This window comes from Podarcis tiliguerta (genome assembly GCF_965153285.1).
Source record: "Podarcis tiliguerta genome assembly, chromosome: 2".
Lineage (NCBI taxonomy): Eukaryota > Metazoa > Chordata > Lepidosauria > Squamata > Lacertidae > Podarcis > Podarcis tiliguerta.
In genome coordinates this window covers 29,732,267-29,859,082 of record NC_139535.1, presented here as the reverse complement: position 1 = coordinate 29,859,082, position 126,816 = coordinate 29,732,267, and the positions used below count along the sequence as shown (strand labels likewise).

The window sequence follows — 126,816 nt, the reverse complement described above, 5'->3', positions numbered from 1 at the left end:
TAATTAAAAAAAACAAAAACCCAGGTTTCGTAACTGTCATATTAACCAGCACCTTTTTAGCAGCATTCCCACTATAGCTAACTTGAATAAAGATCTGGAAGTAAAATGGGCACACCCACAAATAATAGTTTCTGCATATTTGAAAGCATCCCTGCACAAATTAAAACAAAAAGATTTAAATAATAATAAAAAAATAGCCCAGGAAGGGAATGTTGACAGCAATTGAGCCTATAAAGACAAAATTATATTAAGATAACTCACCTTCTCTGGGAACTCCCATTAACCATCAAAGACAAGGACTTTGCTTCTATCTTTTGCCTGGGGACTACATGCTCACCCTAGTTACACCTATGCAAAAATCCTGGATTTCTCATCTCTGCCTTGGGGAAGGTTTGGAACCAGAATGTGGACAAACTATGTGGACAACCACAACCCAGACTTTTAATTCTCAGAAATGGGGAGCAGCCTTTGCTTTTTAATCTCAGAATCCCAGGTGTAACCTGGTATCTCTAACACCTGGGAGGGATTTGTTCAGCTTCCAATCTCCAACCTGAAATGGAGCCTACAAGCTGAACCACACAACTATTACCTCAGCCTAATTTTTGTACCTTCTGTAACATCTTGCCTTATGAACAGTTATGGAAAACGTGAAAGCTTGTCCCTCTTTTGTGAAATTTTGGTTGGTCCCAAAAAATGTATTGCCCAACTGTGGATTTTATGAACTACCATGGCTGCTTTTACTGTTTATCTGTCATTTAACAGCAGACGTCTAACCATGTCTTCTTTGAAAGGAAGCACTATTGAATTCAGTGGTGCTTAGTTTGAGGTCAGTGAAGTTAGGATTTTAACCTAATATCTATGACTGAGGGCAGACACACAGTATTATAAGATGTTTGTTGGGGATGGGAGTGGGAAGAAGGGATAAAATAAAATATAATGGAGGGTGTGGAAAAACAGAGAACAGAACTGCTCAAGCTCTGTAAAGGCAAAGGAGTATCCAAACACTTTATTTAAAGCACGTGGGTTTCCACAAAGAATCCGATGAACTGTAGTTTGTTCAGGGCTATGGGAATTGTAACTCTATGAGGGTGAGCTACAGTTTCCGGGATTATCAGGGGGAAGAATGAAAGGAATGCTGGCTGTGAAGGGTTTTGTTGTTTCTTGAAACCTCTTCTCTGTACAGAGATATTTCAGGAGCAAGGAAAGCAAAAAAGGGCACCTTCCCACTCACCAGAGTCCTCTGCTCCATAAATATGGGTGAAGAAAGCTCCATTGGAGGGGCCAGCAATTACCTGCATCGCCCTTCATAATCTCCCTCAGCATTCCTTTGTCTTCAAATCTCTCCAGGGCCAACAGGGACTGCCTGGTTTTTTTTTCTGATTATTTAGTATGTATTTATTTATAATTGTATATTAGACAGCTTCTCGTCCAACAATGCCAAAGTGGTTCACAGAATAAAATGTTAGAAACGTCTATGTTAGGCATGTATGCCGTAGATCTGTCTGGGTTTCGTTAACTGCTTCAATGGACTGAAAGAGGTCTGCCTATGGCAGAAATAGATTTTATTCTTTTTCCAAAAAGAGGTGGCCGTGTGGAGATATTAACAGCTGCATGCTGAGAATTGTGTCTGGGGCAGAAGTCATGATGGAGCTACAGCCTCAGAAGATGTTGGACAACTAGGCTGCCATTATGATGCTGTGTAGAAAAGTTTATGGGAGTGATAGCAAACACACCTTTAATCATTCTTTGAACTCAGCCAGCAATGCATTTTTGGTTCACCTTAGCATCTCAACAGCTAGCTGGCTCCCCTCTGATGTTTATCCCCCCACCTCTCATCATGGCCTCTTCCCTACCCTACTCCAAGACTTTGAACACCAGCTGGATATTGTCAATACATGCTTACGAGGGCCTAAAACTAGGGCTCCTGGCACAAAAGTACACAGTACTTTAGCATTTGTTTTGAGGAGGTTCCAGTTTGGAGGATTTGCAATTGACACTCTGTAATAAGTTAGCACTCTTCTTTATTGGCATCCATTCTTTATAATGCATCCATGTTTCACTGCTTGGATCCTAGTGATTCACATTCATGACCAAAACCCAACGAGTACCTAGCAACCAGCCGTATTCTGTGATAATTTTTTTCATCTTCTTTTTTGAGGCTCAGTTTCAGTCATGATCCATGAGCTACATTTGGAAAGTAAGGATTAAGGCCCCATCAATCTCCTTGCGGGTTACCAAACTCACATCCATCAGCCCAGCAAGGATGCTAGCTACTGCAGCAGCTATTATTAAGAATCTGAAAAGTTCTCAGGCTAACAATGGAACTTTCCAAAGGTCAGAACCAATGAGATCATTCTGTGGCTTGATTTCTGGGGATGATTTGACACTCACTTTTGCAGTGTCCATCCTGCGTCTGTAAAGGCAAGGAGGCTCTGCACACTGTGATTTAAGTTTACACAATTCTGCTGTTTTTGACATTTCACACAGACAGGTGGTGCTGCAAACTACAGGGTGAGAAGCTGCTAGTAGCTAGACTATTGGGTGGGCAGCCCAGGTAAGGTGGGGCGAGGAGGAGGGATCTGGAGGGAGAGGCAGCTCTAGGTGAGGTGAGGAAGGAACTGAAGGATGGAGAAGACATACAGGTGAGGTGAGGAGACACTCAGAGGGTGGAGATGCAGGTGGGAAGCCCAGGGCAAAATGAGGTAGGAACCAGAGAGAAGAAAGGCAAGCAGATGGACCACCGAAATGAGTAATCCAGGTGAGTCACAGAGCTATGGCAAGGTCTGAGCTGCTAGTATATGTTTATGTTTGCGACTTTTTAATGAGGTCTATAAAAAACAGCAACACAAAATGCAATATATTTATATGCTTGCTTAATCCTTTGGAAAGTTTCACCAGGTCTATGAAATGGTTTATTTTCTTGTTCTTTCCATGTATATGAGCTTGCTTTGTTGTAATGTATCCTAGTAAATGTTATGTATAAACCAAATTTATGGATTTTCTATTTCTTTTGATGTTTCACCTACAGCAACCCTAACTAGCAGAAACCTTCTTTTCTAATCAGATGCCACAGCTGGTCTGTCAACGCTAATAGTTATGGACCAAAGCTCAGACAAAAATAGAACAGAAATGGAGTCATCTATACTAGCGTTATTTGGCTATTTGTACAGGTCCTTAGTAGTCAATGGCAAATGGACAAAGGGCATGGATCTAGTCCAGTATTTGCATGAAGACCAGAAATGTTCAGTTTGTCACAAAAGTTGAATAATGTGTCCTTTCCTCCCCAGCTCTGGTAGCTTTGAGTGCAGGCATTAGCATCAGCTATTGCTCACTCTTGGATGTTCACGTTGACTCTTACCTGGAGGGGGACTTCTCCAAGGTGAGAAGTCACTGAACACAACCTGTTAACAGTTTTCTTCTCTTGTCACTGTTTTTAATGCTGTCTCCCACATCTATGAACTGTATACAGAAACATGGAATATAACGATAGAAGATGCAATGGTGTAATGAGAAAAAAGGCTCATTGAAGCAATTTATTTACATCTCCAGCGACCATAACTTGTCCAATACAGGCAGCTTGTTGTAGCAATTCCGTCTAGGGTAAATGGAGTGCTGTGTGCACCCCGTACAATTTAGAAGCTTTAAATCTCATCCTGATGAATGCAGTTGTAGCAATTCATTTTGTATTGACCATAGGTTGCAACAGAAACAAAGTGATACATGTGTATCATGTATTAGCACTGACTAGGAGAAAAATAAGATATACTATTAGCAGAATTAAGACGCTGGCTGCCTTGGAAATGAAATATAGTTAATAGATACATGGGGGAAATGGATGGTTCGATCTGGGTCAGCGGTTTTCAAACTATGAGATGAGCTTTCCCAAGGAGGTGTAAATAATGTGAGAGGAGTTAAATTAGAGCCTTTCTAATTCTCCAGTCCATCCTCATGTACTCTTTTGGGCAAGGAGACACTGGGGTGGAAAAACTGTCTGGGTATCTGACTTCAGATAAATACTCCTCTATAAAAAATATACAATAAAAATCCCTGCAGGTAGAAAACTAGCTGTTGGCAAAAATGCATTCCAAGCTAGCCTTTTCTTTGATATGCTGGTCTTCTATGTGCAGGGTTACTATTTTTTTGTATAGAGGATCGTCCAATAAGACATCACTTCTGGGCTCATACATTAAAGGTGGAACACTCCAGACACAGGTTGATCACCTTACTGAGAACAAGGGCATAGCAACAACCCATCACTACCAACCTGTGCCATCTACTTGGTTGGTGCTCTGGAGCGCAGGGTTACTGGGCCAATATTACACACACACACACACACACACACGGCTTTGCTTGCCTAGAATCTCTCTCTAGGAGTCTAGGGGCATCTTTCTGTTATGTGTGTGTAGCTAGTTGCTTGCTTGCTTTTTTTTTTTTTTTTACACATTGGGGATGGGGAATCTGTGGCTCTCTAGATACTATTCTTGGATTACAACTCACAACCCCTGACCGTCGGTCATGTTTTCTGGAATTTAGAAGTCCCAACAATAGCTGGATATCTCAGCTGGTTAGAGCATGGTGCTGGCAACGCCAGTTTGATCCCAGTTGCCTATGCCTGCATTGCAGGGAGTTGGGACTAAATGATCCTCAGGATCCCTTCCATGATCTATGAACTTCTGGAGGGCCACCAGTTAAGTTCCCCATCTCCGACTACTCTGAAGTCACAATAGCAAATGTGAGCATAGGTTCTCTTCTCCATCTAGCTATCCTACAAAACCGGGTATTCTGCTCTTCCCCATGTTGTTCCTCCCCCCCTTCCAAGATACACATTCCTCTGCTCAGGATCTTTCCTTTCTCAGCACAACTGTGGAAGCTGCTTGCCCAACTCATCCAAATTTAGAGCGTGCATCTTGGAGTTCCGACAACAAAAGCATTGAATAAGGTTTGAGTGCTCATTTGCCCAAGGGACATGCTGTCCTTGACACGTTATGGATATTGATAGCACAGGATCTGGTACTTGGTGTTTTAAATAGGTAAATAAGTATTGATTAACATTTGTAGGCAATCTCAATGAAAGAATGTCCCCCAGTTGAATGGGAGATAGCCAAGTACACTCTGCACTAGTCTCACAAGTCTGGACCTGTCTAGAGGCAACCCTATGGCGTGCTGTGTTCAGCCCCGTATCTTTGAAAAACAGTGGATAGCGAAAGGGACAGCCAGAAGGTAATGAGTGAATGCCGATCCAAATAGCAGCAGGAATAAAAATGAAGGGAGGAATATTGCTTTTGGCCAAAGGTCAAGCATTCGCTCTGGCCACAGAAGTTCCACCTGCAGTTTTAAATAGGAGAATGGCTCTGTCCAGCATACTGGCTGGTGGCATCACAGAATCAGGCATTCATTTCCCCCCATGTAAAATCTAATCTGTCTGTAGCATTGATGGGTCCCCAAGTAGGGATTAAGTGTAGAGATTATGCTTCACACTTTTCCTCCATATAACGAGGGGAATCTGTGCTACAGCCTGAAATACATGCAAGGTTTTATATTGCAAACGCATCATGCATTCTGCTTGTACGTTCTGTTCTTCTGCCCTTTCTTATGACTCGTTTGTTTACACTTTCTAGTAGCCTACATGTAAAGAACCTTTCACTGTATGTTCTACTGCACAGATTGCTTACCCTATTAACACTTTCATGTCTTATTAGCAGGACTGAAATACATCTTATGTCATGGTTTAGTCTTTTACCAATGAAACTGTGAATTAAAGATTGGAATAAGAAAACCGGCAGAAGGGAAGGAGGGAAGTTAATGGCTCTATGGAGCATAAAGTAAGATAGATGTAAAAAGATTTGATATATTTGTTTGTTGGTGTATCTAAAATGAAAACTTAATAAAAAGCATATTCAAAAACAAAACAACAAAGACTTCCGGAGGCGGCGCGAAACCGTGATGGCGGACCTCTTCGAGCTCTGAAGAGGGGCACCGCAGAAAAGGGTTGTTTCGCTACGGCGCAGCGGCAACCCATCAAGAAAAACCACGGACAGAGAGAGTCCGTGGCCGTGGGACTCGGCGGGCACCTGGAGCGACCCCAAATTCGCGGAAGGGACCCCGTAAGGGGCTCCGGAGTGAAGGAGGGGGAGCGGTGCTGTGAGTTCATCGCTCTTTCTGCGGAGGCGAAGCCGCGCGGCTGTCACGGATGAGCGCTGACCTTTCTTCCAAAAAATACTACTCTGAAACAGCAAACCCGTGAGTAAGGACTTAAGATTTGTTACAATAACTTGAAGAAATTTGGCTGAAACCGGGAGACGAGAAAGAGGAAGTCCGTCTTCCGGCACTGCTTATAAGATCAAAGCAGACTGTTTAAAGAGCGGAAAGCGCTGTGAACAGGGAAGCTTTAAGGCTTTAAAGTGGGACTTTCGTGCACACTTGAAATTCTATTCTTAAAGGAAGAAAAAATACAGTTTAAACTGGATTTGGAGCGGTCCCCCATGGGGCGAGGGAAGACTCTAACCCCAAATCTTCGGGTGGCCGGGTGAAGTTGCTTGACTGCGGAACTGTTACAAACTTCCAGATACTTTTGTAACTGAAGTGCAACTTTTGGGCTTACTTAGTTTGAGTGGATACAATTGCAGGCACCTTGTTGGAACATTGTTAAACGTTTTAAAGTGCTCTGCAGGACTTTTTTCTTAGTGTTTTGGAACTAACTTGCTTTTAAAATTGTTTTTGAAAACGGAAACTTTAATGGCGGAAAAGTTACCTTCTTCTTACTAACTTTTGGTGGCACTCCCCCTAGAGGACATTGGATAACAAAGGCCTGGGAAAAGTTTTTTTGCTTACTTTCTTTCTCCAGACTGTTTATAAATTTGGACTTGTCTTTCCCACGGGATTACAACATTTGACCTTGAACATTGACTGATGAGTGGTACAGGAAAGACAAGAGCAGCCAAAGCTAAGGAAGCTAAGGAAAAAGAAAAAGCAAAAAAGCAGGCACAGCTTTTGCAAACAACTTTAACTCAGGGACGTAGACTATCAGTGCCTGCTGTGCTTGCAACACAAAAAGTAGAAAGTGAAAAGCCTGAAAAATCTGAAGAGGAAGATATGGCATCAGGAGGAGCAGAGGCAGCACTGAAACAAGTTTTGGAACAATTGTCAACATTAAATCAAAAAATTGATAACCAATCAACAAAAATTGACCAAGCTACATCCTCGATCCAGAAATTGACAGATCAGGTTTCCCAACACACCCAAGCAATTGAAAAATTGCAAGGAGCAACGGAAGAGAACCGTAAATTGGCAGGGGAAGCCGTTGAAATTGCAACATCAGCTAAAAAAGAGGTTGAGGAAGTTAAAGCAGAAGTCAAGCCTCTGCATAAACAGATAGGGGACCAACAAACCTATCTCTCTTTGGTGGAACTGAAAAACCGGGAGACTAATCTTAGGCTTAGGGCGGTCCCAGAAATCGAACAAGAAGATTTGATTGGATTTTTGACAACAGAATTTTCAAAGTTCTGGGGCTTAAAAGAAGAAAGTGATTTTAAAATAGTATCGGCTTTTCGACTGGGAAGATTGGTAAGAAAAGATAGATCTAGAGACTGTCTAATAGCTTTGAGATCAAGAGAGGAGAGAGACAAAATATTAGGCCTACACTTCAAAAACTCAATTGAGATACAAGAGAAAAGGGTGGAAATCTACCGAGATATTCCTAAACAGCTATTGGATCTGAGAGCCACCTATTCAGAATTGGCTAAGTTGTTGAGACTTAACTCAATCCCTTATAGGTGGGAGTTCCCACAAGGACTATCATTTACTTACAAACAGAAGAAGGTTAAAATAAGATTACCAGAGGATCTACAAAAGTTCCAGCACGACCACGGAGAAGATCTCCAAAAAGAAGCAGCAGCCCTTTGGCCTATACTTAAACCAGGACCCACTCTGCCAGCAGGCGGAGGGACGCCTAAACCCTCGGAATTAGAGGAAAAAGAAGATACACCGCTCTAGGTGTAACAGAATAGTTCAGGATGTCTCTGCAGCTACTCAGTTGGAATATAAATGGCGGAAATTCCCCGGAGAAAAGAAGGAAACTGTTTCATATATTGAAGAAAGAACAATTGGATATTATTTGTTTACAAGAAACCCATGTGACCAGGCTCCATAGGAAAGTTTTGGTCAACAAAAGACTAGGCCAAGAGTTTATTTCCTCAGACAAGGTAAAGAAAAGAGGAGTGGTGATTTATGCTAAGGAGAGCCTGATACCTAAATTTTTATTCAAAGATGAATATGGAAGAATTCTGGCAATTGAAATCCAGACCCAAGGAGAAAAAATATTGATACTAGGAATTTATGCTCCAAACGACGGGAAATCAGAATTTTTCAAGAAGCTGCATGAGACGCTGCTGGACTATCTGGACTATGCTAACATCATAATGATGGGAGACATGAATGGAGTGGTGTCTACACATATGGATAAGTCTTATAACCAAAATCTAACATCAGACGGCAGACTGCCTAAAACTTTTTTTGAAATGACTGACAATCTGGATTTGATTGATATATGGAGGACAAAGAACCCCCTAGGTAAAGAAGGAACTTTCTTCTCTGAGGCCCACCTGTCCTGGTCAAGGATCGATCAAATCTGGACCTCCAGGGGGCTGGCACCCAAGACTAAAAAGGTGGAAATCTGCCCAAAAACATGCTCCGACCACAACGCTCTGAAATTAGATCTCAGACTTACTCAAACCGGTTCCTTCAGATGGAGAATGAATGACACTCTTTTAAGAGATCAAGAGATTGTGAAAAAGGCCCAAAAAACATTAAAGGACTATTTTGAGATAAATTTGAATACTACAGTAGAAAAAAGAACGATCTGGGACGCAAGCAAAGCTGTCATGAGGGGGTTTCTGATACAACAGAATACAATTAAGAAGAAGCTCTGGAATGGAAAGAAAGATAAAATACTGGAGAAAATACATCAAGGAGAGAAAAAATTGAGAACTAAACCAAAGTCAAAGGATCTGTTGAGAGAAATTAAATTCCATCAAGCAGAATATTCAAAATTGATTAATCAGGAGATTGAATGGAAAATAAAACAGATGAAGCAAAGATCCTTTGAATCAGCAAATAAATGTGGAAAGCTGCTAGCTTGGCAGCTGAAAAAAAGACAAAAGTTGAATACAGTTACAAATCTAGAGATCGAAGGAAGAACGGTGCAGAAACCAGAGGAAATTAGGAAGTGCTTCCACAGATATTTTAAAGAACTTTATGTACAGGGGCCTCAGAAAGAATCAGAGATAGATCATTTTTTAAAGACAAATGGACTACCAAAAATAACTCAAGATAAAAGATCAATCTTGAACTCTACAATAACCACCCAGGAAATTGAAAGTGCCATTCAGAACATGCAACTAGGCAAATCTCCAGGCCCGGATGGGCTTACCTCCAAATACTACAAGACTTTGAAAGACTATTTAACACAACCCTTGTTGGAGGTATGCAATCAGATCATGGATGGGAAGAGGGCACCAGAAACGTGGAAAGAAGCGTTCATCACATTGATACCTAAGATAGAATCTGAAAAGACTCAACTCAAGAACTACCGCCCCATCTCACTCCTGAATGTGGATTACAAAATATTTGCAGACATTTTGGCAAGTAGACTTAAAAAAGTTTTAATTGAAGTAATTCACAAAGACCAAGCAGGCTTTCTCCCTGGTAGACATTTATATGAGAATACCAGAAACATCATCGATATTTTGGAACTTTTACAAACTAACAGGAACACAAGGGCGGTGTTAATTTTTGTTGATGCGGAGAAAGCATTTGACAATATATCTTGGATGTTCATGAAGAAAAACTTGGAAGGGATGGGAGTGGGGCGGGGGTTTGAAAATGGGTTACGAGCAATTTATTCAGAGCAAAAGGCCAAATTAATAGTGAACAATGTGGTGACGGAGGAGTTCAAAATTGAAAAAGGGACACGACAAGGGTGCCCTCTATCCCCTCTTTTATTCATTTCAGTCCTGGAGGTGCTATTGAACATGATAAGGGAGGACCGGCTGGTACAAGGGATAGAGGTCGGAGTGAAACAATATAAACTTAAAGCTTTTGCAGATGACCTAGTTTTGACATTGCAGGAGCCAGAATCCAGTACAAAAAGAGTTCTTGAACTTATATCTGAGTTTGGTCAGGTGGCGGGGTTTAAGTTGAACAAACAAAAAACCAAGGTTTTGACCAAGAATTTGACACTTACAGAAACAGAGGGGTTTCAGAGAGAAACAGAATTAAATGTGGTAAAGAAAGTGAAATACCTAGGGATCTATTTGTCTTCCAAAAATTTGAATTTATTTAAGGACAATTATGAAAAATGCTGGTTGGAAGTAAAGAAGGATTTAGAAATTTGGTCAAGATTGAAACTTTCCTTGTTGGGAAGGATTGCAGCAATTAAAATGAATGTATTGCCGAAAATGTTATTCTTGTTTCAAACCCTACAGATCGTGGACAGAGAGGAATGTTTTGGAAAATGGCAGAAGGATATATCTAAGTTTGTCTGGCAGGGCAAAAAGCCCCGAATAAAGTATAAAATATTAACTGATTCAAAAGAAAGAGGGGGGTTTGCCCTGCCGGATTTGAGGTTGTACTATGAAGCTGCAGCCTTCTGCTGGCTGAAAGATTGGTTTTTGCTAGAAAACACCGACGTCCTAGATCTGGAAGGTTTTGATAATGCATTTGGTTGGCATGCATATCTATGGTATGACAAGGTTAAAGTTCACAAATTGTTTAAAAGCCATATTGTCAGAAAAGCGATTTTTGCAGTCTGGATGAAATATAAAGACTTATTAGAGAGTAAAACACCGAGGTGGCTATCACCGGTGGAGGCCAAAGCTCGAAAAAGACCCAATATGGAGGCCTATTGGCCGAAATATTGGGAATTAATTGAAAAAATTGGAGACGGTTGGAAGTTGCAGAGCCAGGACAAATTAAAAAACAAGGTGCGAGATTGGTTACATTATGCTCAAATTCAAGAGGTTTTTAAAATGGATAAAAAGGTTGGTTTCCAGGAGGGGAAATCGAAACTAGAGACAGAATTGTTAGAACCAAAGACCAAGATTTTATCTAGAATGTATAACTTGCTGCTTATGTGGAACACACAGGATGAGACAGTTAAATCTGCTATGATAAAATGGGCACAGGATGTTGGACATAATATTATGTTTGAAGACTGGGAAAGGTTATGGAACACCGGAATGAAATTCACGGCATCTAGTGCCTTGAAGGAAAACATTATGAAAATGATATACCGGTGGTACATGACCCCAGTCAGGCTAGCCAAGATGCATCACCTGTCTGACAACAAATGTTGGAAGTGTAAGGAAGCAGAGGGGACTTTCTTCCATCTCTGGTGGACCTGCCCAAAAGTGAAGGCCTTCTGGGAAATGATTTATAATGAATTGAAAAAGGTATTTAGGTATACCTTTCCTAAGAAACCAGAGGCCTTCCTGTTGGGCATGGTGGACCAGAAAATGTCAAAGAAAGATAGAACTTTGTTTATGTACGCTAGCACAGCAGCAAGAATACTCATTGCAAAGAGTTGGAAGACACAAGATTTGCCCACGCTGGAGGACTGGCAGACGCAGTTGATGGACTACATGGAGATAGCTGAACTGACCGGCAGAATCCGAGATTTGGATAAAGAAACAATTGAGGAGGACTGGGGAAAATTTAAAGATTATCTGAAAAAATATTATAAGCTGTATGAATCCTAAGAAAGTGCATGATTAGGAAACGTTAAGCTTCTGCGAATATGATTAAGTAAATGGTAAAATTAGTGACAAAAGAGAAAAGGAGACAATTTAAATTGAATATGTTATGTTTATTTTAAAGGTATTGAAATTGAGATATAATATATTGTATTTGGATACATAACATTCGAAAGTTACAACAAGGTATGAAATAAGGTAACAAAATGCTGACATTGTTAATGCAAAGAACGCAGAATCGGAAGGGGTGGGGAAGTCCAAGTTTTATTTTGTTTTTGTTGTTAAAAAAGAGAAAATTTGTTTCTTGTAACTACTTTATTTGTTTATAAACCTATAAAATTATGGAAAGAAACGCAATAAAAAAATTTATAAAAAAACAAAAACAAAACAACAAAACACTTTCATGTCTTATATTTCAGGTAACGACTAAAATCAAGAATTAGGTCCCATTTTAAAAGGGAGTATCTGGATAGGACAATTTTATGTTTGCATACACATAGGCAGCCTGATTATTGGAAGACTTAATTTTCTTTCCTAGGGGAAAAAAGAGGCTATTCAAATATGAGGTTTGCTCAAAAGTTCATTTAATTACACGGTAAGCCTAAAATTGCATATGACTTAGAAATGCACTGTAATCATCTCCTTAGGAGATATAAAAATTTGGTGCACTTGTCAAATACAAATATACAAGACACTCAAGTAGCATGACACTGATTGCAATTCCTTATAGACATACCTTATGCAACTATACATACACAAAGCAATTAGCATTTTTTGCTTTCCACTGAAATCTGTATCGTTTTTCCACATGCAATCATATCGCTACATAAGACCAGGGTTCTATTGGATTGATCAACCTTGGCAGAATTTTTTAAAAAACACCTTGAATATTTCAGTTCTGCTCAACTACTATTCTTGAGTAAATTATTTCAAATAATTTGTGCTTACAAAGTTTATGCTAGACTTCATGACTGGACTTCCCAATTCCTAAGCATATTACCTATGGACTGTAGGGGTTATTTTTATGTAAAGTGTTGAGGCGGCACAGTTATTAAGGTGCTGTGTTTTACACCAGGGAAAATGGGAAGGCAGCAGTTTTTGCTTGGCAAACCTCCATCAACTCGTACTTGGGGGTTTGGAATCCAGCGAGGTCATAGAGTCTAGCAACTGGAGGAATGCCACCCAGATCAAGGTAGCTAGTTATGAACTAGCTTAATGCTAAATAGCTTCTTTTGCCCTCGACAGGATCTCTTGAGCTTGAATGGCCAAACCCTTTGAAATAAGGTTTGGGCAGTTGCTGAAATCATAAGCATATTTGCAGCTTGACAGCACAATTAGGCACATCTAAGCTTGAAAGCAAGAACCACGCCTAACTCTGCCCAAGACTGGACAGTGGCTCCAACTTAATTAAATCTGCATACATAAGGATGCTTAGGGTTGTATGTTCAATTATTTCCATAGGTAATATTTAAAGAGTGCAAGGCTATATTATATTGTTTGCGCCACATGCTAACATACTGGTTTGTCGTTTTTTTCACCTGGAGGTGTGCAGTGTGAATGTGTAAAGTAAGGCTATTGATCTGTCTAGCCTCGTGCCACCTATTCTGACTGACAGTTCTTCAAGGCGTCACCTGTGATCCTTTTAGCTTAAGATGCGGGGAGTTGATCGTGAGATATTCTGCACATAAAATATGTGCTCACTGCTGAGCACTTAGCATTTTGCTGCTCACTCACTGACTGCATTTAATGCACAGTGAACTCATCATATCATGAATGGCTCATGGCTAGGTAGGTGAATCAATCAGACTGGCTTCATCACAAGCCCATCCGCAACAAGGTTGGAATAGATGCATGCATTTGCTGCAAATATTTTAAAACTGTGACCTTTTCTGGATTGGTTTAGTAAGCATTCTGATAACACCTCCTCCTTCTAAATCACAATAGGTGGAAAACACGCTTCTGGCAATATTATTCTAGTTCAGAATATAGCAATACTACATGGGGATGAGGAAGAGGTTTATACAGTTGTACCTTGGTTCTCTAACGCCTTGTGACCTGAACATTTTGGCTCCCAAACACCGCAAACCCAGAAGTGTTCCGGTTTGCAAACGTTTTCCGGTAGCTGAACGCCCGACGCAGCTTCCAATTGAGTGCAGGAAGCTCCTACAGCCAATCAGATGCCGTACCTAGTTTTTGAACGTTTTCGGAAGTCGCTGGAATGGATTCCATTCGAGAACTAAGGTACAACTGTATATGTCCAGTATTTTATAATAAGTGAAGCACTTTTCAAAGAAATCAGCAATGAGTATGGCATAATGTTAATAAAAGTTTTTCAAAAACAAACTATTGTTAAAAACGGAAATGTGATATAGTGCCATAAATTGCAGCAAAGTATAAATTACTATGCGGAAAAGTAAACATTTATATAATAGTTTTTTTAATATATATATAAAAAACTCCTTAAGAACTTTAGCGGCTACACCCTCCCAACCCAAATAAAATGCATATGGAAAACAATTTCTTTTGCATAATTTCATTAATATTGTGCAGCATGGTTTTTAATGTTAAACCAAATCCTTCATATACCAAAGGCAGACATTGGAGAAAATATGCTTCCTTGTAAAAAACAAAAACGAAAAAAATACAAAACAACTTTGCAGCTTCTGAAAATCTATCAAGCACCAGGAGTGAGAATGCTTTCTTCTGCAACAGGGGCAGGGGACTTGTTGCCAGCCAGATATTGGTGGCTCCAACTCCTATCAGCCCCAGCCAGCATTATCAATGGTCAGGGTTAATGGGAGTTGTAGTCCAACGGTTTCTGGAGGGTCACACCCATCCCTGTTCCACACCCAACTCAAGCCCTTTGCTTCCTTCATTACGTAACCTACCCCTTTTACTTTACCATAATCATGAAATGGGAACTCGATATTTGAATACACGAAAAGGATTTAAACGTTTGACTCTGAAAGCAGAAGGCCTATGACCAGCATTCGTTACCAAATTTCAGCAGAAGTTTCATACCTGTCCTCCTCTCCAGAGTCCGAGATCAGATTACCACACACATTTGTCAGACTGGCCTGAATCAAATGCTAGGTTTGTGTATGTAGCAGTTACTTGCACTACACTTCTCCCTCTGTGTTGTAGACCATTTTACCTGAAACATGGCAGGCTTCAGAATTTTCAGAACACACTGAAGGTCTTTTCAGAGCTTGAAACATGGACATGCTCTCAGGTGTCACACAGAAATCTTAAAAGATACGTAGGGTGACAGGAACCCCTTTCACAAAGAAACTGCACATAATCAGAATTTGTTCTGAAACCATACGCTACATCGGACATCTCTAAAAGACACCTGCGTAGTAACCTGAGGTTGTATTCAATGTAGCGCTATGGTGAACGTTCCATCACTGGAAGGATTTTTCATTGCATGACGGAACATCGTCTACCTAAATCTGTTCTGAAGGGCTCTTCAACCTTCAGGAGAAGGTTTGGGGGTGGCACAGAGTATGCATGGGGGTGGCTGAGGGGAGAATTACGGCAGACATTCTGTCAGTTCTTCAAATTCTACAGGTGGAACAGTACAATCCCATTTCTGTCAAAGACAGCATTCTGCGTTTTCACTCAGAAATGGGGCTGTTATTGCACTGCAAGCCTTCACTTCTGCTTCATAGGTACAGCTGTATTCACCTGTTGCCAAGAAGGTGAGGCACAATCTGTCACAGACATAAGCGTGCTGAAGCCCATCGAGATTAATGAATGTAGGAACACTTAACTCCGTGTTGCATCATGACCAGAGTCCCATGTCACCTTAACAACTAGCTAATCAGACTTCCCATTTGGTCCTTTATATACAATCTTACCTACATGTGGCAAGGAAATAGCACCAACAGTGCCTGCTATTCTCATTAGTGGTGTAAACACTGGCAGAGAGAGAAAGTAAGTTATTATTTCTCCCATGGGAGGCAATAAATACTATGAAATGATAAGAGATGGTGCTGGAACAACACTGCTACTTATTATAACAGTGTCGTATACTGCAATATCAACACTGTCCATTCATTTACCACTGTTGGTGCTGTAGTCATAGAAATGCTCCTCTTTGCACCATTGAAGTTTGCATCGGCTAGTGCAGGTGGTTGAGCCAGAGACTTACCAATGCCGGTGATGCTTTAAACAAAATGGCTGCATATATGTGACCCTGAAAATGGCTTGCTCACCTTCTCCAGGTCTGAATGAGCCTTGAGATGTGCATAGGCAGGGCGGCAATGCCGACTGACTAGCTGTACTGCACTGTGCCACTGCAGCAACTTCCACATGGACAACACTTTGTATAGATGAATCTATTCTACTGCCTTTTTATTCTACCATTTGTTCTCATTTGTTACCCACACACAGGAACTTCCTACACAGGATCCCCTGTGTGCAAGAAAGAACGGTGGAGCAGCTCCTTATTTATTTTGTGTAGCAGAAGTCATTAACAGTTTTCTGTGCATGGAAGACTGCTTGTATTCAAAATCAATGAGACACTATATATTTATACAGTACCCATAATATACTTTTGAGGACAAATGTGTCTCTGGGGGAGTGGGGTCTTGGGCATGCAAAAGCAACCACAAGCAGGTGGTCTTGGCTCTCTAAACTTGGTGCCATAGCAATTAGTAGGCATTTGCTATTAGCAGCAGAAAAACAGATCCAAGTCCTCAGGCCTAGACAAGTATGAAATCTACTTACAGCTTACTTTAAAAAACCCCAAAGGCAAAACCATCAGCCTGTTTCAAGATCTGTTACTAACCTAACATCTCTCCCACTCCACCCCTAATTTTTGTACAGTTCATAAACTGCCCCTTATACAGCCACACTGAATTTCAAATGCACAGGAGTTGAGCAAGGGTTTTATGCATCTTCAATTCACCCATTGGGGCTTGCAGAGAAGATGTTCCAAGTGGCTTGTGACCTCTAACTACAATCTACCAAGTGCACTTCTGCAGCAGCAAGTTCCCCTGTTGCTGTAGAGAAGATAGATAGCTCTGTCTCAAATGTAACAGTGCAATGTAAACGTACAGCCAGGATGAATTTCCCTCAGTTTCATGTTTGGTTCAAAGGAAGCAGCCTACACACTGATCCTAATTAATGCTCAGTTGATAGACTGTTGTTATGGTATGGTTATTGCCGCAAAACTGTTTCCCTGTAGCTGGCTCTGGTGCTAGTCTGTTAACTTAACAAACTTTAGCATTTCATGGGTACTTCCTACACTAGCTTTGGTAACCACAATGGAGGAAAGATGTTTGTGAGGGAAGTATCAAGGTCCAAAATACTGATAAGATCTAGGACAAGCATGGGGAACCTTTGGCTCTCCAGATCTTCCTGAACCAAAACTCCCTTCAGCCCCAGCAAGCATGGCCAATGGTCAGGGATGATGGGAGTTGTGGTTCAGCAACATCCGCAAGGCCAAAGGTTCCCCACACATCTTAGGAAGTAAAGAGATAAGAGCAACGAGTTCATTACATGAGGAAAAGTTAATGCATTTCCTTCCTCTGCCACTGTAAAACTTAAGTGATACCTGTAAACGTAGTCAACAGAATTTCTTTCAAGTAAAAGTAATGACTTTGAAGAAGAAAGTGACCTTCTCACAGAAATTCAGGGTTCACCCAATATCTGTCTCTATCTACTTCAAGGCATTCATTTTCCTGGGCAGCTGAAATTTAAATTTTTTTTTACCTCATAAACATTAACATTTAGTTTTATATTATGAAATGGGACACGTCCAGACTCGGTGCTTTAGCAATCGATTGCAGAAAAATCCCGACATCTTCCAGTGAAATTCCTAGACTTTCACCCATGTCCACTCTCATTATCATCAACCTCGTGAACTGTATGTGTACACCATTAAAACCAAGCCAATAAACGAACACCCCAACTAGCACTTTTGCTCAAGCTGCAAACTGTGTGACAGCACAGGCCTATACATGCCAACTCTGAAGTAAGCCCCACTGAGTTAGGTTGGACTTGCTCCCAGGGAAGTGTGTATAGGATTGCAGCCTAAAATAGCCTAATGTCCCTTAGGAGGACTGGATAAGAATATGAAAACTGTATTAAAATATATTGCTGCGCTTATAATCTGAAGTTGGCTCCAACATTAACGATCACCCGGCTTTCGTAGACTTTCTTCATGGTTCTTTCGATTTGTTTCAGAAAAACCTGAGGAATTCGCCCACATAAAGTGTGTACAGTATCAAGAAATTTTGACTGGAGAGGGTAGTACATTGATTGGAAGAAATTGTCTTCAAAGGGAAACTAAAGAACAAAAGAAAAAGAATTAAAGAAAAAGGATTAAAAGACAGACAAGTGATAATCATTGCTTTGCTGAGTTTTTCCTATAAATTTTAACGTGGAGGCAGGGAGTTTGACTGTCAAGACACGCTGTGGTACAATGCAGTGGTAAGCTGGTAATATTATATGCTAGAAGGAAATGAATGAAATGGCTAGAAGGAAATTTAGAAAAAATGAATGAGCAATCTATACAGGCCATAACCTAGGTGGAACAGAAACATGATCTACATTTGGGGAAGTTACACAACTATTCCACTTAGATAAATAAGGGGTCTTTCGAACTACTGGTGGGGGTGAGGTGGAGAACAGAACCTGAGCAGGGGATCACATGTGAGAACATGGCATGAGACTGTCTCCCTGGGCGGGGCAACACTTACATCACGTATCACTTCATAGAGTGCTTTGAAAGTAGGCTGTTTGTCATCGTGGTAGACACCTCTGTTCCCATGCAGAATAGAAACGCCTTCTTCCTCTGCTCCTTTACAGTTACTGCCATACATGCAATGATCTGGTCGATAGTTCCATTGGCAAGGAAACAGATAGAGACACTCTAGAAAGCCCAATTTGAGCAAAGAAGGAGGGGGGGGGGAGAATGACAACAATTACTAATCAACATCTAGAAATTGGCAAAACACACAAAACCTTCAAAATGTTACCAGAAATTCTGAAATAAGGAAAGCTACACAATCTGGAAACGAATCATGTGTCTGCTATTCCTGGCATGTCCAACAGGTAGGTCGTGATCACTGGATGTCTCTGGTAGATCACTGGCTCCCCCCAAAGCAGCTCAAGAAGTTTGGCTCCCCTAAAAAAGCTCAACATTTTTGCCCTGCACCCCCAAAAGACGGGGCTTTCCTCCCCCCTAAAAAAAGCCCTACAACTTTGACCTGAACCCCTAAAAAATGGGCCTTCCTGAAAAAAGCTCAATAATTTTGACCTGACCCCCCAAAAAGGGGGTAGATCACTTCCTGGCCCTACTCACACAGCAAGATGGTCATTCCAGGGCCCTTCCTTTCTCTATAGTACCATGGCAATATTTTGCCTTTGGGCTTGAGCCATGCAACAGCTCACAGCTCACAGCATGAAGTGGGTGAGGGGGATTTATTTATTTAATAAATTAATTTAATTATTTAATGCAAGTGATTGTCTATCACTTTCCATCAATAAAACAATCACAATCTGTTCTCATCCACAGGATTGGCAGCACAGGCCAATGAGGCAGAGTCTATACACACCACCCTGTCACATATTCCAACGAGACATAATAATAATAATAATAATAATAATAATAATCTACACATGTCTATAATATAGAGTCTGTGCACCGTGTACCTGGATTAAAGTAAAAAATGATGTTGAGCAAGTCCTGGTCTCCCCATGTTATGTAGTTTTTGTACTTTTGGTATAAAGGGTACAACATCTCCTCCCATGTCAAGCCTGTCGGTATCATGCTGTTCTGAAAGGCAGGAATAAACAATAAAGAAAGAAAAGTGGAAACCAGCAGAAATCACAGCAGGAGGAAGGCGTAGCAGCGCTGAGCAGCAACCTTTCTCACTGTTCCTGGAACCAAACAGCACAGAAAGGAAGAATTGCCCTTCAAGCTGGAACAGGGAGCCAGCGAAGGGGAACCGTGTAGACTGCCAGCATGCAAGCTCTCCCTTCAGATAATGTGATTCCATATCCTCGACTGACCATTCATTTGGCTGACCCTGAAAGGCCATCAAATCCAAAAGCGCTCAGAAGCGTGGATTCGAACCTCCTTTTTCTGTGCCCCAAGTGGTATCATGATTTGCATGCATGCAATTAAAGAAAACATGAAGCAACAGAGCTTGAACACAATACACTTGCTTACTCTTATTATGTCAACATTTGCATTTACCATTTCATAGAGAAGAAAGTTGGCTCAAAGCCAGAGAGGCTCAGCAGGTGGTCCCTACTGGGTCCTGGAAAAAGCCTCCAGAGCAGCTCTGCTATTTTAATGTAGCTTTAATCATTTTACAGGAAGATGCCATAGCTCAGTGGCAAAACATGTACTTTTCATGAAGGGCTAGATTTAATCTCGCATCTCCAGTTGAAAGAACTGAATAAGGGGTGTTATGAAAGGTCACTGCCAGTCTGAGCAAATACTGGATTTAGAAGTGTAAAGTTGGGAGGGTCATCTAGTCAATAATAAGAATAAGAATAAGAATAATTAATTTATTTATACCCCGCCCATCTGGCTGGGCTTACCCAGCCACTCTGGGCGGCTTCCATCAAAATATTAAAATACCACAATAAATAAAACATTAAAAGCCTCCCTAAATGCAGGAATCTCAGCTAAAGCTGCTATGACAGATGGCCACCCAACCTCTGCTTTAAAACCTCCAAGGAAGGAGAGTCCACCACTTTTCCAAAGGAGTATGTGTTAGGATATTTCCGTTCCACCTTAAAAGGGAGCAGGCTTTGAGTCTGCGTATTTCCTGTTTTCACAGGATGTTTATGTTGTGTCTTTGCTTTCGTTTCTGCGTATTTCCTGTTTTCACAGGATGTTTATGTTGTGTCTTTGCTTTCGTTTCTCTCTCTCTGCCGGAACTCTCTCAAGCAGGCAGTCATGGTTTTCTTTGTTTTGACCAACGCTGAATAAACTTCTATATAATGCTCTCCTGACTGCATCTTTCGCTGTGTGCATATCTGCTGATAAGAGCGTGCATCGGCTCTAGAATGTGGAAAGCTATTTCTAGAGCTCCTGTCGCTAACTGCTGATACTGCTTGTCTGTGGGAGATCGATGGGCGTCCGGAGACGACGTGGAGTCAAGATGGACTATGTCTCCCTGGCAGTATCCCAACAGTATGTTCCCTGGTTGATCCTGATGGATAAACAGCTTGACCTGGTATAAGGCAGGTTCCTATGATCCCCAGTACTAAGGTCACATCTGAGGGTTCTGCAATCTTTTGGGGGACGGTTTGCATCCATGGATGAACCCTGAAGTCCTCTGAGATGATGGTAGGAACATTGCCTGAAGAATATGCAGAGTTGTATGCAACTAAGTCATTGCACACATGGAACGACTTCAAAGACCGTGACTTCCTCCCTCTCCCACTGCACCATGCCCCAAGCTGCCCCAGAGGTTTGGGGAACCCTAGATTAGATTTGGAGGGTGAGGTGCAGAAGGGAGCAGAGGGAGGGGAAGTTCTGTGGCACACTCAGAAATCACCACACATGCAACAATTTAATTGGATAGTGCCCATTCTTAATCCAGCGGGCAGGAAGATGTGAAATGCACCAGCAGTAGTGACAAAGGCGCACCAGTGATGTCTTCAGTGTGACAGCATTTGAAGACCTACAGTGACAAGCCTCTCAAGTTAACTATCATTTGGGTATGCTACTCTGGGCCAATTTGAGAAGCCAGTGGACTGATTCTGTCAGTCAAAGCGCATTCCTTGGAAAACAACAATCCAAGCCGGTTTTTCAGTCAGTGGGAAATCATTTGTCTAAAACCGTGAGGAAGTTTTATACACGCAGGAGTGGAAACCAATCTGTTAAGTAGTGGGTGAACATATCAGACGACACAGCGATTCTTCAAACAGCTCTTGTTTATTCACAGGCCAGAACAGAACTGAACTGAACTGAAGGGTTCAGTCAGCCTGCTTATATAGAGCTCCAGTACAACGTAACAGTAACCATTTTCTAAAACTATCCAATCACTGAACGTCACTTTCGATCCCTTATTTGCATAACTATCTACAGTATCCCCCTGCTGGCCCAGGGTGAGAACTTCAGTACATAACACAATCCCCAGTTGATGTGGGAGAGAAAAGTGTTTCTGAAACAAAACAAACAAATCAAAAGCCATTCTTACCTTGAACTGGGCATTCCTAATACGGGTTAAATTCATCAGCATGACTCCAGAATTTACCCCAGTCACTCCGTAATATGGGTGGCGAGCAAACCGACTGTACCACCCAATCTTTGGTATTTCGTGTTCTGGAGCCATGGCGGCCAGCTGCGTGGAATTGAATGCTCCCAGGAAGCCCCAGATGTCATCAATGGGTCGCAAAAATAGGACATCTGTGTCCACATACAGAAGGGAATCTACGTCTTTTAAAATCGTCTTTGGGGTTGGAAGGTAATGGGTGTAGGGAAAAACAAACAGGCATCAAAGTCAGGAAGGCCAGAAGACAGATTACAGGCCAAGAACTCATTCACTCTGTGTATACATGCAAGACACAAAAGAACATACCATTTTGATCCAAATTCCTGCTCGGTATAGAGACATTCAATATTAATAAGCTCCTCAGGGTCAGCTGGATGTAGTGAGCCAACTACTATGTTCTGGTGCTCAAGAGAATTAGGGAGCATGAGAAGATGGTGGAATGAGGGGTTTGCCACAGGGAACGTTTCTTGATTTTCATTTGAAGCATTTCTTATAGTTTGGTTTTAAAAATAACTAACAAGAAATAATAAAAGTAAATCTCACATCATGAAGCTTCATAGCAACAAAATCAATATAAACAACAAAACACGTTTTTAAAAATTTGCTAAAAGGACAAGACTAGTTTAAGTTTGTACTGACAGACGATGGGGCCAACTCATATAACCAGGTAACAGCTTGGCTGCACAGTGGGTTTTTAAATGGTGGTCCTCATTTCAGGCAAGGGAAAGACCACCCTGTGGAGAGGCACATTTGTGATAAAGATTTTCATGCTTTCAGGCTGCCTTCTGATAATTGCCACTGCCTGCCTGATCACATGAATTACTCCAAAAAAAAAAGAACCTTGCTAAACGGCCAGAATCCACAGTGTGGTCTGAATGTAGAATTAGCAAAAAAATAAAAATAAAAATAAAATAATTATTTGAACATATTCAGAACTCTGGTCCATCTACGCAGCTCTGTCTACTCTGACTGGCAGTGGCCAGTGGCTTTTCAAAGTAACGTTTGAAGTGCTGGAAATGAGATAAGATTGATGCACGAGTTACCTGGATATCTCGAAAGGGATAGTAACAATCAGGCTGTTGATTCTTGTTCACAGTGCGCCCTCTTGTGGACACTTGGTTCTGTACGTATCCATTCATAATTTCAGTAATTGCATTATTAAAAAAAAAAACTTGTGTGGGGAGGTTTCAATATTTCTTCAAAAGCAGTGGAGTGTCTCTTTCCCATTTTACTTTCCTTCTCTCCTAATGATGCAGAAAACCCCTCCCTTTGTTTGCCTTCTTTCCCACAAAACTCTTTTATTCGATGGCCAGCAGAATGGCTCAGGTGTGGGAAGAAACCGTGGTTGAAATTCCCACTCTGTGCAGTGCACATGGCGGTGTTGGGGAAGTCTCCCACTCTTCCCCAGACCTGCAACAGGGAGAGTGGATGTACCATGTACATCACCTTGGAAGAAGAGAATGCGACACATAACAAACCCGTGCGCTTTTAAATTGGCATAAAAATGGCATGCCTCAAAGTGCGTGGCCACATTTACTTTGCTAAAAAGACACTCGTGGGACATATTCAGCAGAGGAAAAGCCTTGACTGTCATTAGATTACCCTTGAGGTCTCAGTATTTGAATTTTGAATTTAATAAGTGCATTTTCCACTTCTGCAATTAGGTGCTCAAGATATTATTGCCCAAAGCTTCCAAGCATGAAAGTGGGGGCAGGGCAGGGAGAAAAGGGTGGGAATAAACAAAAATAAGTAATCGGTACTTTGGCTCTTAAATAAAATTAATATCTGTTTTATTGGAAGATACAGACCAGGCATGTCCAACGCCCAAGAGACTGCAATCTACTCCCAGTATAAAAAAACTGGCAGTGGCCTACCCATTGTCATTGGAGGGAGGAGGAGTGTGCGTAGGGCAGGTGGATTGCCCAGGGTTATTGAGTTTTTTGGGGGGGAAGACTGCACAGTGTTTTTAAGCTTTTCTCCATAACTTTTTGTACACGATAAGGATCCAGAGATCTACCAGGTTTTGCCAGGGATCAAACGGTAGATCGCGATCTACTGGTTGGACATCCCTGATACAGACTATCGGAATGCATCAATAAATAATTTAGACAACCCATTCTGGAGAAAATATTCCAGCCTATTTAATGGATATGGAGAGGCATTTTTGGTTTTTTTAAAAAAAACTTTGCTTTATCTTTGGCTTTGTTTTTGATCTGCGGCACATGCTCCACAACTGGTAGAGTAAGTTAGTGTTCTGTACAGCAGACACTTCTACAGAAAAGCTGCAATTAAGACAATGTGCTTTACTCCACTTATGACAATGGTGTCACTTCTGCGGCACAATTCTGAACACAAATTGCGCTTCTTTCACAGCTTTCCCCACACCCTCATTATTTTGCACAGATTCTTTCCCAGTCTCTCCAACACATACGTATTGTTGCAGCAGAATCTAGAAAACTTCTAGCAAAGTCACGACTGCCATTTATTGTGGCCTCTCCAGTATCACCATTCCCCGCCCCGTTTTAAACGCACCAACATCTGAGACTAGTCAAATATCGTTGGATGAACTTTAAGGCTAGGCAATTTAGGGACAGGTGTTTGAGCATGGGTTTATTAAGGCAAACCCCTCCTAGAATGGCCAAACTCTTCCTTGGATGAGATCCAGTTAATCAAAGATTTGGCCAAGCAAGAGCTAAGAACTCTGAGATCATTAGGTTTTGCTAAAATTAAAACAACCCCATGGCACTGGTTTCTGGCTCCTGGTCGGAGGGTAAGCTCTTATATGCCTTTAGCAGATTTATGATGGGAGAGGGTTAGTAGCTGTGACTTTCCCCGTTGCAGTGCTGCAGAAGACAGCGTACTTCCCCTGTCACAAAGCTGCTATAAGCAGAGAACACCCCCCCCCCCTTTTAAGTCCATGCACTGGCAACCAATCTGTGACAGAGAACTATTTGTTGCTTAAAAGGCAGGCATGACCAAAATTCACTCCCATCTTTACATATGATAGCTATGGGCTGGTGATAGGGTTGCCACTCAAAGAGCTCCAAAATAAGGGCTATGTTGTGAGAAAATAACATATTATGTCTGTCAGAAAACACATAGTACTTATTACAGTATACTGGAGGGATGGTGGAGGGGAGAGAAACAAACTGTGCTTTTTATTGACTGGCAACTAACACTATTATTTCAAAACGAAGGAACCGTTCCTTGAAACAAGCAGCAAGAAGCAAGGAGATGGGCTGAAACTGTAATTTGATGCCGCGGTTCTTCGAAGAAAACATCTCTGGTTGCGGAATGCCAACGTTCTGGGACCTTTTCGCTCTCTATAGTACATATGAGCCAGCTTGTTCTCTTGAGATATATCCTGGGAATGACCGGCGCTGTCTACAATTCATCCCAGGTGGGTGTTTGTTGATAAGGCTCCAGTTCCAGGTTTTGCAGTGAGGAAGTTAGTTAATAACTTCATGATGTTCTCTGTATGCTTGGGCAGGCATCATATGTAAAACTGCTACTGCTGCTGCGTGCTTGCTATGCCTAATGAGAAGTTGGAGCATCTGCCTGCTAGGAAGGTACAGAATTTGCAGGTTTGTCACAATAGTTTTTAAAAGGGACATGGGTGGGGCTGTGGGTTAAAGCACACAGCCTAGGACTTGCCAATCAGAAGGTTGGCGGTTCAAATCCCCGTGACGGAGTGAGCTCCTGTTGCTCGGTCCCTGCTGCTGCCAACCTAGCAGTTCGAAAGCACGTCAAAGTGCAAGCAGATAAATAGGTACCACTCTGGCAGGAAGGTAAACGCCATTTCCGTGCACTGCTCTGGTTTGCCAGATGCGGCTTAGTCATGCTGGCCACATGACCCGGAAGCTGTACCCTGGCTCCCTTGGCCAATAAAGCGAGATGAGTGTCGCAACTCCAGAGTCGGCACCTTTATCCAATAGTTTTAGGTTAAACTTAAGGTTGTGGGGAAGAGTTGTAGCTCAGTGGTGGAGCATCTGTTTTCCATACCCCCCCCCCCTTTTTAAAGAAGGCCCGCAGAAGACCAAAGCTGGGCAAGGCAAGTCCACATAAGTGTAGCAAGCAGCAACAACAGAACTGGCCAGATTAAAAGAATGCTGTTTCGCCTTTACTCATCTTTTTGTTTTGCCTTGATGTGTGCACATGGGGCTAAGAAGCCGTCTCAGCTGGATTAAAGAGAGGAAGAAGACAGAAACCTCTGCTCCAACTGGAAGCTTCTAAATACATACTCCGAGCACACTGTACAACATTTTTCTAGGTGTCAAATATTCGCCGCGCATCAATCCCAGAGACAGCAGGGGTCATGCCAATCTTGTTGGAGTGCATGGCCTCAGAAGCACAGCAGCGCTCTGTTCAACAACAGAGTGTTTCAGATCACAGTAGGTTTTAGATCAGTGCTGGAGGAAAGAACAGCCTGGGTTACGTGCTCTCTGGCCTAGGCCCTGCCACTTAGCCTTAAGTCTTGGCTCCGGCTCCTGTGATGTGTGGTCCCAGATCTTTACATCAGACGAGCACTGTTACAGACTAGCTATTGTTACAACTATTTTGCCCTAAGGGACCAGGGCAGGTTTCCATAATTTATAATGCAGTTTCGAAACTTGCAATTAAAAATTCAATCACAAAAAAAACAGGGTGGCTCCCAAAAAGACAGTGCGATCATGCCTTATGCACATTTAGCTCGCACAATTTCAACAGCGGTTGAGGGGCGCTGACTGAAAAAAACTGCAAATTAAATGCAAGCAAGGCGGAGAGATTAAAAGCTCTTTTTGCTCCAGAAAAACTCAGCGTAGGAAAAAAGGAGCTTTTAGGCTCTCCACCTTGCTTGGCAAGAAAGGCCCTCTCAGCATGCCAAGTTTGGGATGCTCCCACAAGATCTCAGATGGTTCTGTGAGATCTTGCAAGAGCATCCCCAGGGACCTGAAACCAGCTCCAGAATCCCCTGGGTTTTCTTGAGTTTGCACATATATGGAACCCTTGCAAGTGTAAGATGCGATTGTACCGTATACTTCTTGTGTGTCAAATGCTAGAGTAATGAGGTGCTTCTGAGGGTGAATGGAACCAAGAGTGCTCCATTCTGTCAACCTTAGCACCTGAGGGGGTCTTATGGGAAGGAGGTGGTCTTTTGGCTACTGCCAGCTTGCTTGTCAGCCTCTACGACCCAACTCTGCTACAACTGAAAGCACCTCAATCTTGCCTGCTGTCTGCTTCTCTGCATGCACCAGTAAATAGCAGGTGAGTGTTAGGGCCATGATGTTAAAAACCTGAACACTGAACACAAATGAGCATTAACTGGGAAGGAAGCACCGGTCACTCCTGTCGAGCAAAACCCTCACCTGCCAGGGCCTTAAGAAGGGGGGCTTTTTAAGTGCTCCTCAACATAAAACGAAACAAAACATCACTGAGACTGGCACCTTGCTGGAGGAGCTGTTTGACAGGTCCGCAAGCAAACAGACCGTTTCAATTTGTGCACGAGGGAGGTCTCAACATTTCTAAGGCCAATGCAGTTTCTTGGGTTCAGCTACCTCAGGTTGCAGTCCTCAGCACATCTACTCAGAAGAATGCCCCACTGAATTTGACGTGGCTTACTCCTAGGTAAGTGGGGCTAGGGTTGTGGCCTTCGCCCAAGTGCCTTACCGGGAGAAAGAGCCGCTGGGCAGCGCATGGCTTGAATAATTTTTTCCATTCCTGAGCATTTCCCACTGAAAAGGCGATTGGGTAGACATTATATTCAAACTTCTTTGTGTACGAAGGGGGCCATTCCTGTAGCTGAAAAGCACAAGGAGGAAAGTGAGGGGGGATTAGAATTCCTGAGAGGCTGTTTTGTGGGAAATGGTATTGCTCTACAAAGTCAAACAAATTAAAACAAAGCTCTTACTCAGGCAGAGCTTTATTGAGGGCTTACTACTAGAAAAGAGTTTATCCGCTCATTAACTTGTGGCTGTCAGAGCATTTCCAAGTGAATCTGCAAGCTTATAATCAAAGATCTAGATTTGGTTGGTGTTTCTTTAAAAAGAAAGAAAGAAAGAAAGAAAGAAAGAAAGAAAGAAAGAAAGAAAGAAAGAAAGAAAATAGTGCAGGGGACTCACTTTCCTCTCAAATTCAGGTTTCAGGGAATCCTCAGCAAAGATGTGAAATTTGAGTTTCCTGTAGCTAAAGAGAACTGCTGATTTCAGCATGACCAGAGTTTCTTCCAGCCGGTCGCCACATGCTACAACCGCAAGATGCATCCACTGTGGAGATGAGAGCGGGGCTGCAGAATGCTTCTGGTCCTTTGGTCTCCTAAAGATATATACATTTAAAAAAATGCACTTGAGTGAGACAAAAATAATCATCTTTGGAGGTTTTATATTAAATAAGCACAATACTGCAAATATAAAAAGAATCAGAGAACTGTAGAGTTGGAAGGGACCCAGAAGGTCATCCATTTCAACTCCTGCAATGCAGGAATCTCAACTGAAGTATCCATGACAGGGGGCCATACAACCTCTGCTAAAAAACTTCCAAGGAAGGGGTGTCCACCACTTTCCAAAGGAGCTGTGATCTTAGACTGGATTCGAAGAGCTTGCCAGGGTAATTTTAATCATGTTACCTAATCAGTTTTAAGGTGCTAAAATCTTTCCTTTATTATCTTCCATCATCACAATTGTTTCCTTATGTACAGCTTGGTTTTAGTTTCAGGTTCAAATAGCAAATTCAGAAATGTAACTCTGGCTGTCAAGTAAGAGTCTGGGTGGTTTCAAATGCTACAGGAAGCGTCGCCGGTGCCAAATGTTGAATGGACTCTCACATCTGGTCAGCAGCCCTTTCTGATTGCAGAGATACGCTTGCAAACATGCAGGCACAAGTTTCCAGGAGATTTTGGAGTGAATGTCCGGAGCTCTTTGCTGAGTGACTCCTGCAACCATGAGAGGAAGACGTAACACAAAAACACTGGAACCTTTCTTTTTTTTAAAAAAAACACATTTTTTTAAATTAAAGATTTCTTGGTTTACAAAAGTGGGTGCAAAAGTGGGTGGAGTCGGGTGGCAATGTTTCTATTTTACTTATTGTATGTGTGGGGTTTTGTGTCAGCGTCAATTGTGCAGATTCCCTTTACTAATTGCTTGTGTTCCTTTGGTGGTAAGAGAGGCTGGGGTTGGCCTAGGGCATGGGTTGGCAAACTAAGGCCCGCGCGCGGGCCAGATCAGGCCCAATTGCCTTCTGGATCTGGCCCGCGGATGGTCTGGGAATCGCCATGTGGATCCGGCCCACGGATGGTCTGGGAATCGCCATGTGGATCGCCAGCGCACATGTTCTTTCCCTCTCCCTCAAACGGCGGCGCCGGCGCCTCCTCCCTCCCTCCCTCCTCCTGGCTTCTCCCCGCCCTGCCTAGAGGAGGAAGGGGGCTGGGCTTTGTTGAGCTGCGGTTGGCTGAGTGCAATTTTAAGCAGCCCCTCTCCGGAGCCAGCCCTTTCGCACCGCTCATCGTCCGTTCACCGCCGCCAGCCCCTGCCGCTCGCAAGACACAGGTAATCAGCCACCAGGGCTCGTGGTGCTCTTGCATTATTTCCCCCCCCCATACAGTCTGGCCCCCCACAAGGTCTGAGGGACAGTGGACTGGGACCCCTGCTGAAAAAGTTTGCTGACCCCTGGCCTAGGGTGTGGTTGTTTGTTTGTGATTGGCTGTGGTGTACTTTGTTTTCATGTGTGAGTGGGTGGGTGGGTGTTTTTGAATCAGGTTAGCCATATTGATTCGTATGCTGTTGGCGGATTCTTGTCATTGTCTTGTTGGGCTGTGTATGTGATAAAGGGGAGCCATACTGGGGTGAAGGCATCTTCTTCTATTTGTCCCCTTGTCAGTTTCAGTTTATTGGTTAGTTTTTCTAACATGACTGTTTCCCATACTATTTGGTATCATTGGTCCATGCTTACCCCCACTGAAACCTTTCTGACTTGTGTCTTACTTATTTGATTCCCTATGCCTCAAGAGTAGTCATTTGTTTACTCCAAACCTCACTCTGCCAACAACTCAGCTCTCAAAATTACTACTTGTTCGCTCCACAGATTAGCTACCCATCGTTTACTCATGAATAACAAGATGTGACAAATGACTGAGCAGCTGAGATAAAACCATTCCTGTAATGGGGGCAACCTGTAAGTGGGCAAGAGGGGAAGAAAGAACAGATGCATTGTACAAAAAGAGAATGTGGGAACTCTTAAGAAACTATCCCTAAAACAAAGTGAATGTAAACCGAAGGCCTCAGTGTTCAGAAGAAAGGTTTCTAATATGCCCAGCATAGCTACTTCTTCCATGGCTTTCTATCACACTCCCCCCCCCCCCATATCCTCTCCGTTACCTCTGTGCTACTTACAAAGGCTTCCTCCTGCTACACACCACCATTTTCTCCAAAATTCAAAATTACGTGGAAATGCAAAGAGCGATCATGCTCTTTGGAACTATGTTATGCAAAACAACGTCATCCATCTGCACAATTTATTCTCAACACAGAATCATGGCTCCCTTGGTGCAAGGATATAAACAGTCCAGCAACTAGGGTACTTCATTTGTAAGCGGAATGGATCCCCCCCTTCTCCCACCCCCCCCCCAACGAAACTAAAATGAAGTCTGCATGCAATAGCTGCTGCTCTGTATTGCAACATAAATCTTCTCGCGCCTTAAGGGACACAAGCGTTTGGTACCTGACTGGTTCAAGAACGCAATATATTTCATTAATTGCTGAAAAGTCCACGGGCTTTTGTCTTAATTAAAGCTCAATTTCTTGCAGTGGATAAATAATGGCACACTACACTTATGCAAATAGTATTTACTTTCCAGCCAATTAGTGCAAAACCCGCTGAATTATTAAAGTGCATAATTGGCTGCTCGCATGGATTGTGCTCCTTCCCCTTTCTTATGGCACTGCTTTTTGCCTACTTCTCCTATGCTTACTCGTAATTGCATCATTAAATCAAGCTGTACAGAGAAAATGAAAGCTTTGATATAGCTCGCCCCTGCGTGCCACAATCGAAGCAGGTAGAAAACTCCAGCTGTTCATTACCTTGATGTTACGATGTTAAGAGTGTTTTCGTGCCACCAATGTAGCCCTTAAGCACGGACACTAACGCTATGCATAGCCTTGAATAATCAAAAGTGGCATCCCAGCACAATGAACTCCTGGAAAATACTACTTTTTGTTTTGAGTCCTGGGAAAGAAAAACCCGCACTGATCTCAATAGGCTGCATCAGGGAAGAAAGGGTTAAATCATTTACATTAATTTTTAGGACCCACCTTTTTTCTGTAATTTTAAGTTACTTTAAAACGTTTTTGTGTACTGCTGTGTTTTAATTGTTGCAACTCATCCTAGGACCTTAGAGTATAAGGTTGGTAATAAAATGTAATAAATAAAAACTTCCCCCTTTCCACCTGCTGTGATTCTGAAAATTACCTGCGCTCCCATGCCCACTGATGCTATTTGCTTTTTTTATTTTTAAGGGACTTAACATAGTGTTTAGTTTGGTCCGGTCTGGAATAAAATAACTATGTGCATCACAGAGAAACTACCCCTGGCATCTTCCCAGAGTGGCAATGTGCTTCCTTCTGCTCCTGAAGTACTAGAAGGTAGAAAGGGTTTTTTTTTTGTCTTCCTGGCCGCAGGTTATTTGGGTCTGGTGGCACAGAGTCAACTTCAGCCCTGAAGGCTTGCCAGGGCTGGGAGTTGTAGAGCTTTGCTTCCTTTTAAACAACTAATGGAGAAAGCACCGGGACTCTTTACTAGCAGTACATGTGAAAAGGATTTAGCTTCAGGAGTCAACAGGTGATCAGCCTGGTGGACCACAAGCTTAACATGAAGAAGAAGAAGAATTTGGATTGGATATCCTGCTTTATCACTACCCTAAGGAGTCTCAAAGCAGCTAACAATCTCCTTTCCCTTCCTCCCCCACAACAAACACTCTGTGAGGTGAGTGAGGCTGAGAGACTTCAGAGAAGTGTGACTAGCCCAAGGTCACCCAGCAGCTGCATGTGAAGGAGTGGGGAATCAAACTCAGTTCACCAGATTACCAGTCCACTGCTCTTAACCACTACACCACACTGGTCCACAGTGTGATGCAGCAGGGGGAAAACCAATGCTATTCTAGGCTGTACCAACTGAAGTTTAGTGTGTAGATCAAAGGAAGTCACAGTACCACTCTATTCTGCCTTGGTCGGACCACACATGGAATACTGTGTCCAATTCTGGCACCACAACTTAAGAAGGATATTGACAAGCTGGAATGTACGCAGAGCAGGGCATCCAAGATGATCAGGGGTCTGGAAACCAAGCCTTATGAGGAACGGTTGAGGGAACTGGGTATGTTTAGCCTGGAAAAAAGGAGACTGAGAGGAAATATGACAGCCATCTTCAAATATCTCAAGGGTTGTCACATAGAAGGGGGAACAAACTTGTTTTCTCCTGCTCTGGAGGGTAGAGCTCGAACCAATGGCTTCAAGTTAAAAGAAAGGAGATTCCAAGTAAACATCAGGAAGAACTTTATAATGGTAAGAGCTGTTCGACAGTTGAACGAACTCCCTTGGGAGGTTGTGGACTCTCCTTCCTTGGAAGTTTTTCAGCAGAAATTGGATGGCCATATGTCATGAATACTTTAGCTGAGATTCCTGCAATGCTGGGGGCTGGACTATTTGACCCTTGGGGGTCCCTTCCATCTCTACAATTCCATGACTCTATGATTCTTTGTTTCTAGCAAGGAAAAGTAAATTCACGGTGCAACAATGCACCAAAAGGCAGAAATTACAGAATACAAGGAATACCGCATAAAGTGAAACCCGACAAACGCCCACACAGCTGCAAACAGTGCAGCTTTCCGTGAAGCACAAAGCAACCAACACTCCACCAGGCTTGCCATTTCTCCCCAAACAGAAGAAGATGGGTTGTAAAAGATAAAGGGAAGTGGGATGGATGGGAGAGAAGCTGTAAGGAACTGACTTGGAACAGAGGGAGGGTACAGATACTGGGAGTGCTGGAGAGGAAAACCAGAGGGTGGCAGACAGGGGCAGAGAGAGGATGATCTGGAGAGATAATGGGAGAGAGAAGATAAAGACAAAGCTGTTCCACCCACAAAGCTGCCTTTGTCAGCCTCAACAAAGCCGCCTTTCTTGGCACTCCATGTTTCTTGTGTCAGGGCTGAGTGGGCTGGAGGGGGATTCCCTGGAATTCACCCTCAGAGGGCTTTGCAGGGCAGCGTGCAAGCTCTCCACCGCCTCATTTATTTTTGCAAGGCAAGCTTTGGTGCTAAGCCAGGGAAGATCAGAAAAGGTTGCTAAAATTAGGTTTCAAGAACAGTTATGGGTTTAATTTATGCCCCCCCCCCATGATTTCTGGTATAGCTAGCTTGACTGAGGTGTGGCAAAACTGAGAACAACTGAAAAGGAACTTAACCAGGGGGTGAGTAATCACCCTCTTTCGTACCGGCAGGTAAAACGCATTTGCTGACTTTTAAGACACTGCGAAATCAGTTCCCACCACAAGTGACAATACATCGATCAGAAGCCTATCTGTTTGGCTATCTATATGAAGCCGAAATGCAGCAGTTACAAAATACCACAACAAATAGCCACAGCTCCCAACTCTGCCGTCCACAAGAGATGTAGCACAAACAGCCAATGCCGCTCTGCATATCTCATAAGAAACAAAACTAACCCACTTCACCAAAACTAACCCACTTCACGCACACACACACAAATACTAAGGGCTCCCCTCAACAACTACAAAACACAGTAACAACTTTGAAATTTAACATGCACTTGCCACAGACTAGCAGTATTTCTAACACAGTGGTGGCCAAACCTGGCCCTCCAGCTGTTTTGGGACTACAATTCCCATCATCCCTGGCCACTGGTCCTGTTAGCTAGGGATGATGGGAGTTGGTAGTCCAAAAACAGCTGGAAGGCCAAGTTTGGCCACCACTGCTAACACAACAAACAGTATTTACTGGCCACAGCGCACACGCACATCATGAATAGCACCTTCAAGGGCAAATACAATAGCACTTAGGGGAGTGATTTACAGAGGGAAACCAAGTATAGGCTTCTGACTGAGGGCATGGCATTGGATTAGGCCAGGCATAGGCAAACTCGGCCTTCCAGATGTTTTTGGACTACAATTCCCACCATCCCTGACTACTGGTCCTGTTAGTTAGGGATGATGGGAGTTGTAGTCCCAAAACATCTGGAGGGCGAGTTTGCCTATGCCTGGATTAGGCCCCCTGGTCTGATTTGGTTTCAAAATAAAAGTGAAAAGGCTAAGCACACTTTTTTTGAGAGCACAATTAACAAAGCATGTACAGTGGTACCTCTGGATACGAACGGGATCTGTTCTGGAGCCCCATTCGCATCCTGAAGCAAACGCAACCCGCGATTCGCTGCTTCTGCGCATGACGTCATTCTGACCGTCTGCGCATGTGCGAGCGGCGAAACCCGGAAGTAACACGTTCCGTTACTTCCAGGTCACCGTGGAACGCAACCTGAGAAAGCTCAACCTGAAGCAATTTCAACCCGAGATATGACTGTAGTTTGTCACCAAAACAACAAAGAGTTAAGCAGGAAGGATTGAGACTTGTCCACACCTGAGTTTATTGTGTGTTTACAGCACTTTGCATTCCAATTTAAATTGCACTGCCCACATGATGTTACCCTCTGAGCAATACCACTCTCAATGCTTTCCCCCTCGGGTTTGATACAGAGGATAACCCTTTCGATTGGGGGAAATTGGGTGCCAAACTACTGCATTTCAGGTTGCAGACTATTTGTTTCACTTTTCTGGGGCAGGTGGAGAAAAGGCTAAGCCCTGCACAAATCTGGAGGAGTCCCTAAGAAGGTTGGATAACGCTTTGCACGCCTCCTTCTGGCAACTCCTGCAGCCAAGCTGGTGCCAAATGTATCGTTCTGCTTCCCTTTGGACCTCATCAGAGAGGCTGAGGTGCATGGATCTTGCGCCCTGGGGAGGTCACTTCGGTGAATTCAGTGCATAGAGGCGCAATCCATTGTCTCTTGAGGCAGGCGCATGCCAACAAGCTTCATTGTATTTTTTTCATTCACCACTGTGATAATTGCATTATTGCAGAGCAGTATAAAAATCATATTGTTTACAGATCAGCTTTACTTTTATTAAAAAATGTATAAATGAGCTGTGCTTGCACTATTTCTGGCCTTCTACTTTTTTGCTTGTTTGTTTGATAAATTGATGTTGCCCTCTTCTTCCATCTGGTGTTTGGGAAGCAAAGAACCAGGCAGAAACCTGCAGGTCCTAACATCTGTTACACTTTTGACTATTTTAATTAGGCTGAAGCTAAATTAAGAAGGGATATATCTTCAGTTTTCTTTTCTCTGTTACCTACCACAAGCCTTTGGGGTTAACACGGGGAATAAACTAAAATGAACATATGAGTTCATTCAGCTGCTTGCTAAATTGGCTTTGACTCAACACCTGAGAAGTAGGACAGAGGTAAGTCCTGTGGCAGAGCTTTCCAAACTGTGTGCTGCGACACATTAGTGTGTTGGCTGCAGTGTGTAGGTGTGTCACTTGAACGTTCCCTGTGCTCTTCCCGAGGCTGGAAAGGGGTTAGTTCACTAAGTAAAACTGAATTACTATGTCGCAAAGGGATGCATGTCACCAACAAGTGTGTCACCAACATGAAAAGTTTAGAAAGCTCTGTTCTATGGAATAACCTCCATTCTCTGTCTTGTTTCCAAGCCAGTACCCGAAGCATGAGGGAGTTGGTAATTCTCAGAAGACTCTGTGGGGCTACTGTGACAGCCAATGCCAGCAACCGGATTCCTCCGCTGAGACACCCAAAGGAGCCTGCACACCTCACCCAGCCACCCAGAGCTGCAGAGGAGTGGGCTAGGAAGAGTGGAGAGGCACGTTTTCTGGGCCCCACTGGGCCTGTGCCCCTGGAGGTGGTCAAGCCCTAGGTACTCCAATGGACATTGGAGACCTGAACTGGGTTAGGTGCTCTCCTTCTGAATAGCATCCCCGTGGGATGAAGACTATGGAAGGGGCGCTCTGGGGGAGGGTGTGAGCATCTTATTTTGTAAATACAACCCTGCTTTTTCACAAGGCAGCTTGAAACATGAAAAAAAAAAAGACAATACAATACACAATAAAAATGCAATTAATAAGAGGGAGACAAAAGAAACAGGAGCAACCATCAGCCACAGCGGAAGGAGAATTTAATATTTTGGTTCTGTGTTCGTTTTCAGATTTCCACTCCCCTCACCCGCTTCATGTTCCGTTAGTGCTGCATGGGGAGGGGAGAGAGAAAGACAAGGACAGGTGGTTTGGCCCTTGGTGAGATTTCTGAATAAGCGTGATTAAAACCAGGCTGCTAGTCTCCTTTGGAATGCGAGCTGACATAGCTAGCAGAGAACAGCCTTGGAGGAGAAACTCAGCAAGATTACATAAACAGGAATATTTGGTTATTGTTTTGTGCTCCTTTTATAGCATCCCATAAACAAGAGCCTACACTGGTGTATATTGGGAGAGGAAGTAGAGCAGACAAACCATAAAGTAGTGGGGGGAATAGTGGTTGGGTAAGAATTAAGTTACACAAACGAGGCTTTGAAGAGCATCTTTATTAGGCAGTATCTCCTAAGATACAAACTGGCTGCTAGCCTAATCAGCAGACAGCAGTTGTGTGTTAAGCACTTCAAACAACGCTGCTTAAAGACCTGGAGGAGCACTTCCTAAGAATATCGCTTTGATACTTGGCCACCAAATATGCAACAGGAAGGGCCATAAAAGCTGTTTCAGCCCCCAGGTGGACCAACCGCTGCCAGCAACTCTATGTGATTATTTTCACCTAGTGTGCGCTCTGTGGCAAGAGACCAAGCATGAGGCAATGTTTTTGTTTGCCAGGAGGGTTAGATAAACCACACTCAGTCCTTAAGCACAGCTTGGTTCCTGTCAATCTTGAACTACTCCAGATCCAGACAAAACAGTGCTTATTTGCCAAAAGGCAGCCCTAGAAACCTTTCAGCCGAGCCGTAACCATGTGTACTTGCGATTAAGGGTGACTTGATTCAAGGTGGCTTTATATAACGTTCATCTTCTTAAATCTCACTGAAGACACATACAGCACAATCCTATGTATGCTTACTTAGAAGCATGCCTCACTGTATCCCCAAGTTAGGTGTACTTAGGATTGTGGTCTTTAATACCTGGGCAGAACTACATGCATTTGTTCATTCTGTTCTTATTCATTTAATGGGCTCTTGAAGCACCTTTGGCCAAGGCACAGTCCGACCCTCTCCTTTGGTAATCCTCACAGAACTCTAGCCCAATGGTTGCCATTAATTTGATTCCGAATTGATTTCAGAATAAATTGATTTCAGAATGTATTTCAATTACAGTGGTGCCTCGCAAGACGAAAAGAATCCGTTCCGCGAGTCTCTTCGTCTTGCGGTTTTTTTCGTCTTGCGAAGCAAGCCCATTAGCGGATTAGCGCTATTAGCGGCTATTAAAGGCTTAAGGGATTAGCGGATTAGCTGCTAAAAGGCTATTAGCGGCTATTAAAGGTTTAAGGGATTAGCGGATTAGCTGCTAAAAGGCTATTAGCGGCTTAGATCAGCTGATAAGCGGCTTAGCGAACAGCTGATAAGCGGCTTAGCGAACAGCTGTTAAGCGGCTTAGGGGCTTGGGAAAAAGGCTGGGAGGGGGAAAAAACCCCCAGGAATCGCAAGGCATTTTCGTCTTGTGAAGCAAGCCCATAGCAAATTCGTCCTGCGAAGCACCTCCAAAACGGAAAACCCTTTCATCTAGCGGGTTTTCCGTCTTGCGAGGCATTCGTCTTGCGGGGCACCACTGTAATTGATTGTGATTTTATGTAAACTGTGTTACTTTTGCTGTTGTTAGCCCCTCTGAGCCCGGCTGTGGCTGGGGAGGGCGGGATATAAATAAAATTTTGTTATTATTAATAAATAGCTCAATCAATGCAAGGAAATCCTAATTAAAATAGGCAATTGACTGTCATTTTTAGTTGCAACAGAATCAACAAGTTTTCAGCCAAACGTACACAAACTTACAGAACTATAAGCACCTCGTCCAGGCCACAAAAGCTCTGCTGAAGACAAAGCTCTTTTACTCCTTTTTGTATTTAAAAAACTCCCTACAAACAAGTTTGCCAGGCACATTCCTCTTGGGAAGGAGTTCCCTATGGAAGACATCAATAAAGGGATAGCCCTGATCTAGCAACCACCAAATGTGCGTATCTTTTAATACCCCCAACTGCTTCCTAAAGAGTTTACCACAAAACTCAGCTCAGCAAACTAAAATTAGCCTGGATGGCCAACGTTCTAAAGAACAGGTCACTGGATAAACAGCTGTGCAAACTCTGGCCATTTATCTCCAGCCTGCAGCAACTGAAACTCATCTAAACAACTGCAAAAGGGAGAAGTCATGGACGCTTCCCGGGACTGTTATACAATACAGTATGCTGTGGCGTCCAAATCGGAGCCAGATGTGAACAATTTTATAGGCAAAGTGCCACGCAAATATATTGCAGAGGGCCACCAAGTACTCGTTCCTTCCAGCACAAAGCCGATTTACTTTGTGTTCTTCAGCTACCCAGAAAAAGATGACAATAAGCCAGTGCAATGGTAGCCAAGAGAGTGAGTCACTACTTTTGCTGCTCCTGAGCCAGCTCTAAAATGAGTTCCAGTCCACATTCAATCAAATCAGCCCTAAATTCTTCCCCACCTGCATTCCTGCTGCTGTCCCTGCTGCTTCACTGACTGCAATCAATGGAAGGGGTTTTCTAGGGGTTATCACAGCAATCATTTGATCAGGCTGGATGGCTCAGTTGGTGGAGCATGAGACTCTTCATCCCAGATGGGTGAAAGATTCGTGCACTGCAGGGGGTTAGACTAGATGACCCTTGTGGGACCTCCCTACTCTATAATTCGATATTTTAGGTGTATGGTAGGTGGGTGTGGTTTGGGGGAAATGGCCCAACCTGGAACATGTGCTGGGTCTAATTTGGCCAGCATGCCGCAGGTTCCATGTCAGAGAAGCTTAGGTTTCAGATCTGTTAAAACTCTTGACTTCCATTAATATATCAGCCTCCCTAGTCTTATATATGCATATTTAACTGATATGAAAACTGTAAATAACTGAAAGGATATATTTCTCCGTGTCCCTCATTAGCATTATTCTCACTTTAATCAATGGATCTGTGGGCAGAATGAGCTACTGCTCCATAAAGATCTGGGCAAAAACTCTCACAGCGCAAGAAGATGGGAGAGTTGGAAAAAATCTGCATCCCTGCTTCTTTATTCTGAAGCTTTCTCCACTGATGAACGGCGCCTGCCAACAGAGACTTCGTAAGAAGCACTTGAAGTTTCTGTAAATAAATAACACCCAGATAAAATCAAACTTTGGAACAGTTTATTTGTATTCATTTATGCGGGGGGACTTGGGAGAGCTGTCCTGTACTCCAACGTGCCGGGGGAGGGAGATGCAGCCACAACTCCTGCGCCACGTCTATCCTGCACTCATCCTGAACAGGATGAAAGGAACACCCTGATCTCAACAGAAGCATCCCCAATGTCCGCAGCAAGACTGCCAGTGCGCCCAGCAATCACAGCCACTCCAAAAGGCAAACACCTACTACTCAGTCACAATCAAGTCATGTGGGCACTGTTTAGCAATCCAGAGGCATGAGACAGGGCACAAACAGCCCTTTCTGTCCACTCCTCTCCACTGGCAGCCCATGTGGTCAACCTCTCCTGCTACAGTGGTACCTCTGGTTGCGAATGGAATCCGTTCCAGAGGCCCATTTGCAACATGAAAACAGCGCAACCCACAGTGGCACATCTGCGCACGCACGGGTTGTGATTCGCCGCTTCTGTGCATGTGTGTGATGTCATTTTGCGCTTCTGCGCATGCGTGAGTGGCGAAACCTGGAAGTAACCCTTTCCAGTACTTCCGTGTCACCGCGGGACATAACCTGAAAGAACGTAACATGAAGCGGACGTAACATGAGGTTGACTGTATTTTGCCTTTCCCTTCATGCTCTCTCTGTCACCAATTCTTCCTAAATGACCACCTCATACAGCATGGCCACCCCACTTGTGCTTGCTGCCCCCTCACAGTAAAACCAGCCTGTGTCAACACAGCATGGAGGGGCCACCAGCCCAGAAATCATCCACCTTGCTATCCACTACCCCTCTCAGAGGCTAACAGAGCAAAGGTCATACACGCGAGGAAAAGGGGTCCCTGGCAAGAAAGAAGCAAGGTTGTGTGGCAAAGTCATAGCTTTTATTGGTGGAGGAAATGCCGAGAGAGAAAGGTACACAGGTGTAGGGCTGCCAGACAATCGCTGGGGTAGGGCTCCTGTGCCTTGGTGCAGTGGCTCTCCAAAGGGCGGACAGTAGCCACGTCCCTCGGGGCTCCAGCGCTATGTTGTGAGCACCTTCGCAGGTGTCACACAGCTGTCAAAGCTGCCTGGGTGCATCTTGGCCACTAGTGCTGGTCACAAGGTGGGACTCCCATCCTAGTCTGCACAAAGCAGCGTGTGGGAGGTGGTCCTGTGGAAGGGAAGGCAGAGAGAGGGTAATGATCAAAACAGGCAGGAATAGTAGCAGCCTTGGATGCACAATAGATAAATGCATGGAGGTGAGAGAGAAAAGGAAGCAAGCGCCCCCTGAGTGCTTATGCGTCAGTCTACAGTGACTGGGGTCCCCTTTGCCCTCAGGGGCTGCAGTGAACCCCTGGGAGCATGGCATGACAACAGCTTGCTCTACTCCGCCATGCATCTGGGCAGTGATCTTGCAAGGCCAAAATAACGGTGAGTGTTTTGGCTGGCAGTGGCTGGAATGGATTGCCTCGCATTCACAGACAGAGAGCTTGCCAGCAGGGAGTAGGGTGGGTGAGCACTTGCCCCAATACAGCAGATCAGGGGAACGGCACTGCAGCTGCACAGCTTGGGCAAGAGTCAATATTCACACGGAGCAAGGGGCATACGATTGCAGAGGATACGCTTTTTGCAGAACGTTCCCCCCCCCACCGCCCCGCTTCCCTTGCTTACCTGTGTGGGGTGCTCTGTCCCGTCATTCCCAGCTCTGGCAGTGGGACTGTTGGCGTTCTAGGCAGAGAAGTGTTAGCAATGTGCTCCAGCATCATCTCTGGAGAGAGATGGAGAGATGTTGCTTGGTGCAGTGCTTCCTTTTTTTATTACTGGGAGGAGAGGCACACAACCTGAGACAGGAGCCAGCAACAGACCCATCACCACGGTTATCATCTAAGTGATCCTAACCTGGGACCAGGCATATATACAAAGGAACACTGGAAGCTCCCTTGCACTGAGTCAAGCCAATTGTTCCATCTAGCTCAGTGCCGTCCACAATGACTGGCAGAGGCTCTCCAGGGTTTCAGGCAAGAGTTTCCCCCAGGCCTACTTGGAGATGCCGGGGACTGAACCCGGGGCCTTCTGCACACAAAGCAGATGTTCTACCACTGAGCTGTGGCCCTTCCCCTATGCACCGTTTATTTGCTCTGTTATGTATACCCCATCTTTCATTCAAGGGAAGGCACAAGCCTGTCTCTTCCCCAGTTCCACCCACTGCATCTTCACCCTCTTTCTGATGCTACATTGGCACAGTTGCTTTGGCACAGAAGGATAAGGTGCCATAGTGTTGCCCCAGGGTATTCTCACAGTTCTGCTAGTGCCCTCCAGGTGTTCTATACCCATCAGCCCCAGCCAGCACAGTTGGGTCACGTTCTGCTGGCATAGGGGGCTGTTGTGCCATATCCTTGTAGCCTTTTATAGCCAGCATTAACTATCTCACCCTCGCTTATCCATTCACAGGGGAGTTTTTAACCACATTTGCTTCTCATTTGTTTGGTAATGTCCACGATAAACTCAAGAGATATGCTCTGAAGAAAAATGACTTCAGGAGGTATAGTTGCTAATGGAAGATAATCCTGCCTTAATACACCCATTTGAATTCAGTCCATGATCCACTCCCGGTCACAATAAACATCCCTTGCTCACAATCAGATACAATGCTGGTAAGAAACCAGCCGCTTTAATAGGGTGAAGAATAAGACCTTGGAGAATGGGGCAGTCTTTCATTCAGAACATCTCTGTGAAATCATGAATCAAAGACACACAGGGTTTGTTTGATAGATGAGGTCACACTGAGCTAAAAAAGGGATGGGAGAGCAGCTTCCCAGCTCAGGGACACCACATAGCAATTATCTATACTTTCATGAATTAAAAAGTTGTTATGTTCCAGCATTTTAGTTTCACCTTTAAAAAAAGAAGAAGTAAATTACAGTATGTTTTCCTAACTGCAGTTCACACACATTTAATTAAATGTCTGGATTAAAGGTGTTTTATTCAGCTTCGTATTATTCTACCAGCAACATTAAAGCCACACACCTGTCATGACTCCCTCTCCTTCACTTTGATGCACTAGACTAGAGCGTGTCTGTGCGATGGGGAGGGGGACAACATAAATTTAGTTTTTAACCTGCATTTCCTCCTAAAATAGCAACTTGGGGGCTATGTGCATGATTTTCAAGGGGAAATACTCCCGCTTCTGCTAGAACCACTATCCATATCCAAATGGCCCCCATCTTTGCTTTATTATTACTATTATTATTATTATTAGAGAGGTGACCTCAGTTCTCTAATGACTCATCTACTTGGATTTCATAGATACAGAAAGGTGCATTTAACTTCCAAACATTTTCATCGTATGGCAGACAATAATGTTTTTGTTTCCCGTTTGAAACAGGCCTGTGTGAAATACTTTAAAAAATCTTTATAGCTCGTGTTCTTGTGTCTAATATTAACATTATCTTCATAAGTCTAGTCATGACTGTTTCAAAAATCAGGCAAGGAGAATATAATTCCACCCCGCCTAAAGAATCTGTTTAAAATTCTGCCGGAAGCTTATCTTAAAAGAGCCATCAATCGACTCGCCAGGCTCAAGAATGAGAAAATGGAAATGGAAATGGAAACGCATATAAAACCCATAAAACCAAGGGAAAGAAACTGAACTGGGAAACCTCAATATTTTTTTCTTCCTGCAACCCTACCCCAGAAGTTTTTCTGCTCTGGGGAATGGAAATTTGCTGAACTAGTGAGCAGACACAAAAGAAGTTCCACTTGGAACTGCAACTTGATTCACACGTGACATTCAGAAACTTGTGTTAGTAGCATTTGTGAAATGAATCGCCAGTGTTTATTTTGGGACAAGTATATACCGGTACTTGAAGATGATGCGTATCACCCTTCCCAAGCAACAAGTGTACATTCTGCCCACCTGCCCTTATATGAAGATCATGGCTGTGTAGCAAAACCATCAAAAATAAGGCAAACCTAAACAGGGAAAGGCACAAATATTCTACAAAATGAATTAAAAGTGAGGTTGACTTCAGCTGCTGATCCAGGAAGTCTTTCTGGAAAGGGCTATTTTTCACATCACTGAGGCGGCAGATTATTTATCTCTCATTTCAGTAAATGGGTTTATAACTGGATTGCATCTTTAAAAGCCATCATTCCTCCCTTGGCATGTACTATGGTAAGATCCCATAGAACAAAGCATCTTGCGCGGTCCTGTGTGGTACCTATAGAGTCATTTCAGCAAAATATACCTAAGCAGTGAGCAGGAAAAGGACTGTGTCCCATCTCTGCACAACACTGCGCATGATCATACACATTCAACGCATGGGCAGTCATAGCGCATTCAATCAGTACTCTGCATTTTGGAGTTCACTCCCTGCATTGACTTTTCAAATTCACCAACCATATACAGTGGTCCCTCGGGTTAAGTACTTAATTTGTTCCGGAGGTCCGTTCTTAACCTGAAACTGTTCTTAACCTGAAGAACCACTTTAGCTAATGGGGTTTCCTGCTGCTGCCGTGCCGCTGGACCATGATTCTGTTCTCATCCTGAAGCAAAGTTCTTAACCCGAGGTACTATTTCTGAGTTAGCGGAGTCTGTAACCTGAAGCATATGTAACCTGAAGCGTATGTAACCCGAGGTACCACTGTACTCCATTCACATTAGAATCTGTGCTACTCCTTGCACAAGTGTGCAGCACTATGTGTCAACAGCCTTATCATCTTCTCCCAAAAAGTAGGAGCACCATTCAGACAGCGCTACTCCGCTACACCAACCCCAAGGGTCATGGGAAGCAGCCCAGAGGAAACTACAAAACTGGCAGGCACACAACTGAGCAAGGTGAGGTAGGTGTAAAAAAGGATACAATGTGCATTGCCAGGACCAATCGTTGCTCCTTGTAAGTGTGGGTGCATGCTATATATAAAGCGTGTGTGCTTGAGAGACAGACAGAACATCCTTTTCACACATCCTTAGGTACCCAGAAGACGCATCAGGTCCGCCTGCTAATCTGCGCCCTGCAGAGCAGCCCCTTAGAGCTGTAATCCGAACACCCTTCCGATTTATACTCCCTTTGCAATCCAAGGAAACTTTCGCGGGGTTCTCAGGATCCGAGGCTGCGAGACCACATGACACTGAAGAAGCCCCCCCCCCCGCATCTTTGCAAACTCCCCATCCCAGCCAAAAACAGATCGCTAGAGTGTTTCATGACCGAAGAGCATGCAGAAGACAATGCAATTACAGTAGTGGAGAAATACATAAAATGCATTGAAAATAATAATGCATATTTTAAAAATGCCTCTTTTTTGAAGGCTTTACCTCACGTTCGCAAACTTCCCTCGGGCAGCGCCGCGCCTGCCCGTTTTTCTGTGGAGACGTGGCTCCCTCTTGGAAACCTGAGCCTGAGCCGCCGCTGCCGCCTCTTCTTCCTCCTCTCGCTCCTCTGCAGCCTGGACGGGTCGGAAGCGCCCCGCGGCGAAGTCCCCGCCGGGCCCGGAGGAGGAGGAGGCGCGCGCCGGGCGGCTTCCCCCCGCGGCAGCTTTCAAAGGCGGCTCGTCGGCGTCGCTGCCCACGAAGAGGTAGAGCAGCAGCAGGAGCGCCAGGCAGAGCGCCAGGGCCACCACTTTGCAGTAGAGTTTCATTGTGCGCCGGGCGGAGGCGGCGGCAGCCTCAGAGCCTCAGCCGCGCAAAAGGGGAGACGCCGCCTCGCCGCTCGTCGCCATGCCGCCCGCCCGCCCGACGGCAAGCTGACTCCAGCCTGGGCATCTTCTAAAGCGCCTTCCTCGCCGCCCGAGGCATTCCTGGAAGCGCGCGCGCGAAAGCGAGTGAGAGAGAGAGAGTTGGCGGCGCGCAGCGCCACACTAAGCCCGGCTGCGATTGCAGCGGCCGAGAGAGGGAAGGGGTGGGTGGGAGGAGCGAGAGGGTCGCCCCTACCGTAAAGTGCGGAATAGCACCTCTTCCAATAATCCGAAAGGAAAAGCCTCTCAGAATTTGCCGCTTGCTTCCCCCTCCAACATCCCGCAATCGGTGTTTAGTTAGTTACGTAGTTAGTTAGGCACTGATGAAAATCACAGAAGACACTGCATAGCTGTTACTGTTTACTATTGGATTCTAATGTCTTATTGAATTTATTATTGCTTTATTTGATATAAATTGTTTGTTTTGAAGTTTTTGTGACCTTTTATATTGGGTCTGATTGTTACTATAAATGTTTGTTGTTGTTGTTGTTGTTGTTGTTGTTACTATTAGTAGTAGTAGTACAGTAGTAGTGTTGGAAACCACCCAGAGTGGCTGGGGCAACCCAGCCAGATGGGCGGGGTATAAATAAAATATTATTATTATTATTAGTTAGTTAGTGGCAGAATCGGGATTCAAGAGGACTTTAACAGGTTGGAGAACTGGGCCAAAACCAACAAAAAAGAATTTCAGTAGGTTCAAATGTCAGGTTCTACACTTAAACAGGAAGAATCATGGGCGTAGCCAGGATTTTCATTGGGGGACGCATGCCTTTTGTTGGGGAGGGCAGAATCTCAGCTATGTATTTTTATTGATTTTTATTGGTTTAACTGCCCCCCCCCACCCGTGGCTATGCCCATGGGAAGCATCAGCTGCACAGATATACGATGGGGGACATCTGGCTTACCAGTAGTAGATGTGAAAAGGATTAATTTATTTTTTTATAATATTTTTATATTATAAAAAAATAAATTAATGGATAGGTTTGATCTTCTTGCAGTCCATGGGACTCTCAAGAGACTCCTCCAGCACCATAATTCAAAAGCATCAATTCTTTGGCGATCAGCCTTCTTTATGGTCCAGCTCTCACTTCCATACATCACTACTGGGAAAACCATAGCTTTTACTATACGGACCTTTGTTGGCTTAAATATCACCCACTTGAGTGGATTGCGATGAATAACCTAGGCTGGCACATGCATAATCCGAAGGGTGTAGGTTGTACTCAATGTAAGTCCTACTCAGAGTAGACCCACTGAAATCAAACTAACATGACTAACTCACATCCATTCATTTCACTGGATCTGCTCTGTGTAGAACTTATCTGAATACAGCCATTATGTTGCAGAAACCTGCCTTAGGACAAAAGAAATTTTATTGCTCTCTCTGAACTAGATTCAATTTGTCTCAGCGGTGACATTTTTAAAGGAAGGAGCTTGGCCTGATAGTTATGAATCTGCCCTGTCCAAAAAGAGCACTGAAATGTCTCCCTCTTTCTCTAAGGAGCGACTGATTTATGGGGGAGGGGTGTTGACTGTTGCGTCTTTTTGTTTTTATGTGGCTTGAAGAATGCTTGGCCAGCATTGTCTGGAAAGCTAACTAAAACCAGATGTTTCTCTCTGTAAACAAAGCAAACCAAGTTCACGCCCAGTATAAACATAACATGATTCAAGTGGGATCTTTGCATGTAGTATGGTGAATTGCATAGGATACTTTTCATCTCTTTTTCCATCTGTACATTGCATACCGTCCTCATTTAGTGATCTCCCGTATCTGGGAAAACCAGCGATGACATCACTTGCATTTTCATTTACACACTGCATACGCATTCAATAGACTGTGCAAATACTTTTAATCTGACAGCAGAGCATATGAGTCCCCTGTATCCAGGCATTAATTGATTATTGTGTGGATCAGAGGAAGGAAACCTGTGACCTTCCAAATATTACTGGACTATATATCCCACCATCTCTGACGATTGGCCCTGCTGACTAGGACAGATGTGAGTTGGGAGTCGAGCGTCGAGCAACAATGAAGGGTTCTCCACCCTTGCTGTCGAAGTAAGGCGACCATAAATCCACCACTGTGAGTTCTAAAAAGTTTGGGATCCAATGTCTTGTTGTCACAGCTGGAACAGGTTAATGGAGCTTACTCCCAGGTTAGTGGATAAACCGACTTCATCCAGCACACAAGATACAGTGGGTGATATCCAACATCAATCATATTCAGACCCACGGAAATTAATGGACTTAAATTTCTTGTCCAGTGCTTTAAAGGGGTCTGCTCTGAGTATGGCTAACATTGGATAATAACAAAGTTGAAACACACTGGAGATTAAAAGAAAATAAAGTTCACCGCAGAACTTTGCCAGAACAGAAAATTATTTACCAAATGGCAGGGATATGTGCGTTCAAATTAACTGAATGGGACAAATTATTCCACAATATGGATGCAGCCACTGCAAAGGTTCTTTGTCTTTTTCTCCCAGCTACTCATTCTTCCACCATAGTCTGGACACAGAGAAGGGCAACTCCATTTGCAATGTATATCAGTGGTTAAATGTTGTTTCTTAGTACACAGGTTTGATTCATTATCACCTTAAAAAAAATCTGAAGGGATTCGCAATTCACGTGTTTGACATAGAGCTGCCAACTGAGCAGAAAAAGTACTTTGACCTGCTCCTGTGCCTTCAACTGCTACTTGTACGAGTAAGTGGAGCTTTTAATAACATGGAAATAAGCAACATCAGCTGCTAGTGCCTGCAGATTAAGCTATCAGGGTCACGACAAGAGTTTGCAGGAATAATTCTCGTATCTGAAAAAGGAAATAAAACATGCATTAATTGTTTCAAAGCAAAGTACGCCAACTTCTCTGGTTTGTGGATTACAGCCAATAACATAAAACAGGTGAAGTGATGTAACATCAGCCTAGTTACAAATTGACAGTAATGATCTTATCATCGTTAGAAACAGGATGGAAAAAAGTATTTAACATGGGAATCAGTCCAGTGTAAAAGGCATTAGCGATACATCATTTTTTAAAAGCAGCTGATAAAGATGATTGATCCCATAATTAGGTTGTTAGTCTATTACTGCAGAAGCATAAGATGAGAAATATATGACTTCTTCATGTCACCACAAAAATATAGGACATTACACTGAATTGGCAGCTCCCACTGGAAATGGCGGCGGCGTTTAGCTCCCTCTCCCCCCTCCATAACAGAGATGGGAATCTGTGGGCCTTCAAAGGTGGTCGGACTGCGACTCGCATCATCCCTGATCATTATTGGTCGTGCTGGCTGTGGTAGATAGGACTTAGGACAGGTTACCCATTTTCTGATATCACAACATGGCTTATTTCCTTTCCTCAGCTCCATGTTATGATGGCAGGACATGAATACAGTGGTACCTCAGGTTACAGACGCTTCAGGTTACAGACTCTGCTAACCCAGAAATAGTACCTCGGGTTGAAAACTTTGCTTCAGGATGAGAACAGAAATCGTGTGGTGGCAGCGCAGCGGCAGTGGGAGGCCCCATTAGCTAAAGTGGTACCTCAGGTTGAGAACAGTTTCAGGTTAAGAACAGACCTCCAGAACAAACTAAGCTCTTAACCTGAGGTACCACCATATGCTCTCCCAGAGACTATGGGAGCGGGAAGTTATGTGATGGTTGGATTTGGTGGCAGTCACAAATATGGAGTAATGTCTGCTTTGGTTCCAGTGAGAATCTTTCTTCCTCAGACACGACCTCATGGGAGTATGAACTTAAAGAGTGTAGGATGCAGGGTTGAGTTACACTCTTTCTCTATGAAGCCCATGATCCTGCTCCATTTCAGCCATCCTGCTGTCTGTGTTTATTATTTAATTGCATTTTACCCCACTTTTCCAACAAGGAGCTCAAGGCTTCGGCCACAGTTGTTCTCCTCCTCCTCCCCACAACAACCCTGTGCGGTAGAGTGGATGACTGGCTCAAAGTCACCCAGTGACCTTCATGGCTGAGTGAGACTTTGAACCATGGCCTCCAAGGTCCCTAGTCCAGCACTGTAATCATTGCACATGTTCTGTTGTGTTTTATGTTCCTGAGTAGCATAAGAGGAATCAATTCCCTGCCTGTAGGGATGCCTGAGCTGTCAGTACTGAGCTTGCTGCTGGCTGGCCCAGTGGCATAGCATGGGTTGCCTGCACCTGGGGCTGCTCAGAGGGGAGATGGGGCGAGGGAGGGAAACGGATGGAGTCTGCATATGGATTCAACACCTAATGGCGTCCACGTCACCCAAATCGCAGCCACAGAGATACGAAAAAAAGAGCCACTCTGTTGTCTGGACCCACTTCCTGGATCACATGGAGAAGCTGTTTCCAATTGAGCCCACCAAGGGAAGCGCACAGCTGTATTTAGGCAGCACTGGGTGCTTCCCCTAACAATTTTGTGGCTGGGGCACACACACACACCGTGGCACCCCCCATACTACACCACTGGGCTGGCCCACTGGCGCTGCTGGAGAGGGGGGCACAGGAGCACAGTCTTGTGTGTGTGTGGTGTTTTGGGGTTACTTCACTGTTGCTGCAGGCCCATTGGCTTTTTCTTTATGTGGGCGGCATGTGGTGGCTGCAGAGTTTCCAGGGAAATTGAGTGCATGTATTCTGTTTTTGTAATTCCTGGCAATGAGTGTTTCTTCCTCCTTCCTGACTTCAGAACACATTGAATATGGTGGTCCTTTGGCTGGGGAACCTGTGGCGTGCCCCCCCACCCACACAGTGTGAATATTGGATAGCTCTGTTAGTTAAAAGTTAAGCATAGAATTGGGCTATAAATATTATGGCAAGTGAATGAAAATAACTTCTTTCTTCTCTTACTTCCCCCACTTATTGTAAGACAACCCTGACATTTGATAGAAGGGAATACTGAAAGTGAATAAAGGGCAACGTTTCAAGAATATATTATGTCTCATGCAAGGAACTTACTGAACTCAAGAGTAGCCAGACTTCCTTCTAAAATTTAACATGGAATCAAACAATTCAGCTTCCCACATTCTCTCTGTAGGGATTAAGCAAGGGATTTGGATAAAGAGTGAGCTACTCTGGAAATAAAAAAGATATCATTGGATGGTCATAACACTATTATGAGTGAAACTATTATAGCCTATAAAGTCCTGAGAAATTAAATCAATGACCTGGAAAACAAGATCACGTTAAGGAACATTAGATTAGCAGGGTGTCCCTCAGGGCACAGAAGAGAAGAAGCTTAAGAAAAAGAAAAGAAAGAAACTCACACAATCTGGTTTCTAGTAAATGCAAGGATGAAAAATTATGCTCCCTTGCACCCAGCAGTATTCAGAGATATTTTATATTCTAATCTCTGAAGAAACACCATTTCCATCACATTTGGAGACTGGTGAGGGTACTTTCATGTAGTCTACCAGCATGTGGCTGGGAAACCATGTGAAAACGTATCTTCAGCAATTATTTTGTTATCCTGTAAGTTGCATCTGTTTTAGTGCACATGAAATCAAACTGTATCAAGGCATCTTCAAATTGACAAACCAGGAGCCTGACAGTGACCACTATGTGTGTGTGTCTAACCCCCCCCCCACAACCCTTTCAATCTTGTCGGTGTAGCTATTCTTGAAAAGTATATCTGTTTAGTTCCTTAAAAGCCTTATTTGCAGGGTACTTAAAAGTACCGGTACCAGGGGCTCAACAAAATACCCCTGTGCTTCAAAACAACTTGTACCTGTCACATTGCTGAAATGTGAAAGCTTTTCAACCTCCCCAACAGATACCCCCAAAAGGCAGAATGGGTAGCATTGAATAAAAAAAAAACCACATATAAACAGATGACATTCCCCAAATCCTGCCCCACTTTAGAGACCTATTTCTTTCTATCTATCTATCTATCTATCTATCTATCATCTATCTATCTATCATCTATCTATCTATCTATCTATCTATCTATCTATCTATCTATATCTATCTATCTATATCAGCTGAATTAGAAAGGCTTAAAGCTATGGTTTTCCCAGTAGTGATGTATGGAGCTGGACCATAAAGAAGGCTGACTGCTGAAGAATTGGTGCTTTTGAATTATCGTGCTGGAGGAGACTCTTGAGAGTCCCATGGACTGCAAGAAGATCAAACCTATCAATTCTTAAGGAAATCAGCCCCAAGTGCTCACTGGAAGCTGAGGCTCCAATACTTTGGCCACCTCATGAGAAGAGAAGACTCCCTGGAAAAGACCCTGATGCTGGGAAAGATGGAGGGCACAAGGAGAAGGGGACGACAGTGGACAAGATGGTTGGACAGTGTTATTGGTCAACATGAGTTTGACCAAACTGCGGGAGGCAGTAGAAGACAGGAGTGCCTGGAGTGCTCTGGTCCATGAAGTTATGAAGAGTCGGACACGACTAAATGACTAAACAACAACAACTTGGAATATGCCCAGTTTTAAACACATTGGCAAGTTCAGAAAAAGGTGTACCCTAAATCCTATTGCATTGTTTCTCAGAACAAACAAGTTCAGCAGGAATTGCTTCCATTGTGTTAGAACTTCAGCCATACAGCTCAGTCTTGTGGCTGAGTATCTAGAATAACCATGTTTGTCTAACTCTCAAATGTGTGTGCATAGGACTGCAGTTATAGTTGCGCTTATGCCCTGTTGTCACCAAGTTAGTTGCAAATAATGTATGCCCACTGATTTCAATTGGAGAGTGGACTTTATTGTGACCAAACTTCTTGGGAACTGGGCCAAGAGCTAATGTCACCTAGCTGGGTAGGGAATTCCTCTTTCTTGCCTTCCTTCTTATACAACCTTTATTCTGGGAGCTCTGTTCCAGACCCCATCCGTCCCCATTTTAGATCCTTAACTGGTCATGAGTTTTTCTTCCTATATTTCATGGTAGTCTTTTCCAATATAGAAAACATTTCTATTACATTTATTTTTATCAAATACATTTGCTACTTTCCCAAGACTGCTGTGTGCTGGCCCAAAGCATATTTTGTACCGGAGACACACCCAGTTACTTATTTTTTCCTACATATTTTGGCTGTCATTGTGTGCATGGATGCCCATGACTGTATAGAGGACACTCTGCCATTTGTTGGGATGTATGATTTGAGCTGAACCAAAGCATGTTTGGGGCTGGATGCCACCAGATATTTATTTTCCTCCCTACAGATTTCCATAAACTGGTTATGCACCAGTAGGATACTTCGGGTTAGCATTTTGTAGAGGACCCTCTCCCATTTGCTTGGGTGTACGATTTATGCTAGGGGACGCGGGTGGCACTGTGGGTTAAACCAGAGCCTAGGACCTGCCGATCAGGTTGGTGGTTCGAATCCCCACGACGGGGTGAGCTCCCGTTGCTTGGTCCCAGCTCCTGCCAACCTAGCAGTTCGAAAGCATGTCAAAGTGCAAGTAGATAAATAGGTACCACTCCGGTGGGAAGGTAAACGGCATTTCTGTGCGCTACTCTGGCTCGCCAGAAGTGGCTTAGTCATGCTGGCCACATAACCTGGAAGCTGTACGCCGGCCCCCTCGGCCAATAAAGCGAAATGAGCGCCACAGCCCCAGAGTCGGTCACGACTGGACCTAATGATCAGGGGTCCCTTTACCTTTATGATTTATGCCGGCCCAAAGCCTGTTTTGGGATGGGCACCCGTTACTTAAGTTTTTTAATGGTGTTACGTTGTCATTGTGCATTTAAGAGTGTTTCCCAAGCATAATTTTGATTGTTGGGATTTAAAAAAAAAGAGCCCACCACCCAATCAGGCACATTAATGATATTTATTTGGTGGCTCAGGGGCATATGGACTTTAATGTGGGGATACAGGAGCTTCTTAGTTCTTCGAAGTTTTGAGCAAAGTAAGGAACTAGGAACTGAGGATGCAGCTTCGCTGCCATTCAGTAGTATTACTATTAGCTGGTTGGAAGATTACTGAAAAGCCAACCCAAGCATTTGCATGCAAAAGAAAAAAAAAGCAATGCCTCTTTGCAGCGTGGCCAGCGGCAAACACAGAACTACGGAAAGTCACGTGCAGCTGCCCGCTTCGCTCGCATCGCCCGTTATAGCGAACCGAAAGGAAGGCGCAGGCGCGGGATGGCGACATTCCTTTCCCTAGCCGGGCTCCTGTCACGTGACGCTCACTCCGCCGCGCCGCCCTCTTTTTTCACATTCTCGGCGATTTGTGAATGGGCGCGAGCCGACATCTCCTGCCAATGAGCTTGTAGCCCGGCCTCCCAAGCGGCCCGCCTCCGAGAGACCCTTGTTCTCCATTGGAGGTAATGGTTGTTGACCGCAGGCTCCAGCCAATTGGAAGCCTATGCGCCATTGGGATGGGCGGGCCATGGGCGGTAGGGGAAGACGGGTTCTGCCAGCGCGTGTGTGGAAGTGCGTGGTCTTCGGTCGGGTCGGTGGGTGAGTGTTGGTCGGGGCTGGTTGCCGAGCCTGGCGTTTTTCGTAGTCTTTTAGAGCGGGGATGGAGCTGTGTGGAAATGGAGGCTGTAGCCGACAGTAATACGCGTACAGACACACATGCCCGGATATACACTCATGCACACACCAGCATACACACAGACATGCGCGCACCTATCCACACACTTATAAACACATCCACACACTTATCCATGGCTAAAGGGAGCTGGAGGGGAATTTGTAGTAGCAGCCTTTTATGGCACCCTGTGTTGGGGCTGCATCTGGGCTTTTCGACAGGCGTGCCCACTGATGCGTGTATGTGAGAGAGTAAGTGTGTAAATGCAGCAGGTTGTACCTTACTGCGGACTCTTGAGTCACTCACCATTTAGAAACACGTTTGCTGTGTTCTCTGTGAAAGGGAAGCAGGGTTTATTTGAGGCTCCCAACTCACGATGGGTGTCAGCAGTGCCTCTGAATATATCAGTTGCTGGTGTGGGGAAGGGGAGTCGTCAATGGGAAAAGGGATATTGGGTTCATATCCTATTTGTGGAATTCACATAATAAAAATGTGGCTGGCGATGCTGACGTTAGTTAGTGGTTCCAAGTTTTTTATTTGCTGGAAGATCTGAAGCACTTTTTAAAAAAGGAAAGCTCACATATCCCTGAACTCCCAATTAAAGTTTGTATGCTCTCATTTTTTATTTTTATGTTGTGAACATCCGTGTGATCTTTGGATGAAGGCTGGTGTACAAATTTAGTCATTTAATAATAATAATAATAATAATAATAATAATAATAAATATTCAGATATCCCTTGACTTATATATGTACATGAACAGGGGTCTCCTTCCTTTGTCCCAACAATAATGTTATTCAGTTAAAATAATCATGGTTGTGAAATGCTCATAAACGTGTGATGGCATCATAATACCATAAATAAGTAACTGGGGGTTTGTACCCTAAAATGTGCTTTCAACTAGGGCAAATCATATGCCCAGGCAAATGGGAGAGTGTCATCTGAGATTCCAGTGCATCAAATATGGTCAAAGGCCTGGAAACGATGCCTTATGAGGAACGGCTAAGGGAGCTGGGCATGTTTAGCCTGGAGAAGAGGAGGTTAAGGGGTGATATGATAGCCATGTTCAAATATATAAAAGGATGTCACATAGAGGAGGGAGAAAGGTTGTTTTCTGCTGCTCCAGAGAAGCGGACACGGAGCAATGGATCCAAACTACAAGAAAGAAGATTCCACCTAAACATTAGGAAGAACTTCCTGACAGTAAGAGCTGTTCGACAGTGGAATTTGCTGCCAAGGAGTGTGGTGGAGTCTCCTTCTTTGGAGGTCTTTAAGCAGAGGCTTGACAGCCATATGTCAGGAGTGCTCTGATGGTGTTTCCTGCTTGGCAGGGGGTTGGACTCGATGACCCTTGTGGTCTCTTCCAATTCTATGATTCTATGAAATATGTCTCAGAGCTCCTTGTGAATGCGTGGCACAGATGAGGGCATCTGTATCCAACAAAAATAAACAAGCTGGAGGGGGGGGGGGGAGAAGTAACTGTAGGCGTCCACACTGAAATGTGCTTTGGGCCGCCTCAGAGCATCCTCCAGGAATTCCTGTAGAATTGTTGATCTGTTAGATAAACAGAGGTCTCCTATCAACTCTCTCTCACCACCTTTAACCAAGTACAGTTCCCAGGATTCTTTGGGGGAAGCCATGACTCTTTGAAGTGGTGTGATATTGCTTTAAATGTATAGTGCAGATGGGACCTACTATACTAAATGTCCATGAACACGGGTGTATTGTACTGCTTCCTTTCTTCTTCTAGCTCCACTGTCTCACCAGTTGCTTCAAAGCCTGATTGAACATCTCCAACTCATGAACACTCTTGATAACATCATCTGTTTCTGCAGTGTGCCCTACTTTCCTTCATCTTTGGCAAATAGGCCTGTCTTCATAAAATCTATCCTGCACCCAGCGGCTCTTTCCACTCTGTCATGTGCTGTGACTCCATTCCCTAGCTCTCATAAACTCTTGTTTCAGATCTACTTGAACTTTTGCATCTCCCTCTGTATATTTTTTTCCAACATACTCTCACTGATTACTCATATCAGTCATGTCAGCATTTTCCATCTAGGGTCTTCTTCAAGGTATTAGCTTCCAATCTTCCCATCCGCAAGGCTCTGATGCAGTCATGCTCCTGACAACATTGCTGTGTAAAAGCTGTATTTTGTTTATTATTTCTCAGAAGCTTGATGGCATTCTCCTTAAAACCCAAGGGAAGTGTTTTCCCATTTTGCCAAAGAGGCAATTTTAATTTTTTTATGAATAGCAGCATTCTACACTCCTTCCACAGACCTTTTCTTGAGCAACTGCTCTTTGTCCTCAATCCCACTTACTTCCAGTCATTTAACCGCTCCTAAGCTTCAAAGCATATTCCCTCAAACTTTCAGTAAAGTCCCAAAATCTTGACTAAAACCTTTGCTTTAATTCACACAGGGTACACACTTCAAACATTAACCCCAGCCCCTTGAAAGATCTGTTCTACCATCTCCTTTTGATCTGATAGTCATTAATGCCTCTGCTTTCTGCCACTTGCACAACTCATGTAACCCCAAAATGGATTGCCAAATAGCTTTACATCTCCCCAAAGTTACTGTTTCCTTGTGTATTTCTCCCTGAAAAGCTAGAGCAGCCTGGGAGGGTGCTCCAGAGACATTGGGTAGTGTTCATGGGCTTTGGACCCTGATGGCCGGGCCTGTACCATGCTGCTTCATCACTAGCATTATTACAAGTGGTGTTCTTGATGTCTCTGAGATGGTTGCCCTGTGCTTTAGACTCCTCAGCCCTTTGCAGATATGATGCCTCAGGGTCCTACAGTTTTAGGATGAGGGGTGGGCCAGACTGCAGTCACCCTGGAGTCGAAGGGGGGGGGCAATCTCCCCCTCATAATATTTACAAAACTATTTCAGACTGCCAGTGGATGGACAATTAGAAAAAGAAAAGTAATTAACAGAAATCAATTTATCATACTCAGGTGTTCATGTGTCACTGGTATTCTCTTATGTTTGCTCAGATGGTGATTCTTTTATTTCCATGACATACTTTTTCAGGCAGCACCTTTGGCTTTTGAGCAGTATTCAGCATGATAACTCCAGCGTTTGAACTGAGTCAGGATCCAGATTTTCTTACAATAACAATCAAAGTACCATATGCACGAGTTTCAGAGTTTGAGGTCTATTTTGAAGGGAAGGAGTTCAAGTTTTATGCGAAACCATACTTTCTCAGGTAAGCAACATCACTTTATTAGGTTGAGTTTAACTGCTTATGTATTGTTTGTCACATTGTGTTAATAATTGCTTCCCCCCTGTGTTTCTGGGGGCAAGTTTGTTCATTTGTGTGTGAGAGACAGAAAATCCTTAATATAAGATACATTCTGGAATCACATATTGGCTGAATTCAGATTGTGGTTTGTTTTGAGAATTATCCTGGGACCCACAGTGGTACAACCCTGACTTATTAATCTAACTGGTTTGTGCAAACTACAATAGCCTGTATTCAAATGAGATGAGAAACTGGTTTGTTCCAAGCCGTTAATGAACGCTTCAGATTTCCTCCTTATTTGTGCAGAAGAGGGAGAAAGAGAATGTATGAGCCCAAGGCTTGCTGTAGTACGTTGTTTTGTTTCAGCAGAAGTGTGCTTACACTTCACCCTGAAGACTTTCTGTGAATGTGTTTTATATGCACATTGTAAATGACACCTCTGGCATTTATATAGTGCTATTTTGAATGTTAAAAACACCTGGCATACATACTCAGTATATTCTTGCAACAGCTCCTTAAGAGGTGCCAGTATTATCTCTATTATAGAGGGTGGGGTGAGACTTATCACTTTGTGATTTCATGGCTGAGGTGGGATCTGAACTGGCTCTTGTTTCTGAATTTTATTTTATTTTATTTTCTCCTGGCTTCCCTATATTGGATGCCAGCATGGGCATCTGAAGTAACACTCATGCTTGTTGAGCAAGTCTTTTCAGTGGACAATTAGTATTTATTAAAATATTGAGAAAGCAGGAAAGACTCTAGGGAGGACTTGAGAGGGGATAGGGCCTTAAGGTCATGCATTCACTATTCTGCAAGGCACACGGCAGTTACCTAAGCTGTCCTTTTCTGCCTTCATTCCCTGCTCTTCTCGCTACCTTACTCAAATCGCACAGCTTCCAATTGGGCTTCCTTTTGCATAGAAGTGTACATGGAAGGAGGTTTTCCAAAGCCTGGCAACCAGTCCCTGGTTTCCTATTATCCTTACCCCTGCATCAGATATATAATTAAATGCCTTTAATTCCACCCCTCCCAGATTGGCTCTTCCAGGAAGAATTGTAGAGGATGGGAGAGAGAGAGCATCGTATGACGACACAGGTTTGTAATTCTTTTTAATTAAATATCTTCATTTTGAGGAAAGCGTGATATGCAAGCTTCCTCTGCTGTTAGGTTTGCTTCCACTTTTAGCAGTAGTATAAAATGAAGCAAGCTGTCCTGGTTGTTTCAGAATGTTTTGCTTCGTAGAGATAAGTGGGATGGTTTAGACTTGCTAGATGGAAGACAATGATGCTTCCCATGTCACAATTTTTTTTTGTGCAGAGAGCGTCAAGCGCAGCCTTATCTAGTGGAATGTGTTGCATGACAAATTATGAATTTGGGAAGAATGTGCCCTATCTGTTCCCCATCTTCTTAGCTTGGGTTTTGGGACTGATCGAGCAAGACATGTAGTAGATGTAATTCATTTGTGCCTCTCTCTTGCAATATGGGAGGTGGTGGAAGAAAGCAAAAGCCACTTGCACTTGTTCTGTTTGAAGAGGGGCCTTTTTGAGATATATGAGGTCTAGATGTGGAACTGCGTCTTGTGTGACTTCCAAATCTTTCCACTGGGAGGGTGTGCAGATCCTCCTTTTGTATGTTGGGTTGGGAGCTGAAAATGAGCCGTAATCACCTGTGCTCCTCTTTCTCTGCTTTATGAATGTGTGAAATCATTAATGAATGGGGACGCTTCACTTGCAGGCCTCCGTCCCTGGAGTAATGCAAGCAAAAATGAGAGCAGGCAGGGTTGTTTTGGGTTTTTTTTTTTTTAGTATAGTCTGGCCAGCAGTTTTGCTATTGCTTTTCAAAACACCCTGGTAGTAGCTTATCTGGATAAATGGAGAAATGCCTTTTGTTAACTCAATCCTTTTCTTTCAAGGGGTTTTTACAATTCATCTTCCCAAGGAAGTTCCTGGAGAGAATTTTGATGGGCTAGACATGTTGACAGCTCTGTTAGCGCCAAAGAAATCCAGATCTGCAAAACCTTTAGTCGAAGAGATGGGTTTGTACAATTTTAATTTAAAAAATGGCTCACGGGTTCATTCTCTCTCCCTCCCTCCCTCTCTAAGTTCAGAGAAACATGAATTTATGTGCTAGATGTTTTACTCGCCCTGCTTCCTGCAAATAGGAATTTAATGCTTTATATGGGCTGATAATGCTTCTGGTTGATCATAGAAACACAGGAAGCTGCCTTTTACGCCTTCTTGGTAATCGCACTCGCCCTGTGGGAACCCGCCCCCTCCACAAGATGTCAAGGAAATAAACAACTTTTTGACTTTTAGAAGACATTTGAAGGCAGCCCTGTTTAGGGAAGTTTATAATGTTTGATGTTTTATCATGTTTTTAATATTCTTTTGGGAGCCGCCCAGAGTGGCTGGGCAGCATAGAAATAATAAAATTATTGTTATTGCCTTCCCCAATCAAGTGCTGCCCAGATGTTTTGGATTACAGCTCCCATTATGCCTGACCATTGACTATGCTGGCTGGGGGCTGCTGGGAGTTGTAGTCCAACCACGCCTGGAGAGCAATGAGATCGAGGGAGCCAGATCAACACTAACTGACACCATCTCTCCAGGATTTCCTCTCTCCCCTTGCATGAGAATGAAGTTTACATCTGAGTCTCCCCCTTTCAGGTACACCACCAGCACTATCATTTCATGATGGGAGAGGGAAATGGCGCTTATTGGCTATCTGCTACCGCTCCAATTTCTTGGCTCTAAATGCCAAGGTCAAATCCCAGTATGTGCTCTCAGTTGTCACTTTGCAGCCAGCTCTCCCTGAAGTAGGACTACATAATGGGGTAGGAGAGCTGGGGGGGGGGGGGATCACATCTGGGAACCAATGTGCCCCTTTGGTTTCATATAGTACATAGGTAAAGGTACCCCTGACCATTAGGTCCAGTCACGGACGACTCAGGGATCGCGGTGCTCATCTCGCTTTATAGGCCGAGGGAGCCGGCGTACAGCTTCTGGGTCATGTGGCTAGCATGACTAAGCCGCTTCTGGCAAACCAGAGCAGCACATGGAAACGCTGTTTACCTTCCCGCCGGAGTGGTCCCTATTTATCTACTTGCACTTTGCCATCCTTTTGAACTGCTAGGTTGGCAGAAGCTGGGACCGAACAACAGGAGCTCACCCCATCACTGGGATTCGAACTGTCGACCTTCTGATCAGCAAGCTGTAGGCTCTGTGGTTTAGACACAGTGCCACCCGCGTCCCTAGTTCATGGGATGCAAAATCATGGCCCTCTAGTGGCAGTGATGGCTCATTTATCAGAAGGAATGTGTTTTGTGTTAACTCTGGAGTCGTACCTTGGTTCTCAAATTTAATCCATTCCGGGATTCCGTTCAACTCCACAAACGGTTTGAAAACCAAGGTGCTGCTTCCAATTGGCTGCAGGAGCTTCCTGCAGCCAACTGGAAGCTGTGTAAGCTGCGTTGGATGTTCGGCTTCCAAAAAATGTTTGCAAACCTGAACACTCACTTGTGATGTTCGGGAGCTGATTTGTTCGACAACTAAGGCGTTCGACTACCACTGTACTTGACCAAACTCCATCTGAAACCAAAGGGGCACATTGGTTGCCGGATGTGAAATATATTGGCATTATTTTCAGCCTCCCTACTCCATTAATAATTTCCCCATATATTGCCCAACACACTCTTTGATCTCACCATTGTCATTTCCGGGCACGACTTGTCATTTCCGGGCACCACTTCTGGGTCCCTGGTGTGTGTGTGCATGCAAATAGAAGACTTATCAATGGGGAGTTGGGAGTATATACACGTACTTCATTATAAACCTAAAAGTAGAATTCATTATAGTGAACTGGGCAGATTTGTGTGTGATGTTGGCCAAGTACTAATCCTGTCTTTTGCTCAGTATCAGTTTTTCTGGTTCTTAGGTTTATATCTCTGTCTTTCCACACAAACAAATGTAGCATATGTACCCCAAGCGAAGGTGCACATTTCCCTGCAATATTAAATGGGCCTCCACCCCACAGGCCTTATGATTCTTATCCCTCTTAATCAAAGTGACTTCCACGGTGTGGATGATCTGGGAGGCAGGGTGAAGCAGCACAATTCCAGTTTCCAAACTGGGGGCTCTGGTGTTGCCTTGTGGAAGATTTGTTACCTTTTTGGTTCCCCTCACCACCACCTGACCTCAAAACTTCAGGTGCTGAAAATCAAGAAGAGGAGGAGGAGGAAGAAGAAGAAGAATTTGACTGGGAAATTGAACAGACACCTTATGTGGAAAGCAAAGACAGCCCCTTATGTTCGCCTTGCACCTATGGATTTGGAAATCTGAAATCGGGAGTTTTCAGACGTCTTCAGGTATGTTCAGGTATTTAAAAACAAACAACAAACTCATCAACTCTTCTAATAGGCACAGCTTCTTCCCTCAGTCTCCAATCCAGAACGAAATTTGAAACGCATTATGTATCAGTGTGAAGGAAGTCTTCATGGCGTTGCTATTGAAATGAAATAAAACCAGCACACAAACATTGATATCTGGGTGGATCCCACAAATAAATGTGTGATGTCAAGGCAACATGGTTGTTCACATTCATTGGGTAGCCTTCAACGAAGTTTTACTCATAGGAGACCCGTTGAAGTTGGGGCCAGCTTAGTCACGCTAATTAAAATCAATGGGTTGAAACTTAGTTGAATACCATACATTCTTGTAAGCAAACAATATATTCAGAACCACCTTGAGGTTGGCAGTGGCCCATTTGAAACAACCCGTACAATGTGAGCCTTAACTTTTAAGGTGAAATCCTCTGTCTTTAACTTTGGCAGTAGGTCCCATGGAATAAGGCAAAGGGAGGCTGCTTCAGTTGTTTTCTGCTGCATTCTCTCCCATAGCCTAGAACCCTGTGCAGCAGCTTTTCAGAGAGCAAGGCACCGCAGGGGGTAGAAGGGAGTCGTGAAAAATGCCTTCCCGCTCTGGTTGTCTAGCAGGAAGACTCTGTGAGCTGGAGTTCCGTTTGTGGGAACTTTGAATCCAAACCCTTGCAATGATTAAGTGGCAATCATTACAAAAGGTTGTGTGTTCTGATCGTAAGTGCCCTTTTTGCTGACGCCATGGAATTTCTGTATAAAGCCCCACATGAGTGCCCCCAGGTTCATGGTGTTTAATGAAATTGTGCGCAATTTTGCATTGCGTAATTGGCCCGATGCAAAGTTTTCACAGCATCATTCGGGAAGATAGCCCATCTAGGAAAAGGAAAACTCTGATCCTAAACCTCCATTGCCTTATAGGCAGGGGCTCCAGCTCCTGGGGGCCGAGGCCTTTTGTGTCCCCCAATACCTTTGGGGTGGGGGCCACCCCCACCCCCCATGTCCAGAAAGCATGGAGCCGAATGTGGCACTCCTCCAGTGTCCAGCTCCTTCTCATCCTGCTGCAGAGGGGAAGGAAGGTTCAAGGAGCCTCCTGGTGGCGGCGGCGCTAGCATAAGGAGGTTCTGGCCAGTCAGCAGGCTTGCACCCTGGGGAGGTCGCTTTGGTGCTGCTGATGGAGCGGTTTGACTTCACCCCTGAATACTCACTCCATTGTCTCTCGAGACAGATGGATGCCAACGTTCAGGGGATTTCCATGGTCTATAGTGTGTCTTCAGCTGAAATTTGTGGAAGATGCTTAGCAGCCTGTAACGATGAAAAATGACAGTTAAATATAAATCTTAGAATCGTGTTGTCTCTTCTTAGGTGCTGCAGGCTTTCTTGGTTTTTTTGGTTTTGGAAAAAAATACATGATTTTCTCTGTATAAGCAAAGAGAAGAATCCACACAGCGCGGTTCTGTGTGAAGAATACAATGCAGGAAATGGAAGTATTGTGTTAAATGAACTGTTCAGCTTTCTTCATTATGGAAGCAGTGGGGTTCTGTAAATACTTGTTCTCAGGCTCCTGTTTTCAAACTTGTTTAGGAGTAATGCGAAGGTGCTTCTTGCGGGTGCTTGCAATATTTTCAAATAGGCTATAACCACGGGTGGGCAGATACCAGCAGAGGTGGTTCCCTCGGACCTCAGGCTCCTTGACCATTTTCAGTAGCAGCCTTATGTAGAGCTCGTTGCATAAATTCAATCAAAGTTTACTTGGAATGCAAGCAACTGAGGCCAGGCAAACTCAGTCCATAGCTGGGCATAGTGCTATTGCTGGGTGTAAACTCTCTTTACCCCGATACCATCTGAGTCTCCATTGTCAGCTTTGATTTGAGATGAACCTCGCAAGTTTTCTGCCTAAACCTTTAACAAAGTCACCCCCCCCACCTTTACAGGTTTGCTTATTCTTTTGTGGTTGTCTTTGCAGGATGAACTTAACGATGTTATCGATATAAAAAATCCAGACGTGACCTCTGCAGCTGAACGCAGAGAGAAAAGGCTGGCAGCAGAAGATGCCAAATTCGATCCTGATCATTACCTGTAAGTCCTTGCATATGGCGTGTTTCTGCAATATCTGGTTGACCATCTTGTCATCATTTAATAGAAAGTGGATCGAAGAGGCCTATTTTTTAAATAGGAAATGAGTGGTTTCCGTATCTCCTACTATTTTGCCTTATGCTGCATTTTAGACTCTCTTTATGTATAATTGCCACGGAAGCTGATGACTGATATGATTCAGGTTTGGTTTTTCTGAGACTCTGTTAGAGCCAAAGGCCAGCTGAAATTCAAGCTGAGTAGACACAACGACTGCAGAACGTCGTCAACATAAGGAACCCCACGACTCCCTGAAATTACCTTTCTTACTCCACATAATAGAGTATAATAATCTTGAGTATAGTACTCTAAAGTGTAATAGGTGCAATTGATCCACTCTGGCCAAGAGAAAGAAACAGGGTTTTTGCTACATATTTAAGCTGTTCGCCCTTGAGAAATGGGATAATAACTTACATAAGGGTTGCCTCTATATCAAGTCCACTGGTCCATTTATTCTAGTACAGTGGTACCTCGGGTTACATACACTTCAGGTTACATATGCTTCAGGTTACAGACTCTGCTAACCCAGAAAAATTACCTCGGCTTAAGAACTTTGCTTCAGGATGAGAACAGAAATCGTGCTCCGGTGGCGCGGCAGCAGCAGGAGGCCCCATTAGCTAAAGTGGTGCTTCAGGTTAAGAACAGTTTCAGGTTAAGAACAGACCTCCGGAACGAATTAAGTATTTAACTGAGGTACCACTGTATTGTCAACAATACTGGCAGTAGAGATTGCTTCATTAAGACAAATGAGGCACTGCCCCACCAACCTTAGTCTCTCCCCCTCAGCCAGTCTCTCCCACCTGTCTGCCTTCTTACTTAAAAGCAGCTCAGGGTGACACTGCCTGCTTGTTTCCTCCCCCTTTGGCCCAGTGTACCCGCTGCCTTGCGTGACATCTTTGGGAGGAGAAAAGGCTGAGGAGTAAACCCTTCCTTAGTGGAGTCCCTAAGACGGTTGGATGGTGCCTGGTATGCCTCCTTCCAGCAACTCCTGCAGCCAAGCTGGTGCCAAACGTATTGCTCTGATTTATTTTGGACCACATCAGCGAGGCCAAGAGGGAAGTCTTGTCATCTGGGCAACCCTGGACTTCCATACAGACCGCCCAGGCTGCACCCAGAGAGTTCACTTCATTGCTGCTAATGCAGCAGAAACAACGCAGGAGGCAGCAGTTATGATTTACCAATCTCTGCAAGCCACAGCAGGGGCTGTGATTCTCCAGTGGTTTGACTTCACCCCGTGAGGCACACTCCATTGTGTCTCGCAATGGATGGAGAGTCCCAATGTTGCTCTTGTAGAACTTGGCAGGGAGGATGATGGGGATGAAACTAGGATGTGGTTTCCGTATCTGTTCTGTCTGCCTGCATTGTGTCCTACTCGTCTCAATGAACTGCAGTCACCACTGCTACCTGGCAATACCTGGCGATTGAACCTGGGTCCTTTTCCAGGCAAAGCATGTGGTCTACAGCTACAGCCCTTCTCCCATATCTCACTGTGTTACGCTATTTAGTTGCATGGACAAGGGGTGGGTGGAACAACAGATGTGGCTCTCTAACTTTGTAAGGTGGGGTACATTTAAACCTGCACAAAAGTCTATACCTTCCCTTCTCTCCATCCTCCATTCTGGTGAGCAAGATATAACTCACTTGCATCATCCCTGTACACAAATCTCAGGTGGGTCTGGGAGTCCTGCACCTCTAGGTGTGTAAACCTTTGCATGCTACTGAGAAGCTTAAGGAAATGATGATTACGTATTATGATTATTTGGCAACATACACGAACGCCTAATTTTGGACCGTGATGCATGAATCCTTTTATCTTTCCAGTGCTGACTTCTTTGAAGATGAGACTATTCACCGTCTGTTGAAATATGAGCCTTGGTGGGTTAAAGCCTCTAGAAAGAAGATGGATTCCCAAGAAAGCCATCCTTTGAATGAGAGCAGACAGGCAGTAATTGGTAAGACCCCACTTTCCAGATCTTCTGTGGATGTTGATGGACAGCTGCAGGCCTCTTTAGTGGGTATTTTTCAACCAGGTATTTGCTCTCCTTTGCAAAAAAGGAGGGACCATGCAAACATCCCACCCCTTCTTTTTGAAAGGACTGTCAAAAGTTTGCTTGAGATTTTATGGCACAAAAATAACAGAGAAAAGAATGGTTGGGAGTGAATTGCTGCTTTGCTCTTCCTGTTTTCCCAGAACCTTTCCTTTCACTCTCCCAGGCCAAACAAGAAGCCTGAGAACCCTTAGAAAGGATCCTAAATATAGGCAACGTTCAGTGGCGTAGCGTGGGTTGTCAGCACCCGGGGCAAGGCAAGTAATTTGCGCCCCCCCCCGCTGCACTGTCCCTCCCCCAGATAGTCACTCACTCTCTCTCCGCACCGCACGCCTGGCACCCTCCCCTCCACAGTGGGCGGCGACCTGGCGCTCGGATCGGATTCGCACAGCCAGCACTGCAGTGAGAGAGAGTGAGTGAGCCAGGTAGGGGCAGAGAGCTGCGAGTGTGAGCGCCCCCCCCCAGATGTTGCGCCCGGTGCGGCCGGGCCCCCCTGCACCCCCCACACTACGCCACTGGCAACGTTTTCATGCTTTTTGGTTTCTCAGTCTTGGAGCTGGTCTCATATACTGTGTGGTGTGACTGGTGTTGTTTCTGCACAACACTGGACCAGTCCCACAGTCTGCCTAGCAACAAAGTGAGAATATCTTAAGCGGAGAAAGGTCAGTGCACAACACTCTTAAGAGGGGCAAGAACCCATTTTCACTGTATTTTCCTAGTGTGCCCAAGCAGCCTGTTAAGACCACTGCACATTTATGAACATATAAAGTTAATGAAATCTATTTGCAAATTCAAATTTTCGTTTGACATTTGTCTTAGCGGTTGAGTCAAACAGCGACTGTGGTTTCATTTTGTTGCTGCTGTGCTTTGACTAAAAGCCGTTTTCAAATTGGGTGATACTGATGAATGTCTCTTTTTGCTATCTTCCCTTGGTTAACTGTACTGAACGACAGTATTAAGGACTGCTTTATCTGCCCTTCTATAGTTGAACCATTGTCAGTAGAAGTACTTCCTGTTCTTGCCAGATATCTCGTGGTGAGGAAAATTAAACTTGTACTATTTAAAGAAATCTTAAAAGCAAACGGTTATTAGCTTTTGTTTGTAAAGGCATTTTGGGTTGCAAAATCTGAATAAGAAGCACACATGAGAAAGTTGTTGTTGCTGCTGCTGCTGTTAAAATCTGTATATGGCCTATATCTGCAGGTCTCAGGATGGTTCACAAGATAAAATTACAATATAAACACATAAAATACATAATAAAAATAAGAACAGAAACAGCCCAATAACATTCCCACAACACATTTTGTTAGAGGGAGTGTTTACCAATGGAAGTAATGGATCATTCTTCCATGGAGACTCTAGAGAGGAAATGGATGAGCATTTAACTTCTGGCAGTTAAATAAGTTGAAACAGGGCTTGTGAGGTCCCTCATAATTCTTACAGTGTGTAACCTTGATGCAGGTAAAATCTGAAGAAGGGCTATTAAGAATAAGGAGGCTTTAAAAATGCATGACACCTGTCTTCCCTGCTGTGTCGCAGTGCTTCATAATAAAATGAATCTGAGCCTGACTCATTTTATAATAGATGAAATTCTTACTGTATTGCTATGTGGTGAGATTTACTCTTCAGAAGAGGCATTGCACCCATGTCATGTAATACAATTGTATAGGTGACATTTTGAATGGTTATCTGCGGCACTTAAATAAAGCAAATGGCATTTTTAAAAAAATTGGTTGCTTTTGTAAATTCTCTTTATTGACAACAGTCACTGTAACTGCAGAGGCTTTAATATTTTCAGAAAGAAATGCAAGGGCTGATTATATCAGATTAACAACATTTTTTTCCCTTTGGAACCTGCAGCCAAAGCATGAGGTCACTTGCATTAGATTACAACACTTACAGACTTTCTTTAAGTCATATTCAAAACAAAACATAGTTTATCTTTGATTTTTATTATTATTATTATTATTGCATTTTTTGGTTTGCTTGATTTGCTATCCTTTATTTCCAAATTCTGAGACAGGATGTGTGCCTATCACAGCTCTTAGCTGCTTTAGCTTTTGTGCGATGCATCTGTTTGCTTCCTTGCCTCTTCTTCCTTTGCTTCTTTCTGCTCCAGCCTTCCGCTGCTGAAAAGACACCCACCCCTCAAAAAAGTCAGCAGAAATAAGAGTGTGGTGCAGGCCGCCATCATTTTTGGCTTTGTGACCAAGTATCCCTCCAGTAGAGGGCGCTTCATTCCTTTCACTGACAGGCCGAAATTTCCTTTCGTTCCATTATGCAAAGCAAGTCAAACAAATTCTTTACATAAGCTTAACTAATTACTTGGCTTTTCTCATGGGGTTGGGGGAAGGAGATGGTTAGCCTTGCTCCCCAAACTGAAGCCCTGCTCCCCAAACGTCAGGTGAAAGGATTTAACTTCTTTTAAAAGTCACGTTTGGCTTGCCTAACAGCAGTTCATTTTTATTTGGTTTCACAATGCAGAATTCTAAAGCTCTGTTTCAGGCGACAAGCAGTCTTCATAAGCGTAGGCAGCCACATGCATTTAATATATCATTTACATGCTCTGAGGTAATTTATTTTGTCTCCTAGTAATCTATCATGCTTACTAGCGATCAGTCTCCGATTTCCTTTTATAGGAGAAGAAAAATGATGCTTTTTTTTCTTTTAAATCCTCGTTTTTCCCTTTGCATCTATGGCTCCAATCTTATGCCTGCTTTCCTGGGAGTAAGCTTCCTTGGAACTTGGTGGGAATTACTTTAGAGTAGATATATGTGGGATTGCCCTGCTGCTGCCTAAATGTTCACAAGTTATTTATCCAGGTTATTTATTAGGTCCTTGGATTCAATGAAAGGGTTATTGTTCTACATCCCAGACATTCAGATGTCTTTTGTGACAATGATAGGCAAAGGGATTTCGGAAAGGCCCTAAAAGTTATGGCCACAGATGTGGCCCAGACCAGGTTGCACATGTGACTATCCTGTAAGGCTGAGGTGGTGGTCCATGTGGTACGAAGTAAAGGTCTAGGTATGGATTCTGCTTCCTTGAGTGCCATGTTTCCACACCATTATGATTGCTTGCCTTTTTTTTGTTGCCCTAAAGTGGAAGTGGGGAAACTGTGCCCCTCCAGATATTGTTTGGACTACAACTCCTATCACCTCCAACCTTTGGACCATGGTGGTTGAGTCTGATGGGAATTGGAGTTCAGCAGCACCTGGAGGGAACTGATTCCTCATCCCTGGTCTTGAGGAAATAGAGCACCTCATCTTTCATACCAGAGGCACTTGCTCCAGTGTAGTACAGTGGTACCTCGGGTTACATACGCTTCAGGTTACATACGCTTCAGGTTACAGACTCCGCTAACCCAGAAATATTACCTCAGGTTAAGAACTTTGCTTCAGGATGAGAACAGAAATCGCGCGGCGGCAGTGGGAGGCCCCATTAGCTAAAGTGGTGCTTCAGGTTAAGAACAGTTTCAGGTTAAGAACGGACCTCCGGAAAGAATTAAGTACGTAACCAGAGGTACCACTGTATAAGAAAGTATAGGTTTTGTCATTGCCATTCACGGCAATTAGTTTGGGTCACTATAATTGCTTGTCCTAAAGGACAGCAAAATGAGTCTTAAAGACGGACAAATTTACTACAGCAGCAGCTTTCATCTCATTTTATCAGATGCATAAATGGCAGTCCTAGACGGGCACATACATGGTTTGGAACGAGGCCAGGAGGAATGGAGAGGAATATGTATCTGTAAGAAACATACAAACTGTGTTTCTTCAGAATAATCTCTAAACCTAAGGGAGGAGAAACTCAATTTTTCTACCCCTTCTGGATTGATTTCTTTCTTCTGCAGTATAAATGAATGATAGGATCATAGAATTGTAGAGTTGGAATGTACCCTGAGAGTCATCTAGTTCAACCCCTGCAATGCAGGAATCTCAACGCAGCCATGACAGATGGCCATCCAACCTTTGCTTAAAAACTTCAAAAGAAAGACACTCCCACCATCTTCAAAGGGAGTCCGTTCCACTGTTAAACAGCACTTGCAGTCGGAAAGTTCTTCCTGATGTTTTGTTGGAATCTCCTTTCTTGTAACTTGAATTCATTGGTCTGAGTCCTACCCTCCGGTGCAGGAGAAAACAAGCTTCACCATCTACCATGTGACAGCCTTTTAGCTATTTGAACATAGCTAGCATATCTCCTCCCAGTCTTCTCCTATCCAGGTTAAACATACCCAATACCCAATTCCCTCAACTGTTCCTCATAAAGCTTGGTTTCCAGACCCTTTATCATCTTGGTTGTCCTCCACTGCACAGGTTCCAGCTTATCAACATCCTTCTTAAATTGTGGTGCCCAGAACTGGCAGGTGTGGTCTGAGCAAGGCAGAATAGAGTGGTGCTATTACTTCCATTGATTTTGACACTACACTTGACGCAGCCTAGAATAGCATTGGCTTCCCTCTGCTTTTTTTTGCTGGTGTGAACTCATATTAAGCTTGTGGTCTACTAAGATCCTGAGATCCTTTTCACATGTACCATTGGTAAGCCAAGTGTCCCCCATTTTATATTTGTGCAGTTGGTTCTTCCTGCTTAAGTGCAGAACCTTACATTTCTCCCTTCTGAAATTCATTTTTCGTTTTGGCCCAGTTCTCCCAATCTGTTAAGGTATTTATTTCATTTCATTTGAGAATGGTTTGATAATATGTTTGGACATATCTCAGTATTACTAGAGTGGCTGGGGCAACCCAGCCAGATGGGTGGGATATAAATAATAAAATTATTAGTAGTATTATTAGTCCTTGAAAAAATTTAGATGTAACTAAACCACAGAGCCTAGGGTTTGCCTATCAGAAGGTCGGCGGTTCGAATCCCCCGCAACGGGGTGAACTCCCATTGCTCAGTCCCTGCTCCTGCCAACCTAGCAGTTCGAAAGCACAAAGTGCAAGTAGATAATAGGTAATACCTCCAGCAGGAAGGTAAACGGGGTTTCCGTGCACTGCTCTGGTTCACCAGAAGCGGCTTAGTCATGCTGACCACATGACCCAGAAGCTGTACGCCGGCTCCCTTGGCCAGTAAAGCGAGATGAGCAACCCCAGAGTCGTCCACGACTGGACCTAATGGTCAGGGGTCCCTTTACCTTTACCTTTAGATCTTCATTGAGGCATTCACTTGAATGCACAAAGTGCTAAACTGGGATGCCCCAGCAACAAAAATTGCAGGCATTCTGACATGCACACATACAAAAATAATTTTTTCTTCCTCTAGATGTCCTTTAATCAGAATATCCCTTCTATTAGCATCTTTCCTTATCTCTATCAACTTAAAATCGCCTCTGCAGTTCAGTTATTGCTGCACGTTTTGATTTTTAGTTTTAAAACAACCTGCATCTGCATTTCTAATTTTCATCTTCTTCAGATAATTGCTATGCTGTTTCATACGTCTGTTAGAAGAAAAGAATCAGAGCTTGGTCTGTGTTTTTACCCCCCCTCCCCCTTCACTCAGCTATTGACGCCATTTACATTCAAAGGGATATACCTGAAAGTACTTGCATCGACTCTTTAAAGGGAGCAATCTTTATCCAGTCTAGATTTCAAAATAATTGACAACTACAATAAGTTTTGAAGCGAGGGTGGAACACGTCTTGAAGGGATGTCTTTAAAATCTAAAACATTTGCATTAGTCATCTATCAAAGGTCTTGCATTAGGGAATCGACTGCTAGCCTGACTTGTTGATCACTAGCAGACTCAGATATGTTCTGTATAATGTGGTTCTGCTTCATTTGATCTAAGGCAAATGACATAGGACAGCCCGACGGTCCATCTAGCTTAGTATTTTTCCCATTGACTGGCAGCTGTTTTCCAGGGTTTCAGAAAGGGAGTGCTTTTTCTAGGACTGCTAAAAAGTGCTGGGGTGCTTGAACCTGGGGAGCTTAACATGCTCTCCCATCATTGAGCCACATTCCTTGCCTGACCCTAAGTGTTACATCTTCCTTGCTGCCAGGAGCTTTGCTACCACATCCTCTGCTTTTAGGCAAAACTGCCTCTGGTGTGTTCTCTCTCTCAGCTGTCACCGAGGAGCAGCCATTTTGCCTGGCAATAGCAGAGGGAGAGATGAGAAGGAGGGACACTCCATCAGCTCTCTTGACCTTCGGTTCCTCCTTTCCCTCAGCTATCTCCATTGGAGCCGATTCTTTATAAGAGTTTTGTGGGCAGTATCCAGTGAACTTGTTCCCTCAGCACAGGGATTTACCTTCCATGGTGGGACTTTGCCCCTCTTCTCTGTCTCCCCAGGTGTGCCTTGTTCCCTGCCCTCCAAAAGGTTAGGGAAACTATGTAACTGGTGTGTTTTTTGGGGGGGCGGGGGTGCATGATGGTGGAGGTTAACGGGAGTTGTGTTACACAAGTGGAAATCCTTCCAGTGATGGAACAACTTAGTTGGACACTACTCTGTAATTTGAAAAACGGGTACCCGAGTTTGTTTTCAACTTCCTCCCTCCCCATGCCCTTTTCCTCTAAGCATTGTGCCTTTCAGATTGTAAACCTGAGTACAGGAACTGTCTTTTAAAAATTATTATTATTATTATTATTATTATTATTATTATTATTATTATTATTTAATTTATTATTTATGCCCACTTTGAGCAGCTTACAGCACATTAAAAATTGCAAAACATCAGACATAAAAAAATTCCCAATACAGGGTTGCCTTCAGATGTTTTTTAAAAGTCAGATAGTTGTTTATTTCCTTGACATCTGATGGGAGGGAGGGTGCCACTACCGAGAAGACCCACTGCTCTGAAGAGTGGGTTTATTTAAAAAAAAATTACACACTTTGAATATCTGTGGAAGTGTCTCCACCCCCATCGTTCTGCCTGAACACTGAGGTCCAGCTCTGAGGGCCTTCTGGTGGTTCTCTCACTGCGAGAAGTGAAATTGCAGGGAACCAAACAGAGGGCCTTTTCCACCAGATGTCAAAGAGTTAAACAACTGTATAAATTTAGTAGACATCTGAAGGCAGCCCTGTTTTGGGAAGCTTTTAATGTTTTATTCTTATTTTATGTTTTGCTTTGTATTTTTGTTGGGAGCCACCCAGAGTGACTGGTGCAACCCAGTCAGGTGGGCGGGGTGTAAGAAGAAAGAAGATTCCACCTAAACATTAGGAAGAACTTCCTGACAGTAAGTTCGACAGTGGAATTTGCTGCCAAGGAGTGTGGTGGAGTCTCCTTCTTTGGAGGTCTTTAAGTAGAGGCTTGACAACCATATGTCAGGAGTGCTCTGATGGTGTTTCCTGCTTGGCAGGGGGTTGGACTCGATGGCCCTTGTGGTCTCTTCCAACTCTATGATTCTATGATTCTATTCTATGATTCTATGATATGTCCCTGTATACAAGAGAATGGAATAGTTGCAGCTTTTTTGACTGCATGTGGTGCAAGTTGAGAAGGAAACTTCTGTTAATTCTGAATGGATGCAGGCAAGCAGGTGCTGCAGAAGCCAAATGGTTAATTCTGAACTTAACACAGGAGTAATTCTGGGGCTTGGGAAGAAGTTCTCATCAATACTACCCTTGTTAATTCAAAGTATGTGGTTTTTAGTGCGGCTATGGATATGGTGTGTTAAAATAACCTCTCTCTGTGTGTGTGTGGGTTTTTGTTTTTTTTTTCAGTTTCCTTTACGGAAGATGAGAAAGAGCAGCTAAGAAAATTCACCAACAGAACTTTCCTGCTTGATAAAAGAACCTGTCATCAAGTATATCTGAGCTTAGTTGATATACTTCTGGCTTATTGCTATGAAGTCTGTGCCACTGAAGGAGAGAAGAATGTGAGTTCCTCCCCTCTACTCCCCTGTATGAAACTTCAGTGAAGTGGATCCGCTAGAATAGCTACAGGGAATTTCTCTGTCATCTGGGAGGCAGGGCTTTTAAAGCGGACTTTGTTCCTGGCGTTGAAAGCGCAGGACCGAAATGCTATATCACTAGGGTGGTTTGCCAGGCAGCTGTTTGAAATTAACAGTCCAAAGTGTGAGGTATTCTCTTCTCTCTTGGATGCTGCTACGGCAACTCTGCTGAGCTGTATTTAGCAGTAGAGGAAAGGAGGAGGAAATGATTTTACAGCTAACAGCTGAGGGATCTTCATTGTCCACATGTTGAATTATTTTATTTTATTTTTTCTTTTGTGGGAGACAGGTTTTCTTGGATGCTTTCTAGACTCAGGAGCATTATTTTGTTGGAAGCAAAGATTATTTGTTGAGAATTACTGTTCTTGAGGCAAGGCACCAAGTCTTCTGTAGCATATCCTGGTCTAGTGGTTCTGTGCTTAAGAACAACATGGGCATTTCCACTGCCCGTTTGGGGAGATCTGGGAATACAATCTTTGGAGACAGAGAGCTAGAGGTGCAGGTTTGGGTGGGAGGAGGATTGAAGAAGCACTAGGACCTAGAAGATCTGGATGTGTGTAGACAGGTAAGACTTGGAACAGAGACTCAAGCCAGAGAACTGGCTGATGGAAAATGTTCACAGTGCAGTAAGGAGAAATAAAGGTCCAGAAATGGATATGCCACACATGTTCAGGGAGATAGTACTGACCTGGGTGCTCCAACTCTAAATCTCCCCCCCCCCACCCCAAATCATGGTTCTTTAATGTCTAACACCAAAATATACAGAAGGTGGAGGGGAGAGCAACTGAATTTGGATAGTATCTGCAAATATATGGAGGAGATCTAAATGTGCTTTAATTGAACCAATATATTTTGCAGTTTTCAGTTTCTTAGTTCCTGTGCAAATGGTTTCTTTTTACAAACACAGTGTTGTGTTCTAATTTGGTTTCCTGAACTCCTCCTTCTCAGGTTGAGTCTCCATGGAACATACGAAAGCTGAGTTCAACTCTGTGCTGGCTGGAGGTAAGCTGAATGATAACAAGTTTATTGATAGGGCAATGCATCTTAAACAGAGGCATATCTGGAAAAGGTTTACTGCTACCTTTCACCCTATCCCTTCCGAAGTGGATATTTCTTCTTAGGTGGGCTTTTTATTAGTAGTATTTTATTGGTTCTCCCAATGCCATCTCTACTTGCAACTTCATTTGTATTGTTGTACTATCTTTTAAAACTTTGGGAATACAACCAGATTGAAAACAGGGATTTCCCTTCTTAAGAGGACCTCCCTAGACCAAAAGTGTTAGATGCCCAGTTGTAACTACTATTGTACAGGTGTGAAAATCCCCTTTGGGGACAAAGGACTTGAGAGGGCGATTCTGGTTTTAGACCTGGTCATGACACTGAAACTGCCTTGGTTGCCCTGACTGATGGCATTTGCTGGGAGAGAAAGAGTGCGTGGGAGCCTGCTCATTGTCCTTGGTCTCTCAGCAGCTTTTGATAGTGTTGACAGTAGTACTCTTCTGGAGTGGCTCTGGAAGTGATAGAACCAGAGAACTGAAGAGTTGGGAGGGACCCCAAGGGCTGTTTGGTCCAACCCCCTGCAATGCAGGAATCTCAGCTAAAGTGTCCATGGCAGATGACCGTCCAACCTCTGCTTAAAAACCTCCAAGGAAGGAGAGTCCAAAGCCTCCCATAGGTGACCATTCCACCATCGAATAGCTCTTACTGTCATAAAGTTTCCGGATGTTTAGTCGGAATCTCCTTTTGGGCCACTGTATTACATTGGTTCTACTCCTACCTTCAAGGCTGTTTCAAGAAATTAGTCATCTCACAAACTTTCACCTTGTCATCTGTACTATTTACCATCTTCACTGAAACTGCTGGGAGCTGTCATCAGGAGATTTGGAGTGGGGTGTCCTCAGTATGCAAATGATACCCAGCTCCATCTATTCATCCATCCGAATTATGGAAGGCAATTCAGGTGCTAGACTGCTTGGGCTGGATGTGGGCCAATAAATTGAAGCAGAATCCTGTTACGTCTTCCAAGTTCTTGGATTCAAGAGTTGGGGAGATGGCCTGTCCTGGAAGGATTAGCCTCAACTCGAGATAGCTAGCTACAAAACAGTTAAGAAGATTTCTCTTATTAGGCAGTTTGCCCAGGTTTTAATTTTACTCTTAGTGGAGAATGGCAAACATATTTGCTCTTTCAAAAGGACTCTTAAGGTATATTGCTTGTTGAAGCTGCTCCATTCTCTCATGTGTTGTTCCTTTTTAATTTGAAAAGGGTATTAAGGGATAGCTGTGTTCTCTTCGAACAGCGTAACTGTAGCATGGGAGTAAGGAAGAGAATACCTGTATAAGTTCACCCTATGAGTATCGTGCAAATGTGAATTAATCAGAGTCTCTCATAGGAGTGGGCCCATTTATGAATAAATCCCAATTGTAAAACTTAATGGATGGAAGGTATTTCTTTTCCTTTTAGGCTGCGGGGATATATTAATTCCCCGGTTAGATGACAAGAAGCCTGATATTTTAGATTTCAGGCGTATTAGTTAACATAAAATCAATAGAGGTCCTTGTGCTGAGAGCATCAGTCAAGTAAAGCGAAAGTAAGACTCTGCTCAATAAGAGCTTCCGATAATTGCTCTGCCATCGTGGCCAGAACAGAAGGGGCAGATGATTTGCTGCGTTTTACAGGACATTGGCAAATATATTCCTCCTTGACGTTTTTAGAATGTTAACTTAATAGCCGTGCTTATTTCGGTTAATCAGGGTATATGCCCTGCGGCCTGCTGAACTGTGGGGATGGTTGTATAGGGCCTGTAGATGAGGCTTAGGGGCTTTCCAATATGAAACTGAATGGGAATTTCATTGGCAAGACAACACTACCTGTAATTTCATAGGAAAGTAACAACCTGCTGTTTCCTTTTGTCTTACAACTGCTGTTGAAGTACAGTGGTACCTCGGGTTAAGAACTTAAATCGTTCTGGAGGTCCGTTCTTAACCTGAAACTGTTCTTAATCTGAGGTAACTCTTTAGCTAATGGGGCCTGCTGTGCCGCCGCCTCACAATTTCTGTTCTCATCCTGAAGCAAAGTTCTTAACCCAAGGTACTATTTATGGGTTAGGAGAGTGTGTAACCTGAAGCGTCTGTAACCTGAAGCGTCTGTAACCTGAGGTACCACTGTAAACATGTTTTCTCCGCTAGTAATTGTGGCCTTTAAAAATGTTTGTTCCATGCAGAGTTTTACTAGCATTTCGGAAGTTCTGATGTCCTTTGGGAGAAGAGTTATGTGTTATCCACTCTACCGACACTTCAGTTTAGTGACTCGGGCCTTAAATGACACCATTACAATATTACAACTTGGTAAGATATTTAAGTTTTATCTTTACAGTTTGGCTATGGCAAATTAGTTGGGTATTTGTGTGTGGTGAACACATTTGTTCACAAAGGCATAGTTTTAGATAACTTTACAGGGAGTCTGGGTTTATTCATGGGGCATCTTTTTAGGAATTTAATGTATCATTTTATTTCTGTTTATAAACATTCTTAAGGCTGCAACATTTGCCTAGGAGTAAGTCTTCTTTTTGAGTCAGCATGAGTACAATTGCAGTGCAAATCTATTTTATCCTGAATTGTCATAGTCAAATCAATTATTTTATGGGGACGCAGGTGGCGCTGTGGTCTAAACCACTGAGCCTAGGGCTTGCCGATCAGAAGGTCGGCAGTTTGAATCCCCATGACAGGGTGAGCTCCCGTTGCTCGGTCCCTGCTCATGCCAACCTAGCGGTTCGAAAGCATGTCAAAGTGCAAGTAGATAAATAGGTACTGCTCTGGTGGGAAGGTAAACGGTATTTCTGTGCACTGCTCTGGTTTTGCTTAGTCATGCTGGCCACATGACCCGGAAAAACTGTCTGCGGACAAATGTCGGCTCCCTCAGCCAATAAAGTGAGATCAGCACCGCAAACCCAGAGTCGTTCGTGACTGGACTTAACTGTCAGGGGTCCTTTACCTTTACCTTTAATCGATTCTTAAAGTCAGGTTTAATTCAGTTAGCTGTTACTGTCTTATTTTCAGAAGTTATTTATTTATGAAATTATTTCTAAACTACAATTTCATTAATAAAACCAAAGCACTTTATGACAATTATAATAAAAATGCAACAGTTAAAACTAATCACCATAGTACATGTCATGGTACATGACTTGCTTGTGCAAGTCTACAGTGCAGTAGGATTTGTCCCTGTGTTGAGCCTCATGAGATCCTTTATCTACAGATAATCCTGAATATACATTGAATGGAAATGTCTCGGACCATTTGGCCTGTAGCAAATTCTGACAGTGGGTGATAATCCATTAAGTTTTACTCAGAGTAGACCTATTGAAATTAATAAAGATGACTGTGTCAACTCCATTAATTTCAGTAGGTCTCTTCTGAGTAATGCTTAGTTGAGTGACACCCGATGTGTTGTTGAAACCCACCTGTAACAATAAGCAAAGCCTTCTGTTGAATGAACTAGGTGGAACCAAAATATCACTGTACCCCTTTGAGTCTCCCAGTCTCTCTACTCTTCATAATGTTCAACTGTGGGTTGTGGTGTTTTTTTAAGCATTGTAAAAAGTCAAAAAGGAACTGATTTAATTCTTTCCATACTGGCAAATGCTTTCCTTTGATTGTGTAAAGTTACCCAGGAAACCATTGTTAAGATGAAACGTGATTGGCTCAGTTGAATGATTGTTGGAGTTGTGGTTGGAATTTAAATAACTTGGGCTTGAGTGTATTAGTTGACAAAAAATGAGTTCTTAACCACGTCCACTTGTATTATTTCATTGGAGAAAGGAAGTGTGTGTAGCATGATCGATAATGATTTTCCAGATGCTTTGAGAGAACTTAATGACACGTTATTTGACTAAATAAGTTGGAAGAATAGTCCTAATAATGGTGTGTAAAGATAATTACTACAAATGTAGTATTATGAGTGGAAGTGAGTAATAATTGGCATTAAAATGTCAATACTCGTGCACTGAAAGCCTGTCGTATCTATAAGTAATGGGTGTAATCCTGCCCACATTTATCTACAATTAGAGGAATAAACCACTGACATTTGCAATATGCCCTAGAGTGGACAAAGATACTTAAATGAAACCTGTTTTTTAAAAGAAGTTGAGATCCTAAAAAAGATTACAGAAAAAGAACCTTTCAGTTTTAACACAGACAGAAAACAATTCATCACAGTCCCAAATACTGATTTTAAAAGCTTGCAATAAGGTGGCCTTCAAAGCTTGTTTTAAAGACAGCATTGTAGGGGCCACGCATACCTTCCTAGGGAGGGTGTTCCAGAAACATGGGACCACCATTCTGCAGCTATGTGGGTTAGAACTTCTTTTTTGAATGGGAACCTAGCGTTCTTAAGAGTACAAGAAGGCCTCTCTTGCTACTGAAGGTTAGGACTCTAGTGGTATTGAGAGTGGATGACCCTGTAATCTTCAGGCCAAGTAGCAAAAGCAGTGGCTATATGGGAGGCAGTATGCCTTTCACAGCAGCTCTTGTGCCAGAGCTCTAAATTACTATTTAAACTTGGAATTTTAAAAGTTTCACTGTTGCTAGGGAAACACTACAAAAGAATCCAGGTCCCTGAGCATGCGGTTGCCTTTTTTGTGTGTGTGTGTGCAGACTTTTGTCTTGGGAACAAAATATGTTAGTGCATTACGGCTCGGTGTCCTTTGATCAGCAGGACATTGACATGTTAACACTTTTACTTCCTCTCATGTCGTGTTAGATCTAATTTTAAAAGGCAGCATGTACAAGCTCGGTTGAATTTGATAAGCATTTGATTAGCGAGTTAGTAGGACATGAAATATTAAAATGGCTTTTGACATAATTAGTAAACTAGAAGAGAGAGATGGTGTAAAAATAGATTAATTAAGTAGCTCAGATGCATTTTGTGAATTTTGCAGATGTTCTTCTGCAACCTGTATAGCTAAAACATGCTTTCAGCTACGGTAGGAAGAACGTATTTAGTTTGTTTCCACGTGTAAGGATTGTGTTTGATCTAGATAGCTAGCAGTGGCAGCTAGACTGGTGACTGGGAGCAGCCGCCGAGACCACTTAACACCGGTCCTGAAAGACCTACATTGGCTCCCAGTACATTTCTGAGCACAGTTCAAAGTGTTGGTGCTGTCCTTTAAAGCCCTAAACAGCCTTGGCCCAGTATACGTGAAGGAGCGTCTCCACCCCCATCGTTCAGCCCAGACACTGAGGTCCAGCTCCAAGGGCCTTCTAGCAGTTCCCTCCCTGAGAGTAGTGAGATTACAGGGTAACCAAGTAGAGGGCCTTCTCAGTGGTGGCGCCCACCCTGTGGAACCCCCTCCCACCAGATGTCAAGGAAATAAACAACTACTGTACCTGACTTTTAGAAGACATCTGAAGGCAGCCCTGTTTAGGGAAGTTTTTAATGACTGATGTTTTAATGTATTTTTAATATTTTGTTGGACGCTGCCCAGAGTGGCTAGGGAAACCCAGCCAGATGGGCCGGGTTTAAATAAATTACTACTACTACTACTACTACTACTACTTTTGATAACAGTAGGTGATGTATGTGTTCTGGCTCACTTTCCCATTCTCCCTAGGTTCTTTGTATATCTATGCAGTAGACCCAAATCCATCTTCTATGAAGCAAATCCCATTTATTTTAAAGGAGCTTGCTGCCTTGAAATACTGATTGGCTTAGGATGCCAGGCCTGGTTCATGAGCTTTTGTAACAGGAAATGAAATCTTAGGTGTGTTTGATTCTATTGTTCAGGCAACAAAATATTAAAATGTGTTTTGAGTTCCAACAGTTTACTAAAAGGGACAAAGCAGCAGCATTTGATCTTGGCTGAACATTTGGTTCAAACTCCTGATCCAGAGATGAAACGTATCCAACATGAAAACATACCTCACTTGTTGCATGACTTTGTGTAGCTACCAGCCTGGCAATTCACCTTAAGCGTTTGGTATCTGACTTCTTAAAACGTGTTGATACCAAGCTGGTGGTTTTGTCCTGATATCTTTTTAGAATATAGTGGTACCTCAGGTTAAGTACTTAATTCGTTCCGGAGGTCTGTTCTTAACCTGAAACTGTTCTTAACCTGAGGCACCACTTTAGCTAATGGGGCCTCCTGCTGCCGCCGCGCCGCCAGAGCACGATTTCTGTTCTCGTCCTGAAGCAAAGTTCTTAACCCGAGGTACTATTTCTGGGTTAGCGGAGTCTGTAACCTGAAGCGTCTGTAACCCGAGGTACCACTGTACATCCTGTCTTGGCATAGCCAACAAGCTCCCAGCAGCACAGCCAGTGGATGGGAATTGTAGGAGTTGTAGCCTAACAACGTTTGGAACGTTCATGTTGGTTGCCAACCTTCTTAATCGCAAAGTCACTCTCTCTGAATCCTTCTTTAGCTAGAGCATCATCTGCGCACAAGAGGAGTGGATCACCAGGCTTGGATAAACCTTAGTGTTTGCAAAAGTACAAAAATATTTAGAGAGAAAAACATCCAGGGCGAAGGCACACCAAAACAGAACTGAGCAGGAGAGAGGTCTTTTTTTTGGGGGGGGGGACAGACTCTCTCTGCACCACAGTGCTGATTTGGAACCAGGGTGATGGGTGGAGAGATACATTTGCATTTTTGTTAGAGACGTGTGGTAGGTTCTGGCTGCATTTTAAAAACAGCCTGTTTAACTTACAGTGTGGCCCAGTATCTGTGGCCAAAACCTAGCTAAAGTTTGCTGTAGTGGTGCACTGCCTCGCTTTCAACGGGGTTTAATCCCGATGATCTGTATCTTTACTGGGCTAGAAGCTATTTGGACTAGCCTCAGCATCACTGCAAAGGCACACGAGGCAATAACTCTGCTTAAGCCGAGCAGTTCTGGGTCTGGTCAGTGCCTGGATGGGAGGCAGTCTGGGAACCTGTTCTACAGCCTTCAGAAAAGCAGGATGTTTCTACAAGTAAACAAATAAATCTCCCTGGTGAAAAGGATCTTTCACTAAAGACTAGGGGTTGTGTTCAGCTAACTTCTGCTTGTAGGAGACCCTTTGAAATTGATGGCCCATAATGTTAATTATGGCCAATAATTTCAGCTGAGTAAATGAGGGTTGAATGCAGCCCTAGAGCACAAAGTCGTGATCGGCCATGTTTTTAGTATATCGGTATCTGAATAGTCTTGTTCCTCCAGATTCTGCTAACGGCTGTTTCAGATGCCTCTTTGGCAATGTATCTGAAAAACCATAACTTCAAGCAGTGTGTCTAATTAGGAATAATGCCTGTGATTCAAACAATTACTTTTTCTCATGTGAAGTATGAAGGCCAAATTTTGAATTCCACAACTTTCCAGCAGTAAGCTTAGGGTGGAGAAGAGGACAGGCATATAATAGCTCTAACCCAACGGAGAGCAAAGTTTTCTCGTTTGTTCTTAGGCCAGTAATTGACTTGCAGCTTTGTGCATGTGTTCTTTCACTAGCTTGCTTCTTCTCCGCGCTGCAGGGAGCAGGGAGCCCTGGACTTTGTTTTATAGCACATTCCTTCTCTGCAAACCTTTTACCTATTCTGTTCCGTCTCAATCTCTCCCAGCTGGAGATATTCCAAGTCATGGGATCTTCGACAGCAGAGGGAGTTTTGAGTCAAATACAACCAAGGAGTATTTGATTTGTCACATCGCCCATTACTTTCCCCTTTCAGACTCTGATGTGGAGTTACAAGGGAGAACAAGGCTCAAAGTCTTTGAAAGCTGCCACCCTACCCCTCTTTCATTCAGGTGCTTATGCTGACAAATTGTAGGTTTGTATTCTCCCCACTGGCCCATGAGCGTTTCATGATATATTTGAACTTTTAGCATTGCTTTTTGCAGAAGAAAAATCCTCTGGAGAACAGGAAGTGATGGTGGAGAAGTGGGTTGAAGCTGTTCAGTGCAGAGGTCTCGTGCTTCAGAAATCAATTTAACGTAGCTGTATAACTGGGCTCTCATTCACTTTAAAAGCTTGCTTCGTTTTTCTGCTCACAGCAGTCTTGAGATGGTGCGTTACCTGCAATAGAAGCAGTATGCCAAATTGCAGGAACTGGTCTTGTTACCTTATGAGAAACTGAGCATTTCATTAATATCTAGGCACCTATTTGTCCATGGAGTTTTCTTGGCAGGGATACTGGAGTGGCTTGCCGGTTCCTGCTCCAGGTGGATCACGTTTGGTCAAAACTCTCCACTATGACCTGTCCATCTTGAGTGCCCTGCACGGCATAGTTCATAGCTTCTCTGAGTTATTCAAGCCCCTTTGCCATGGCAAGGCAGTGATGCTGACATGCAAAAAAACAAATGAAACAAGATGTAGCCTTTACTTTCAATGTGTAATGGAAAAACCAAGTTTCTATTCTCCTGCCCCTTTAATGCAGGACGGGGGAGCTTTTTTCAGACTGACGGCCACATTGTCATCTGGCCAACTTTCTGGGGGACCATCTGCCAATAGTACCAATAGGGGATGTGGCCAGAGGCAGTTTTTTTCTTTGTACAGTGGTCTAGTATTGGCACACACAGCCAATAATTCAAGGGCATATTCCAGCCAGGCAAAAAATACTCAAGGAGGGCAAGAAATAAGCCTCCTGTGGGAGAACAAATGGGGATGAGGAGGGGGTGTGACAAGTGAAGAGTCCTAAGTGCCAGACAGAGACGTCTGGGGGGCTGAATTTGCCCCCCCTGCCTGGGGGCAGAGGCCTCTCACCCTGCAAGGAATTCCTTCTCTGCTTAACAGTCTCTCCTCTGCTAAGAAGAGACACATTAGATTTACACATCCCATCGAATTACACTTTTGGCGAAGCCAACTCTTTGCAGTCAGCTTACCTGCAGCCTCTCACACACTCTTTCCACCCTTTTCATTGGATCCTGTGAACTGCCCCAACTATGATGAAGGGCACTACATAAATCACATAAATAGTAATAGTAATGTTATTAATAATAATGCTGCTGACCCCTCTTGCTTACACTCCCACTCCCACAGAACTCAACTTTAAAAGGGGAGATTGTGACATGCTTGTGTAACTACTGGGATTGATTCTTATAAGGTTGATTGATTCTTCAGGTAATTCAGAAGCCCCAGAAGGCATGTAATGCTGCTGCCTGCCTCCTTTTTGGAACTGGGAACGTGCCTAGTCGTTTTGGAGCAATTCTACTGGTTATGCCGGCAGACAAAATTCAGCCTGCTGAATTCAGCCCTTTTTTTGAATGGCGCCCACGTTTTAAAAGCTGCCTCTTCCTGTCTGAGGCCCCATCACAGCACAGTTGGTCAGCGAGGTAACCCAGAATTAAACCCTCAGTTACATCCAGGGTCTGCTGCAAGTTGCAGGTAATTCTTGAAGCAATTGGGAACAGGTACACACCAGAGAGATGCTGCCTTGACAAGGAGAACCTTTTACCATGTGACTTTGAGGAAGGCTATCTTCAACCAAACCACATAGGACATTTAATTGTTTTACACCCCGCAAGGACTATTATTACTGGATGCAGATTTACCTTTGAGTACCATTTTGAAGTTTTGCCTCTTCTTTTGCTTCCTTCAGTTCCTAAACAAGCCAGCTTCAAACCAGAGCTTGTTTTAAACCACTATTTCTGGTTTGTATATAATGGCAAGTGTTTTTGCATTATGTGTGAACCAGCCTGCTAAAGTTTTGCTCTTCTTCCTTAATTCTGACATGCAAATAAGGGTTTTACTATGCTGGCAATCTGCAATCTTCTCAGGTTTTCATGAACCACTGATTTATCCTAAAGGGATAATTTGCTGCAACTAATAGCATGTTACTGATAAGGTGTTCAGTCAACTTCCATCCAAATTTTAAAGTAGGAGAGTTTTATAAGGACTGACTGCTGGGGATAAAAAAATGTAAATGTGTTCATATGGTTTCCTCTCTTACAGGCAAAAGTGCAGTTCTGAAGTGTCTGTTAGATATTTACAAGATTTTTCGAGAAAATGATCCTGCATATGTTCTTAATGACCTTTATATCACAGATTACTGCGTTTGGATTCAAAAAGCCAAGTAAGTTTTATGTCTTGTCATTCTCTTGATGAAAGCATTTTGGTATGATTGATCCGGTATTCAAATTCCTTATTGCAAATGGCACTGTTTTCTTCGAAGGAAAAAGCAGAAACTTTTAATTGAATTCTACATTGATGATAAGATTTGCTTTCTTCAGACAAGTTGTATATACACACACATACAACACACACAAAAGTAGCTGCAAGTGTTAAAAAAATTCCTGTGTTGTGACAATTTTGAGAACCAGGAAAATGTCTTAACTACTTTAAGTAAAATTGCTAAGCAGCGTTTTGCAGAGTACAATACAAACTCATTCAGCTGAGGAGATATATTGTGTACCAAAGAACTCCCAAATTCTGACAAAAAAAAGATTACGCAGTGTCTTTATTTTGCATAAAGGCACCTAATCTGTAGGCATTTATTCTGAATCAAAAATCTTGATTGCTTGCAAATCTGGAAGCAAAAGAGTATTGTGGCAGAAAGGAAAGGCATGGCTAAATATGGATAAGCATATTTGTGCTGAGGGTAAGTAAAAGTGTTTGGAAAAATGATGGAAGGGATATGCTCGAACTATGGGTCTTTTGCAAGTCTTGTCTCCATGGTTTCAAATATAATTGCCACCACTGGGCTTTGAATCTTTTTCTCACTGAGAATCATGAATTATTGTTGTTGCTATTATTATTAAAATGTGTATACCACCCTTCATCCGAAGATCACAGGGCTGTTCACAACATAAAAATACAAAATGAGAAAGCAAACTATATAATCTTCTACATCCAATTTCTCTTACTGAGTAGTGTTCTCACTTTCTAGTTTACTGTCTAAATAGTTGCAATCAACAAACTAATAACAACTTGGTTGTCCTTCCTCCTGATTTCATCTAAATCACACTAAGGCAAACATCAGATTATATAAAGTTTATTTCATGTTATAAAATGTAGAACCATATCTTAGAAAGCTTGTGCCTTAGAGCAGTGGTTCCCGACTGGGATAGAGATATCAACATTTCCAAAAGTAAAGGGTCCATGACTTGGCTTTCGAAAAACAGGGCGCCTGCAGTACTTAGCTTATTGGGAACCACTGCCTTAGAGCATGCCCATCAGAGGTGTAATAAACCAGCTTTAACTAAATTGAATTCCAAATGGAAGCATTTAGAGGAAATAGTCTCTGAAGAGTTGAGTACTGTTGATGGATTAGTTGCAGCTGAGTGTCCCACGTTTTGGTGTAAAGAGAACTTACACTTCAAGTTTTCTAATTTGAGATGTTTTCTGATAATAGAAATAGTCATCTGGTCTACTGACTGACTTCTATACCTGCTAACCAGCAGAAATGGTGGAATTAGATGCTGCTTTTTGCTACCACTACAAGACTTGTCAGAAGTCCCTGAGCATTTGGAATGACTCTGTGTGGCAAAATTGGAGGTGTGGAGATAAAAGTAATTGCCTGTGTAGAGAAACTTCGTTTTAATATTATTATGGTGGTGGTAAAACTGCTTAGAGGTTTTATTTACAATTAAGCAATATATAAATTTTGTTAAATAATTTATATTAAAATACTGTTTGGCATACATATTTAACTGCGTGAAGAAGAAAACCCTTGTATTTTGCTCCAGGCTAGAGCCAAATAATATATACATAGTACATAGCATATGAATTCTGCTGGCCGCCTGCCATTTGGCAGTCAAACTGTCACAGTTGCCCACTGTTTATAAGGTTACAACGATGTGCAGGCAAGGTTTCAACTTTTATGTATGGGGCAGTAGCATCTAAGTAGTCAGTTTTGTTGTTTAGTCGTTTAGTCGTGTCCGACTCCATGGACCAGAGCACACCAGGCACTCCTGTCTTCCACTGCCTCCCGCAGTTTGGTCAAACTCATGTTCGTAGCTTTGAGAACACAGTCCAACCATCTCGTTCTTTCGTCCCCTTCTCCTTGTGCCCTCAATCTTTCCCAACACCAGGGCCTTTTCCAGGAAGTCTTCTCTTCTCATGAGGTGGCCAAAGTATTGGAGCCTCAGCTTCAGGATCTGTCCTTCCAGTGAGCACTCAGGGCAGATTCACTTAAGAATGCATTGATTTGATCTTCTTGCAGTCCATGGGACTCTCAAGAGTCTCCTCCAGCACCATAATTCAAATGCATCAATTCTTCGGCGATCAGCCTTTTTTATGGTCCAGCTCTCACTTCCATAGCGGACATTCCATTCAAATCTATTGGCCCTTAATTATAGGTTTTGAATCTAGCAGAAACATTTTGATTGGTTGAAGGTCCTGGCTGAAGCTAAGCTCAGTGCTGTTTCAGAGCCAGTTGGGCAGTCTGAGGAAACGTTAAGGAAGCCTGGAGTGAGAACCTGAAGCAGCACCATACCTGAATAGTATGGGATCAGCCTAGAGGCTGAAATCATGGAAGACAGAACCGAGGAAGCTCTGCAAGAGAGGAGTTGGAAGGCTCCCAGCAACAGCTTTGGGGTATAACAGTGTGGCTGTAGCTGTCAGTTGGCTGCAGGAAGCAGCGAGTTCCTGACTGTGTAAGGCTGTGAATCCTGTCCAGAAGGAAGACGTCAAGTAAAGCCAGTTGAACAAGCCTGTGAGTTTACTGAGGTGGACTTACGAAGGGCAGCTGGTTATGGTTATCTGTGTGGCCGCAGAAACTAAAACAAGCATCCAGACATCTTAAATCAACACCATTAAGCAACAATAACATCAACTACTGAACCAAGACTAATAACCTAGCTGTAAGGAAACATATATTATAAGTAAGATTTATTAATTATCTTAACTTCAGCTTTTAACTACAAATCTCTGGTCTGTTTGTTCCATGCCAATACCCAGCTACGATATGTTTGAAGGATAAAAGGTGAATGAAAGTATTGAAATACATGGTATTAGTGGAACTAAAAAAGAGATTAAGAGGGCAGGTAATTTATCATGGTGACACAACTAGTGGAATGAGAAAATGCCAGGACTATAGTTTCTGGCTAAGTGGAGAGGGTGGTGGGATAGTAAATAGTAGTGGGGTGTTTTTTTTAATAATTAAAAAACCCAGTTGGATCTGGTAAATTTTTGTCCCCTGTGTGCTAAGTTGTATCCCTGTAGCAGTACTAATTCATATCCTTTCCAGTTACTTCGGGTATTGCTTGCTGTGGTAAAACATGAGCAAAGATTACCGTATTTACGCCAATCTAATGCTCCATTGAATCTAACGCGCACTTCAGTTTTCAAAACCAAAAAAAGTATTTCCTGGCAAATGTAAATGTGCCATCAAATCTACTAATGTGCACCCTAATTTTCATGACGTGATTTGGCCCCCCAAAAAGTGTGCATTACTTTTGAGTCAATATGGTAATATCTCCCCTGGAAAACATCCTTAAGTCTGAGACACGGCATGTGGCTAATCTTCTCTTCTCTTCTCTTCTCGGCTCCTCCCTTCAACTTATTTCAAGAAAGCATTTGGCAGTATCAGACTCAGCATATGCTGCACCATAAAGCAAATACTGCATGCCCAGTAATTTTCTAATAGTTATTGCTTTAATTATTCCCTTATATGCATTCCACATAAACCATTCTATTTGTATGCAGTGCAGCAATTAGGGGTGGGTGAGCCATATTGCACAAATCTGCAAAACACGAAAGGGGGAAGCTGTTAATAGGCTCTCCCAGGTTGCAGCGGATACACGGAGAGCAGCCGAGGCAGCTCATACAGGCATCTCGGCAGGTGTCGTCAACATTTTATGTTGAAAAGCCAGATGCGGCCAGATGGAAAATTGCATCTTTAACCCCTGAGGTCATGCAGCGTGTCACCACTTTGCTTGATCCTCCTGCTAAGCGAGCTTATAACATCCCCTGCTGTCAACCTTGTTACTGCTTTAGTTTTCACAATAGAATTAAAATTAATTTGTCAGGGGTTTTTTCCTCCCTTTTTCTTTTTGGTCAAGTATTTAGGAAGTGGCACTAAATGCTGCTTTGGGAATGCTGGACATCTGTCATAGATAAAGAAAATCCAGCACTTCCGTTAAGTGCTTGGTTTTTATTCCCCCTCTCCCTTCTCATTACTTACATAAATTTGTTGGGCCTCTGGAATCTCTCTTGAGTTATGAAAATCTTTGAAAAGCGGCAGGTATGCTATATAATAGACGAGCTGCAAAAAAATCGAGGTGAGGGTGCAGAGGCTGGCTTTTCATTTGCTTTGGATCAAGAAGACCACCAAAGCTGGTGCAGTGAAAGCCTTCCAGTTTCTTTCCCTCAGGAGAGATTTAAGATGACCTGGCCCCTCGCTGAAGGAAAACCGTATTCCTTAGTCTAGATCTCATGCTCCAGGACAGAAACATATCTTTCTTTTCCTGATCAGTGAGAAGAGTGCACAGACTAAACCTTCAAAGTGGCTTTCTCTCTCTTTATGGTAATAATGAAATTCTAAAGGGACGCGGGTGGCGCTGTGGGTTAAAGCCTCAGCGCCTAGGGCTTGCCGATCGAAAGGTCGGCGGTTCGAATCCCCGCGGCGGGGTGCGCTCCCGTTGTTCGGTCCCAGCGCCTGCCAACCTAGCAGTTCGAAAGCACTCCTAGGTGCAAGTAGATAAATAGGGACCGCTTACTAGCGGGAAGGTAAACGGCGTTTCCGTGTGCGGCTCTGGCTCGCCAGAGCAGCGATGTCACGCTGGCCACGTGACCCGGAAGTGTCTCCGGACAGTGCTGGCTCCCGGCCTCTTGAGTGAGATGGGTGCACAACCCTAGAGTCTGTCAAGACTGGCCCGTATGGGCAGGGGTACCTTTACCTTTTAATATGGCGTGGAGCTAGTCTTTCCTTTCATGACGGCTGGTTACATCAATCCAGTGCATGTGTCATGTTTATTGTTCATAGACCATAGACCAGCCTGGGACCGTGTCCTTCCTCTCTTCCCTTCCCTTCCTTGCCTTCACTATTATTTAGAAGTATATGTCTCTGTTGTTAATCTAGGGTGAAATGGGACATCAAACCCTGTTTGAGAGGAAGCACAACTAGTGTTTTCCATAGTTAGCTTTGGGGTCCATGTAATACTAAAATTCAGGCAGGGAAGGGAATGGGCCGTTGGATTTTCTCTTTGTAGAGGTGGAAGAAACATGTCTTCCCAAGGCTGGCTCCGTGTTTTTCCTTGGCTATAACTGGACCTTTTCACTTTCAGTCTAGGTTTGTCTTCGTAAAACTACATAGCTTTCAGTATAGGTTGTTTCACTCAAAATAACGGCCATGTAGTGACTCTCTTATTTGAAGTCATGAATGTAGACTTAGAATCTTTTCTTCACATGTGTCTTCACGCACAGTATATTTTGTGAATGTGTGCACCAAAGGCGATTTAGCGATTTGCATGAAATCCTTTTGAGTATGCCCTTGGTGATGCCTCTGACTGTGTCACTTTTGCAGCAGCCCCAGAGTGTTGGTTTGCCTCTGAGTGACAGATATGCTTCAGATATAGCGCAATCCACGAAGGCCTCGGCTTTATCTCGTGATGGCTTTGCAGCGGCAGCTCAGCCCTCCATGACCCAAAGGCTCAATTATTGTAATTCCCTCTTAGCGCAGCTTACAAGCAGAACATCGCTGTAGCTGGCAGCACTTTCAGGACGTCGCATCACATCTGCTTATGCCTTGGAGAAGACATGCTGTGTTAAGCTTGTCCTTTATTTATTGCTTGGGTGGCCTTTGGTCATGGATAGGGTAGTTTTCAAAGCCCCTGGCTGATAGAAGGCATTGTTGCCTTTTTCATCTGCCTAGCAATTGTCCTTAAGAGTGTGTTGTTAAGCTTGTGTTCTACCTGACTTGCTAGTGTACAAAGGGGGCTAGGTAAGTGAATTTCTAGGTTTCTGTGGTGGGGTTTCTCTAAAGCTATCTATGAGAGCCAGTGGCCAGAGCATTGGTCTTGGGTCAGGAAGACCCAGATTCAAAACCCTTCTCAGCCATGAAGTTAACTGAGTGACTTTTGGCCAGTCTGTTGACATGATCTGATCAGGGCTGTTATCAGCAGAGTCCAGGAGGATTTGGAAAGAATCCCGTCTGAAAGAGAAGGAAAGCTGGCTACATCCACATGTCACAATAAACTGGAGTTTGTAGTTTATCCTGATTTATTGTTCATGAGCAGAATGTATGCTGCCCAGTTTGCTCTTGCTTTACTCCTCCCTGAGGCATACAGAAGAAATGAACAATGAAGTTGTGGTTAAGCTCAACTTCCCACTAGTTCTGAGCCCGGGGTTCTAAACAAGCCAGCCACAAACCATGGTTTTAAGGTTGAATAGTGAACAGGATAGGGAGAAACAAACCACAGTCATGGATTCTGATGAAATGGCAAATCAAGGGTGAATAATGTTCTTTGGTTGTTATTTTTCTACTCCTTGGTAGGCCAAATGCAGGCCTGTGAAGAGGGAGGGGCAGCAGCGTGTACTGGCCTTGGGCCTCAGAGGGCTAAGCCAGCTGGGGGACCCTGCCAGGGGCATGGCAGACTTACGCTGTCATGCCAAGAACAAGACTCCTGCCCTGAGCCCCAGACAAGCTCTGTGTGGGCCTGTCCCAAATATGAGAGTTTAGTGGGACAGCTTGCCCACTAATCATGTATGAGATCAGGTGTTGGCTGGGTGGGAATGGCTTCCTTGAAACAGCCTTGCAGGCCATATTGGGAGGTTTGGCTGGCCAGGTTTTGTTCGTGAGCCAGAGGTCCACTCATACATACATACATACATAATTTTATTTGTAGGCCTCCTTTCCATAATTCAAACCGTGCTCAAGACGGCTTACGACATGAAAAAATACACAATACGGTGTAACAATTGCAAGTAGTTTCAAACAATAAACAAAACATAAAAATGCCCAACCAAACGGAACAATTTCCACATAATCACAACAAGATCTCAAATAAAGATACAAAAAGCCAACAGCAGCAACCACCCCATCACACCCAAACAGCACCCTAGCCCAAGAGCAGCCTCAGCTTTTGTAGCTGGAGTCAGTCAGGGCCCCACCCTCCCAGGCCAGGTAGAAAAGGCTTGCAAGGCAGGGAGAAGGTCTCACAGCCAAGGTGGTCCAAATTTCACTCTGGCTTTCTGGAGTGTTTATCATCCACCTCTAGATCAAGTCTTGAAACAACTTAAGCACTATTGCATAGGGTTGCAGCCAGTGTTGGTCCTACTCAGAGCAGACCCATTGAAATGAATGGGCATGACTAACTTAGTTCCAATAATTGTTACGGGTCTACTGTAGGCACTGTACAACTTAGCTGAATATAATACGCCCCTTTTAAATGCCCTATCCCGACCTATCCATATTCCAACCACATTTCTTTCCCTTTTTAGTTTCCCTTTCTATCCTGAAGTACAATGCACCATATCTACACCCTGTCACCATAATATATCTGTAAAAGCAGCAACTGCACCAAGAGTATTTTGTGAGTAACGGAGGCTGTATACAACAGCGCACAGGCTTTGAACAACAATAGAGTTTGCCCTGCAGGCTGGAAGGAGCGACAGACGACTCTAGGATGCCAGAAAGTGCCCTTTATTATGTGCTTTAGCAACCCTGTATGACATGGCTTTTAAAGGGGGTAGATGGGAGGGTTTAAGCTCCCTTCCCAGCTGTTGGCTCACATTTTCCTTTTGATGCTCCATCTCTCTCCTCTTCCTTCCCCGCTGCTCATTCCATCATCTTCCCCCCTCCCCCCCACAGTTCCTCTTCCTTGCGGCTGTGTCTGAGCGATGCACCTTGCCACAGGTAGAGAGAGGGGATGCAAGCAAAGCTCTTCGCTCCCTTTGGGTTCTCGCTTTGATTTCTCTGAAGTTGCGGGGCAGGCAGCCGTTTGCTATCAGCTTGCAGTAAGGGGGGTCAGCGATTTGTGTCATCTCTCTTCAGTCAGCACTTCTCCGCTGTTTCCTTCTGTTTTGACTACAGGGACGACATGTAGCCTGTGTAGCTGCTGCCTTTTTAAGCAGGTGCGGCTTGCAGCTGTGATCAAAGAGGGGAAGCTTCTCTCCATGCAAATAGCATCTTTCTGTTCTGTTCGCAGCCTTGTCAGTAGCTGACACCCTTTGGCAGCGATTCTACTATCAGCCGCTTAACTGGGGTGAGCAGAAACGGAAAGGAAGGGCAAGTGTTCCTTTCTCACGGTCCTTTTGATGTTATATTGAAATGATAATCTTCTAGTGGGGGACGGGGATTTTGTGCCTCCACTGTCAGCTCTTTCTATAAGGATTCCCCATGCTGCCACGAGTCGCTGTGAGCTAATGCCCGGGACTTGAGACAGCCTGCGGACGCCCAGAGGAACGACCGTGCGATAATATATTACGATAGACAGGTTTGTGTCATTGGATGAGAGTGAACGGGGAAGAACCTCCTGCCATTTGTCATTTTGTAGGACTCCGTTTTGTAAACCCAAAAAGATGAAGATTATGCCAGGTTCGTGGAACAGAAAAAATAGGTTTTTTGTAGTGGCTTCTCCCCCACCCTTTCCCAGTTACCTACCATGAATGTCAGGGCATCAGTTACGGGAGCACAGCTACAATTGAAATCATGGTCAGTCCTAGAAAGGAAATAAGTTTTCTTATATTTCATCAGCTGACATGCAAGCCCCAATCTTGTGTGTCATTTTGATGTGATTCTTTGTCCAGAATCTACTTCAGTGCCCCTGCTGGCCAGTATTTTTTATGGAAAGGAATTTGCAAAAGTCTCAATGGGATGATGGTGGCAATTTGAACTTCCCCTCTGTCTGAACAGAATCGGAGCCTCCTGCTCATTTCTCCCAACCTCTCCACTTAAAAGGGAGCATAAGTCAGATGATGAGTTAGCTCTTACTGCTTAGTCTGTCGTGACACATACCTGTGAACATATGCCTGAGAATCTAGCGCTTGTTCTCATACATGTTCTGATAGGAAAGATGTGGAATATGCTTGGGAAGTTCATGTGTCTTATAAGGGTCTGTGTGTGTCTGCACACATGCGCATAGATCCTACATGCCCACTTAAGGGTCATGCTGGATGTGATGCTCAATCCAATTTAAAGTAGAGAGTGGGATTTAAAGTGCAGCACTTTAAAACTGGAAGAGGCTGAAAGTGACTCTCACTTGGAGGAAAAGAACAGTTTTAGTCGTGTTGCTCTTTAAATCTCTCCCCACCTTTCCACTTCCTAGAGAATTGGTGGGACCTGGCTTAGGCCTTGCTGCTGTCACAACTTAATTGCACGCTTGGTTAGATGGAACACTATTCCAAAACAAAATTTATTCCCGAAACCAATGCTCATAACTGCAGTTTAATTAGAGTTTGTACTTTTTTTGTGTGCATGTGCATTGAATGAGTCATCTGTTTCGTTATTAATATTTTTCTCCTGCACGGCTGAAGCATGAGACGTGCTTTTTCTGGCTCAGGTGGAGGGTCCGTCTAGTCCAGCACTCTCCTTCCAGCAGTGGTCAGCCCACTGCCAGGAAACAGCATCACTGCCGCTGCATCCTTTGATTGGCTGCCAGGCTTTTGACTTCGTTGACAATTTTTTTTTGGGGGGGTACTATCAAGCCATGTCCAAAGCCCAAGTAAAAGCCTGCCTCTCTCTCAAAACTGGAGCGGTATGGTTTCTTTAAAAGAAAAATCATTTAATATTCCAGGTCCCTCTCCCACTCAGCTCCTCTTCATAGTACACATCTGTGTGGACTATAAATTCTCAGCGGGTGTGTTTACTTTAAGTGATTTCCTGTCCAGATTATGAAAATAAATGCCACACCTTAGCATTTTATCCTCCTTTAGCATCTTGTGTAGATGCTTTACTTGAAGTGAGCCTCTGAAGTTCTGCACATTCGGAGTTAATGGAGGAAGAGATGATGTTCAGTCCCTAATCAGACTTTTGGCACCACTACCTGCATGGGGACATCCCTTCCCTCTCCCTTCCTCCTCATTCATTCATTCATTCATTCTCTTTTTTATATTCAGCCCCCCCCCCCCCCCCGCCCCAGCTAGCCAGTCTCCCTCTGGGACCTCCAGCCTCTGCTTGCCTCCAGCCTTTTCACTCCTCCCTTCATTCATTCATCCATCTAAGAATTCTCTCTCGCCCTCTACACAAAGGTTGCTTCAGCCAGTCAGCCTGCTGCGCTCCAGCCTTCCTCCTGCCTGGCGCTGTGCTCACTTTGCTGCAAGGAGAAAAGCCAGCGGTGCTGTACCAAAGCCCTACCATATCTGCAGCTGCAGAGAGGGCCAGCTCTACTGAATGGAGGGAAATGGCAGAGAGGCAGATATTCCTCTGTCCATGGGCTCACACCCTGGGGGGTGAATCATGAAGGGCTGCTCAGTTTACTGTTGTTGTAGCTCTCGCAGCCAGACTCCTCCCCCCTTTAAAACTGCAAAACGTGGGGGTGATGGATTGTATTTGGCTTTGGAATTGGCATTTTAAACATTTTTTTAAAAACGTTTATATCACGTGTTTCATTTGAAGTAAGATCTGCCTCGGAAAGAGTGTGATGTCCTGTTGTTTTCTGCTGCCCTTAGTGAGGGGTGGGAGGAGTGTCCCTGTCACAGTATGCTGAAGAAAAGTGGATTTTTCGTCTTCCATGGGCTCGCTGTCACTTTAGCTCACAGAGAAGGAGAAAATTGGCTTCCAGTGTGAACCCAGACATTTCATTTTTAGACCATAACGATAGGTTCCTCTGAAATATTCTCATTCCTGTTTACACACCCAAGTTCACTTCTAGCATTCATTTGCACCTTGTCCTTTCCTGCTACCCGTATCTCTTCATCTTACCAACTCAAGGAAAGGGGGGGGGACTATAATTGGATAAATGTCGTTTATTCATAGTCCGTACAGGAATCTTGTATGCTCATCTACCTCCTTGGGCGCTCTACTCTGTTACTGCTTCTTTTTTCCTTGCAAGACCTCTTGTGTACAGTGTGGAATGGGCCGTGTCATTGTTTTGACAGCTGATAACCACCAGAGGAGGTTTCGCATCTACTGTGTTGCTTGTTATCCTGCCCTGTTGAGGAACTGTCATTTGCCCCAAGATGCGCTAGTAATTTAATTCCGGCTTCCTGTATGTAAGTAATGCTATTTGCAATGCACTGCCGTAGCCTGCATCTCCCCCTTCTGATAAGGCTGTGGATGTTTTTTTTTTAGAAAAATACCATTTCCCAGAACCAGAAGAGCCAGGTCCATTAATTGGGCCATTTCAATATCCGTACCTTCTGTTTCCTGCTACTCTTTCCACTTGCTGATTAGCTTCTGTCGAAAGGAATGTTTGGCGGGCCTCTCTCTCTCTCTTTCTCTCTCTCTCTCTCTTTCTTGTACTGGCTTTGACAAACACTAGAAAGTGAATGTGCATATTTGACGGATGCATCCTTTGCATCAGATGTCAAATACTTGGAGCTCTGCACTGCTTGAGCTGCAGCCTTTCCAGCGCTCTCCAGCTGAACAGCCTCATGATGAGCCTCTCGGCGTGAGGAGAGCTCTCCAGGGAATGGCCTTGGTGCGTGAGGCGCACAGTAGCGTGTGGGGAAGCCACTCGCCACTTGTTCTCTCCAGGGGTGCCTTGACAGGTGTTTTCAAGAAGCGTTGTGGCCAAGCTGCTTTGCCACATTGGAGATGGGAAGCGGGTCCCGACAGCCAGGCTGATTCAAATCGCCGATAGCATTTGGTGCCAGGCCTTCTGGATCCCCTGCTTTCTGTTGTGCCTCAATTAAAATGGCAATGTTCTAGTGACTAAATAGAAATTTCAAGCAAGCCTTTTTTGTTGTTGTTCTGGAAAGGTAAAAAGGTAAAGGTAAAGGGACCCCTGATAATTAGGTCCGGCTCTGGGGTTGCGGCACACATCTCGCTTTACTGGCCGAGGGAGCCGGCATACAGCTTCCGGGTCATGTGGCCAGCACGACTTAGCCGCTTCTGGCGAACCAGAGCAGCGCACGGAAACGCCGTTTACCTTCCCGCCGGAGTGGTACCTATTTATCTACTTGCACTTTGACGTGCGTTCGAACTGCTATGTTGGCAGGAGCAGGGACTGAGCAACGGGAGCTCACCCCGTCACGGGGATTTGAACTGCCGACCTTCTGAACGGCAAGTCCTAAGCTCTGTGGTTTAACCCACAGTGCCACCCGCATCCCTGGAAAGGTAGTGCCGTTTAAGTGCAGCTATCAAGCCTCAGCACAGAAGTGACACTGCTAGCTTCTCCCTGTTTCCCAAAATGCTGTGGAATTCTCAGGAACAAGAGAGAACCCATCTGCATATCCATGGCACAGGAGTGAGTGGAATAAGTATTTCTTTGCTTCTCTCTTTGTTTTCTCCTACCATTCGGCTTTGGCGCACAGAGTGCCTCAGAAGGACAGCACAGTTGTGAAGATGCTATCCTGTCCCCTTTCCCAGCTTCGTGACTCGCGTGGCAAGTGGAACTGTGGACCCTTGCTCGCATAATCCAGCTTTTTTCTTGGGGCAGGAGTTCGGTTTGGCTTTTTACATAGGCCTGAACATGAGGGCCTTATGCTCACGACTGTTTGTGGCAAGGGTTGTGCCCCTGGTTTGTCACTTCTGCTATAAATTCGGTTTGCAATATAGATGGACAAATGGGAGCTGCGCCACGGTTGCAGTGTATTCCCAGCACCTAAGAAGACAGGTGGTGTCAGGTCCACAGAAAGCCTGAAACAGGAGTTCTCTAGTGTTGACTCTCTGAGGTGAGGGATGTTTCAGTAATGGGAAGGGATCAATGACACTTCTTTTCCTCACTGTGACAGGTCACCTTCTGCTGTAAAGCTGAAGTGAGGGAGAGACAGTTCTGGATAATTTCTTTTTCTGAAACATCCCTGTATATTGCAAGACAGTTATCTTCTCTACCCTCCGCCCCCCAAATTCACCAGGATGTGAGATGTCAGGGTCATGAATACATGTTTTGTCTCCCATCCTCCCATGATCCTTTAAAAAAATACCAATGTTTGTAACTGCCACCCTAGCATTCACTGTCTTAACTGCTCTCAAATGTAGACTTAATAAGTATACCTCAAACAGTCTGTCTAACTTCTTGTTTCTTTAGGGATCCACCAATCCCCTCTGCTTCCCTCTTGGCTCAGCTGCTGTCAGCAGTACCCCAAGGGAACTCATATTGGAGTTTTCTGGATCTTTAAACTTTAAAAAACAAAAAACAAAAACATAAATGTAGGCCTTTCTACAGAGTTCCCAAGTATGTAGGAAACAGTACTGTATTTTTGGACGGCCCCAGTGCTTTTTTTCTGGGGGGTACGCATACCCTAAACATTTTTTGAATCTTTGTACTTTTGTCCATTTACTGTACAGTGGTACCTCAGGTTACATATGCTTCAGGTTACAGACTCCGCTAACCCAGAAATAGTACCTTGGGTTAAGAACTTTGCTTCAGGATGAGAACAGAAATCGGGCTCCGGCGGCACGGCAGCAGCAGGAGGCCCCCATTAGCTAAAGTGGTGCTTCAGGTTAAGAACTGTTTCAGGTTAAGTACGGACCTCTGGAATGAATTAAGTACTTAACGTGAGGTACCACTGTACAGTGGTGCCCCGCAAGACGAATGCCTCGCAAGATGGAAAACCCGCTAGATGAAAGTGTTTTCCGTTTTGGAGGTGCTTCGCAAAACGAATTTTCTATGGTCTTGCTTCGCAAGACGAAAATGTCTTGCGAGTTCCTGCGGGTTTTCCCCCCCTCCCCCCCTTTTCCCCAAGCCGCTAAGCCGCTTATCAGCTGATCCGCTAAGCCGCTTAACAGCTGATCTGCTAAGCCGCTTATCAGCTGATCCACTAAGCCGCTTATCAGCTGATCCGCTAAGCCCGCTAAGCCGCTAATAGCGCTAATCTGCTAAGCCGCTAATGGGCTTGCTTCGCAAGACGAAAAAAACCGCAAGACGAAGAGACTCGCGGAACGGATTCTTTTCGTCTTGCGAGGCACCACTGTATTTATTTTTCCCAATTTGAACAATAAAATGAGACTACCCCTAAGCATTTTTTTTTTTTTTTAGAAAAAAAAGCACTGGGTGGCCCCATTTCACTTCCAGGCTGAATAGACATTTCACCACCCAAGTTTGCTGCTAGAGGAAATGATGCGCTGTTCAGAAGTAGCTTTGCAGTGCTTGGGGGAAGCTCCCTGTGGTAAATGGCATCTGTATACCATTGACGACAGCAACGCAGCGCTGTCTGGTTTTTTTGCTGATTGATCACTGCTGTTGGCATCCCCTTTAGACCAAGCCAGCATGTAGTGAGAGGGCATTGCATCACTGCGCCGAGCATAATGAACAGATGCAAGAGCTCTCCTTTCCAAGATTCCGCAGCTATGATATTTACACAGCCACTTAGCAAAAGCTGCAATTATAAAACCAGTGGTATTCAGATGGTGTATAATTTGTGTACACAATACCATGAAAGACTAATCCACCCTTTAGGCGAAGTTCCTGTTGAGTCTAGCTAATTACCATGGGACACATCATGTTGCATGTGTTCGCAAGGAAGCCGGAGCCGAGTCTCAGTGCTTATGCAGTGCATAGTAGCCCTTGGTATTAACTGCGATTCTGACTTGTGAAATTGTAGAACAGAGGTCCACACGCATCTGCATTTGGGACAGAAGCATAGCTGTCAACTTTCAGATTTGAAAATAAGGGATCAGCAGCCTCACCTGTCCCGGGGACAGTCTACGGGATATCTAACAATCCGGGATAGCAGCAGGAAGCAGCGGAAAACTGCGCTGGAATAAGGGAATTTCCCGCAAAAAAGGGGAAGGTTGACAGCTGTGGACAGAAGAATGCATCGATTTTGTTTGTGTCTTAAGTCTTCTACGCTGAGCGTACTTTCAGTTCCTAATAAATATAGCAGAGCACACTCACACATACATGTGCATGCATGCAGAGAAATGGCACATGTATGATTAAATTTACATCTATTATTTTTGAAGCTTGTTAAATGGCAACCTCAGATGTTAATTAGAAATAACCTTGAAGCTGTGAGGAAGCACATTGAAATACAGCATATCTGCTAAGACATCTATGTTAAAAATGCAGTCACTGAAGATCTGTCTCTCCAGGCACACCTTTCAAGGCTTTTACCTTTTGAGAAGAAATGCTTCAGTAACATAGGGAGTTTTGAAGCCTGAGATATATTCTCTCTCTCTGACTCTGTGTGTGTGTGTGTGTGTGTGTGTGTTTTTGTCGGAACGCAGTTAAATACTCAATTGTAAAGCATTTTTGTCTTTCAAGTGCTGCTCATAAAATGGTTCTGTTGGTTCATTTATGGAGTTCTTCCCTTTCAAAAGTGGCTGAATTTTCTGTTTCATTATCTGTTATGTTGTTGACCCTGGCTGCTCCTGGATGAGAGGGGCTGCTTCAACACTCCATCTGTGGTATCGTCTATATTTTATTGAAGCATAATTGAGCTTTTCATGTATTTTAGTTCTGCACCTTCTGTAGTTAAATTGATGTCGGTCCTTGTCATCTGTCTGCAATTACTGCCCCTAAATTATATAGAAAATTTTATTTCCAAGGTGTGTGGTCTTAACTCCCTCACCACTTAAATGTTTTAGAACTTTAGTGCAGAAATGAACACCTTGGCTTTGTCTGGATGTAAAAATGAGCTTTAATATTATTATTTTTTATCATTGGTAGCTCTTTACTTGTTCCAACAAGAGAGATTTCCCCTTCCTTGAGATCTGAAAACACTCTCTTTGGCGATCACTCGTAGCCAAGTAAGATTGTCTTCCATAAACACGGTTTTAACAATGAGTCCGCAAGTGACTGTGGAGGCCAATTCTGGATCCACACATCCTTCCACAGTGGGGACATTGGTTTCCGGGTGGGAGTTGATCACGGTGTGGATTTGCCAAGCGTGCCTTCCTCTTAGCACGGTTCTCCATATGACAGCAACAATTGCAGATAACAATGGCTCTCAAAGTGAACCATTCACAGTGGGATCAGGTGTTAAACAGGGTTGTGTTATTGCCCCAATTCTATGCATTATTTTCATTGCCATGATCCTACACTTTGTTGGAGGGAAAATCCCTACTGGGGTAGAAATCATATATCGAACAGATGGAAAGCTCTTCAATCTGAGCAGGCTGAAAGCAAAGAGTAAGGTTACCATAACTTCTGTCATAGAGCTTCAGTATGCTGATGACAACGTAGTGTGTGCAAGCTGAGAGGATGACCTCCAAACCATCCTAAATATCTTCACAGAAGCTTACGAAAACACTAGGGAAGCCTTTAACAATGGCAACTCTCAGTTTTGAAAGAGAAAGGGGTGCCTCTGTAATAATGTGTTTGATGGGAGTTATGGTCCAAAAAGTTCAGGCTGGTTTAAATTGTGAGAGGGCAGCAAGATGCTGATGCAACAGCATTAAAACCCGAGAAGGCAGAGGACTTGCAGGCACATCCAGAAATATTGAGCAAGCATGATCTTTGCACCCAGGTGGTAAGCAGGCCAGATTCCAGGTAGATTTATTCTCCTGACATCCTTCACTGTGTGCGCAAAATAATCTGTCTAGCCAGCTTTCTCTTTTTGGTGAAGCAATTATGCTGGATTTTCAGCATCCAGCTCTGCAATTCTGACGGGTCACTTTCCAACCTTTTGTTCTGCGAAAAGCTGTTAAGTCTTTTTTGGCAGAGTAGTTAATGGAGAAGCAAAGTGATCAGACACACCCTACAGTTCAGCATGCCAACCTTCCCTCTCTTGCTAATGCAGGAATTCCTTGGCTGGTCACCTGCAAGGTACATAGAAATTAAATAGCACTTCCTTGTAAAACCAGTGTGCTGTACAGATGACCACAGTGTGTTGTCATTTTGTATGTGAATGCATGCTACCCCTGGTATACATTGAAAGGGAATAGTGTTTGTTGTCTGCTTAATCGTATGATGGCCTGAGAGTTTTGAGGAGTTTACGTACTTTTTGGACTAAGGCTTTTTTTATTCACAGAGATGATGCACATTCTGCCAAAGACAGCAAAATCTCTCCCCGTTCTCTCCTCCACCTACACAGCCCCAGTACAGTGAATCTCCAAAGGGTATCTTCCAACTCCAGCATGGAGACTGGATACTCTTGGATTAAGTTATATCCATTTTGCAAGTGACCTTAGAAGCCAATTTAGTTGGAAGGTGAGTTAGAGTGTTTAGAATCTTGGCCTCAGCCATGCCTGCAATTCAGCAGGGTACAGTAATAGGCATCTTTTGCTCTGTAGGTGAATCCTGCCAAGATGTTTAACTACAATGGAAAATGAATTGAGTAGCTGTCTTTCAGTGGCATGTTACTTGGATCTTACAATATATATTGTTGTGTGCAGTTACATCAGTGCATGATATCAGCAGAAGTTGCCTACACACACACACACACACACACACAAACTTTGCAGATTAGGCGTGATATATGTGCATAAGAAACCTTCCTAAGTACCAGGGTTGCCATGATGTTGCATTCCTGTGATTAGTTTTGTAAGGAAATTTCACTTTAGTAGGATTTGCACAACCCATCGTTGAATGCAAGGTTGTGTCTCTGATCTGTATGTGCAAGTTTTAACCATCAGCTAGGATGCTCATACTCAAAAGGATGCTGAGAATTCCTTAATATGCATTATAAAAAATAAAAAAGGAGTTATGTTTTTACCAAGCAATAAACCTAGTAGAAAGCTCTTAGACCAGGGGTCAGCAACCTAAGGCCCATGGGCTGGAAGTGGCCCGCGGAGGTTGTTTGACTGGCCCCCGAGCCGCCCCCAAACCGAGCCGCTTGCTTGCATGCTGTGCTAAACCGGCGCAGCGCGGTGTGGGGGCTCGCTTCCACGGGCAGACACCAAAAATCGTGGGCGGGCACGCTCACGCATGCACGTGATCCGGCCCACAGAGGGATCTCCTCGGGACTGATCCAGCCCAGGCAAGATAAACCTTGCTGACTCCTGTCTTAAGCTACACTTAAAAAATAATAATTAAAAAAAACCCACAACTCCTACAGAAATCGAGGCAATGAACCAGTATATAATACAAAGTTATCTTTCTGTATAGGCAGATTCAAACATGATACTTTTTCATGCCCCCCTCCCCCACCTTTGGAATGGTAGCAAATGGAAAATGTTACCTGCGCATATATCTGCATTGTGACATCATTATTTGTACTTGCACTTCTTCACAGGCATCCTTCCCAAACACCACTGTGCAGTGAAAAATGTTAGATCAAAATCTGCCCTGCCTCTTTAGATGAGCTGTGCTGGGATTGTATAAAATAAGAAGAGGCACTAAATTGTTTTGCCACCTGATGTTCAAAGACTATGCAAATCATGGGGGATTAAGAACTTCTTGGACAAAATTTAGCAGAAATGGCAGAAAGAAAGCAGGGTGACTACTAGGCCCGCCAGCAAAGGAATGTAGCCTTCCCTATCAGTTGTCACTCCAGGTGTGTGGGCAACTTCTGAGATGCTGCCTCCCTTGCTTTGTCTGTTCCCCGAAGCTGTGTGTTAAATAAAAACATGCATACGATCAATTTAGCTTGCAATTAAACATTTTCCTTAAGCAGTTGGCACTACGACAACTGATAATTACCATGCACAACACTTTGAAAAAGCCTTATTATGCTTGTTTATGTAGGATCACTCTTGGCATAATAATAAGCTATCATTACTACAAATGTACTTACTGTACAAGCACACCTTAATGTAATCGCAAGGCTCAATTAATCACACGGGAGAATTAAAATGAGTGACTTTAATCTTCCTAAATTAAATGCTTATCAAAAGAGCTTTGAAACGTCAGGGCACGTTTACCTATGTTTTGCTTTATAGGTATCTCTCTCTCTCTCTCTCTCTCTCTCTCTCTCTCACACACACACACACACACACACACATTAGCTAAACTGCCCAGGGTCACATTCTCACTTCCCATCTTCTCGCCTTTTTTCTTCTGTCTCTTGGGAAGTTGCTTCCACTGTGCTTGGCTCCTTTGGCAAAGATCACAAGGGCTAATAAGCTTTCCTTCTAAGTTGGCAAGTATATTCCTGACACTTGGTTTATCATGCTACGCAGTCTCTTTACTTAAAGGAAATAGGCTGGGGTGGGGGCGGGTGTGCAGTAACAACACAAAAAGGCTATATTGGTGATTCCTGTGAAACTGATCTCTGCAGCTTTGGCAGAGCCTTGGTGGAGTGGCTGCAGCTGAATGACAGAGCATGTACTTTGCATATAGAAAGTCCAAGGTTCCATTCTGGGGATTTCTAGTTAAAATTGTCCTTGGTTAGCAGAGCTGGGGAATACACCCCTCACACACTTCCTGTATGAGACCACGAAGGTGATATTAGCCACTAGGTGATAGTTATTCAACACTTCTGTGTCCTGGGAGGTTCTCTTAAGGAAGGGAAGACCTGATTTTTGCAGCGGTACTGAAGTTAGTAATTCTCTACCCAGTTGGACTAGCCCATTCTCTCAAAAAGCCAGCAATTTCAAGAGGCAGAATTATATGTTACCAATAACATGAACTTCCACTGGAGCCCCCTGTGGAGGTCTCCCTTTCATGATAGATCAAGATAGATTTGCCCCTTTGCAAAGATGATGAGTAACTTGGTTTTCCAGCTGTTGGGTGAGATACTAAGCAGGGAAAGTTAGCAGTGCGCAACAAACTTTTTTGAACTATATTTTCCACAATCCAGAGGAAGTGGAACACGTTTATAGGAGACTTAAGATGGTTTCTGTTGGAAGTGAGCAGGTCAGGCTTTGGCAGGGTATACGACTCTGGCTTGGGCTGAAGGCAGGGTAGGGTCCAGGCTGTGCTACGGGAGAGCAGAAATCTGATGTTGCTTCAGCATGTACCAAACAGACTGAGCTCTATATAGCCGTTGCTGCTGCAGTAGCAGCATCCCTGCTGTAAGCCCCAGTCCCCCAGGAAGGTGCCCTTTCAATTAAAGGACCCCAGCTAGCTCCATCACTCACTAACGGAGCAAGGGAGACTCTGGTCTCACTGGGTCTCCTTGTGATGATGATTATGCTGTGATGCAGTCCTCCAGTTCTAAGGATGGCAGTGCTGTATCCTCAGACCAAGGCTCAGACACAAATGGCTCATGGGGGGGGGGTGTTTCTGAGAGTCCTCATCCCCTGAAGACCAGGAATCAGGGTCATGACATCTTCTGACACACGAGATAATTGAACAAGACTTAGGTTTCTTTATTAAAGGTAAAGGTACCCCTGCCCGTACGGGCCAGTCTTGCCAGACTCTAGGGTTGTGCGCTCATCTCACTCTATAGGCCGGGAGCCAGCGCTGTCCGAAGACACTTCCGGGTCACGTGGCCAGCGTGACAAGCTGCATCTGGCGAGCCAGCGCAGCACACGGAACGCCGTTTACCTTCCCGCTAGTAAGCGGTCCCTATTTATCTACTTGCACCCGAGAGTGCTTTCGAACTGCTAGGTTGGCAGGTGCTGGGACCGAGGGACGGGAGCGCACCCCGCCGCGGGGATTCGAACCACCGACCATGCGATCGGCAAGTCCTAGGCGCTGAGGTTTTACCCACAGCGCCACCCGCGTCCCACGGTTTCTTTATTACCACCTACTTTTTGTAAAATATCAGTGTGTCTCTTCCACCCCAGCTACAACAACCCCTTTCTGTGAATTTACAGTATCTTAATGGATGCCAACATAAGAGCTTGTTGTCCTAAAGCAAGTATCTCCAACCTTTGGCCCTCCAGATGTTTTGGACTACAATTCCCATCATCCCAGACCACTGGTCCTGTTAGCTAGGGATCATGGGAGTTGTAGGCCAAAACAACTGGAGGGCCGCAGGTTGGGGATGCCTGTCCTAAAGCCTTCCCCCACCCCACCAATATTCTGTTAATTGGTGAACAGACTTAAAGCATTTCCAAGCTGTAAGTGTTTGTTTCTCAAAGGGAATTTGGTTGTTTGTACTTCTCTGTGGAGAGAGCAATTAAATCATGTGTGTGTGGGGGGGGAGGCAGAACTGCTTATCTTGAGAAAATTTCTAATCTTATTCAAAAGGGATAGATGGGGGGGACACAGAGGAGGATTGTGGGAAGAGTTACGGTAGAGGGAAGATCTCTCCAGAGGGAGCAGCTAACTAGTAGACCGGGGGTGGGGTGGGGGGAGAAGCCGAAACTGAGAGTGCAGGTGCCAGTGGGAGCAGGATATGAATCCTTTTAAGCAAGAAGTTAAAAGTTTGGTATGGGTGTGAGAGAGAAAAGCAGCAGTGGTACAATTAGAGCTGAAGATTTGCCCGTAAGGGGACGAACGCTCTTGCTGTCACTGCGGGTGACTGTTTTCACCGAAGCTTTAGAAAAACAGGTACCATGAAACCGGAAGAGGGAAACTTTTTCTTTGGCAACTGCTTGCCTGGGGAACGCATTTGCTGGAAAGCATGCCCGACATCAAGAAACTCCCAGAACGTCAAGAAGCTTGTTCTGACAAGGATTCTTCTTTCCAGGGACTACAGCCTAAAGAACAGTTCTTGACAATGTCTAACTGCCTTTGTCAGAATGTTTACACCAGCCACTTGGCTCTGTAGTTGCGCTTTTATTCTTTTTTAAATGGCAGAAGTTTCGCTTGCAGGGAAAGGGATCCTTGTAGGGGATTCTTGTGCGACGAGAAACGCTGGCTTTTTTTTGCGTAGGCTGCATGATGCATCTCTACTTCAAATGCGGCCTCGGAACTATCTCCTTCAGCCCAGTTGGGAGACAAGGAATGACTTCCATATCTTTGAAAATAAATGCCAGCGTCCTTTTTTGAGTGAGTAATTTGTGTGCCTGGCTGGAAGCCAGGGCTGTGAACTGCTCTAACGCTTTGGAGTTCTGAAGCTTGCCGATCTGGCTGGTAGCCAAACACATGTAATATTCATTCTGATAACACGACTGCTTGCCTCTGAAATGTGTGGGTGTTGCTCTGTGGTTTCTTTGCGCACGCCAGAGTTTGCACCCTCTCCCACTTCGATGCCCAAGTTGCATCATCTGAGAGCTACTCTGTCAGTGGTGCGTTCGGTGTTTCTGGTGCATACAGATTGGATTTCTTTCCCTTAGATTTACGCCTAAGCTCCTATTTGAACAGAAGGTTTCTTGTCTTGGACACAGTGGGTGGATTAACACATAACGCCAAGCAGTGGTTTGGTGCTCCCGGACGACAAGCTCTGTGCAAGCAGGCTACCGCCATTCCTTGTGTGCTCAGCTTAATTAGTCACTCCTAGTTTGCAGGCGAAGCACAAACGATAATTTGCCAATGTGGGGGTCACAAAATAATTAAGCGGAGCAGCAGAGTGTGCAGATGCAGGATTCATTCATTCATGGCAAGATGGTCCAAGGTTTGCATTGCTTGGATCAGAGAGTGGGCTGAAGAATTAAGTGATGGTAAATGGGAATGTACCACAAGGTTTATTGCCCCTGCAACAGCCATGGCCACCCTTTTTAGGCCAGAGGGCCACATTGAGGATTGGTCAATCTTTTCAAAACCACAGGCCAGTGGTGGCATGGCCAGAGCATGCACATGCATACTCTCCACACAAACAAGCCATGCACAGAGAATGCGCTTTCATCGTGTGTCTCTAACATTGTCAGTGGAGGCACAGGTGTGGCCTTAGTTGCTAGAGATGTCTGTTTTCAGCTCCAGCTAGTTGAGCAGCTTACACCCCCTTTTGCAGTAAAATTACTTGGCCTTTGCACTCCATGCTCCAGTAAGTTCCAGACTGGACTATTTTAACATGCTCTTCATGGGACCTGCCCTTAACTATGACTCGGAAACTTTAACTGGTCCAAAGTGCAGCAGGGGTACTGGGCAGGGTTCATTTTATAACTCATGCAATCCCTGTTTTAAAATGGCTACATTGGTTGACAGTCTGCTTCCAGGCCTGATTTGAAGGTCCTATGTCCCCCTAAAGCCCTAAACAGCTTAGGCCCCAAAGATCTGGAAGACTATCTCCTTCCCTACAGTTCCTCTCAGGTGTCAAGAGATCCCTCTTGGTAGCTCCATCACCCTCAGAGCTTTGGGGCATGGTGTCCCTGGAGAGGGCACCCTCTGATGAAGCCCCCAAGCTGTGGAATTTCGTCCTCACAGGTGTGTCTAGCATCTTCATTGTATAGCTTTCATCATACCTCTTTGCCCTGTCCTTTGACACCTGAGAGAGATATTTAAGGATCTGCCCTATTCTTCTGATTGTACATTGTTTTAATTGATACAGGGTCTGTATTTTTATATCATGGTAACCTGCCCTGGGACCTTATGGTGAAGGGTGGTTAGGAAATCCAATAAAGAATAGTAACACGCACATACACGCACATATATTCAGACAGCCTCTCCATTCTGTTGCTGATCAGCAGAGGAACCTCTCCTCCCAGCCCAGGACTGGGATGGAAAGGAAAGCTGTCCACTTCACCTTGCAAAGGCACGTCTTCTCCCTCTGGCATGACACCATTGGAAGAAGGCCTTAGTGCTCAGGCAACAGGAAGGCTCTGTCCCTGTTTAATAATTATTTTTATTTTTATTTTATACCCTGCCCATCTGAGCACCAAGACTTTCTTGCAGGTGCCTTTGCCAGGAAAAGCAGGGATGAGCTGCCTGATTTTTTTGAGGGTTGGTGAACCAATAGAAGTGGCTTGACAAGCTAGATGCAGCCTGTGCCTCCCATAACATATGAACAGATGGCACTGTCTCTCCAAATTGTGAAGAAAGAAGGCGTACAGCTACTAAAACACAGCTACTTTAAACCACAGTGCTAAAAGGTCATAGAATCATAGAGCTGTAGAGTTGGAAGGGACCACAAGGGCCATCTAGTCCAACCCCCTGCAATGAAGGAATCTTTTGCCCAACGTGCAACTCGAACTCAGGACCTTGAGGTTTAAGAATCTGCTCCTCTACCGACTGAGCTATCATTTTGCCTGAATGCCTCCTGCTTTGAGGAAGACGGATTATCGACAGCCTCATGCACATGTGGTTCCAACTGTCTCCAAAAGCAGGTGCTTTGCCCAAATATGCCAAAGCGCCTGTGATTTAAAGGATTTGGGTTGTACTCCTTGTGGCTTTGAGGATGGCCTTCACCAGCCAAGTGTCTTCAAGATGTTAATGAGAGTTGCATTCCAAAACATCTGGAGGGCAGCAGGTTGGCAGAGGCACCTGTATATTTCTGCTGTGAGGGTTTTGATTTTTTTTAAATAACTTTGCTATGGGGCAATAATTAGGAGACGTCACCTCTCCTGGGAATTATAAATGGGGAAGTCTGCCGCTTTGCTAGAATGCCAAAAATAAATCCTTTCCTAGAAGGCTCCCCCTCTTTTCTTTTTACACAATGAAGAGAACAACAAAGCAACAGAGTTGTATGAAATATGGATCAAGAGGAAGAAAGGGAAGCCAGGTATAAATAGCAGGCGTGCATCCTGTTTTTTGGGGTTTTTTTGCAGTAGAGCTTTGTCTCAGGCTATCAATCAACTTTTCACCACTTCCTGCAACAGCAGGTCTGCTATAAATCCTGCCGTAACTGACTGGGTTTCATTTCCTCTGCCAAACCCTGCTAACCTGCGAGGCATGACACAATGACACCAGAGCGAGCAGCTGATAATGTAATACACAACTCCTGTGAGGCGAAAGTTAAAGTGCTTGTTCTCTCAGCTGAATGATTTTAAAGATCTTTATATTCTAGTTCCTAGGGGGGATAATTACTCAGTATAACATACAGTGCATGCCTTAAAAAAAAAAAAAAATCCCCTATAGGAATTTTATTTTAAAGTGTGTGGTAAAGATGGGGACAAGCAGTTGCCTTAAAAAATATATGCTCTAACCCTTTCCCAAATTGCTTCCATTCCAAGAAGCAAAGCAACATCTCTCTCTCCCCCCCTTTTTTTAAGGTTCCAGGAGAATGTTTTAGCTCAACCCCAATTATAAGGCTATTAAAGGCAAGGTTGTAACTCAGCAGCAGAGCACATCCAAAAGGTCCTAGGTTCAGCTCCTGGTGCTTTGAGTTACAGAATCTCAGGTAGCAAAGCAGAGACAAACTAGTGTCTGAGACCCTGGAGAGATGCTCTGCTGTGAGATGGGGAAGACTGTAACTGAATGAGCACAGCTCCGGTTCTGCGGAAAGCGGATAGTTGCATTCTGCGAAGGCCAAAATTGCAGCTCAGTTTTGCTCCGTTTGACCTCTGTAAAGGTATTGAAAAGCACTCAGCCAGCATAGAGAGCAGCCTTCTCTGTTAAAAGGAAATAACACACGCAAGCGTAGCAGTAAGGATCCCTTAATTCAAGTGTTACAGATTAGTTACTGTGCCATCATTAAATGCTTATTGAAGCCATTAATTTGTTTAAATTAATCCCCATCATTCTTTTTTTTAAAAAAAAAGTCAAATGAAGCAAAGCGTCCTCCGTTTGTGGCGCAGGGTTAAAGTGTTCTGACACATTGTCCCGCTTTCTTACACACACAGCTCATCCCACACAAACATGCACTTGTTTCATGCCACTGATCTGTGCACTGAAAAGGATGCTAATCACTGTGTCCATAGAGATGGGCAGGCAGCTCCTAATTCTTAATTTAACAGTATTAACTCTTATTAGTGGCTTTGGAGACTTCCCATATTAGTGGCCTTGGACAGTTCAGTAGCGCTATTGCAATGAAAGTATTCTTGTAATATTTATTACCATTTCTTGAGTTACTGTTTGATTCATTAACAACAAGTTATGTAAACACCAACATCTGCTACGTTATGGTGTCTCGGAGCGTATAGTTGAGATTCCGTTGCAACCTTTGAAACTTGCTGTGTCAAATGCAGCCTATTGGAGCAGTGAGAATTTACCTTTCAGACTCCCCCTTTTGCAAACTCCTAACCGAGGGGAACAAAACCATTCACCAGGCTGTACAAATTATTGCTTATTGCGATTTATTTGCATGACATTTACCACAGAACTTGACCGGGTTGACTTATCCTATCATAGGCGGTGGTGGTAAAAAGAGACCAGGTTGACATATTTTTCATCTAGATAATATAAGCACAAGAAGGTGTGGGACACATTTTCCTATCCAATTAAAAATAGAGCCCACAGATACTTGTTTCCAAGCCCAAGTCACTGGCGACATACACACTTGCAGATTAATAGTTCCCACCCCACCCCAGTCTGATATCAGGCTCAAAACCAGTTTTCATAGTGGTAGGAACTCATCAGAAGCTTTAAGCTATTTCCTTCTGTTCCATCTTCTGACATAACTTTTGCATTTTGCTAAAGTGTTGTGAATGCTCTAGGCTAGAGAGATGTGCAGCTTCATGTTGTCCCAATGACTTGAGGGATATCAGCTAATCAAATCTTCAGATAGAAGTGTTCTTTCATAATGTGGCGTTGAGGGTCTGGAAAGAGTTAAATGGAATGCATAGTGAGTTTCTGCATGTTCTGGGAATTTGGGCAACCCCAGTTACAGTTTTGTCATCACTGAGGTTTGTTGGTTTTGATAATCTTTTCTATCTGCCAGCCGCACAGAGTGTAACCAAAATGTATGTGCTCTCTCTCTCTTTCTCTCTCCTCCTTTTAAAGGTCAAAGAAGTTGGCAGCCCTTGCCGAATGCGTGCGGAAAGCAGAGCTGAGCAAGGCCAAATTAGGTTTCGAGCTTGACGAGCTGGAAGCAGCGGCCCTTCTCGTGCAAGAGGAAGAAAAGGAGTTAAAAGCTGCTGGCACAGACGTCTCCAAGCCGCAGCTGCCTCCCTCCGAAGGAGCTGCTGCTGCGAGTGACTCTGAAGACTCAAGCAGCACTTCATCATATGAGACAGGAGACTCCGATTCAGATGAACAAGAGTCCTCAGCCAGCGAAGATGGGGAAATAAATCCTTTACAAAGCACACTCCAAGAGGAGAGGACAGCCCTGCTTATTGACTGTAATGGATTAAGGCGAGACATAGGCACTTTGACGCTAGATGCTAGTAATGAAAAATCAAAGGCTCCTTTGCAATCTACATCTGTTCCTGGGAAACTGATAGAGGAATTAGGGAAGCAAATGCAGGCGGCAATTAGGCTTACGGAGCAGCCTGAAGGTTCGCCTTCTGTAAGTGGCGGCAGCAGCAGCAGCAGCACTTCAGAAGAGACAGGAACAAGCTGCACGGCTCAGCCTCAAGGACTTTCGCCGGATCGTAACGGAAAGAGACATTTCTTAGAGGTGACTCCAAAGCCCAGCGCTCTTCTGCTTCTTGGCAGCACAAATGAAGCTTCTTAAGGAAATGTGGACGGGGTGGGCTACGGGGGTTGTGGGTTTTTGCAGCGCTAGCTGTTGTGGTTCATTTTAACAGCCAAAGGCCACTTCAGCAAATATTCCTCTGTCAGATACCAGTGATGCATGCAAATAAAACAAGACTGCCTACTCTCTGGAGTGGCATCATTCAAGGTTAGTAGTATTACAAAAGGTATGATCAAACATCAGTGAAGCTTGCTGATTTGTATTCTGCAGATTGCTTATAGTTCAAATCTATATTTAAATGTTGTATTTCATTATCATGGTTCCTAGCTCCTAAATTTTCCACTCGGGATATTACTGTCCTCCTTATTTCAATTTAACCATTTTGAAGTGTCCATTGTACAGCAACTAGCAGTAGGCTTGGTCATCACAGGCACTCTCATCTAATAAGATGTGCTTCAGTAGTAGTTGCATGTGCGATATCGTCAATGCCACTGCTGCCTGATCCTGTACTTTCTCACAACTTATTGGGACTTATTGCCAGGTAAGAGTACATAGGATTGCTCTCATCTTTTTCTTTTTTAAAAAATCTGCGATACATGGCTGTGTATGGTGTTTTTTCTTTCCTTTTTGAACATGTACATGGTCAGAATATATTTAACCTTTTAAGTATGAACAACTGATTTCAGGTTATCTGTACTCCAGCTGCGCTGCTAATGCGTGATTGGGATGGAGGAAAGGTGGGTTTAGTGGTTGGTGCTGGTCCGAAAGGAACAAAACATTCTTTTTAGCTGTAACTCTTACAGAGGGATGCATCAGCATTCAACGATGGAGCTGAGTATATTTGTGTTTTTCTGCCTTTTAGACTTTTGCCTGAACTACCAACTTATCCTCTTGCTTTGCTCTTGGGTAGCTAAGCTTCATTAACTAACTGTAGGCAGAGCTGTACGTGTCTTCTGCATCCCTGTCCGAATGGTATGCACATCTCTTGAACTCGGCATCCTGAATTCCACTGAATCCTTTCTTTGACAATATGTTGCCACTGTGGTGGGCAGAGGCAAAATAAATTCTCCAGACTATGCCAGTACATTTTCACATGCTTGATTTGTTGTGCAGATTTGAAAAGAAGTACGTGTCTGTGTATATGATACATACATCCCAACACTGCGGCACTCCAAAGAAACCTATATTGCAAAAGTTTATACTGTCCCATTCTTCACACTTGCACTTCCGTTTAGTGGCTGCCAGCTGGGGAAGGGAGCCTGCCTGTTCTGTTCTCAGAACAGCTCTGTTTCTCTCTGAGAACTGACAGCTTCTGTGTTTGTGAAAGCAATCTCTTTATTCTGTCCAAAGCATTGTCTTGCCTCCTGTGTAGGTTACTCCATTCTAACTTCATTCTGGCAGAGTTGGAGCCTGACCTCTCCACCTTTTCTTTTCTCTGCCCTGCCCACCAAATGCTCAGGAAATTTCAGTAAGCGGAGATAAAATCCCGCTTCCCCTTTAAGTGTTGGGAGTACATGGGATGCAAGAACTAGTGTGCAATGATACCCTTCTATTCAGCCTGGGTGATACGCCTGGGTGATGCATGACATAAGGTTGCCTCTGAAAATGGCACCCACTGTCAGGTGTGTTCCCCCACAACAATGGCCAGAATGTAAACCTGTGCCGTGACATCATTGCGCACATTCCTGCATCCCTCTTGATGAGAGACAATGATGTGGAGCGGGACAAGACTGTGGTGATGTTACAACACAGCCAAGTGTTTCTAAATGTTGTGAGAGGAAAGGGAGGAACCTCTGTGTGGGGATGCAGCTTTCAGTGGCACTCACAGGATGCCTGTAACATGCGTTTCAAACTTCTGACATTGTTAAGAAAGAGGAAATGCCTCGCTACACCCCACCAGCAGCTAGAAGCCAGTGCCTCACATTTGCCTCCTCCCCCCACCATTGGGAAGTCTGTGTTCCTGATATTTTTGTTCCCGGCATTCTAATCTTGCAGATTTCTGTTCCTGCCCTGCTATAGCCCCTGTTCTGTTCAGGCATCTTTATACCTGCCAAATGAACAAGCAAGGTTGGCTGTGGTGCTTTCACCAGCCAAAGCCAACAAGGGAAAAGACCCAACTGTTTCCAAAACGGTGGCTACAATAATCTATTGCAGATGTGTTTTGAGTTCAGTCGTCTGTATTTGTTTTTTTTATTATTATTATTTTATGGTCAGCCAGCCACCCTCTCTTCCAGTGCTTTAACTGTCGCACTTGAAAGCTGTTGCACTTTTGCATTTGCACTCGTAAGCGGTGTATAAATTTGTTAAACGAAAAGGGTCCCCCTCACGCATCTTCCTCACAATGTCATTCCTCATGCTTCGCTTTGTGAGAGAGGGAGTGTGCTATTTTAGATCACTTCTCCTACGACAGATAAATCATATCCATTCAGGTACTCCCCGGGTTTTGGGCTGTTGTCCGCAAGCCTTGGGAGCCTGGTGGGAACTCCCGCGGGCTCCCAAGGCTTGCGGATAGCTTCCTGAAGCCTGCATTCGCCCCATAGGACGCGCACACATTTCCCCTTCATTTTTGGAGGGGGGGAGTGCGTCCTATAGGGTGAAAAATACGGTAGTTCACATACCTGTTTGATCTGATCTGATCTGTGCTGAAAATAGGAAAAAAAATTGGTCAGACTGAACAGGAAGTCCCCAAAAGGATCAAATTAATGAATCCTCAAAAGGACAATATCTTAGCATCTGTATATCAGTGTGACACAATGTAAACAGAATACTTGTCTTCAGTATTCTGATTATCAACATGTTAATCAACAGGTTTTTCACTAAATGTGCTCAGTGTGTTCATGACAGAACTGAAATTCTGAAAGAAAAATTTTCTGCCTGGTAACTCTTGAAGGGTAATGCTGTAGATTGGCCAAAGCTTTATCTTTTATTTAAAAAAAGACAAGTTCCCACCTTTGACTCCTCTCCCTGAAAGATATGTAGAGTTCATTTCATATCAGATGAAGGAAGCACTGATGAGCCTCTATTTACTCCAGTATATGATGAACGTACCAAAGAATTTGATTCATACCTCTGGAGTGAGTGGGCTCAGCAGCCTGCCACAGTTGACACAGCTAAATATTGTCAAAGCTGGTGTCTCAAGGCTAGAGAAAACAAACAGGGAAACACATGTCAGGCAGATAAATGGCTCTGCTGCTTAAAGCTGTCCTGGACGCCATTTGTTTCTGAGATAAGGCAGAAGGCTCTCCAGAGCAGCGAAAAAGATAAGACAGAAGAGTGGAATGAATGTGGAATTGTGTCACTAGCTGGATGCTTTGCTGTCGGAAGGAAAAGGAATTTGCACCAGGAAAAGTTTGGGTTATGTGTCTACAAAATAGTATACACCTTTGGCTCACTGTCTGAAACATGCATAGACTACCCTTTTCAAACTTCACATGTGGATGTTGTGGGGTGCTTGCTTCCTCTCCACATATACATGGAAACAATGTGCGTGTGAGCACCCTAGACCAGGGGTCAGCAAACTTTTTCAGCTTTGGGCTGGTCCACCGTCCCTCAGACCATGTGGTGGACCGGACCATATTTTTTTTGGCGGGGGGGTGGGTGAACGAATTCCTATGCCCCACAAATAACCCAGAGATTCATTTTAAATAAAAGCACACATTCCACTCATGGAAAAACATGCTGATTCCCAGATCGTCCAGATTTAGAAGGCGATTGGGCTGGATCAGGCCCCCGGGCCTTAGTTTGCCTGTCCATGCCCTAGACTGTTTCCCCACCCACATCATGCAGTGTTGGGAGTGCTCCATGGAATGACATGGGGAAGTACTTTTGTGTTGCACCGGGTTGCTGTGGTTGACTGTAGCTCTTTCTTAGAATTGTTGCAGTTCTTTGAATGAATTGGATCCAACAATCTGATTTCTGACCATTTCTCCCCAAATCACCCAGTGGCAACCGCCTATGCTGCATCCGGTGAAGTTCTGGAGGTATTCCAAAACCCTAGGGAGCAGTTTTGAGGAGGCTGCAGTAGGAAGGAGGAGGCAGAAAATCCCACATTGGACAAGCAGATCTCCCCTCATGGTTCATAGGATTCAGCTGATAATTCAGTGGTCAAAGATAATTGAGTGGTCAGCGGCCATAGTTCAGGGGCCATAGTTCTGCTTTGCAATCAGAAGGTCCCAGTTTCAATCCTAGATGGATCAATGGTCTTACTTGGTATAAAGCAATGTTCAAAATTTATTTTGGAACTTGACTGAGTTGGGATATTCACATCAAGTTTTTCTTTGGGCTGCCTGGGATTTGTAGTATGGTATATTATAAGCTCATTAAACCTTACTATGCATAGGTCAGGGGCTATTGTAAAAACTTAAAATGTCTGTAAAAGTCTAAAGTTTACTAACCTGTAGGTTGCACTACTCTTAAGCAGGAGAAATTAACCTAAAGCCCCATAAGATGTATCTAGAGGAGCCCAGAAGCTTGTGAGAGTCAACGTGCAACAAACATTTTTTGCCCTTTCTGCCCATTCCAACCAATAGCTAGAAAATATGATGGTAATGACTGTTTAAGCCTCATACACCAGTGGATGCCTAATTTTTTTTAAAAGCCACTGCTCATTGTTTGAAATCTCACACTATGTTGAAAGCTTGTCTTTCAGTTTTGCAGTCACCAACACAGGCCTTTGGGCACCTTTGGATTTTTGAGCAAGTACTGCAGATATGATCTCCTCTGGTACTACTCTCCTCTCCTGGACCCCCCTCCCTCCCCCAGAGAGACAGAAAGAAAGCACACATATGTTGCTTTTGCAGGGGATGTAGGTAAAAATTGGATCCAGTAGTATTAATATGGGGCTTGAAAAACATATAGAGCTGAAGTGGGGAAGAGAGTCGCTCTTGTAACTTCCAGCTTCAGCTCTATGTACTTTTCCAGGGAGGAAAGGGTAGCCACGTTCACCATCTCACAACCAATCGGCAGTGTGCAAGAGGACTCAGAGGCTTTGTTCAGACCTCTGGGTATAGGGCGATATTCAATCCTATTCAATAAATAATAATAATTGTTGGTGCCAGGGGAAGACCTTAAGGGTAATACTGTGTCACATGATGGCAGTAACCATCATACTGCAGGCAGTAACCTGCAGGAACATATATTTTTATGCCATTTGCACATCCATGTTAGCATTCAGTTAAGTTCAGCCTTTATAAGCGAAGCCTTTAGTCACAGTAGGAAAGAAGAGGCAAGACACAAATCTAACAAGAAGCTGATCAGAATCAGCTCTGGCACTCAGCAAGTGGCCCCATGAGAGGAGAAGAGGTGAAGTCAGGACCTGGTGTCTGTAAAACATTTAAGACGTTAGCAAGGCGCTATGCACCATCTGGGCTCCATTTCAGACAATGGCCTATCTTAGGTGGGCGCTGGACTTCCAGGCAGTGTCCATTTCAAAATGTGAGAGAGTGACTTGTGGTTTTGTCATGGCACCTCCAAAACAGGAAATTCTAATATTACAGGACTGACATTTCTGCCAAGCATCAATTTGTGCTCGTATCGGAGCTATGCAAAAACACCACTATTTATATGACCTTCAGCTAATGTAGTTTCCAGAATAGTGAGCATGCTTCTCCCCAACCCAACCCCAATTCTCTGCTGTCTGAAGGAAGCTAATTGCTTTCTACTTTCCTCATTTCCCTAGTCCCGAGTGCATGTCCCTGATTTTAGGAAAACACCTTTTCACAACCACAATACTCGCCCCACATTTTTATTCTCCCACAGAACAGTGTTCTCAAGGCCATAGGAACTGGGGCTCGGCGAGAGAGAGAGAGAGAATAAAAGAGATCTGCAAAGCTTCAAAACCTATTGCCTCTGTGTGTGTGTGTGTGTGTGAGAGAGAGAGAGAGAGAGAGAGAGAGAGAGAGAGAATACACCTGCTGTGGATGGGTGCTTACATTTTTGTTGAGGCACAGAGATGGGCACTGGAAACAGGAAAGCAGGACAGCCTGAACCTTTGGAATTTCACATTGCATCACAGAACGCACTCTGCTCTGTGGAAGGACTACTGAGTTTTGGATTTCTTTCCTAGCACCATTCACCCACTTCACCAATTTTAGCCTAGTATATTATGATCTATTATTTAATATTGCTCCTGTCTGTCTTGCTGTATAGACATTGACCCCCGGACCCTCCAGGACTGTAGGTTTCACAGCTTTGCAGAAAGAAAGGAGAGAGGCATTCACAGCAGCAGCAAAATTGCAGCCGTGCAGAAAAGGAGATGGGTGTACATCATCCAATGATTTACAGCTCAAGGCCTTGGCTGTCCCGGCTTCTACACTTGGACTCCAGGAAACACCAAGAGCTCAAAGTGCCAGGGGCAGCCCAATCAGATGGGTGGGGCCCAAATAATAAACGTATTGTTATAAAATTATTAAGAAGTCAGCACACAGTCTCAGCATCAGCTCAGAATAGAAGGTACATGGCTCAAAAGTCCATAAGCAGAATTCTAGGATACTTGGCAAGAAGACTGAGCTTGCAAGCAAGCACTTCTATGGGGATTCTGCGGGGGGGGGGGAGTGCTGGGTTGGTTTGCGCTGGCACAGGTGATAATGTGTCCTTGGCAATGGGACCTGATCCCAACCCTCCATCTCCAGTTCAGCTGGCTCCACTGATTGGCCAGCCAGCTCTTCGGCTACTCCTCGAAGCTCTTCTCTGGAGGTGGGGTAGGGACTGACTCAACCAACTTCTCCCTCGCCAGGATGTGGGGCATAGCCCTATTTGCCATCAATGCCTGAACTTTCCCCACCTCCAGTGCCAGGGTCGTCCTCCTCCTCTGTCAGATCCAGGTATTCCCATCATGTCCTGGCTGGTGTCGCAGAGCCTGTGACACCAGTGGCTGGACGTGTGAACCCCACTGAGAAGCACTGAACCATTGAAGTTCAATTTTGAGCACTGCATTTGAGAGGATGTCAGGCTGCCCTTTTGTGTGTTCTGGGCCATCGTGTTTCAGCCAAGCAAGCCCACTGCTCTTGATGCTGCAATTCTTGCGCGTGCATTAACTCTAAGACGTAGCCTTCCTGGTAAGGCTGATGTTTGCCCCCAGGAAGGCAGGAGCTGTGCAGTTCAACCTGTAACCGGGATAAGACGGAACGACGTGCCATCTAATTACGCAGGAGCAGCAAGACGGTTCCAGTGAGTGAGTCATAAATGTTAATGGGACTTGTAAGCATAAATCACCGGTGAGCCAAGCAAGGAACTAATCCCATAAATTCCACTCTTAAATATTTCCTTGGCAGTGGCCAAGGCTGGAGAAAGACACCCTCCTGCCCCTGCTTAAGAGTGGCATAATTGGTTTCTGCCTCCTGTCCACACTCCCCCCTCCCCTCAGTAATTTGAGAGGAAACTGTCCCATTCACTACAGTAGATAAATTGGCCTGCCTGCTTTGCTGGCTGCAGCTCCGCCCTCTAATCTGCTGCACTGGCCATTGACTTGCCTAATTATGTGTATTACAACTGCAGAAGGCTTACAGGCAGCAGCAGGGGGGCAAACTGTGGAATGAGTGCAATGATTGTTCCATCTGTTCCTGCAGAGCTGGAAGGGGGTGGGCTCTGAGGCCAGGCGAGAGGATAGCATCCAGCACAGGTGCCGGCGAAGGGGAAGTCCCTCCAGCGAGGGCTTTACCAGCAGAAGAAGAAGAAGGAGGAAGTCAGCTTTTCTCTTTGAGCATAATTACAGCATATTGAAGCATTGTACGTACGTTGAATTAGCACAGCCGGGATACAATGGCAGCGTTGAAATAAAACCAGGGGTTTTAATAGGGTTTTTGAGACTTGACGCTTTGTTGTGGGATGCGGGATTCTTCAGCAAAGGGTGCGAGAGCATTACTTACCTGCTGCTTTTCTCAGGTGCGTCCAGATGTACCTTGGCAGATACATTTGGGGAAGCAAAGAGAAGCAGCTGCCATGCAGTAACATCAGGAAATCCTGCTGGATCAGGCCAATGGCCCATCTCATCCAGCATCCTGTTCTCACAGTGGCCACCCAGGTGCCCTTGGGAAAACCCACAAGCAGGACCCAAACACAGCGGCACTTTCCTTTCCTGGGGTTTCCAGCAACTGGAATTGTCATGGACTGGCAGGATGCAGAGGAGAGGTGGGTGGTTCCAGCTGGGGAACCTGAAAGGGAAGCCCAAGGGAAGAAGGCTCAGAGCCAGGGGATGGGTGGTGGGACAATGATGATGAGTGGGCAGAGGGAGAAGAGGGAGTAGACTGGGAGGAGGCGGTGTCAGAAGCTGAAGAGGCAACAGGGTTTTGTGAGTAGGAAGAGGCTGTGGCAGACAGCAGTCCAGAATCAGTAGGAGGAGAGGAGGGGGCGATGAGGCAGGCTGCTGAAGAAGCTAGGGAGTTTCCCTCTCTTGCTGCAACCAGCTTGTCTCCCCCCTGGTCTTCTAGAACACACAGAGAAATGAAAAGAACAGAGATTGGTTGTGCACTGACAGTCTATGACTATGATTGAGGGGGGCGGGCATGGACAAGATGACTAGCAGACAGGCTGCAGGTGAGGAATGGGTGAAGCAGCCCTCCCCTTGTCCCCTTCCCCACTGAAAATCACCTGCTCCCCAGCTGCCTTTCACAATATTAAATTACTGTGCATGACATGCACTTTGAGGTACAGTTGCCTCCCAGTTTGGTGTCATCTGCAGATTTGATGAGCATCCCCTTAATTCCTTCATCCATGTTGCTTATAAAGGCACTGAATAACAATGGGCCCAGGACAGAACCCTGCAGCACCGCACTTGTCACTTTTTCCCCAGGATGACAAGGAACCATTAGTGAATCCTCTTTGGCTGTGGTAACCTATTAGCTACCTCATCCAGCTCACACTTTGCCAGTTCTCCACAATAATATCATGGGGGACTTTGTCAAAAGCCTTACTGAAATCAAGATACACTAAGTTTGTAACTCTATCAAAAAAGAAAGACATGAGATTTGTCTGGCATGACTTGTTTTTGAGAAACCCATGCTGCGTCTTAGTAATCACATTCAGTTATCTGCCCCTTCTGTCATTTGGAATACACAGTTAGAATGCTGTGTTATAGTATTCTAGATAATATGAATGATTGCAAGTCTGGAGCCACAGTGCAGTAGTGGTTACAAATTAATTAAGGAGGACTGGGCAAGGGTATCTGCCTTTAAAAAACCTAATGTAAGTTATCTTAGGGTAAGCAAACTCTCAAGTTACATTTATACACCAGAGCCTTGGGATTCACAGGGTCCAATAGGAACTCAAGTGCTGATATCAGGCAACAGAACATAAAACACCTCTAATGCTAGCCGATCAATCAACCACTGTATCCAGTGGTATCTTCCTGTTAGTGAAAGAACATTTATCTGTGCAATGGGAATACCTCCTGCACACTCGCATACACCACCAATCTCCCAAGGGTTGAGTGAGCCCAAGCACAAATTGGGGAAGGGAAGTCCCATTGCACAGGTGGAAGTCATTGCATTAATGGGCTGACTTCATTAGACACAATTCCATACATTTTCATATTTTGTCTTATTAACCACTTTAGGCCTGATTCACACATGCAGATACTGGCACAGTCACTGCTTGAAATCTTACGGTAACTGAAGGGAGGTTGGCACAGCAGAAAAACTCTTGTGTTACGAAGCTCCCTGTGCAATTGCATGGGGCAAGGGCAGCCATTGAAATAATATTCATGAGTCTGCTCTACCACCTTATGCGTACCTAAAGGTAAAGGGACTCCTGACCATTAGGTCCAGTCATGGACGACTCTGAGGTTGCGGTGCTCATCTCGCTTTATTGGCCGAGGGAGCTGGCGTACAGCTTCCGGGTCATGTGGCCAGCATGACTAAGCCGCTTCCGTTGAACCAGAGCAGTGCACGGAAACGCCGTTTACCTTCCCACTCGAACGGTACCTATTTATCTACTTGCACTTTGACGTGCTTTTGAATTGCTAGGTGGGCAGGAGCAGGGACTGAGCAATGGGAGCTCACCCCGTCGCGAGATTCAAGCCTCCAACCTTCTGATCGGCAAGTCCTAGGCTCTGTGGTTTAACCCACAGCGCCAACCGCGTCCCTAGTGCTACCCACGTCCCTATTCAGAAGTAAATGCAAGTTCAGCTGGACTTGCATCACAGTAAGTGACTTCAGGATTTCAGTAAAAACTAGCCTACTTTAAGATAATGCCTTTCAAAGTAAACATAAAGCCTATTTGGGGGGGGGGACGACTTAGAAGCACTATACAGTTAAACAAACTCAAAATTATCTTAAAACCACAACAGAATCTCTCTCTCTCTCTCTCTCTCTCTCTCTCTCTCTCTCTCTCTCTGTGTTTCTAAATAAAACAACAGTCACACTCAGTTTTAGATGGATAAATCTTGGGAGGGTGGGGGATTTCCACAGTTTTGTGTGCCACTACCAAGAAGTCCCCTTTTTACATCTCAATGTCGTAACTTGGCGCCCACATGCGGTATCTTTGAGCAGCTGTTCCCAGTCAGCACCCAACCAAAGCAGGGGTAGTTTATCTGCATATGTGTTTGACTCACTTGAAATGGCTCCTCCGAGTGGCATGAAAACAAGAAATCTGCAGAGCCTCCACACTGTGAGGTGATTTCCCTTGGTACTGCTCAGTTCACAGTCTCAGTGCTAACTGCTTATTGTGCTAATGGCCTCCTCTCGCCAGAGAAAACATTATACTTCACATCTGAAGTGGTTGGCAGAAGCTGTAATCGAGGTGTGAAGTGACTTTCCACAGAAGAACATGGCGTTCATACTCTTCAGTGTCAGGTTCCTTGCTTGCGTTGCCACACAGAATTCTGTTATCGGAGACTCCAAATCCATTAGAGTTTATGAGATGGTCTGGTGGGGTTTTCTGTTGGGGGTGTTATTACTCCCTGCGGGTGATGTTCTAAAACCCGCATTTACAAAGGGGAATCGATACTGCCAAACATCATTTATTGTATTTAACCAAAACCACCTATAATAATTTAACTTGAAAACCAGCGACATTTTGGCAGGGATGAACTCTTGCCTAAAACAGTTTAAGGTTAACATTTTTAAAAAGAAAAAAACAGGGTCAAGCATGTTTGTTTTTACTGCCTTTGTCCTTACAGGCCCGGATGTAGTGTGGAAAACATCAGGATAATGTCTCTAACTTTCTCAAGAGCATGTAAAACTGGGTGTGCACCTTTTCACCACTACTAGCACCACCATGAAAGTCAGGTTCTTAAAGTGATTAGAGTGGCCTAGGACTGCGGAGACCCTGGTTCAAGTTGTGATCTGCTGTGGAGCTCATTGAGTGACCTTTTGCCAGTCACTATAGGCTGCATTCAGACAGCGCTTTGTTCCGCCTCCCCGATGTTTCATTAACTGACCATTTTCGTGTCTTATGTGATCTTTCACACAACACAAAAGCCACTTCTGCATAATTCTTGATTGTTTTAATATATATTTTTCTAAATAAAACTTCTCTGAGATTTTATTACGATCAAGCATTATATAAACTCTTGTTAAAGAAATAAAAACTAAATATTTTTTTCACCCATTGCAAGGAGCTAGATATCAGTATGGAGTTGGTGCATATATTCCATATCTAAAACCATACATATTGTAGATTTGGAAATGATGGGCCAAATCCTCGCTTGTTCATTGTGTGAAATCTTGGGTAACTTGCCATCTTCCTAAAAAAGGAGGTTGGGTAGCGGCTCCTTTGTTGTGATGGTAGCTGGATTCAGTGAGTTAAGGATCACAAAACAAGCAGACGTTGCAATCAATATCAGAGAGTGAGGCAGTTATGCTAAACAATAATACAGTGGATGATGCATACTTTATGATGGCCTTTACTGATGATCAATTATCAATTCCCCGCCCTACAAAACAGGATGAATAACTAATCACTCTTCAAGGCCTTACGATGTAGATACAAGGAAGGAAAAAGTGAAGGACGGACCAAGGATGGGACTGAGATTGGTTAACTATGAGCAGCCATTGCATAAGAACTAAACAAGAAGAGTCCCGATGGGCCAGACCAAGTGTGGACAACCCCCCAGGTGCTAATGGTTCCAGCCAACGTGGCCAATGGTCAGGGATAAAGAGTGCTGTCCAGCAAAATCTGCTTGATACTCTAGGATACTATGTTTTTCCATACTATGTTTTCTATGTGCCCCTAGAAATGTCAGCTATGAATGCCACAAATGTGTTCGCAAATGTCAGGGTCTACTCATAGATGAAGAAACCACCCAACAGTCCCAGCAGTCCTAAGGTATTTCCTTGTGTTTGGGTTCCTCTATTCCCCACTGCTTGTGGTAATCTGTACCCAGAGCAAAAGGACTCCCTGGGCATCTAATTTATTTAATTTATCAGATTTGTATACTGCCCTATACTTGTAGATCTCAGGGCAGTTCACAACATAAAATTACAATATAAAAATCTCAGGTTACAGTGGTATCTCGGGTTAAGAACTTAATTCATTCTGGAGGTCCGTTCTTAATTTGAAACTGTTCTTAACCTGAGATACCACTTTAGCTAATAGGGCCTCCCGCTGCCGTTGCACTGCCAGTGCACAATTTCTGTTCTCATTATGAGGCAAAGTTCTTAACCCGAGGTACTATTTCTGGGTTAGTGGAGTTTGTAACCTGAAGCGTCTGTAACCCGAGGTACCACTGTATGTGATAAGAACAGAAGCAAACCAATAATCCCACCTTCCACAACACATTTAAAAGGACATCAGATATCAATAAGCCAAAGGGCCTGGTTGAAGAGGAGCATATTTGCCTCGCGCCTAAAGGTGTATAATGAAGGCGCCAGGCGAACTTCCCTGGGGAGAGCATTCCACAGATGGGGAGCCACTGCAGAAAAAGCTCGTTCTCGCTTTCCACCCTCCAGACCTCTTGTGGAGGAAACACACAAAGAAGGACCTCGGGTGATGATCTCGGGGTCCAGGTAAGTTCACATGGAGAGAGGTGGTCCTTGACGCATTGTGGTCATGAGCCATTGAAGGCTTTAAGGTTTTATATTTTGCTGACTACTGCAAGCCTTCAGTGAGTGAGCTGAGTGATGGCAAGGAAAATTTTGGCATAGCGGGCCGAATTCAACTAAGTTGTTGGTTCCCCTAGAGCAGGGGTCAACTAAATTTTTCAGCAGGGGGCTGGTCCACTGTCCCTCAGACCTTGTGGGGGGCCAGACTCCTATGCCCAAATTCCTATGCCCCACAAATAACCCAGAGATGCATTTTAAATAAAAGGACACATTCTATTCATGTAAAAACAGCTTGAGAACGGATTGAGAAGGTGATTGGGTCGCATCTGGCCCCCGGGCCTTAGTTTGCCTACCCCTGGGCTAGAGCCAGTGTAACATAATGGATAAGAGTGTTGGACTAGGACCTGGGAGAAACCAGGGTTCAAATCCCCGCTCAGCCATGAAGCTCACTGGGTGACCTTGGGCCAGTCACCATCTCTTAGCCTAGCCTGCCTCCCAGGGTTGTTGTGAGGAGGAAATGGGGACCACCTTGAATTCCTTGGAAGGTACAGGCAATATATAAATGTAATGAATAATAATCAACAAAAGAGGGAGCCAACACAATTCCAGCTAGCACCACGGGACTTGCCCCCAATTGGCTCAGAGAAGGGGTGTTAGGGCACGTGGGGGAGGAGAGAGGAAGTCAGTCTCCTGGGCAAGAAGAAATGCTTGGGCTGATGGACTTGCTTGTTTTGCCATAAGGTTCAATTTCTCACACAGTCCTGATGAAAGATCGAGCTGACTCTTGTTTATCTCAAATACTGAACAGGAGAAGCAGCTGTGAGCCCTTGCATTTGTGAGCCCTGCTAGTAGGAAATTGGAAGCACTGCTGAATACTTTTCGTTACTATACTGGCATTGTCTGAATAATTAGTTAACTTTACACCGGAACCCGAGTTTGATTCTTCTGTAATATGACTCAAGCTGTGTGCGTGAACCTCCCGATTTAGAAGCACTCAGTATAAAGATATGCAAAATCTTTATATATACATACACATATATATTAGACAGCTGCAGCTATTATTTTACTGGTAAGGGAAGATTAGTCCCAGAGAAGTCTTTGGCAAACATCTGGCACACAGAAGATGATTACAAGAAGCAGGCAAGCAGCTTTCCGTGAGACTACTGGCTCTCCTTTAGTTCTAGGACAGGGGTCGGCAAGGTTTACCTCACATGGGCCGGTTCACTCGAGCAGAGATCCCTTTGTGGGCCGGATTGTGCACATGAGTGAGCGCGTGCACCATTTTTGGCATCTGCGTCTGCGCAGACGCGATTTCCGGCACCGTGGAAGCAAGTCCCCGTGCCACACTGCACTGTGCTGGTTTAGCGCAACACGTGGGGACTCGCTGAGCGGGCGGCTCAGTTCGGGGGTGGTTCATGGGCCGGTTAAACAACCCCTGTGGGCCACAGGTTGCCTACCCCTGTTCTAGGACATATTGCTACACACACACACACAATTCTTCCAGTGGATAAAAACGCCAGGAGTGCAGAGTTTACCTAAGCCGTTTACTTTTGAAATGAGATCCCCAGAATTTTATTGGTGTTTTATCATATATGGTTTATTTACACAGGTATAGCAGCTGATCATAGATGGAGATTCACCAGATTAAGCATCCCAAGAGATGCCCCAGAGTTGGCAGCTTTCCATCTGATTTCTTGGAGGGAGGGGCACGGCCAGCACCTTTTCCTACAAGGAGGAGCTCAGTGCTCTTTGTCTTTCTAGTGTGCATTTTTGGTCTTTGTTAGAAGCTGCCCAGAGTGGCTGGGGAAATCCAGCCAGATGGGCAGGGTACAAATAAATTATTATTATTATTATTATTATTATTATTATTATTATTATTATTATTTATTATTATTTCTCTCACCCATCCAGGTGCTCAGGTGGAGGATGAATGAATGGATGAGTCATCTTCCTAGCTTTCTAGCCCATTCAAATCTCTTCCTGCTATTGGAAAAGACAGCCGCCACTGCCATTTCCCTAACGTGAGAAAACCTGCCAGGATAAAGTGGTCCAACCAGCCTGACCATTTTAGCAAGCTCACCTTACCATCAAAATGGCTGGGCTAGAGGAGTCCCCATAAGATCTTTTAGACCCACCCCAACAATACAAATAATGTGCCCATGAGGACTTCATCACTGAAGGACCGCAGGTAGCTTCCAAAAACCGAGGTATAGGAGACAGGACTCCCCAGAGGCTTCTATTTCAGATATTTAGGTGCTTCTGATAATCACAGACAAGCACAAGAATTCTGGCACCAAATTTGTAGATTGCATCAAATATTCCTGCTAGCATGGCAGAGGTGTGTGTGTGTGTGTGTGTGTGTGCGTGCTAGCACTAAAGTTACTGGGATATTTGTCTTCCTTGTACCGAACAGCCCCTGGTTTTCTTTGCAAAACGTTG

The 126,816-nt window shown here is 44.1% G+C and overlaps 2 protein-coding genes across 5 annotated transcripts; one reads left to right on the top strand and one right to left on the bottom strand.

The window, feature by feature from the left end:
* Positions 1 to 12,314: 12,314 nt before the first annotated feature.
* On the bottom strand, positions 12,315 to 45,262 carry GXYLT2 (glucoside xylosyltransferase 2). 2 transcript variants are annotated; one of them, XR_014507597.1, is made up of 8 exons: positions 44,707 to 45,262; positions 28,090 to 28,282; positions 27,638 to 27,769; positions 21,917 to 22,168; positions 19,410 to 19,533; positions 18,455 to 18,627; positions 14,471 to 18,041; positions 12,315 to 14,418 (listed from the first exon to the last, which is right to left on the bottom strand). XR_014507597.1 is itself a non-coding variant. In XM_083426219.1 (7 exons), the coding sequence occupies exons 1-7, from the start codon at positions 45,027 to 45,029 to the stop codon at positions 17,859 to 17,861; spliced, it is 1,380 nt and encodes a 459-aa protein (XP_083282345.1). In that variant the 5' UTR covers positions 45,030 to 45,262; the 3' UTR covers positions 12,315 to 17,858. The 2 variants fall into 2 exon arrangements, 1 of the variants encoding a protein (XP_083282345.1); XM_083426219.1 differs by having other exon boundaries at positions 12,315 to 18,041.
* Positions 45,263 to 53,394: 8,132 nt separating this feature from the next.
* On the top strand, positions 53,395 to 112,481 carry SHQ1 (SHQ1, H/ACA ribonucleoprotein assembly factor). Of its 3 annotated transcripts, none has more exons than XM_083425548.1 (12): positions 53,395 to 53,532; positions 56,641 to 56,815; positions 57,885 to 57,946; positions 58,764 to 58,886; positions 61,057 to 61,214; positions 63,187 to 63,299; positions 65,175 to 65,305; positions 73,064 to 73,218; positions 74,242 to 74,295; positions 76,515 to 76,638; positions 84,206 to 84,326; positions 110,767 to 112,481. In XM_083425548.1, the coding sequence occupies exons 2-12, from the start codon at positions 56,673 to 56,675 to the stop codon at positions 111,437 to 111,439; spliced, it is 1,857 nt and encodes a 618-aa protein (XP_083281674.1). In that variant the 5' UTR covers positions 53,395 to 53,532; positions 56,641 to 56,672; the 3' UTR covers positions 111,440 to 112,481. The 3 variants fall into 3 exon arrangements, with proteins under 3 accessions (XP_083281674.1, XP_083281676.1, XP_083281675.1); XM_083425550.1 differs by having other exon boundaries at positions 53,458 to 53,532; positions 57,745 to 57,946; XM_083425549.1 differs by having other exon boundaries at positions 53,499 to 53,536.
* The last annotated feature ends 14,335 nt before the right edge of the window (positions 112,482 to 126,816 follow it).

What these genes read in the sequence shown, in the direction of transcription:
- GXYLT2 (XM_083426219.1), bottom strand. Translation starts at nt 45,029, where the DNA reads ATGAAACTCTACTGCAAAGTGGTGGCCCTGGCGCTCTGCCTGGCGCTC. An exon ending in CATTTTTTACTTTAATCCAG is followed by an intron (nt 18,628 to 19,409) that starts GTACACGGTGCA and finishes TGGGCTTTCTAG; the next exon opens with AGTGTCTCTATCTGTTTCCT. An exon ending in TCTATGAAGTGATACGTGAT is followed by an intron (nt 18,042 to 18,454) that starts GTAAGTGTTGCC and finishes TTTGTTCTTTAG; the next exon opens with TTTCCCTTTGAAGACAATTT.
- SHQ1 (XM_083425548.1), top strand. Translation starts at nt 56,673, where the DNA reads ATGATAACTCCAGCGTTTGAACTGAGTCAGGATCCAGATTTTCTTACA. An exon ending in TTCGATCCTGATCATTACCT is followed by an intron (nt 63,300 to 65,174) that starts GTAAGTCCTTGC and finishes TTATCTTTCCAG; the next exon opens with TGCTGACTTCTTTGAAGATG. An exon ending in CAACTCTGTGCTGGCTGGAG is followed by an intron (nt 74,296 to 76,514) that starts GTAAGCTGAATG and finishes TGTTCCATGCAG; the next exon opens with AGTTTTACTAGCATTTCGGA.